Genomic DNA, 117,890 nt, shown 5'->3' on the forward strand with positions numbered 1-117,890 from the left:
TTGTAATGAATTAACCCGAAAAAAACTACCTAAGAAACAGTAAACCGGCAGCCAAAAAATTCATGTTGCACAAAACAGAATTGAAAAAAAAAAAAAACATATTTATCCGTAGGAGCGCCTCGAACTTTAATTTTTGGGAGGGCGGAAATTCCCAATCAGGCGAACGGAAGTTTCGCCGAATCGTCAGACAAAATTTGCGGAAACATAACATTTTTGGGAGGTCACAGGGACCTCCCATAGGTGAGTGACCTCTCATTGGGGAGTCCCTCCTTATCCGTAAGACAAAAAAAGATTTACATCCATTTATGGTTTAAATTTTTTTACAAAATCGTAAAAGTAACAAAAATAAGAAGATACAAGTCTTGCACGTACATGCTTCAAAAACGTGCGAGCAACAAAAATAGATTTTTCACTTTCAGAGCTTAGGAACTAAAAAGCTGCGTCTCCCGGCTTTGCACGGTCGACCTCGAAAATAAAAGTAATGTCGAGTGACACGTGTTCAACAATCACGCTTGAACAAAAAAAAAAAAAAAATTAATTTGAATTTTGACATCTTGATTCAAATTATGTTTTTCGCAATCACGAGTGTGTGTATGTAGGCCTGTGTGTTTGCGTGTGGGGGTATGTGTGTTTGTATGTAGGGGGTATGTGTCTGTGTGCTGGCATAAGTGTGTGGGTAGTTGTGTATATGAATGTGTGTGTGGGGAGGGGGTATGTGTATGTGTGTGTAGGCAGGCATATGTGTTTGTGTCTGTGTGCAGGCATGAATGGGTGGGTAGTTGTGTGTATGTGTTTGTGTATGTGTGTGTGTGTGTAGGACATGGATGCCACCTGGAGACGGCTTTCGCTAGAGGAGCAGCATCGTGAGGACCCAGTCGACGGTGATGCTGCAGAGGGTGGCGGTGAGAAAATAAAATCAAAGGACATCAAAACAGTCAAGTGAGAACAATAAGGAATCGTGATTGCTCAAAAAAAAAAAAACTAAAATTTTGAGGCAGATTTCGGAAAAATAACCAAAAAGGAAACATTTTAAATCCCCCGATGACAAGAAAAGACTTTAAATTAAAACAAAGCAAGAACTTTACTTGTTCATATACGAAAAAAAAATGGCAACTGATCTTTCGTCTCACTCTGATTTTCTACACCCCCCGCTATACATTTTAATAAGAGCATTGTTGCGGAAAGTTGAGATGAGGCACTGAATAATCATTTGAATGGAGGAAAGCCTTCGAAAAATACGGATTTTATGTCGAAATCTAAGAGTCATGATTAATAGTTTTTAATGGATATCTCCGCTCATTATTATCGGAGGATCATGTTAAATAGCCAAACACGAAGACGAGAAGATGACGAATCCATCGATACCTGGTTCGATGGTCAGTTCACTGTCGTTCGGGAGAAGAAACTTGGACATACTGTTTGACCGCGGATTGTATGTAATTTGGCAATCAGCCAAGTAAAGACGATTCCATCTGAATGAATCTGGCAGGGGAGAAGGGGAAATAACGATGGGATATTTTGATTTTAAAATGTCACTAGTGCCTTATTCATTTATTGCATTCTCTAAAATAAAATGAGGGAAAACAAAAATAGTTACCATGGAAACAACAAAAAGAAAATACAATATTTTCATTTCGTTCATGAACCTAAAAGCAGAATGGTAAGCTCAAAACTGTGTTGGGAATAAATAAATCAATTCATTTTTGCCGTGAGACTATAGATAGAATCTACTTTAGATTTAAAAAATGTTGCTGTGAGCAAATTTTCATTTTTCCAAAACTAAGGCTAAATAATAGAGAGGCAAAAGTGCACATCTGTAACAAACCAACTAACATCCCTATAAACTAATAGATACGTCCATTTCCGCCTATAAACCGGATATCAGCCTTTCCATGTAATCGGTGGTCAGACAGTAGATAGGTACATACGCTCAGTTTTTAATTATATAAGATAACGCGCACGACGAGTAAACACGCTTTCCCGAAGAAGGAACTAAGTCAAATTGTGTTCTTCACACTCGAAGATCACCGGAATCGGAATCGAACTGGCAAATCGACTCTCGGGAGGCATAAACAGGGGGCCGTGGTAGCCTGATCGGTAGGGCATTGGACTCGGGGTCGGAGGGTCCTGAGTTCGAATCTCGATGGTCGAAGACCCACCGTCGTCATTAAAGGGGACTGGGCGACGTTAAATAGGCTCGCGGTCTCCTTGTCCTCCAAGTGAAACGATACCTCTGGGGGTGCTAGTACCAGGTAGCTATTAGCTCTTGGACTAGTTCTAAATTCTCATTAACTGTTCGATCCGGTGATGGTGCTGCCATCTATCGGTATATAAAATAATGGAGGCAAGGCACTTAGTATGCAGTCCTCGACATAAATACAGTTGTAGTCAGTTGTGACTCTTGAATAGAATAGAATAGGCATAAACAGAAACTGCCAAACTCTCGAATGCAATCCCACTCCAGAGACGTCATTACGACAAGTGAGACGGAGATAACCGATGAAAACGTTAAGTAATGAGACTCTTGAAAGCTTCGAGGAAATCATCTCGCGTCCCTCATCGGCGTCGGAGATAGCATTCGAACGAGCTGATAGTGCTGTGGGAGGAATGTGCACGAAACATTGGTTTTTCCTTTCCCTCTCAAAACAACGCCATCTCTTTGTTTTTTTTTTTTTTTTTTTTTTCGGATCGTGCAGTTGGAAAATAGTTGACTGACAGATGACGCGCCATTTTGAAAACGACGTATTCTCGGGTTCTTTTTTTTTTTTTTTGAGCAATCACGATTGCTTATTGCTTTCATTTGACTGTTTTGATGTCCTTTGATTTTATTTTCCCACCGACACCCTCTGCAGCATCGCCGTCGACCGGCTCCTCACGGTGCTGCTCCTCTAGCGAAAGCCGTCTCCAGGTTGTATCCATGTCCTACACACACACGCATACATACACAACTACAAACACGCACGCACACACACACATACACCTATACACATGCATACATACAGACACCTACACATACACACACACAGAAACATACACACAACTACTCAAACATTCATGCATACATACAGACACCTACACATACACACACATACAAAAACATACACACACATACGCACAACTACCCACACATTCAGGCCTGCCCACAGACACAAACACATATGCCTACACACACATACACATACCCCCCACACACACACATTCATACACACAACTACCCACGCACTTATGCCAGCACACAGACACAAACACACATGCCTGCACACACATACACATAACCCGTACACACAAACACATACCCCCACAGACAAACACACACGCCTACATACACACACTTGTGATTGCGAAAAACATAATTTGAATTCAAGATGTCAAAATTCAAATTAATTTTTTTTTTCTTGACCTCTTTCTCAAGCGGCGTGCGAAGTATATTTCCGAATTTCCTTTAGAACACACATATATCCAATGAAAAGCATCAATACCGCCAGGGGAACCCCAAACAGAAATTTTCGGGTGGCGGAATTCGATATTTACCCGAACTTATCTCCGATTTTTACCGATTGATAAAATACGAGCATGCACAAACACCCACCGTCTGATGACACTACCCTACTAGCAAAATTTCTTACATCAACCTTGACAGATCTTGATATTATACTGACGGCGTCAATATTGATGTGTTCCATACTGCGTAAATGTTGCATAAAGATTAAAAAGCAATATTGCAATAACAACACGTATGCAACATTGCATTCATCTTAAAATACCAATATTGATATTACCTTACAATATCAGCATTGCATACATGTTGACGCCGTCAAGATGTATTGATTTCATGCTGTCGCCGTCAAGGTAATTAGTACACAATAGAACAGGTGAATCTTCGTTGATACTTGCGCCTCCACGCTGCACGTGTCGTTGCATTCTTTAGACTTCGCTAAGTTGGTTGCTTAGTTATTAGTGTGGAATAGTATTGTTTTAGGAATAACTAATGAATGACTGATAACTGCATTTGTTTATTAATATAGTACTAGACAAACCATATCGCACACTATGTGCGATCAATGATAGAAATGGCAGAAAAAGAAGTTTTTCGTCCCCAGAGTTTGAATTAAAGGACATGCAGCCCAGAATTTCGTATTTTTCACTTCAATCTCACGAGTAAGATTAATTTTACTCAATGATTATTTATGTTACTCTTTAAGATAAATTCATACGTTTTGTCCAGGGGATATTTTCAAGGATGACATCCCTTCGGAAATGTACTTTATTGTATTTATTGCTATCTTTACTCTTTAATCTGCTATAAAAACTTCCGCAATTATTCCTTATTAAGTATTTTATGTCTTTATAATACAATTAGAAGAATGACTTTAAAAAAAATAAGTCAAGTATTGCAAAACGAAGAAATTTTCATTTTTAAATTAAATTGCGAGTACTATAAATATCTTTATATGAATTTCCGATCAGATGTCAGTTTTAAGAAAATATTCTTCAGAAAACTAATCAGTCTTGAAGAATAACAGAAATAATGGAAGAATGAAATTTAATTCTCGAGATTGAAGTGAAAATGATGCAAATAAATAAATAGATAAAACACCTTGCAAACGTACTGATTTCATACTGTCATGTCAATGTAGCCTGACATTTTCCTGTCATATCAATACGTATGCAAGATTACAAAAGCAAGATCATCTTGCATAGACCTTGATTTCATGCTGTCATGACAACATCTTGATATTATCCTATCATATCAATATGTATGCAACATTACAAAAGCAAGATTGCATAGACCTTGATTTCATGCTGTTATGACAACATCTTGATATTATCCTGTCATATCAATACGTATGCAAGATCATCTTGCCTAGACCTGGAATTTATGTTGTCATGACAACATCTTGATATTATCCTGTCTTACCAAAACGCTGCCTACCTTGATATTTTCCTGATATTATGCTGCATACACCTTGTCAGTCAATATTGTGGCAGCCTGCTGACAGCATAAATGGAGTAACATAACAATAATGAGGCAGCATTAATGCAAGATGATTTTTCTTGCATGTCAACCTTTATGCAATATGGAGGCAATATATTTTGCTTACTGGGTAGTCAATAAAACAGAACTCTTCGTCTGTATCCTGGTTTTTTAAATAGTCAATTCCTACTAATTTTGGGTCGAGAAAAACGAATATGGTACTGGATTCTGTTTTATTAACTCTTGTTTTCAAGACACACAAAAGCCCGCCGGAGGAAAGACACACAGCAACCACACATTGATTTAAACGGTAATGTTAAGGAGTGAAAGAAAACCCTGTGCAATAAATGTTATTAAATAGGTCCTGTTTTATTGAAAAATGCTTATTTTTTGGAAGGTAATGGTTGCTTTTGTCTTATTGCTGTAAACGCTTCATTTTCGATTGCTTTTTGTACGTCAAAGAAGGACCATCTCTTCTAATAGCACAGCAGCATTTCGTGAACATGAACTCAGCCCACTGATCCTTATATCTGCGTTCCACCTAAAAATGTGATAGACCCGAACCTCTCCCCTATACTCATGAAAGATGGCCTACAGTTCAGTCTTTAAGGTTCCTGATTTTAATTTTTCCTACAAAGAACTCATCTACCCTTTAGCTTGGTATTACTCAAGACAAGAGACAGCCTAAAAGTTTTACGACTTCAGTTACAAAAAAGTTCTGGAGAGAGCTCCCCCCTCTCCCTCACCCAAAGATAAAATAAAACAGAGCTTTTAATACATCAGCAATTTCAAGACTCCGGTTTTGTAATTTTTGAAACAAAAAGGACCTCTCTCCAATATTTTTACAGCACTAAAGACAGCCTAAACTTTTTTTTTCCCCGACTTCAGTATATTTCAGAACATTCCACGGGTTCAGACACTCCTAAGGACTCTTAAACCATTCCTCTTAATTCTCCAAGCTTCAAAAATTGCCTGCAATTACGTTTACACAACCTCCTTCTCGAACGATTATAGACATTTTTGAATTTTTTCTTTAGAAAGTGCCCCTGTTTAGAAAGTTGCCAGTAGAAGTGAAAACTAATGACTTTCAAAAGGTTTCAAGGACCCTGAGCAAAAATTAAGTTTAAGGACCCTGAGTAAAAATTAAGTAATGGAGCGCCACAAATCCGACGACCTGAAATCCGCCAACATCCGAAATCCGCGTCGATTTTTCCCAAAACTTAATTTTGCCGAAAAATAATTTTTGCGAACGCAAAACTACTATTTTGTCGCCAATAATCCGCCGCAGACCAATTTCCAGGGGTAATTGTGACTCCATGAAAAAATACCTGAACTTTTTTTGCCCAAGAAGAAAAAGTGTTTTGATGGGTACATATATATACATTATGTGTATGTACACATTATATTATGTATATAAATCATTTATATACATAATTATTTGTTGGGGCTAAAACTCGAAGTTTTAATTGGATTTAATACGTCCATGTGCATGGTGGGAATTAAATTCTTTTAATTTTTCTCATTTCTTAAAATTTTTCCAGGATTCTTCTTATCAAGCCTTTATTCAATCCCCCACCCCAGCTGTTCTTCGATAATTACCACAGAGTTTACAAACCGTGACCGTAGCTTAAGCTTTATACCAAACAAAACGTCTTCAATTTGGACTTCTGGCATTTCATTAATCGCCCTAAGTGGGTTTTTCTGAAAATATAATAGTTCCGGTATTTTCGAAGATGAAGATACCGGAATTCAAGATGAAAATACCGGAAATCCGGTAAAATACCGGAACACAATCACCCCTGAATTTCGTCACATTACGCTCTCAAGCACTGAATAAAAAGATAATCCCAACGCAAAAACAGTCACTAGCAAAATAGTTTTAGTTATTTTACATTTGGTGCAATGACTGAAAGATGTAAGCTCTAAATCTCTCCTCTCCGATACATGTTTTCTTAAGCTGGTTCCGAAGAGCTAGTTTTCGGCTTAAAAATATAATGTTCTCGAGCATTTTGGGGTGAAAATATATTACGCTTTTTGGAGTGTTCTATAGTCAGAACTGGAGGACTCCTAATGCTGTACAATATTCAAAAGAAACTTAAGCTTAAACAGTACAAAAATTTGAAACAATCCTCAATCTCAGAAATGTTTTCGAAGTGTAAGTAGCCAGTATCAATTGTTAATATGTATATTAAATAATTTAAATTACGGTAAGTATGTTATTTTTATTTATTGTTTTTATTTTTTATTTTTTTGAATATAAAGGTACAGCCTCCTTTATGACCCGAAATCCGCAAAATCTATAATCCGCACAATCGCTTCTCCTAACTTGTGTGGATTTTTGATCATCCACTGTACTTTTAAGGGCCCTTTTTTTTTTTGAAAGTGAAAACTGAGGAGTTTCTAAGGACTTCTAAGGACCGTGGGAACCCTGTATTATTATTATTTTTCTTTTTTTTTTTCAATTCTATAATACTTTCCAATAAAGTGTTTGATAAATTTTTGTCAGACTCCTTCTTCCACGAAATTAACAGCAAGAAAGAAACCAATCCAAAACTCTTTTCACTTTTGTCCGCATTTCGATTGGATTTTGACGGCCGAGCCCCACCTTTCGAAGGTGAAAAAACCCTTTCTGATCCTTTTATCCACTTTAAGAGTCGTGTGTCCCTTTTCAATCTAATGAGGAGCCCCATATCCTTTTTTCTCTCATGGGAGAAGCTTGTTGTGACCACCTACAGTTTAACCTCCATGCCTGGCATGGGTGCAAGTTTGGTGATGTGTTCAAGACGGAAAATATTTTCAGACCCCCCCCCCCCTTCTGTCCGCGGGCTTAAGGAAAAATTTATGTGTATGAATGTTGTAGATTTTAACAATGCCAGTTTGGGAATCTGTTTGATTTAAATTTTAAGCCTTTAAATTGTAATATTTAAGCGTTTTGATATCAAATTCCAAAAAACGTAAAATCCAGCAATAAGGAGGGAGGGGGACTCTCCCCCAGAAAATTTTTCAAATAGAAGTCCAAAAAACGTATGGTAGGCCATTTTGGTAAAGTTCAGGGAAAGGAGGGGTTCAGGGATTCTTACATCAATTATTTCAAACTGACTGTCCCAAAATCACATTATTGAGCAACCTTCAAAAATATTAGAGAAGGAGGGGGGGCGCTCTGGGCTCTCCCCGAAATTGAAGCTTTAAAAACGAAATTGTAGTCCATCTTTCATAACGTTTATACGCATTTTGAATGCACTATTGAAGGGATGGAATTCAGGAACCCTCGTTCGGCAATATTTCGAAATTGAAGTTCCAAAACCGCAATTTTAGACGATATTGGATAAGGTTAGGGGTAAAAGCGTTCGCAGCTCCTCACCATTAGTTTTTGCCGATCGTAAACATTTTTATTGTAGCAATAAAATCGCTTAGGGCATGAGATTTTCACTTTTTGCAACATAAATCAGTTCTGATCGGAAAGTCTACCCAAGGTAGCGCCAACAAACCAGAAAAGAAGGAGAGGTGGGGGAAGGGTATGGCCGACTAATGATAATGAACTGGCACCATTCCCCCACACAGTCTTCATTTGAAAAAGGATACTTTCATAAGATAGCAGGTGGTGAAATTAGCAATAAAAAATCGCTTCAGTGAAGTAGATATTTTTAAACGAGGTACACTTTCCAATGTTCATTAATTAAAATAAGAAACAGGGGAACTGAATCCTAACCCCAGGCAGGGTTCCCGAATCACATCCATCTTAAGGCACTCAAATATAGCCAAAAGTGGCGCTTTAAATATTTCAGCATCAAAGAATTTTCGGAGAACTCCCGAACCCCTTCCTCTGAGTTCACCAAAAATGTCCTAAATTTCAATTTTTAAGGCTTCAGTTTCTAATTTCTTTTTTTTTTTGTAAGAATAGTACCCCCCTTATCTATAAACATGACTTGTGACCGCCTAAAAATTTTAATACTTTAATTTTGGAAACTTAACGCCCTTCCCCTTAAGTCATCCAAAGATACCCCAAAACAAAGTTCTTGAAATTTCAGAAACGGAAATATTTCGGGCTGGGGTGAGGAATACCCCCTCCCCTCATTGTGTTTACTAAACGCAGTGTAAGTTTTTGTTTAAGATTTATTTTTCTATTGAGAGAGCAACTCCTCTCACACATCGCCCAAGACAAACCAAAGTTTTAAGTCTTCAATTTCGAAAATGTTCCGAGAAAGACCCCTGAATTCTCCAACTCTTACCTCACTCAAAAATAGCCAAAATAGCATTTCAATACTTGAGAACGGAGAAATTTTCTGGGAGAGAGACCCCCCCCCCCCGAACTCCTTTCCCCAAATTCACTTAATTTGACTTAAATTTGCGGTTCCCCTTTTCATTACCGAATATTTAAGAATTTAAATTCTAAAACTTATTCAGAGAAAACCTTCGAATTCCCTTTTTTAAAGTCTTCCAAAGATTACCTATAGCTGAGTTCTGAATTCTTCAGCTTTGAATTTTTTTTTTTGCGGAAGGGGAACCCCGAACCCCAAGACGGTCTAAAGTTGCGCTTTTAAGACTCCAGTTTCGGAATTTCGCCTAAAGAGCTCCCTCCTTAACATTGCCAAAGACAGCCTTAAAGTTTTAAGACTTCAATTACAAACACTTTTCGGGAGAAGATCGTAAATGCCCTTTCACTTAAGTCACTTAAGTATAGCCTCAAATAGTTTTAAATACATCAGGTAAAAAACATTTTCATGGTAGAACACCGAAACCATCTCTCATAAATTCACCAAAGATTACCTAAATTAGTGTTTTTAAGACTACAGTTTACGATTTTTTTTAAACCTCCCCTTCCCCACTTTTACATCATTAAAGACAGCCTAAAACTTTTTGACTTTTAAATTTTTAAGATTTTGCAGAGGAGAAATATCAAATCACTCCTAGCTTCAGAAATGGCTTTCAATTCAGTTTTTCAATATTTTATACTGGAGCCCTTGAGTAGCAGCTCTCCCCTCTTAGATTGTCCAAGATATTAACGTTTTAAGATATCAGTATCGTGGGTTAATTTGTGGATTTACCCTCTTTGCAAAAGCAGCGTTTTTTCGCAAACTCGTGCTGCCGTTATTTTTCTCCTTTCCTTTCTCTCTATCTCTCTCCCCTCCCCCCATATTTCCATTCTGGCGAGTGTTATTCAATGAATGACATTGGACTTTAGTGATTCCTCAAGTCTTTGTCAAAAATGCAGGAACAGTCGCCCATCGGTGCTTCCAACCAGCTTGAAATTTCTTCCCGATTATTTCCAAACTTTCCATTTTCATTAAAATTTTCAAAATCCCTGATAGTTTCCGTTTTACCTGGTATGTGGAAGCCCTTTGCTGTGGCAAAAACATTTCATCTTGTCAGCAATCACTCTCAATCGGTGATTCAGATTCAACTCTAAAGACATTTTAGATCGTACATAATTTTCATTTATGCGTGTAAGTTTTCAAAAAAAAAAAAAAAAAACGCAAATAATAATAATAATAATAATAAAAACGAAAGGATGATCGAAAATAGCATGAGAAAAGGCTAAATTTTCAATTAGAGCCGATTATTTCGAAAAATCACTGAGAATAGCGAGAAACTCCTCGGTCTGCAATGCAGTGAGTTGGAAATAACACAGCTTATACCTAAAAAAATCAAACGGCGCGAGTCGAAAAGGCACGCCTCCAAAAGCACGTTGCAAACAAAACAAGCCCACGGCCGAAAACCGAGAGAATGTCTATGTAAATTCGTGGTTATGGAACGGTCCAGTAATTAAAGCATATTTTTCAAACACTCAATCTTTCTTTTTTAAGTAAAAACTGGAAGAAAGGCAGACAAGAAGATGTAGTTTAGAGGCCAGGAGGGAGGTACCCCCTCCCCAACCCAGACCCCTTGGTTCTAACACATATTTCCCACCCTGAATATGATAGTTTATTTACGTATGAGGGTTGATGACCAAACACCCAACTCAGGACATTATTACTGAAGTTCAAAAAAATTAGATGTTTGCAAATCATTTACTAGTATGCTAAGTATCCAAATCATTTCTTCATATGCATGTATTCATTGTTCTGCCACCAAGGTATCGTAGCTGTCTTCGAGTACATAAAAATTAGTAAGAAAGAAAATATTTCACTGAAGTCGCCACACCCAAAAATATGCAAATGCTACGTAAGTGATAAATACAGTGAATGTAAATTTGAGCCTGCTTTTACTGAATAACTTAATCTATATATGTAAAAATGAATGTTTGTCTGTATGTCATCCATGAACTCAAAAACGACCCGGCAGATTCGGCTGAAACTTTCACCGTTTGTTATTTTTGGTACTGGGAATGTTTAGAGACCAGTTGGAAAAAAATCCGATCCTTTTTTATTCCAATTTAAGTCACACTCCATTGGATAAATACGAATTAAATGAATTCGCGTGAAAGATCTCATTGATAAGAAGCCATTTTTCTTGAGTTTGAACAAATAAATTCTTTCTTTATGGCTTTTCATGCAACGGGGGGATTTAAAACTTTTTCTATTTGATATTTTTAGCGATGGATTGATCTCGCAAACTGCGTGAGTACAAAATTTGAGTATAGTCACTGGATACCTGGACCGATCATTATGAAAATTGCTATATATATGTATTTTTCCACGGAGAAGGTGCTCATTGAAGCCATTCGCCACCAGGTGGCACTGCAGAGTAGCAACTTCTGCCCCGTTCAACCGATTGTCATGGAAATCAGTATAATGATGTATTTTTTTGTTGGCGTAGCAACGCACGTCGGGTACAGCTAGTGTAATCAATAAATATGCAAGTTCAGATTCATAGAGCTATATTTTCAAATTGAAAATACTCATTATGAATATTTTTAATGATAAATAAGGGTACAATTATTTAATTTAAATATAAAATTAAATAATATAGTCTGAGATAGCACGAGTCAAAATAGCTTCCAGTTTCTAAAAATATAAAAAAAATTACAAGATGCAAAAGGATTGAAATCTCGAACACGAGAAACTAATTTTCGCAAAGTACGTTCACCGTTGGCATGTTTTCCAAAATTTTTTTTATTATTTACTAAAACTAAACATAACTAAAATTAAACATAAAATATGCGAGTCTGAGATAGCATATGAGAAAATAACATTTGATTGCCCAAAAATATTAAAGTACTTACAAGATGCAAAAAGATTGAAATCTCAGACACAAGAAGAAACTTTTCGCGAAGTTCGAGTAAGTGGAATGTTGCCATGATTCCGAGAAAAAAAAGTGTGTTATCTATTGAAATTAAACATAAAATAAACTAATTTAAGGTAACTTGTGTCCAAATAACTACTGATTGTAGAAAATATCAAAAATATTAAAATATTTACAAGATGCAAAAAGATTGAAATTTCAGACACAAGAAGCAACTTTTCGGGAAGTTCGAGTAAGTGCAATGTTGCCATGATTCCGAAAAAAAAAAAAAAAGGAGTGTGTTATCTATTAAAATTAAACATAAAATAAGCTAATTTAAGGTAACTTGTGTCCAAATAACTACTGATTGTAGAAAATATCAAAAATATTAAAATATTTACAAGATGCAAAAAGATTGAAATTTCAAACACAAGAAGCAACTTTTCGGGAAGTTCGAGTAAATGCAATGTTGCCATGATTCCGAAGAAAAAAAAAGGAGTGATTTATCTATTGAAATTAAACATAAAATAAGCTAATCTAAGGTAACTTGTGTCCAAATAACTACTGATTGTAGAAAATATCAAAATATTACCAAGGTGCAAAAAGACTGAACCTGCAAACACGGAAGCAATTTTTCGCGATGCTGCATATTGAACACAAGTTCAGAAAATTGCACTGATGAAATATTCTTGAAAAATATTTAAGCCTAATTCAATGATTTTCTACCGATTCCAAGGACTAAAAAAACTTTCACATTTTTTTCAAGATTTTAAAACTTTTTCAAGCACTTGAAAATGAAAATTTTATTTCAAGCCCTTTTCAAGGCCGTATGAATCTTGAAGAAATATCGGTAGCATCCTGCTTTGATTTGACGTCATAACTCCTCCCCCAAACCTCTCATTTGCTAGATTTCCATGCTGCAGGGGTTGAAGAAGGAGTGATGATGCCAATCTGAAGCGAAATAACATGGGAAAATCAGGTTCAATAGAAAAAGGTTCCATGGCTGAGTGTTTGGACGTAACAAACATCAGCACACAATATCTTTTAACAAAAAACTTTTTAAATCCGATTTTTAAGTAAAAACAACATAAAAGTGGGTTAACCGGACCTAAATATTAAAAAGTGGTCTAAAACGGACTCTGACGGGGACCATTTGGGAGTTACATTAACGAGTAATGTAAATAAAATAAACTAATAATTTAACTAAACAAAGTAAATCCATAATATTAATAAAATAAATAATAAATAAATAAAAAGCAATAAATCAATAAATAAACAAGTAATAAATAAATAAATAAATAATTGAACTAATCTCTACATAGTATAAAATGAAGTGTCCAAAAAGCGTCTGTGTGTTTGAACTCTTAAAACTCGAGAACTACCCGACCGATTTCGCTGAAATTTTCACAATTTGTTCCTTTAAGTCCTGAGAAGGTTTGCAGACCAGTTCGAAAACGATTCGATGAATAGTTCTTTTTTTTTATCCCAATTTAGGTCCAATTTTCACATTAATTCCCGAATATGGGTGTGAAAAATGACTCGCAATTAGTAATATTACATATCATTGAAAAGGGAAGAATTTTCCGCGTTCTACGCCATTTGTCCCAATGCTCTAACTTAATTGCGGCGGGAGTTTTTTACGTTTTTAGCTCGAATTTGTTTAGGCTTAGCTGAAATTTAGCACTACTGTCTTCATTAAATTTATCAATAAAAATTGAAGGAATTGTCCTACAGTTTTCTTTTTGACACCATTGAAAAGAGCTACCTTTTTTACTCCAGATCTAAGTCGACCTATGGTCGGAAGTTTAACCCTCTATCTCCATGAGAAAAAAAGTTACAAGCGAATGAAATGAAGTTCAAAAATCTGTTCTCTATTCAAGTTTTTAACCATTTTATTTTGGGTTTCCACGGTAACGCTTTTTGAATTCATTGCTATTTTTAGCCATACCATAATTATATTTTTACCATAAAAAATTCTTTCTTTTAGTAGCTTATTTGTTCTGCTGCACATTACGAAGAAGATAGAAATTTCAGCTTTTGGTGTCAAAACAATTGCTTGAACTTTTTTATTAGTTATTTTAGGGTATATATTAAAACAGCATTACCAGGGTTGCCACTCAATTTTGGAAAAAAAATTCCCTGTGTTTTCCCCGTATGAAAATAAAACATTACAAACGAGCGAGCACTGATTATTTGGAAAAGAACATTAATATCTTGATCATTTCACCACAGGGTAACAAAATTTTAAATAAATAAGGGAAAATAAGTATGAATTCATAATAACTGAAATAATAGCATGGTGGTTGAATATATTCAACTTTTTATCCAAAAAACTTCTCTTAGCCATGGACCTAAAAGTGTGTGAGTGACCCAGAACAATGATGATTGACGACTCATTTCACACACTCTAAATCATCATGAAATTCAAGATTCTATTTTTATGATAAATATTTTAATATTTACTTCAAAAAAAAACTAGTGCCTAAATTTCAGCTAAGCCTAAACAAATTCGAGCTAAAAACGCAAATACCTCCCGCCATAATAAAGTTGGAGCATTGAAACAAATGGCGTAGAACGCGGAAAATTCTACCCTTTCAAACGATATGTAATATTAATATGTGCAAGTCATTTTTCACTCCCATATTCGGGAATTTATGTGAAAATTGGGCCTAAATTGGAATAAAAAAAGAACTATTCATCGAATTGCTTTCGAACTGGTCTGCAAACCTTCTCAGGACTTAAAGGAACAAACTGTTAAAATTTCAGCGCAATCGGCCGGACAGTTCTCGAGTTTTGCGAGTTCAAACACACAGACGCTTTTTGGACACTTCATTTTATACTATGTAGAGATTTTAGGGTATATATCGAAACAGTATTACTCTTAGAGCATACAGGTTTCTTTAGAACTGAAAAATCTTCATTTTTGACCGAGTTATAAGGAAAAAAAAATGTTCTAGGCGGTCACATTTGATCCGCCATTTTGGATGGAAGCTCCCGTACAAACTTAGGGAACTCTTTAGGATTTACTCTACATGCTATGAGGAACTAAATTTCGTAATTATAAATTTGTGGTGCAAAAAATCCTAAATTTACTAGGCTAGTAGTTTTACAAATTTTAATCTTTTTGTTGTGTTCGATCTCAAGGCTTTACTGGTTTGTAGCTGTTAAAAATTTTAGAATGTGTATCAAGTTTTGTTTCGCAAAAAAAAAAACTTTTGTGTCAAAATTTTAAAAAAAATATCAGGGAGGAAAACTTCAAAGATTTTGCCGTTGAAAACTATGGTTTCCTTAGTATATTGAGAAATTTTTAAAATACCCTGGTAATTCCCAGATTTTATTTCAAAAATTAAAATTTCCCTGATTTTTAGGTTGTGTTACCACCCTGCATGAACATTTGGAGCAACTGTGAGACTCATAAGTAGGATCTCCACTAAAATATTTTTAAAATCATCAAAACCTAATTTTTTTTCAGGGGTCGATGTGGTTCTTTTTCTATTCCAATTTTAAGAACAAAATTATCATGACGAGGAACCGTAACATGGGCACAAGTCAATGGGCGAGAAAATTCACCATACATTATATTATTTGTAAATATATAGGCCAACCAAAAGATATTTAAATTTTCTATTACGGGCAAAGTTGTGCGGTCACCATTAGTATAGAAAATAAAGGCATAGAAACAACTTGTTTGAGAATGCATAATAATGTGGGAATGGTCTTTGTGTTCCCTGAGAAAGAAGATAAATGTTCTATGGATTTTGATAAAACTATGGAGTATTTTAGGAATTTCAAATTGTAACAGATGGCTCAGGCATACTATATCATTGTCTCAGACTGCTGTATTAGCTGAATAAATGTTTGTAAGTAGAAATTCATCAAGTTTAATTGTTTTGGACTACTTGTCCTTCCGTTGCCCTTAACGAATACATTAATTTATATGCTTTAAATAATTATTTTTTTAAAACTAGAGCTGAAGTTGTACTGACCGAACACTCCCACATGTGCCCTATTTTTTATAGATTTATATTTTGGCTGAACTTTTGCGAGAACATGATAGCGTAAAAATCATGTCCCAAAAAATGTCCTTCCATTACCGTTTTTTAAAATTTGATTAGAAAAAAAGTTACAAAAAAATCCCACCTTTGGCTTTTTTAGAAAATTACTATGATGAGTATAGAAGTCTATGCCTCAGTTTTTGATAAAATATGTATTTTGATAGGCCAGGATTGTAGTTTTGGCCGGGCAAAACTGATTTTATCCAAACCACTGGCTAAAACCGGTTAAAACCAGGGTTGGCCAGATTGGACCCAATGGGTTTTTTTGAAAAAACCCATTATTTAGCCCACTTTTGGGTTTTTTTAATTTTCTGAGAAGTTTTTTAAAAAATTAATTTAAATACTTTCACAATTTAAAAAATGAATTTTGAACTTGAACTTGAACAAATATATTTAACTTTTTTCTTTAATTGATAAATAAATGGACTCAAATTATTTTGACTAAGTCCTGCCACGTCTGATTTTCCAAATATTTGCAGATTGTACAGAGGAAACTACTCTAGCGAAAAGGCTTTCATGTGAATTATTTCCTGCAAACAAACACGTCGCAATTCTCGAATAAACACAAGGTATATTTTTTAGAAATTAACAGGTTTTTCAAACGGTCGGGCAGAAAACAGAACAGGATGTACAGTATTTTCATTATCTTACGAAAAAGTTTAATATTTCTTAGTTTGCACACAGAAATAGAAAAACTGGCAACATAAAATTCAAGGAAATGTCTTGATTAAGCTTGAACTCACTAAAAAGGGATTTAAACTACTTGAGGTTCTACAGTAGTTTTGCATAACAAAATCAAATACAGGAAAGTAAAATGCAAAAAAAAAAGTAGTAGCAATTAAAAACGAACAATAGATTTTCTCACTCGAGAAGAAACTTTGCCTTAACTGTTGGTAATCCATGAAAACTAAAAAAATCTGAAACTTCACCATACTTTTCTTCAGAAAACGCTGAATTTTAACTAGTTTTCCAGCTTTTTTACCCTAAGGCAATTTCTGCGCTTTGTCCATATACTTACGCTACAATATGCTACAAGTACCCCACATTTTCCCTCAAAAAAGACAAAAAAACCCACATTTCTTTTAAAAAACCCAGCTTTAGTTGGTTTTTTTTTGGGTTTTATTTAAAAAAAACCCAAAAGACCCTGGGTCCATGGGCTTTTAAAAAAAACCCAGGTTTTTTGCGAACCCTGGTTAAAACCGGCCAAAACTGGATTTATCCACCATCATACCTGCCAACATCTACTGCGAAAAAATCCAGTAGATGTCTAAAAAATCCATAGAGCTGGCCAAAACTAAATTAAGTGAAAATTCACTTTTAATTTGTATGTATGTGAGAGATGTATGTTTTGCAACTAATAAATCTGTTAGTTGGAAGTTGTTTAATTAAGCATAGCAATTTTAGTTAATTAAATTTACTATTAGTCAGGGTTGGCAAGTTTTTGCCGGAGGCGGAAAAAACCATGGAAAAAACCACGGTTTTTACCGCCCGGCAAAAATAGGTTTTTGCCAAAGTGACAAAAATAGATTTTGTGTCAACAACTTACGGACAGTTTTTTTCCTTTTATATAAAAGTAAAAGCATGAAAAGATTTTGGTAAAAGGCTTTGCCATTTTCTGTAGAGTGAGCTAGTATCACTATAAAGTAGAGTGAATATAGAATGCACATATTGATCAGCTTTTTTTTCTTCTTTTTAAATTCTTCTCCATTTTCCCAGTCAGTGAGAAAAAATGCATTATTTCTTTAGTGAGGAAAAGTTAATATTTTTCTATATTCAAGTAAATATTCTGTTATTAATTAAGTAGCTTGAAAATCTTAGTGGGATCAAAAAAAAAGTGATTAATTATATATATATATATATATATATATATATAATTAGAATTCAATTTTTTATTAATTTACTGAGCTTAAGTAAACATTCTTTGTTTTAGCATTGAAGGAATTGGCTCATTCTGAAAAAATTGTTTTAGCACACATTTAAAATCTTAAGTTTTGCAATCCCAACATTTGTTTTTTATTTATTTTTCACCTTATAAATGAGGAGTAACATGGAGAGAAATAACTAAAGTATTAAAGTGCATTATTTATATTATATTGTCACTATTTCTTGATTAACACTATAATGCTACTTTATTTGCAATTAGGTTGTTGCCATTTTTCCCTTTTTTTTCCATTTTTGCCATGGTTTTTTCCACTGGCCCGGCAAAAATACCTTTTTGCCGGCAAAAAACCCAACCCTGAATTAGTGGAAGTAATTTACATTATTATAAAAATAGTAGTGAACAAATTTCAACTTTGTTCAAAATGAATAACTGAAATTGCTCACAACTGAAACAAAAGACATTAGGAGGAACTTTTCAGTAGTGTTGCCTTTTAATTTTCAAAAGTATTTCCCCCCCCCCCTGTACCTTTCGTTTTGTTTTTAAAAAATGCCTATATGTTTCTAAAAGAAATTCCTTTTTTCCCTCATTTATTCTTCAAAATTACCTAAATACTTTGTGCATTTGTGTGTGAGAATTTTATTTTTTAATGTTACTGCATATTTTTCATGTAAACCTTATCTTCTAAACATGCTGTCATTTCTACAAACTGTAAAACATACTAGATAAATGACGAAAGATGATTGATTACGGTTTGTTTTACATTTTTTAAAAATTTATTATTTGGTTTTCATTTAACATTTGATAATTATCTAAGTGGCCAAAACTGGATAAAACTGATTTTATCCCGAGCGGTTTAAACCGGTTTTATCCATGGTTAAATCCAGTGGCGTAGCGAGAAAAAATCCTTGGGGGGGGGGGGTAATTTTTTCTGAAGTTATGTAAAGCCATGCCCTCAAGTCTATACTTATACTATATATATATATATATATATATATATATATATATATATATATATATATATATATATATATATATATATATATATATACATATTTATATATGTATATATACATATTTATATATATATATATACATATATACATATATATGTATATATACATATATATATATATATATATATATATATATATATATATATATATATACATATATATATATATATTGTTTTGGCGCTCATGGGGGGGTTCTGACCCCCCTATCCCCCCCCCATGGCTACGCCACTGGTTAAAAACCACCACTGGCCAAAACTCTTACAACCCTCTGATAGGCTCACAGACTGATATACATCGATCTTTTTGCACAAACTGTATCTACTGTACAGTACTATTATAGTGCAGCTTTTATGCATAATGTGCGTGCCGTGTTGTTTTATTTTATGTCTCTCCTTCCCCCACGATCATTCATTTCGTGCATCTTTAAAGTATTTCATGTTGAATAAAACGGCTTTTTTTTATTACTTTCTTCTATATCTAATATATAGAAGAAAGTATTGGATTCGTGCAAATTTTCGAATTTCGAATTTTGACGGATTCGAACGTTTTGAGGTGTGCTGAGTCCATTTCGACTATTTTTGGAAAATGTCTGTCTGTCTGTGTGTGACCAGTTTTTTGTGGCCGCTCTACAACAAAAACTACCGCATGAAATCGAACGAAATTTAGTACACATATGTGCCCCTATGTGAACTTGTGCCCATTAGTTTTTGGCGCGAATTCCTCCAAGGGGGGTGGAGCAATGGGACGTTTTTCGAGTTACGCGTGCTTGCTATTCCTCAGGAAGTTACTGGCGGAATCGAACAAAATTTGGTCCATATGTTGGTATTAACAGGAACAGGTGCTGATTCAATTTCGGTGTCAATAACTCAAACGGGGGTTGAGCTATAGAACGTTTTTTGTCGTCAATTGTGACTGCTGTATCTCAAGAAATAATGAACGGAATGAAAGAAAAATTTATCGGCAAGTAGCCCTTAGTGGGTATAAAAGCTGATTTTATTTTGGTGTCAACAGCGAAAAAGGGGGGTGGCGCAATCGCCCGTTCTTTTTTTCCATTGTGAGTGCCCTATCTCAAGAAGTAATGCTGCATTCTGGTTGAAATTTGGAATATATGTGAATCCATATGTAAACGGGCTTTGGTTCAATTTTGACGCCAATCGCGCCAAGAGGTGCTGATTTATTTTTATTATCATTATTTTTTTAGCGAATAAAAATAGCTTTATTAATGCAACAATAAGAAAGATAAATTTTAATAGATTGTCGTCTGCGTATTTCTCGTGATTTTAATTGTATGGGAATGATCGGAAATATTATCTCAATGATTTAAAATTTTTAACTGTTGCCATCTTATGTTTGTTAACAAATAAAATATTTGCAATTAATTCAAGCAAGGCTTTTGAAATAACTTTCAATTTTCGCTCTTTGCTTTGTTTTTGCAATCATTCAGACATTGGGATGGTCGTCAAGTTTTTGCATGTGTCATTTTGGTTTTGTTGGGAATATTGCTTCCTCGTCAAGCATGGGGAGGGATCAGAAAAAAAAAAGAAAAATATAGAAGAAAGTTTCGTGATGGCCACAACATACTAGTTTTTTAAAAGCAGTAAAAGTTCAGCTCTTTACATAAGAAACTGTAATGTATCTTTGAGAAGTGCTTTAAAACAGTTTAAGGGGTTCTAAAAGAATTTGGTGGTTTCTAAAAAAAAATTGAATACGTACATTTTTCTACAACATGAAATTTCGACTTACGTCTTGAAACGCATCTTTCGTGTAAGTCAGGACTCATGTAAACAGGGGCCAATCCAGGATTTTTTTCTCGCTACCTATTTTTGTAAAAATTCATTTAATTTTTGTAAAAAAATATTTTTCAGCATTGTTTTTGTGAAATTTAAGACGCGTCCTAATTTTTTGTAAAAGAAGTAGTGGAACAAGTGAAATTTCAGTTCGAAAAGTGTAGATGTCATCTAGTATTATTTTTAACAGATTTCGTTTTTTTTTTTGGTTGGGGGGGGGGGGGGCTGAAAACTTCAGAAGTACGAAAAATACCATCGTAATTTCAGCTTAATGGTCTATGTACTGTGTACAATGTGGGAAATTATGAGAAAAACGGTTCCTCAAAACAGATGTTAAAAGATTGCGATAATATTGCATCAATACACTTTGGCGAGAAACAGCTAAAAATGAGTTAAAATACTACAAAAAGGTTTGTATTTAAGCGATTGTTCATATACCTGCTTAGAATTTTATTTTATGGGTAAATTTTGTTTTAAACAGAGAAACAAATTTTATGTTTTAAAATGCGATTTTTCGTGAAATTTTCGATGTTTTTGTGAAGCTACTGATTTTATTACTTGATTTTCGTGAAAGTAGTACCGATTTCAAAATAAGATTTTTGTGAAGGTATTGAAAAACGGTAGCAAAATCAGCCTGTATTGGGCCCTAGTGAAAGAAAATATACGAGGAGTAAATTTTTTTTCTTTTCGCCAAAGTATGGCGCCTTAATATGGTATATTAAGGAATGGATCCCTTTTCTCAAATGATTGACAAGGGACATTTGTTCGAGGCCCGATTATATCGAGGTTCAACCATATTAACATAAAATAAAACTTCTAATCCCTATTTTCAAAACAAAACTTGTTGATTTCAGAAAAGGGGGTTATAATCGAGATTTTTCTGAAAAATTAGCCAAAATAATTGTTTTTAGTAGTATTAATTTTAGAGTACAGAAAAGAAATAACAAGTAAATAAGAGTTAATATTAATGAAGAGATAGAAATTAATTAATAAAAACCTGTCATAATTTTCTAGTAGTAATAAATTGCACGAGAGCACCATTTTTTTTTTCGAAAGCAAGGATTTTGCACCTTAAGTTGGCAAAACCCCTATAATTTATCGCTTGAAAATTCATTATGTACTGAATGTAATAAAGTTATAGTAAAAGAAGCAAAATCTTAATGTTCTTGTTCCAGAATAGAAGCAAAAATCACAATCACGGCCGCAAATTCGTTACGAAGATTGTAATTTCGAAAACATAGCTTTACAAAGTTCGCAAACGCAAACACAGACAAATCTCTTACTTTTTAAGCAACATGTTTCCAAAATGGCGTCACATTTTCGAAATGGCGCCGTGTTGAAGATAGTTCAGTTTCACAAATCAAAACAAAACTGCTCCTTCCAAAATGAATAAAAAGCAATACAATCCTATAAATTTCTTTTGTAATACATGTAAACAAAAAAAAAAAAAAAGAGGCTCATTTTAAATCATTGTTTTCTTTCGTTCTTTTTTTTTTAGAAAAGCAAAACTGCACATGGAGGGGGAAACTAAACATTTGTAAATGTTTTCCAAGTAAAGCAGAAAATGTTATCCTTTTTTTAGAGGGAGTGGCAAATGAAGATGATTGGAAAATTTTCAGGTGAAGGGGGGGGGGGGTATATTCAGGATTTTAAAGTGAGTTCACTTTCCACAAAAAAGGGGGGGGGGTGCTATAATCGATAGGGGGTTACTTTCGGGATTTTACGGTAATTATTCAAACTTAAAGATCCAAGACTTTAAAGTTACGTATTTCAAAAAGAAACCACGAGCCCGAGATTTTGTAACAAACACTTTATGCAACTTTGGTGTATATTCACATGAAAGGGAAAATGCCCACCAAATAAAAAATCTTACAGGAATGAAAAAAACGTTTCACGTCACAAATGAGGGATGAGATTCAGGGATTCTTGGTGGCTTGTCTTCGGAGCAGGATGTAGATCTTCTCCTTGATCCAGTCCTTGTTGTAGGGGGCATACGTGTAGGTGGACTTCTGGAACCTGATCGGAGAAATCGAAATACGGTGAGGTCGATGACACTATCCACATGAGCACTGACAGATTGTTAATGACCATGGGCCAACAAAAATAGCAATGTTAACCTTTGACAGATCATTAATGACCATGGGTCGACAAAAACAGCAATATTAACCTTTGATAGATTATTAATGACCGTTGGTAGACAAAAATAACAATATTAACCTTTGACAGACCATTAATGACCAGGGATTGACAAAAATAACAATATTAACCTTTGATCGATTATTAATGACCATTGGTGAACAAAAATAACAAGACTAACCTTTGACTGATTATTAATGACCATGGTTCGACAAAAATAACAATGTTAACTTTTGATAGATTATTAATGACCATGGTTCGACAAAAATAACAATGTTAACTTTTGACTGATCATTAATGACTATGGGTTGACAAAAATAACAATACTAACTTTTGACTGATCATTATGACCACGGGCCGACAAAAAAAGCAATATTAACTTTTGGCAGATTATTAGGGACCATGGGATGACAAAAATAATGATGTTAACCTTTGACAGATCATTAATGACCATGGGCCGACAAAAATAACGATGTTAACCTTTTACAGATCATTAATGACCATGGGTCGACAAAATTAGCATCATTAATATTGCCAGATCATTAATGACCATGGGTCGACAAAAATAACAATATCAACTAGGGTTCATACTCAACTTTGAAAATTAAAAGTAAGGAGTTTTTAAGGAGTTCATTTTATTTTTTAAGGACTAGTTTCTCGTTTAAAGATGCATTTTTTAAAACGTATTTCAGAAAAAATATGTACAACTGTAATAATATTTATATATGCTTTCATACAACACATTGAATGCACAAACATACTAAATTTATAGTAAAACACACATTTACTACCTCTAGACTTGAGCCGTCTCGGAATCAAATTCAGATACGGGGGGGGGGGGGGGATAACCATTAAAATGTTTTATTTTAAAAATGAATAAAAAAATAAGTGACATTGATTGAAAATTAGTATTTTCTCAAAAACAAAACACATACTAAAATTTTCTAACCAAAAAAAGACTTTAAAAAATAAAATTATTGCTAAAATAGGAACTATAATAAGCCAACTGAAAGTAGTAGAGGCCAAAATAACTTCCAACTATCAAAATGATTGAAATATTTACAGGATACAAAAGGACAAACTTCGAACACAACAAACAATTTTCAGCGAAGCATGTGTTTGATTTTGGCATAGAAACATAAGGTTACTCATACAAGATTGAAATACAGAAAATTCAATTAAAACAGGGATCCTTTAGAAAAAAATGTACAAATAATTTTAATCTTCAAAGCTTTTTAGACTATTTCAAAACTTTTGTGTGACTCTACGCAGATAAACATAGAAAACTGACTAATTTTAAGAACTTTTCTTCTAAAAAGTATGAGGATTACAGTTCTAGGAAATAGTGGTACCACTGTTTAGCTATTAAGTTGCTCTTCCATCTATTGAAAAAATATGTTATGTTCATTCATGTTAAGTAAGTAATATCTACAAAATGTAAAAAAAAAAAAAAAGATTTAAATAAAAAAAAAAAGTATGATTTTTTTTTAATTCAAAAAATCAAACTTTTCTAACTACAGATGTTACGTATGTATTAATACGCTTAAAGAAGTTGAAATAAAAATTAATTTAAACCAGCAATTCCGTACTTAACTTTCTGATATTCGACACTCTTAAAAAGCACGAATTTCGTTAAAATTTTTCAATTTAATGACTTTAATGAAAATACAAATGAACTTAATTTTTTTGCCTCCTCACAAGGCAAAGTAAGCATCATAAATGCAAAAAATCTTATACCCACGGCGGATGCAAAGAGATTGAGATTTTCAAAGTGAACGCGTTAAAAGTATAAAGAATCGCGCATAAAAGAATGAAAGTAAATTATTTTAGAACTGCATTTTCGAGCTCTACAATGAACTAATTATTAATAACAATCGACATCATGGGTGCCACTCTAAAAATTGGCCAGGACTGAAAAGCGCATGGCTCCATTTCGCGACACCAAAATGTTAGCACTTAGTTTGTTTGATGTTTTAGACATATATAATGCTAATTTTTGATGCTGTAACTATATAGTAAAACCAAATTGTAAGATTAAGTAAAAATTTAAACCTTAATAAAAAAATAACATATCATTTTCCAAGATTTTTAGGAGGTAAAAGTAGAAAAAGAATCTAATAATAAAATACAATTGAAAAAAACTTACTATTTGCTACTGCAGAAAAAAAGCTTCAGATCGTATAGTTCATGTTACATAAATAGTTCATATTTCATACAAAAAAATAGTAATTAAAAAAAAATTCAGGTATGAGATTCTTGGCTATACGATGCATTGTGATAAAAACTTAAACAAAACTTTCCAGATTAAGATAAGAATGGTTGAAATCAACAGATTGAGTAACTTATTTAGTTATTTTTGAAAAAAAAAAAGGCTTATCTTTTTAACTTTAGCAGATGGACCAGTTTTTTTGTCCTCAGAAGAATAAGACCTTTTTTGAGAGTGAGAGATTCAAAAGTAAAGATTTGTTTCATCTTTAAAAATCATTTTGTAATTGGGGAAAAAAATCCGGTGGCCGAAACTTTTGAAAAGACGGAATTCCATCCCTTGGACGGAATTGTGGCAGCCATGATCGACATAATTGAAGCAAAAATCAAAGTAAACCAGTGATTTAGATTTTAACTTTTTGACTCTCATAAAGAACACAGAATTTGGTTTGAAAATTTTAACTTAGTGATTTTTATAGGAATAAAAATAAATATTATTTAGTTGCCTTCCAAAAAAGCATAATAAGCATCAAAAGTCAGAGAAATTCGATTATCATATGGGATGCAAAGAAATTGCTTTAATCAAAATGAAAGCATCAAAAGTCGAAAAACGGCAAATAAAATAATTTATTAAAGCAAAAAAAACTTTTAGAATGGTACTTTAACAAGTCTAGAATATGTTATATTATTAATAACTATCGACATAATCATCAGAAATTTAGAAAAAAAAAATAAGATGTGGGGAAGAAAATTGTCTGACGGAAAAAATCGGATTTCCGGTATTAACAGAAGAAAAAATAGCGGAATATCGGAAAAATAAATATGATATTATGTAATCACTGCTCAAGAGATAGAAGAATAACTTTAAGGTCATGTAGAATAAAAAACAGAGTTTGTAAGGAGATAATGTTTGATCATCGATTACATGGAAAGGCTAATATCCGGTTTAAGGGCGGAAATGAATTCATCTATTAGTTTATAGGGATGTTAGATGGTTTGTTTCAGATGCGCACTTTCGTCTCTCTACTATTTAGCCTTAGTTTTGTAAAAATGAAAATTTGATCTCTCAGCAACATTTTTTTTTAATCTGAAGTATATTCGATCTATATTCTCAAGACAAAAATTCATTGATTTATTTATTCACAACAAAGTTTTGAGCTTGCCAGTTTGCTTCTACGTTCCTGAACGAAAGGAAAATATTTTCTTTTCTTTTTGTTGTTTCCATGGTAACTATCTTTGCTTCCCCTTATTTTATTTTAGAGAATGCCATAAATGAATAAGGCACTAGTGACATTACAAAAAGCGTGCATCAAAATCCCATCGCTATTTTCCCTTCTCCCCTGCTAGTTTCATTCAGATGGAATCGTCTTTACTAGGCAAATTGCCAAATTACACACAATCCGCGGTCCAACTGTAATAGCAAAATTCAATAGTTTTAAGGGCCCTTATTTTCTTTTCTTAAAAAGCAGGAGTTTATAAGAAGCGTAGAAATTTAAATAAGGCAGAAATGCCTTATTTAAATTTCTGCCTTAGCTCTGGCTATAGAGCGGTAACTTACTGAATATACCATCCTTGCCTTCAATCTTCGAGTTGAACCGAACCATTGTTTCGATCACTCGTCTGGTCAGTGCTAGTTCTGCATTAGCTACCAGTTTGTTTGGCACTCTTGGCTTCTTTAAGAGGTTTTCCATCTCCAGCTCAGTCACTTCCCTAAGCCGGGCTGATGAGTGCTAATACGCACGAAACTGCAGTCCTCGGCTGGAATAACTGAGCTGGCGGTGTATTTCATGCATTCCCTGGATTTTCCCTGTTTTTTTTTGTTGTTGATTTTTCAATTCCCTGTGTTTTCCCTATTTCTTTTCGGGTTTCCCTGTGGCGTGGCAATCCTGTATTGATAATGATGAAAATAATGATGTTGCCGATACTAATATTAATGGCAAATAATGGTGATGATGATAAGGACACCCCCCCCCCTCCCCCCATTTCAGATAATAATGTTAATCTGAAAAAAATGTCGGGGGTAATATTCAGAACTACTGGACCGATTTCAACCCTTTTTTCACCACAGATAGCAACATCATCAGGGATCAATTTAGGCTATAAATTATTCCTAAAGAAATTTAGTTTAAAAACGTTATGATATGATGGAAAATAGTAAATGTCATGTCATTTCCCCATTAAATGATTAAATATAAAACCCATTGTTACGAAAATTCGTTGCCTTACAACAGCAATATTAATAGTAATCATAATGAAAATTTTGAACCAAGGCTTCTCCGGAACAAACACGAGTTTAAAGTTGTTTAAACATTTGGAAATTCTACTTTTTGCGCACTTACATAGTAGAGAGCTTTTTTTCCCCCTTCCTTTTGTGCATGTGTACTATTTAATTAAAAAAAGCGTACTTTTTTTTTCTAGTGATCTTTGTTTTTGTTAGTTCATACTTTGGAAATTCTTCCAATTTTTATATGCTTCAATTTGTGCTTTCATTTCTGAATGAATACTCGTTTGTTCTTTATACTTACTTTTATGGGTAAGGAAGAAACTTGATTTTTAATCATGTCAAAGCGATGTTTTGAGTTTTTTCAGTTAAAACAGAAAATGAAAGAAAGTAGCGATTGTTTCCTGCAATTATTACTGACTAGGGTTGGGTTTTTTGCCGGCAAAAAGGTTTTTTTTGCCGGCAAAAAGGTATTTTTGCTGGCACAGTGGAAAAAATGGCAAAAACCTAATGGCAAATAAAGTAGCATTATAGTGATAATCAAGAAATAGTGACACTATAATACAAAGAATGCACTTTAATATTTTAGTTATGTCTCTCCATGTTACTTCTCATTTATAAGGTGAAAAATAAATAAAAAACAAATGTCGGGATTGCAAAAACTTAAGATTTTAAATGTTTGCTAAAACAATTTTTTTAGAATGAGCCAATTCCTTCAATGCTAAAACTAAGAATGTTTACTTAAGCTCAGTAAATTAATAAAAAAATTGAATTCTAATTATATAAATTTAATGAATCACTTTTTTTTTGATCCCACTAAGATTTTTAAGTTATTTAACTAATAATAGAATATTTACTTGAATATAGAAAAATATTAACTTTTCCTCACTAAAGAAATAATGCATTTTTTCTCACTGACTGGAAAAATGGATAGCCAAGAGAAGAATTTAAAAAGAAGAAAAAAAAGGCCGATCAATATGTGCATTCTATATTCACTCTACTTTTTAGTGATACTAGCTCACTCTACAGAAAATGGCAAAGCCTTTTATCAAAATCTTTTCATGCTTTTACTTTTATATAAAAGGAAAAAAATACTGTCCGTATAAGTTGTTGACACAAAATCAATTCTTGCCACTTTGGCAAAAACTGGAAAAAACCTATTTTTGCCGGGCGGTAAAAACCGTGGTTTTTTCCGCCATGGTTTTTTACTGTTCGCTAGCAGCCAACAGTAGAGAGAGCAAGGTGAAGGGTCTATACTTACACCAGACAGCTGAGGTCATCGAGTCGGTCAATGAAGTCGAAGAGTTGGCTGATGTCGTAGGTGATGGATGCGGTGTTGGGGTTCTGCCGCTTCAGGTGGTCCTCGAACAGGTGGCACACGCCTGCAAAATATTCAGAACAGTGAGATTGACACACAGTGTTTCGATTAATACGAGCTAGCTCGACAAAAGTCAAGTTCAGAATTCCTCATTTCATCACACAAAATGAAAGTGTTCCTACTGTTTGACCGCGGATTGTATGTAATTTGGCGATTTGCCAAGTAAAGACTACTCCATCTGAATGAATCTAGCAGGGGAGAAGGGAAAATAAGGATGGGATTTCGATGCACGCTTTTTTATAATGTCACTAGTGCCTTATTCATTTATTGCATTCTCTAAAATAAAATGAGGGAAAGCAAAAATAGTTACCATGGAAACAACAAGAAGAAAAGAAAATATTTCCATTTCGTTCGGGAACGTAAAAGCAAAATGGTAAGCTCAAAACTTTGTTGTGAATAAATAAATCAATTCATTTTTGCCACAAGAATAGAGATCGATCTACTTTAGATTTAAAAAATGTTGCTCTGAGCAAATTTTCATTTTTAAAAAACTAAGGCTAAATAATAGAGAGGCAAAAGTGCACATCTGTAGCAAATCAACTAACACCCCTATAAACTAATAGATACGTCCATTTCCGCCTATAAACCGGTTATCAGCCTTTCCATGTAATCGATGGTCACACAGTAAATTCACATGATTTAATTGTTCAAGATGATATTATTTATGCTGGCAAGTGCTTTTTTTCCCTAATTTAATTACTCTATCTGATAATTAAACACGGTTGCCACTCCTTTTTGGAAAAAAAAAATCCTATGTGCTCTCCCTGTATGAAAATGCTTTATAACAAATGAGCCAACACATACTTGAAAAAGAACATTAATGTCTGGATAATTTCACCACAGGGGAACACCCCCCCCCCTTAAAAATAATAATAACAACAAGGGGAAATCAAGAAGAGTTCATTATAACTGAAACAATAGCATGGCAATTGAATTTATTTAACTTTTTATTCAAGGGAAAAAAGAAGTCTTATCTTAACCATTCATTACCTGGACCTAAAAGGGCAAAAGTTAAGGAGAACAATGAATATTGACCTCTAATTTCATGCTCTCTAAATTAAATTGTCATAAAATTCAAGATGCATGTTAAATAAAACAAGAAAAAGATTTTGCTTTTGTGATCGACATTTTAATGTTCACCTAAACAAACAAAAAAGCAAAATTATTATTTTTTATTTTATTTTATTTTCGAACTTTTTAAAACTTATTATTAATTGTAATTTATTTAATTATTGGTAGTTTATATATTTGGGCATTGATTTTTTGCAAATACAATTTTTAAAAAAAATATTTTTTTCCCTGCATTTTCCAGGTTTTTGAGAAAATTTTCAAATTTCCCTGGATTTTCCATGTTTTTTTGTTGTTTCTTTAATTCCCTGTGTTTTCCCTGTTTCTTCAAGTTTCCCTGTGGCGTGGCAACCCTGTTAAACAATATTAAAAATTTTCTGAAGGTAAGCGAAGGAGTTTTTGCTCTTTTAAAACTTTTCAAGTGATGGTAATGATTTTACCCGTCTGTCCCCGGGCCAAATTTTCTGTATATAATAGCTGCACTTTTATCATTATTAATAAGGCGTATTATATAGTCAGCACACTCTAGTGCAACCTATTTGTTTTCTCTAGAGTATTTTTTTTTTTCGAGTAGGGATTTTTTTAGGAATTTTGAAGGAGTACTAATGGGCTGTCATTACATGATGTCAATTTTTTTTTCAACATATTTGACCCTTTCCCCCCTTTGTCACTAAGGGGTCTAAGGACCTTTAAACATCAAAATTTTCAATTTTCTGGAAAAAATATATGTTACGCACAGTTTAATTCTGAACAATTTGATACCTTCTTTATTACTATACGCCAAAAACTTTTCGAGTTATGGTAAAAATGCCTAAACTTTCCCCATAGAGATTTATGTTAACAGCAGCTGTTTAAGCCTCTTTTCCTCAGGTGCCGGTTTCTTCGGTTTTCTCGTTTTGCGCGCATGATATCTCAGAAAGTTTCTTATATATGTTCGTAAAACTTTTAATGTATGTTTGGCTGGTTTATATTTATGACCTGAACCTAAATTTATTTTTTTTTAAATTGTTTATTTATTTTTTTGAAATTTGGTAGTTAATATCGAAAATTTCCAAAATTTTGGGTAAAAAATATATTTTTTTAAATATTAACTTCTAATTTTTTAGTTGAAATTTAGGTTCAGATCGTTAAGATGTATCAGACAAATATGCATGAAAAGTTTTACGGAAATATATAAGAAACTTTGTGAAATATCATGCGCACAAAACGAGAAAACCGAAGAAACCGGCACATATATTTTTTCCAGAAAATCGAAAATTTTGAAGTTTAAAGGTCCTTAGACCCCTTAAGTGTCACACTTCACCTAACCCCTCCTCTTGTCACATGTCTTATTTTTCATAAACATATTGTTACAATACTGTGTGATGTCACTTTTTGTCACCCTCTCTCTTCCCTTCGTCACAATTTTGTGAACCTGTCTCCCCCTCAAGGCATGACATCCCTTGTGGATGACCTATTTTACAATATCATAAATGCGATTTACCAAACAATTGTTTTTTTTTTACTAACAGAATCACTCAATATAGTACATCTACTTATGTATTTTTAACACGCTTTTATTAGCTTCACCTGTATGTATGTATGTATGTATGTATCTTGTAACGGAATCTTGCAGCTCAAATTTCGTCCACTTCCTGCGATCGGATTCTTTAGAAATTTGGCACGCGACCTCAGACCCGATGACAATGCAATATTCTATAATCAAATTAATTAATTAACTGTTTTAATTGTTAGTTTCCTCCCATTTTAATCAATATTTTGGCATAAATCCAACAATGTGAAAAAGGAAAAATTTTAAAAAATACATTAAAAAATGGTCGCAAAAATTATTTAAAAATATCTACAAAAACCTTTCATTTTTCTGCATCAGACAAAATTTGTTCCAATGTTCCAAGGTAATTAGAACATGAAATATAATTGTTTTTAACTCATTTCATGCCAAAATTTATGTGAGCCTTCAATTGGAAATTCATTGCTGATCAGATCATTGTTGAACAAAACTTTTATTCAAATGCATCTCAAATTTTCAAAGCAATATAAATATGATTTCCGCAAACACACATCGATGACTCACGGCAGTAGCTTCCCATCGGAGTGCCCTTGTCTTAACTTTAAGATATTACCTCGAACTCGTTTTATAAATAATTTCGTCGTCTGATAATTCTCCAACATAAGACTAAAAAACAGAAAAATAAAATAATAGTTTAAAAAACTAAAAAAACACGCTTTCGTAGCAAAATGAACTAAAAAGCGAAAAATAATCTTTGGAAGATAGTAGTTGACCAATCACTTAATTTTAATGTAATACAAAGAAGCGTGGGGTGCTGTCTATTTACAATTTTGCTTGGACAACAAATGGAAGAAATTCAAGCAACTGATAAGAAGCCCCCCACGCTTTTTTGCATTACATTAAAATTAAGTGATTGGTCAACTACTATCTTCCAAAGATTATTTTTCGCTTTTTAGTTCATTTTGCTACGAAAGCGTGTTTTTTTAGTTTTTTAAACTATTATTTTATTAAATACAGTGAAATCCCGTTACAACGAACTTCAAGGGACCGCCAATTTTGTTCGTTGTAACGAGAATTTCGTTGTAATGGAATTCAAATAATGTAATGGCAATTATATAGGGACTGAGAATGTATTTCGTTGAAACGGAAATTTCGTTGTATTGGTATTCGTTGTAACGGAATTTCACTGTATTTGAATAATAATTAGCCAAACTGACTTTTGCTGCTGAGAGTGTGGTGGGGGGAAAAACAATAATTATAAAACTTGAAAAAATAGCCAAGCATCATTTAAGCATGTTTTACTTCACTTGTGAAAAGTCTTAGTCTTCTTATAAAATGTTCACCTTCGACTATTATGACTTAACTATGATCAATCTGTAAATCACATCTACATCTTTATGAAAAAAAAAAATAAATACACTAAATTGCTACATCAAAATTGCCCTTGTGACAAAGTTAGTTGTTGGTCGAAGTAGTTCAAGTTACTGTCATAGAGGAAGATTATGTAGTATTGAACTAAAAAAGGAGTTTTGAAGGAGTCAAAACCAAAATGAAGGAGTTTGAAGGGCCCTTCAAAAAAAATTCCTAAATGAAGGAGTAATGGAGGAGTCTTGAAGGAGCGTACGAACCCTGTTGAAGCACCCAAAGTTTTGGGTTAAAAAAATATGTCGTACTCCGAGTGTGCTGACTATAATACGTCTTTTATCATTAATGGTAAAGCTGTTGCTACTATATACAGAAAATTTAGCCCGGGTACAAATGGGTATGAGTCATTGCCATCACTCGAAAGTTTTGAAGCAAGCAAAAAATCCGTCGTTCATCAATTTTTTTTAAAATATTGTTTAACTATCGGATAGATTAGGTAATTAAATTATGAAAAAAAGAACTTACTGGTATAGAAAACATCCACCTTGAACAATAAAATGATATGAAATCAGGAACACTTTCATTTTGTGTGATGGAATGATGTCTGGAACTCAACTGGTTTATTCAATTTCAAACAGATACGTACCTTTGAACCTTATTACTCACGTGACTGAAGGGAGTTAGACATAAACAACTAAGTATCATGTTTTGGTTCATTGTTTACATCAGCCCAATACCAAAGTTTGGAATTTTGAACATGACTTTTTGTCGACCTAGAGTGTACTAATCGAAACACTGTGCGACGGTGGGAAATGGGAATTTGGAGGGGAAAACCAGCTTTTTTCCCTACAGGAGAAATTTACGATAGGAAAACATCAAAAATTTAGCAATTTCTAGCATAAAACTATGAATTCGGAAATTTATAATGCTTACATGTGTCATTAAATGATGTCACACTTCACCTAACCCCTCCTCTTGTCATATGTCACATTTTTTACAAACATATTGTTACAATAACTGTGTGATGTCACTTTTTGTCACCCTCTCTCTTCACTTAGAGTATGCATATTATTACCTTTATAACTGCACACTTTTTGCATACCGATTCACAACGCAGTCTGAGCAAGAAAAGAAAATGCAAAAAATTATGAAAATAAACATTTATGCAACTACGTCCTTATTTTAAAAAAATTATAATAATGCCAAATTTTCACCTTTCAAAATTTTTTTTTTGAACCTAATATAATAAAAAAGTCTCATGTACGAATGGTGGAAGAATCAATAAACATTTATTTTTATGACAGTTTTCATTATTAAAATATGTTTGAAGAGTATTTTGATTAAAGTTTGTACTGAGGCTTATAATCAAAATGCATTTTTTTTTTCCTTTGATAAAAAAAATTGTATTCCTAAATGCATTAAACCAGGAGAAATAATATCTACAATGGAAAACTTAATGATTTTCTTAAAACCTACTTGTCCTGTTTTTATAATTGGTGTCACTGGTACATTAGGTAAATTCAGGGTTCATACTCCATTTGGGGTATAAAAAAATTCCATGATTTTTCCAAGACTTTTTCAAGACTTCAATGAAAATTTTCATGACCTCGTTACACACTATTTAATCTCAAATTTGCTAATTTTTGGAAATGAGCATTAGCAAAACATCTGCATGAATGCCACACCCTCACTGAAGCACTTACTTGTAATGGACAAAATGTAAGTGTACACTTAAAAAACTAAACAATTCTTATATGTCTTCATTATATAAATTTAAGTAAAGTAAAAATGCAGTGAAAGAAATATGACGATGCTTAAATGTCTGATATTTGTTTTATAAACAGGCAGAATGATATTGAATGGGACAGAGGTTGAATGAGTCATCACTACATTTCAATAAATCTGCTTCAAAAGTTGCCTATTAGTGTCAACAGTGCATTTAATCATCCACGTAACTTAACTGTATTTTGGTTAAGTAAGTTTGGTAAGTAAAGCCACATAGTTTAGTTCTTTATGTTTCTAAACCATATCTTTTTTTGGTAGAACCATTCAGTAATGAATCAATCTTCCAATCAGACTTAGATAAAATGAAAAGCTTTCTGCGAACACAAAACCTATTTGGAAAAGTTTCTGCAAATAATTATTTTGCCTAACTCACCCTTGAATAAAAAATTAAATTTGTATTCAAATATGAAAAGGACAAAAAAAAGTGCTTTCAATCATTTAATTTTTTTTTTTTACAATAACATATAGTTTGCTTATTTTTCACCAACAGAAGAAAACTGCCAAAACCATTATTTTTTTTACACATGAGCTTTAAAAGGCTTTTGGAGAAAGGCTTTAACAGAAATAAACTCTGGGATTTTCTTAAAAATTCCCTTTAAAAAAAAATCAACGTTAGCAGTTTGAAAAAAAAAAAAAAAAAATTCTGCAGAGCCTAAAATTTTCTGCGAACGCCGTTCGCGCGTTCGTCTATATTATGCAAGACTGCTTCCAATTCAGAAGTAAATTTGTTTTGTTTACTTATTTGCACATTTTCAAATGCATATAAATTGATAGGTTCAGAAATTCCAGAACATGTTTGATTCCTGACAAGGAACGTAGCAGTGGGTCGCATGGATTAGTTTTGCGGGCCGTATGTTGGGCACTACTGTTTGAGAGTATTAGAATTCCTCTTTCTGTATTCTTTCGCGCGTCTGACTAAAGATCTTTATTGTCTAAAACCTTCAACAAATTAGGTTAAACTCTGATAAATTTAAAATTAAAGTTCTTACGAGTGATGGAATCGAACTCGGATGAAATTGAACTGCTTTTTAAGTGATGTCCAAGCAGTAAAATCTCATCGTAAATTCATTTTTTCACCTATGATGTCCATATATGTTACTCTATTATATAAAAATAAAATTGAAAAATCAAAAACTTCCCTATGGGGCATGCTTGGGACAAACTTGGTCACTAGGTGGCGCAACATGTACAATTGGTATTCTTTACTTCCGGTTATTCCGTTAACGTGCTTGAGCGTAAGCGAGGAAGAAATCTAATTTTTTCCAGTGTTAAATACGCGCTTTTCCGTACGCGAGGAAGCTAAATCAATTTTGAATTTAGTGTATAAAAAATAAAAAGACTGCTCTGTTTCAATTTTGAGAGAAAAACTAAAAGTTATGGACGTTAAAACAGAGGTCTAAAGCTGAATTAAGTACCAGGAAGTATGGATAGTATTTAAATGATGGTATTAATTAAAAAAAGATGATCTTTCACTAATTCTGCTGATAACATAAAATTTTAGCTAAATATTTTCTCATTTAGCTAAATATTTTTATTTATATTTTAGCTAAATATTTTCTCACATTTTAGCTAAATATTTTCTCATTGTAAAGAACAACTATTTAGTAATTATTTATTTGAAAAAATATTTATATCTTTATTTCGACGTTCAAAACTGCAATCACTAGAATAAATTTTTATATGCTGCTGTCTAATTCTTTTGCAGAATGTACGTTTCTCTAGTTGACGGTCAAAATGTAACGTGTAAAAAAACCTGAAACGTTACCGTTCTCGTATTTTTCAAAAATTTCATTTCTTTTCTTTCTTTTTTTTACATTCACACATAGAACTACATAACTTCCTAACAATTAATCGTTTTTATCCAAATTATAATTCTATTCTCCCATGAAATATGCAAAATTTGACAATAGAAGATAGAATGACAGTTTTATTGTTATATCAGATTGAAAAAGAATTAGATATGAAAGCTATGTTAGATTTTAATACCTTATCAAAGACTCTTGTTTTTACTTTTAAAATTTGACAAAAAATAAATTATTCAAAGCAGGTATGCTGAAGAATATCAAGCAAAGGGGTAGCTCTACCGAAGCACATTCAAATTAAATACAAAGGTCACGTGCTTTAAAGAAAAAACGTATTAATGACAGTAGCTAAGTATAATAACATTGCAACCATTTTATAAGGATAAATTTCATATATTTTAGTTAAAACACAAAATATATTTAAAGGTTATGCAAACACTTATACAGACGTGAAATATGTACCAGAAGTATACTAACAATATAATACATAAATAATTTTATGCACTGTAGCAGACATAAATTACTTTTTTTTGGGGGGGGGTCTAACAGGCCTCACATGCAAAGAAAAAAAAACTACCGTACTGGTATTGGCCATGTATGCTAAGATGAAAAGCTCTGTATTGTTGACCCTCAAATTCACCCCTCGGTGTGCAACTAATATTATGTATTTAATTTTTTTTAAGTTCGGTGGAAAAGAATTTTTAGCACCCGCTCCCAAAGATGGCTAATTTATTCATTAATTTATAACTAAGACTATAAACTAAAGACAGACAAAAAGTAATTTTAACTGCTAAAAATTTATTGGTATTATTATGCATATGATTCTGATTTCAGATGATTAAGAAAAAGAATTTAATATGTACGTAACTAAAATAGAACATTTTCAAATACTAATATAAATGCTAAATACTTTCTTTAAAGTTTAAATTTCAAATTAAGTAATACAAATATTCAGATATTAATTCAAAATATTGATAAAAACAACTAGGCAAGACACCTTTATCTTCAAACTAAATAATGCAAATGAAAAAAAAAATAAAATAACATAATAATAATAATAATACATTATTAAGATTTCAAACATATGTACACTTCTGTCCGTAAGGTGCGGTATAAATGGTATTGCTATTCATTTCATCTGCATGCTATATAAAACAATAATATTTCTTTCCAATCCTAAGAATTTCGATTTACATTCAGTAGAAAACTATAAAACGATATGGACCTTGTAAGAAATATGCCCTTACTATCATCATATTATTAATAATCAGTTTTTATTTTTGTTCGATGCATTTTTTTTTCTTAAAATGTCAAACATTGAAAAAGCATGAAATGCAAAACATTGATGTTAATCTTTTTGAACCTGAATTTTTAACTTACTTCACCTCTAACAGCAAAAAAAAAAAACAACATTAGGTATAAAATAATTAAGTTTCCTAATATGTATGCATATTTATCTGTACATAGAAAAATGCACATTTCTTCCAGAGTAGAAATTCTTATGCTATTCCTTATTTGTTTGTTAATAAGCGATTCACGCTCAAAGCTTATTGTACTTAGTGATACTTTCAGCTATTTCAATCGGAATTGCGACAGGAAGGGTATTACGTCTATGGTAAAAATATATTGATGTTTTGAGAAAACATTCACATAACTCTTTTTGCGAAAAAACAAATCTTGTCGGAAAAAAAAAAAAAAAAAAAAAGAGCATCGTAACATTGAAGACGCAGCGAAACTCCTCACAGCTTCTATGGCAAGACGAGCCGGCGGAATAGCCGGAAGTAATTCATACCAACATCCGCCCGTGCGCGCTAGGAACTATGGGAGTTTTAGCATGCCCCATTGTGCCAGGAGTACCTTTGCATCAAGCGTAAAGATTAAAAAAATTGCTTCATCAAAACACTAAGAGATATGACGAAATGTTGAAGACGTTTGAGTGTATTTTTGTGTTATGCGGTGGAATGGCCCACCACGATCGCAGACTTAGATAAAATGAAAAGCTTTCTGCAAACACAAATAATAACTGAAAAATTTTCTGCAAATAATTATTTTGCCAAACTCACCCTTGAATAAAAAAATTAAATTTATATTCAAATATGAAAGAGACAAAAAAAAGTGCTTTAAATCATTTTTTTTTTACAATAACATCTAGTTTGCTTATTTTTCACCAACTGAAGAAAACTGCCAAAACCATTATTTTTTTTTGCACATGTGCTTTTTAAAAGGCTTTTGGAGAAAGGCTTTAACAGAAATAAACTCTGGGATTTTCTTAAAAATTCCCTTTAAAAAAAAAAAAACTTTTTTTTTTTAAATCAACGTTAGCAGTTTGAAAAAACATTTCTGCAGAGCCAAAAAATTTCTGCGAACGCCGTTCGCGCGTTCGTCTATATTATGCAAGACTGCACGATCGGAAAGGGAAAGGAAAAAGCGCCACTCACCTTCCATGCACTCATTGACGGACTCGAAGTCAGAATAGGTCCTTGTGTCCGGCTTCCCCGGCTGAACCAGCAGGATCGTGTGAGACTGAAACAGGAAACATTCACATATCAACATATTTACAATCAAAAATCACAAGATCCCCGTTCCGAAGCAAACTCATTCCTTCTATTGTATTTTACAGGGTTCATACTCAATTTGGATAAAAGAAATCCAAAGACTTTTTCATGACTTCATAAAAATGTTCATAACCTTGTTACACAAAGAGAATAGTATTACAGACTTGCCAACCTTATGAAAAGAAAAAACGGGAGATCCAGTCAAAGCTTTGAGGGAGAAAAAGGGAGATTTTAAACGATGCTATAATAAGTAAAAAAACAAAAGTATTTATTTGATTTTTTCATGAAAGAGAATTCACTCGTATAATCGCTCTTTTTGTTTGTAGATACAGTCGGCGCTCATTATAACGACCACTCATTATAAAGACCAATCCATTATAACGACCAGTGGTAATAGTCCTAACTTTGTTCCAATGAACTCTATGTTAATTTGCTTCCGGTATAATGACCGCTCTGCATCATCTAATCCAATACAGCGACCGAATTCAGCGAACACTATTTTTCCAATGATACTTAATATGTAACTTGAAATGACCTTCATTGCCGTTTACGGACTGGAAGAAGGTGAATGTTACAAAGTGGGTAACCTTACAGCTTTGCATCTTTCTAAATCAGCATGGAATTCAGAAAAGATCATCAAGAATTGCCTCCACCATGTTGATTTTAAAAAGCAAAGGAAAATGCTTAAATGATTTGTCAGACAATCCAAAATGAAAATTTTGACGAAAAAGATAAAATGCTGTAAAAAAATTCTAAAAAAAAAATGAAATTGGTAGAAATGTTAAATTTTGACTGTTATGCTAAAATCAATTATGATTTAGAATGTGTCAAACACGTGTCCGTCAGAAAATGAAGAACCTCTCGGTTTGTGCACAAAAACAAATTAATGTATCATGATCAGATAAAGAAGAAGAAATTGAGACCAAAGTTCCCAGTATGAAAAATGTTTAAAATAATCGAGAGACATTTTCGTGTTTCTTTGAAAAGCAAGAAAAACACTATTTATCATCTATAATTGAAATGAATACTTATTTTTTGCAAAAATCTCATGTGCTAAAAAGGAAAGCAACTCTTTCTGATTTTATCTTCAGAAAATAAATGATTTGTAAGTACTCTAATACAATTTTTCCAATATTTTCCAATTAGAAATATTTTGTCATAATATTTTGCACCCATAATTAAAAATAAAAAATCCCATGATAAAGTATAATTTGGGCATTTTACTGGAATCTAAAAAAGTGCCAATTGTATTGGAACAATGGAACATGCATGATGCATGTGTATATTTAAAAAAAATTCTATCTCTTATAATGACCACTCATTATAAAGACCTTTTTCTCTGGCACGAAGATGGTCGTTATATCGAGCGGCGACTGTATTTCTTTTTTTTTTCAGACATCGCTAAAGATGAATGTTAAACTACAACGCACGCTGTAGATCAAGATGAAAACACGCGGCGCAGTTAGCAACGGTGCATGCGTGAGATAGAAGTGGAAGTGTGAACGTAACTCTTATCAGATTATCCAAAAATGCCCCAATTCATCAGATCTTGACTTTTGGGAATCCTTTCATATTTTGAGGAACAGTTCTAACTTAGTTAATGATCTTAGTGCAGTTCCATATTTTTCTAACATTTGGCTTCCATATCTTTAATACGGTCCTTTCCCCTTCCCCCCTTTTTTTATATATATATATATTGATCTTCCTTTGTTTATTTTTACCTTTTTGTCTTGATTGGAACCCCCCCCCCCCCAATTTTCTTCTATTTATCTTTATTTTTCCTTTTTTCGAATTTTTTTGTTTCTGTTTATTTTATTTCATGGTTTTCCATTCAGCTTTTCCTTTCTTGCGGTTCACGGTTACTGACAATTTCTTTTCTTTTTGTTAAAGCTTCATTCAGCTTTTCCTTTCTTGCGGTTCACGGTTACTGACAATTTCTTTTCTTTTTGTTAAAGCTTCGGCTTAATCTTTGTCCAATTGAATTCTTTCTTTCTGGGTTCGAACCTAAGAGAAAGCTCTTGGCCTTTGCTTGCATTCCTATTGGTTCCTGATCGGTTTATAACTTTGTCATTGGTGTTTGGCTAATCCGCTGTTTTTATCTTTTAAGCTGCATGCTTGTCTGCTCTTGGCTTTTGTCGGATGTCTTTTCATCCATAAGCTCACTATTTTTTGCATTGCAAAAGGCGTTCCCTGTAACGCCGAAACACGTGTCTGCTGTAATTTACAAATTTGTGCTTCTTCTACGTTGTTTTGTCTTACTTTACAAAACTCCATCTTTTCGCTCGACACTCCAAACGCACCCATCGGATGTTTGCCGCTCACCTTGAGTTCGACGAACCTCACCGGTCGATCGGTAAGTAACCGGTTACTAACCGCAGCGTTCTATGATCAACCGGTTACCGCATTCGTTACCATTCTAAGCAGTGGATTGGAGCACGTGATCATTAGCTGTCACCTGATTAACTAACCGGTCGTGCTCGTCGAACGTGAGCTTGCTCTGCTAGCCACGCCATCTATTAGGGCTGTGAGTAAATATTTTAAGGAAGAAAATTAAGTTTAATTTAAAAAAAAAGAAAAAACCCGAAAAGAATAAAAAAAAAAACGGGAGAAATGGATACTCAAACGTACAACCGTCAGAATGGAGTATAAAACGGGAGTCTCCCGTGAAAAACGGGAGAGTTGGCAGGTCTGGTATTATTTAATGTCAAACTTGAAAAAAATTTCCGAAATAGGCATTTAGAAAAACTTTTACATGAGTGCCATTACCTCATTGGAGCACTTACTTGTGACTGAAAAAATATCAGTGCATACTACTGAACGTAATAAATTATTCTTATTTGTCTTCAGCACATAAATTCAAGTAAAATAAAAATATAGTGAATGCAACTCATATTTAAATGTCTAATAAATATTTAATAAATAGGGGCAGAATAGTAAGGAATGGGATAAAATTGAATAAATATAAAATAATAAATTTACTTCATATAAACACTGCCCTTTGATGTCAATAGTGCATCTAATCACTCATGTAACTGGACAGCCTATTCGTTCATTAAAGTAAAGCCACTTTTTACAGTAAATTCTTTTTTTCAAATCAGATATTTCAGCTGGCTAAAAGGATAAATTTTGCAAGCTATATGTTGGGCACCACTGTTTTAGAGTATTAGAATTTCCCTATTTCTATGTTCTATTGCCTGATTAAAGTCTTCATTTTAAAACCTTCAACCTATCAAGATAAACTCTGATAAATTTAATAATGAACTTTTTACAAGTAGTTGAAACAAACTCAGATGCAATTGAATTACACTTTTTGAGGGGGCGTGGCAAAATCAAGAAAGTGCGAGTCCACTACTACAGAATATAAAATGTAAGAAGTATTGAAAATAATGGTGGGATCAAAATTAGTAATGCCCCAGTAGTAAAATCACATCACAAAAAAAGGAGAGTGGCTGTTACAGAAGCGGATGAAATTGGATTCCAAAACTCGGATTTGTTTTTGAGATCGTTCAATTTATATGCAATATTACTAAATCACTCAATATTTCTAGCCCTCTTTTAGCTATTGTTGCTTTCTTACTGCCCAAGACATTTTTCCATGACTTTTCCAGGTCTGAAATTTGTTTATTTTTTTTTCCATGACTTTCCAGGATTTCCATGACCCGTACGAACCCTGGTGGTATAATCTCGCCACACCAAGGTTCAAAAGTATCATATTTTCAAAAATATCCGATATATTGATATCGATCCGATATTTTCAATCAGCAAAAACTAAAATATTCCAAATATTAAATGCATATCCTCAAATCACTCTTCATTTTCTTACATCATTTTTACAATATGTAGACTTAAAATTAAGGTTTCTCTCATTATTTATATCTAATATTTCATCATTTTTGTCAATTTTAATAAAGTTTATCAAGCATTAGTTGTTTTAATCATTTTCCTTCTGTTAGCTACTTTTAGTTATATGATTCAGAAATAAAAAATATCAATTAGTTGGTATACAGTCATTAAGACATTTTTCGGTTTTTCTGACCAACGTTTAATGTTTTATTAGGCACTTTTAATAATTAAATTTAAAATTGTATCGCCACAAACAATAAAAAGGAATATAAAATAAAAAATAAATATTATATTACTTTGCTGCATTAATACATCATAAAAATATGGTACATAACGCTTTAGTTATTTTTAATAATAAATAAACAAAATTACTATGGTTTATATAATTTGTATATTGAAAATACCATAGTTGAAAAAATAAATATCGAAAATATCATGATATTTTCAAAATAAATATTCGTGATATATATATTGGCAAACCCCGATTATTAATTTGTGAAAAAAAAAATATGTTTTCATAAAAAAGAATTTTTAGCAATCAGTTCTAATATGAAATCCGTTTGGCTTTAAATATTTTGCAGAGTATGAATTAAAAGTTGGACTTTTATTTATTTATTTATTTTTATTACTTATATTATACACTTACTTACTGCTCTCAGGCAAATTGGCTGAGGTTACAACAGTGTTGCCAGATTGGGGGAAATTTCCCCATTTTGGGGAAATCTGGTGCTCTCTGGTGAAATTTTAGGGAAATGGGTTTTGAGGGGAATTTTTTGGGGAAAACATGGGGAAATTTTTTTTTCGTATTTAAATTCGCGTCCTGACATCTGGTAGTTACATTGTTTGTATCAAACAGCGTTGATTTAGCATTGCTCAAATTTATGGAATTCGCATTATGTGGAATATTTTGCTACGGAATTCGCATTAATAGTTCTGCGTGAGTAACTAGTTGATACGTGAAACGGGTAAAAATAAGTGTAATGAAGAATGTTCTTGGATATAAATATATACAAAAATCATAGTTTAAATGTACATGCAGAAGCAGAGTAGCAAATGCGAGTAGAAAAAAAAATTTGGTTATTTCTTATCTCTCGGTCAGGAGGTGTATTTATGACTAGTGGCACCCGCACAGCTTTGCCCGTAGTAGAAAATCAAAAGGTATTTCGGTTTCACTGTAGATTTACAAATAATGCACGATGAATTTCTCGCCAATTGGCTTGCTCACGTTATGATAACTTGGTCATTTAGTCGTACATCTTATGATAATTTTGCTCGAGAAAATGTTCTTAAAATTGGAATAGAAAAAGAACAAAATCGAACTTTCGAAAAATCGCTTAAAGGTGCACACCCCCATACTACAAGGTAATTCTTTGCCAAATTTCATGAAAATCGGTCGAACGGTCTAGGTGCTATGTGCGTCACAGAGATCCTGACAGAGAGACTTTCAGCTTTATTATTAGTACAGATAAAAAAAGATAAAGACAAAAAAAAAGCGAAAATGGGAAGAAAAAAAAAGTTGGGGAATTTTATAAGAAAATTTGGCTATTTGGGGGGGGAAAAAATTTTGAGACAAAAATATCAGAGGAAGTCGACTCATATTATGAAAATATTAATGGAAAAATAATTTTTGAATTTGGGGAATTTTGATAGAAAACATCTCTTTTTGGGGAAAAGTTGGAACTAAATCTGAAATCTGGATTTGACCATCTGGCAACACTGGGTTACAATCAGGGTTCACCGATACATATTATATATCCAATATTTATTTTGAAACTATCATGATATTTTGATATTTAAAATTTATTTTTTCAACTACCATATTTTCAATATAAAAATTATTAATCATAATAATTTTTTCTTAAAAATAAACAAAACGTTACGCATTATATTTTTATGCTGTATTAATACATGATTAATATAACAAAGTTACATAATATTCGTTTTTTATTTTATGTTCATAAATATATTAACAATGTCTTATGACTGTGCACGGACCAATACATTTTTTTTTCTGAATCATACAACTGTGTAAAAAAAAAAAAATGAGTAAAACAGCAAATGCTTAACTTTACTAAAAATTGATAAAAATGTAAAATTAGATTTAAGTAACGAGTGAAACCTTAATTTAATGTTTACATATTGTAATAATAATATAAGAAAATAAAGAGCCATTTGAGGATGCAAGGTATAACTTTGATATACCCCCCCAAAAATTACGCGCCAAATCTGGCACTCCCTACAGACTTTTTAGGGTTGCTGTTTCTTATTTTGATGTTGCCAATTTAGGTTTTTTTCAGCTTTTAGGTTTTTGCTGTAGCCAAATTTAGTATTTTCTTGTATTTTGTACCATTTTTTGAGTTTTTTTTTTTGAAAGTTTTGTGGTAACAATTTTTGGATTTCATATATGTTTTAGCGCCATTTCATTCATTCCCCATTTCTTTGTGAAGTGATCAAGCAGATTTCTGACTTGCTGGTATTTTGCCGCAAATCTGGTTGTATTTTCAAATTATATTCTTTTTCTAATTATTTTTATCGTTCAATATGCCTACTGTATATAGTGTTGTTGAAAACCAGGTATTTTGCTTGGCGAGGAAAAAAAGTAGCCAAATTTCCGATTTGGGGGGGGGGGGGGGTATATCAAAGTAGTTCCGGATGCAATTACTATTTTGAAGTTTGTGCCGATCGAAAATATCGGACAGATAACAAAATATCCGATATATATCAAAATATCGGACATTTTTGAAAATATCATATTTTCGAACCCTGGTTACAATTTATAAGGAATTGCTCTAACAATTGAAATGTTACGAAGGGACTCATTTTAGGGTATGAAATTTTGAGAAAAAAGGCTACCTTAACAGTTTAGAATTTTGTGAAGGGGCCAAGACCCTCATTTCAGTCGAAATAGATGAGTCATTCCATCTCAAATCAACCAAAAAAAATTATCACACAAATATCGATGAGATCGATATTTTTAATATTGTCTTTAGACCATTCATATAATTGACGAGGGGGGGGGGGGAAGAAAATTTAAAATAAAAGTAATTTTAAAAAGTAAGAGATTAATTTTAAAAAAATATGATTTTAAAAAAGTAAAAGAAAATAATCTAAAAAAATGTCTAATAAAAAAACATATATATATATATATATATATATATATATATATACAGTCGACGCTCGATATAACGACCATCTCCGTGCCAGAGAAAAAGGTCTTAATAATGAGTGGTCATTATAAGAGATAGAATTTTTTTAAAATATACACATGCATCATGCATGTTCCATTGTTCCAATACAATTGGCACTTTTTTAAAGATTCCAGTAAAATGTCCAAATTATTTTTTATCATGGGATTTTTCATTTTTAATTATGGGTGCAAAATATGACAAAATATTTCTAAGTAGAAAATATAGGAAAAATTGTATTACCGTACTTACAAATCATTTATTTTCTGAAGATAAAATCAGAAAGAGTTGCTTTCCTTTTTAGCACATATGATTTTTGCAAAACATAATTTACCATTCAAAGAAACTAAAAAGTCTCTCGAGCGTTTGAAACATTTTTCATACTGGGAACTTTGGTCTCAATTTCTTCTTCTTCATCTGATCATGATACATACATTAACTTGTTTTTGTGCCTAATATCGAGAGGTACTTCATTTTCTGACAGACACGTGTTTGACACATTCTAAATCATAATTGATTTTAGCATAACAGTTAAAGTTTAACACTTCTACCAATTTCATTTTTTTTTTAGAAATTTTATACATCATTTCATCTTTTTCGTCGAAATTTCATCTTGGATTGCCTGAAAAATCGTTTAAGCATTTTTCCTTTGCTTTTTAAAATCAACATGGTGGAGGCAATTCTTGATGGTCTTTTCTGAATTCCATGCTGATTTAGAAAGATGCAAAGCTGTAAGGATACCCACTTTGTAATCTTCACCTTCTTCCAGTCCGTAAACGGCAATGAAGGTCATTTCAAGTTACATATTAAGTATCATTGGAAAAATAGTGTTCGCTGAATTCGGTCGCTGTATTGGATTAAATGATCCAGAGCGGTCGTTATAGCGGAAGCAAATTAACATCGAGTTCATTGGAACAAAGTTGGGACTATTACCACTGGTCGTTATAATGGATTGGTCTTTATAATGAGTGGTCGTTATAATGAGCGCCGACTGTATATATATTACAAAAAAAGTGTCATTGCATTATTTGCTATAACTGCTGATCCCATCATGTCCCCACTCTGAAATTTTTAGGATGTATTTATTAAAACATATTAAAAAACATATTTTTTTTTTCAAAATTTTTAAAGGACACTAACTGAAAAAAAATTTAAATTTTAATATTTAAAAAAAAAAATATTAAAAATTCAAGAGAAATATGCAAGTTGCATGGCAAATTAAAACTCATGCAATTCTCTTTAAAATGAGCTGTTAACTAACTGTATTGACCCCATAGAACTAAACTTGTAGCATTTTTAAGCACAACAGATGAGTAAAAAAGCGTGAGTTTTTACACATTTAAAAAAATAATAACTCATTAACCAAAAAAGATAGATTTTTTTTAAAAGTAGATCTGAATTTAGAATGTCAAACAGTATAATCCCTGAAAGTTTCATGAAAATCTGAGATGGTCATTTTGAGTGATTGAGTGATTTGACATGGATTAGAATTATGCTTGCATTTCAAACTTCAAATAATCCGATTTTTCACATATTTTCTTTTAACTGCACAAAAATAGAACCCTGATAATAAATTTTTTCTTGCAAAACCTTTAAAAATGATTTTAAAGCTTCACAATGGTCCCAGCCCTCAGCATGATATTTTTGTAAAAAAAGTAAAAAAATAGAGCAGCGGTGATAAAACTCGTGTGAATGAGACATATTATGTAAATGTAATTCATTATAGATTAAATAAAACAGTAAGTGATGAAGTTTACGAAAAAATTCGAGATAAATGAACTGAAGTCAACTCTCAAAATTGAATCGTGAACAAGTAAAAAAAGTCATAATATCATACTAATTTCTTCAACTCGGATCACAAAAAGAACTGTGAAACTAAAACGCCGTCTTCCCGAAATGAAACGCATCATAAAGCACGAATTAATAAATATCCCCCCCATTTAACACTTGGTTATAAAAATAAACAACAGAACTAAGCGCGAAAATCTTGTGACATGAAACATAGTAACTAAAATGCTTTCGGTGAAAGTAAGCTTCATACCATTATATGTGTTTCTTCTTAGGAATAAATATACAATGGAACACTTGTTTGAAAGGATGGCTCGTTTTCCCTCAAGAGACTAATAATTATATGAAAATACAAATCTTACAAAACAAATTATTAGAAAAGCTGCTACATGCGAAAAATTCAACAATCACAATCACAACGCAAGTGATGCCAATTCATAACAGCAAATTGATTTTGCAGTATTGAAAAGGCTTCGCTTCATTTCAAATCTTTGGTTGTGTTCGGATAGAGTGACCGGTTTGCCGGAGCCCGTAGCCAAGACGCTCTGTACGCAGTTCGCATGCATGTGAAACTGCCTTTCTTCTGTATAAATGGGCCGTGGTAGCCCGATCGGTAGAGTGTCGGATTCGGGGCCGGAGGGTCCTGGGTTCGAACCTCGATGGTCGGAAACCCACCGTCGTCATTAAAGGGGACTGGGCGACGTTAAGTATGCTCGTGGTCTCAATGTCTTCCAAGTGAAACGATACCTCTGGGGGTGCTAGCACCAGGTAGCTATCAGCTCTTGGACTAGTTATAAATTCGCATTAACTGTTCGATCCGGTGATGGTGCTGCCATCTGTCGGTAGATAAAATAATGGAGGCAAGACACTTAGTATGCAGTCCTCGACATAAAAACAGTTGTAGTCAGTTGTGACTCTGAATAGGAATAGGACGCTTAGTGAATGACGGTCATTTTTCATCGTGTTTGTGGGAAGCTTTCTTTTCTATTCTTCTGAAGTTACATTACGTCACAAACTGTCTGAAGCCTGGAATTTGCTCCAAAGAAAACACGTGGAATGAAATGCTTTACCTTTTGCTTTAGTATTGTTAATCACCGCAAGGTAGCGTATTCGAACTCTGGAGTTGCGAATTAATATTCTCCTGCTTTCAGCAACTGGAAAAATCGCCATGAGTCGGAAACAGTCGAACCTATCACGGAAAAGAACCCATTCGCCAATTCGAGGTTTGGCGATGAAAGATTGGCGAGATCCAACTGGATGACGACCAGATGGAAAGCGATCTGAAATGCATCTCCAGATAAGCCCTACCGATTTATGAGCAGTCGGATTGTAATTAAAGTACTCCGTCTGTTTTGAAGCCTCAGATTGCATCTCGGAATTTCGATATCGCAACAGCTGTTGAGTTCCACACGCCATATTAACGTTTCGCAGCAAGAAAAAACCGGAAACGTGGAAAGTGTTTTCTTGCATCGACAAAACCAGTAAGTTCTACTTTCCCAATTACGGTAAATAGGGAAATTATCATAACGTGGAGCATGTCGAATTGTCGAGGAAAAAAAACTTCGTTGCTGACACAGCTGTTGCCATTTTTGCTCTCCGAACTTTCATTTTCCATTTTGGTGGAACTTGTCATGCCAGTTAACGATGACTTGTTTTCTTTTATTTGTGGGATCATTTTATGCATGAATGGCTGAGATTAGTTCATGGATATGTTTTCATTAAAATGAGACCTTTTGCCTTGTTTAATGTTTTTGTAAAAATATTTAAAAATTTCGCAAAGCTTGGCAGTCAAATAAGTAATTTGTTCTGAATAGCTTGCCGAACAATTCTGAAAAAGCGCCAAGGGTTCCTCGTTATGATGATTCCTCAGGTAAATTATTATCATGAGAAAGCGTATTGCTACCGAAAATGCAAATGGGGCGTACATCAGAGAGCCTAATTATTTATAGGGGATATTTCGATAATTGGGAATCTGGCGCGGTCGTCTCATTTTTGGCGTAGATAATTTTACTGTGGTAACCCTGCTGATTTTGAGTAACCCTATGTGAGTAGATATTTAGGTTCTCTTTGTTTAGATTTGCAACGAAAAATACCACTCGCGCAGGCACTGGAGCCAAAATCTGACGCCAATGATGAAAGATCGTCAGATTCCCAATTATCGAAATCTTCCCTTATTTATATTATTATTTATTAATATTTATAAATCTTTTTTAAAAAAATTTTATAAATTTTTTATATTTTATATTACATATATAATTTAAATATAAAAAAAAATTATAAATATAAAAAAACTAATTATAACCACATTACCTAAATTTGCCCCCGAGCCTTGAGGTCTTTTTGGTTCGGTGGTTAAAGCACAGGGTGTTAAGCCCAGGTTTCCTAGGAACGAATCGCCGATCTTCGACGTCGCTCCTCGCCGTGACGCTGAAATCAAAGTCAAGTGGATTCCGGCGTGGTCATTCACGACGTTGATTTAGCTCGGGCGTGCATGCGCAGAAGAATCAAGTTTTTCCCTCGGCGAAGAGCGACGTCGACGATCGGCGAGTTCGCTCCTTGGAAACCACGACAAAGGTTCGTGGTTTAAATCACGACACGCATCGGTCGTCCACGTAATGATGATCCGTACGCCACAGCTCTCTGGCGTACGCCACAGTCGGACCTCCATATATCGAAGTAGCAAATTGCCGGGAAAAAATTCGATATATAGAAATTTCGATGTACGGAAACGATCTTATTTTATCATAAATGTATCCTAAAACATTAAAACAAAAGCTAATTTTCGTGTATGAAACCCAATTTATAATTTACACGAGTGTCGGATTAAATGAAAGTTGATGATTAAAAAATTAACAGAAACTACATTTTTACGCCAACCATACATCTTCATATTCTTCGGCAATTCAACTTGATCGCAACATGCTGGGATTTTCGTTTTATCTATGCGATCGAGAGAAAAGTAAAAAATCAATCTACTTAACTTGAATGATTTTTACTGAAGCTAAAAAGACAAGGAATGATAATCAACAGACAAAAGGGATAGCTTGAAACTGATTTTACAGTGTTACTGGTTACAACTAAGATTTGAAATAAACTTTGAGGAAATTTAAGAATTTCAGAACGGAACAACGGCTCAACTACACACCCTTCAACCCCAGATTTCTTATGAGTTCCGTAGCAACCTTTAGTGAACGTAATTTTCTCCTCTAACCTTCATTTTTCATGAGACAAACAGTCTAAAGTGGAGAAAAAATCTATGAATGTCTCGAAAAACATTTCGATATATAGAGATTTTTTTCGATATACAGAAACAATTTTTCTATATAATGAACATAGAAATTTGCTGCGATTTCGATAGATAGAAAATTTCGATATGTGGAAGTTCGACATATGGAGGTTTGACTGTATGTGCCAAGAATCTCTGGATTTTGGACGATACATTTTGATGACTGTCCCTAGGTATATTCCTCGTCTATTTCAAAAATGACAGAATTTCAGTTATGATACTAAAGTGAAACACTTGGTCGGTTTTCAAAATTTCCGCCGAACTATTCGAAACGAAGCGCTTGTGTGCTTGTCAAACGTTAACAGGAACAATGTTACTGAAATTTAAGATTAAAAGTTTAATTATGTAGCAAAAGTCTTTGAACAAGATTAAGTTCTATTAAAATGAAAAATAATCTTCCAAATTATTAAATTACATCTACGAGTAGCCCAATGAAAATAAAGGTATAATTTTGATATATCCCCCCAAAAATTAAGCGCCAAATCTGGCACTCCCTACGGACTTTTTAGGGTTGCTGTCGCTTATTTTGGTGTTGTGAATTTAGGTTTTTTCAGCTTTTAGGTTTTTTTTGTTGGCTCCAAATTTAGTATTTTCTTGTATTTTGTACCATTTTTTGAGTTTTTCTTTTTTTTTTTAAAGTTTTGTGGCAACAACTTTTGGATTTCATATATGTTTTAGCGCCATTTCATTCATTCGCCATTTCTTTGTGAAATGATCAAGCAGATTCTGACTTGCTGTATTTTGCCGCAAATCTGGTTGTATTTTCCAATTATATTTTTTTTCTATTAATTATTTTTATCTTTTAGCTTTCAATATGCCTACTGTATGTAATGTAGTGTTGTTGAAAAGTTTCAGGGAATTTTGAGCCATAAAACAGGTATTTTGCTTGGCGAGAAAAAAAAATCGCCAAATTTCCGATTTGGGGGGGGGGGGGGCGGGGGGGGGGGGAATATCAAAGTAGAATATAGCAGTAATTATGTAGCAAAAGTCTTTGAACAAGATTAAGTTCTATTAAAATGAAAAATAATCTTCCAAATTATTAAATTATATCAACGAGTAGCCCGATGAAAATAAATTACATTATATGTAATGTAATTAATTTTTATTTGGGGGTTCATTAAATTATACCTAATATAAACTCCCAAATAAAAATAAACCGGACATTCAGTAAGATGAAAAGTTACGTTAAAGGGTAAAATTATTCGCCAACTAAATACACATTAAAAGCTCCATCGAGATGTAAAATATTGGAGGGCCATATAGGCGCAAAAAATGTTGCCAGCGATTTTCAGCAATGGGAAACGTTTCACCAAAATGGCCTGTTTTACATTATTAGTTCCTGGACAAATAAACTTAGATTTTAAACGATGTACTCCCCTTTATCGAAATAGACCCTATTTCGATAAATGGGAGTCTGGTGCGGCAGTCAAATTTTGTGTCATAATCGCAATCTTTTCATCTTGACTTCAGTATCGAGACGGACTCGGTTTCATTAAAAAAAAAATAATAATAATAATAAATAATAAAAAAAAATAATAACAATAATTAATTTGAATTTTGACATCTTGAATTCAAATTATGTTTTTCGCAATCACGAGTGTGTGTATGTAGGCGTGTGTGTTTGTGTGTGAGGGGTATGTGTTTGTGTGTAGGGGGTATTTGTATGTGTGTGTAGGCATGTGTGTTTGTGTCTGTGTGCTGGCATAAGTGTGTGTATGAATGTGTGTGGGGGGGGATATGTGTATATGTGTGTAGGCATATGTGTCTGTGTCTGTGTGCAGGCATGAAAATGTGTGTTTGTGTATGCGTGTATAGGTGTATGTGCGTGTATGTGTGTAGGTGTATGTGTGCGTGTGTGTAGTTGTGTATGTATGCGCGTGTGTGTAGGACATGGACGCAACCTGGAGACGGCTTTCGCTATAGGAGCAGCATCGTGAGGAGCCGGTCGACGGTGATGCTGCAGAGGGTGGGGGTGGGAAAATAAAATGACAGGACGCCAAAAGCAGTCAAATGAAAGCAATAAGCAATTGCGACTGCTCAAAAATTATATTACTTTGAATTTTTAGCATCTTGAATTCAAATTATGTTTTTCGCAATCACGAGCGTGTGTGTGTAAGAATGCGCGTGTGTGTTTGTGTAAACGCATGTGTGTGGGTGCGTGTGTGTGTGTATGTATGCATGTGTGTGCATGTTATGTATGCAGTTCTGTGTATGTACGCACGCGTGTGTGTTTAGGCGTTCGTGTGTGTGTATGTAGGCATATGTGTCAGTGTGCAGGCATGAGTGTGTGTAGGAGTGTGCTTGTGTCTGTTTGCGGGCATGAGTGTGTGCATTTGTGAGTAAGTGTGTGTGTGTGTGTGTGTGTGTGTGTGCATGCTATGTGTGTGTAGGATATGGACACAACCTCGAGACTGTTTTCGCAAGAGGAGCAGCATCGGTAGGTGCTGGCTGTGTGTGTGCGTGTGTGTAGTTGTGTATGTGTGCGCGTGTGTGTAGGACATGGATGCAACCTGGAGACGGTTTTCGCTAGAGGCGCAGCATCGTGAGGACCCGGTCGACGGTGATGCTGCGGAGGGTGCTGGCGGGAAAATAAAATGATAGGAATTCAAAACAGTCAAATGAGAACAATAAGCAATCGTGATTGCTCAAAAAAAAAAAAAGTTCCTGGAAAATAATGGGCAGCTGATGTGTCCAATTTCTGCTAGTAACATACCTTGCAAAAACCTGGATCGTTTTTCGCAAAAAATCAGTAACCTTCCTGAAATTACCCTGAAAAAATCAGAAATCTTCCCGTTAGAAGCCAGTCGTGTCTCTGAAACTTTAGAGTAAACTTAGCTAGGTGTAACTTAATGTCTTAGCAGCTGCCTAATTTATTTAGAAAGTTCCATAAGCAGTACTGGAAGCACGGCCAAAGCTACAGCAGAATTGCAAGGAATCATCAAGAATTTTACTCGCCTTCAAAGCAAAGTTGTCCATCCTTAATCGCTCTCTTTGGGAGCTCAATCAGCATGGACGGGCCTTAATGGAACAGAAGCCGATACACTTTATAAATGTGCTCAGTTAATCTTTAAACTGGGAGCTATAAATATTTTTTACAGCAGTGAGAAGTCTACATTTGTGCAACTTGCAGCAAGTCAGGGAACTTTTTGACAATGATACTTGATTTTTCCAAGAAGTGGATAAAAACCATTTATGGAGTCTAAGAACCCTTAACGTTCAAAATGTTCGATTTTCTGGAAAAAATAAATGTTATGTCTAATTTAATTCTGAACAACTTGATACCTTGTTTATTACCATACGGCAAAAAACTTTTCAAGTTATCGAAAAAATGCCTATACTTTCCCCATAGAGATTTATGTTAACAGCATCTGTCGAAGCCTCTTTTTCTCAGGTTGCGTTTTCTCAGGTTTCTCGTTTTGCGCGCATGATATCTCAAAAAGTTTCTTATATATTTCCGTAAAACTTTTTGTGCATGCTTGTCTGGTTTAGTTTTATGACTGAAGCTAAATGTTTTAAATTTTTTTAAAAATCATTTAATTTATTTTTGAAATTTTATAAGTTAATATAAAAATTTTGGGGAAAAATATTTATTTATTTTAATATTAACTTCTATTTTTAGTTAAAATTAGGTTCAGATCATAAAAATAAACCAGAAAAACATGCATGAAAAGTTTTACGGAAATATATTAGAAACTTTCTAAGATATCATGCGCGCAAAACGAGAAACCGGCACTTGAAAAAAAGAGGCTTAAACAACTGCTGTAAACATAAATCTCTATGGGGAAAGTTTACGCATTTTCACGGTCTACATTGCGTATCCCAAGCGATATATACGCATTTTCAAATAGCCAAATTTTCTTATAAATTTCCCCAACTTTTTTTTTCTTCCCATTTTCGCTTTTTTTTTTCTTTATCTTTTTTTAAAAATATTTACTAATAATAAAGCTGAAAGTCTCTCTGTCTGGATATCTGGATCTCTGCCTGTCTGGATGTCTGTGACGCGCATAGCGCCTAGACCGTTTGGCTAATTTTCATAAAATTTGGCACAAAGTTAGTTTGTAGCTTTGGGGTGTGCACCTCGAAGCAATATTTCAAAAATTCAATTTTTTTTTCAATTTCTATTCCAATTTTAAGAACATTTTCCCGAGCAAAATGCTCATAAGATGGACGACTAAATAACCAAGTTATCATAATGTGGAATCGTAACGTGGGCAAGCCAATGGGCGAGACATTCATCATGCATTATTTGTAAATATACAGGGGAACCAAAATACCTTTTCATTTTCTACCATGGGCAAAGTCGTGCGGGTGCCACTAGTGATAAATACAAGCGCCTGACCGAGAGATAAGAAATAACCAAACATATATTTTTTTCCTACTTGCATTTACTACTCTGTTTCTGTATGTACATTTAAACTATGATTTTTGTACATATTTATCCAAGAACATTCTTCATCACACTTATTTTTGCCTGTTTCACGTATCAACTAGTTACTCATGAAGAACTATTAATGCGAATTCCGTAGCATAATATTCCACATTATGCAAAATGCGAATTCCATAGAGTTGAGCAAAACTAAACCAACGCTGTTTGATACAAACAATGTAACTACCAGATGTCAAGATGCGACTTTTAATACAAAAAAAAAATTTTCCCCCGAGGTTTTTTCCCCAGGTTTTCCCCAAGAAAAAAAATTTTCCCCAAAAAATTCCCCTCAAAACCCATTTCCCCAAAATTTTCCCAGAGAGCACCAGATTTCCCCAAAATGGGGAAAATTCCCCCAATCTGGCAACACTGTACACAGAACATGGAGTTGTATTTTTACGGATAACCGCTTTTTCTTCTTTGCAGCGCCGCCATGTTTTCCCGACGGCTTTTTGCTGCTTTCCTGTTGGTAGTCCCCTTCGTGGCGAAATCCGTTTCTTCGATTTCGGAAGGTTGTCCCCCACCCGAATCGATCCCCAAGTGCACCTGCAAGACTGCAAATTTAGGTAAGTGGCACTGAAAGGATGCGTTCTGGGGAAATTATCATAACGAAATTAATTATCAAACATATATCATAATTTTTGTCATTAACATCATAATTATCAAACACTTGGCATGTTTTCGAAAATTTTCGCCAAACCAGTCAAAACAAAGCGCCCCTGTGCTTGTCAAATGTAGAGAAAATCCGCATTCCTGAACTTTTGAAAGTTCTTGTTCAATTTTTAAACGAAACAATCCATTAAGAAGAACCTTATACATATAAAATCTGAGTATCTATCTATCTATGTCCAAGCTTCTTCTCCCGAACGACAGTGAACTGACCATCGAACCAGGTATCGATGGATTCGTCATCTTCCCGTCTTCATGTTTGGCTATTTAACAGAATCCTCCGATAATAATTAGCGGAGATATCCATTAAAAACTATTAATTATGACTCTTAGATTTCAAAATCAAATCCCTATTTTTCGAAGGCTTTCCTCCATTCAAATTATTATTCAGTGCTTCATCTCAACTTTCCATAACAATGCTTTTATTAAAATGTATAGCGGGGGAAGAAAATCATTGAGATGAAAGATCTGTTGCCATTTTTTTTCTCGAATATGAACAGGTAAAATTCTTGTTTTTGTTTTGAGGCTTTTCCTGTAATCAGGGGATTTAAAATGTTTACTTTTTGGGGGTTTTACGCAATCTGCCAAAAAATTTCACTGACTTTTTTTTTTTTTTGGTTCAAGCCTGAGTGTTGAACTCGCGTCACTTGACATAACTTTTATTTTCGAGGTGGACCGTGCAAAGCCGGGCGACGCAGCTAGTAAATAAGAACTAAAGTAAAGAAATAATGAGAAACATTTCTTTGGATGAAACATTTCGGAGGGGGTTTGAACCCTATAAACCACCCCCTTGCATACGGCCCAGAAATTACCTGCACTTCTATTATTGCTATTCAGGACAGAGGATACAGAAAAAGGAGGGTTAAATGCAGGTTGCCGTAAGTCTAGCTATTTGCTATTTTCTTACAGCCGTTGATTCCTTTATTCATGTATAATCGGTATTTTCTTTGAATCTAGTCGCGCCATAATTAAGTTAGACAATCTCCCCCCCCCCCTCGGTCCGATAAAAACTTTCCTGTAGAGCTTTCTATTGACTTTTCCTTTTTTACTGTACAGGGTTTGGTACTTTTCCATTAAGAGTACGGCACTTGGGTTGGCGACAATAGAAAGATTACTTAAAGCTATTGGCGATATTTAATTTCATGACAATCATGTGATTTAGAAAATGTAGTTGTCGAACGTCACCAATTACGAAATTTTTAGACTGCAATAGCGATAAAATAACATTAAAAAAAAAGTTTAATCGCTAAAAATAAGAAAAATGCGCCAAGTGAAGTACTTTTACGGAAAAATACCCAAGGGGGGGGGGGGTCTTCGTGGAAATATATAAAGGGTGTCCCAAAATTAACGCAAGATTTGAATTTGCCACCATTTTTGCTGTGAATTGTTGGCAGCCACGGAAAAAGAAAAATGTGACAGCTGGGAGTTTAGGGTTAGTAAAGATGGAGTGTTATGCTATTATACAGCCAGCGAAACAATTCAATCACTGCATAAGGAATTTCCTATTCGCGTACTCTCTCGTTTCGGTGATATGAATTGTACCCTAGATCGTGTGATTTTACATCATTAAACTTCTCCCTATGGGGTTATTTGAAGACAAACGTCTATGTCAGCAATCCCACAACCACCTGCGCCGCGATATCGAGCGCCAATAACAGTAAACCGCTTGACCCGCCCAAACTTTCATTATTTTTCAAATAATTGTTCGATAATGAAAACGCATTATAGAATGGAAAAAACGCTCTACTTGTAATAACCCTAGATCCTCAGCTGCCAAATTGTCCTTTTTTCAAGATTGCCCACAATTTATTGCAAAAATGGCGGCAAATTCAAATCTTGCGTTAATTTTGGGACACCCTTTATATATCGACCGATGTAAAAGCTGGTTTTATCCATTCCTCAGGAGCCGAGACGACATGCAGAGATCTGCAAACGATTGAGGATCTGAAAGGCGTGGCCAAGCAGTTGGGGGCGTTCCCGCAGAGAAGACTCGAGATTGGCTACCTGAATGCCAGCACGATTCCGGTGGATCTCTTCGAGGGCGTGGTCACGGACACGCTGGTCCTGGACCGAATAGAGGTGGAGGACGCCTCCTTCCGGACGGGGCGGAGACATTTCCAGGGGCTCGAGGACTGGTTGAAAATGCTGGAGATATCCAAAAGCTTCAGGAATGGTCAGAGGCCGCTCGTCCATTTGGCTCTAGATCATCTCAGCCGCCTAGAGGTAAGGCACGGGGCATAGAATCGTTTAATACATCCCTGTCGGAATCCATCTAGTCGAAACCAAACTATATTGTCCGTTTATTCAGTAAATTACCGCCCATTAGCCAGGGCTAAAGCAAAAATACGTGAAATACACCGCCAGCTCAGTCATTTCCAGCCGAGGACTGCAGTTTCGTGCTTATTGGCACTCATCAGCCCGGCATAGGAAAGTGACCGAGCTGGAGATGGAAAACCTCTTAAGGAAGCCAAGAGTGCCAAACAAACTAGTAGCTAATATAGAATTAGCAGACCAGACGAGTGACCGAAGCAATGGTTCGGTTCAACTCAGAAGATTGAAGGCAAGGTATGGTATATTCAGTAAATTACCGCCCATTAGCCAGGGCTAAAGCAGAAATACATGAAATACACCGCCAGCTCAGTCATTTCCAGCCGAGGACTGCAGTTTCGTGCTTATTAGCCCTCCGAGTTGATAAGCACGTCTGATTTGAACCGAACCATTGCTTCGGTCACTCGTCTGGTCTGCTAATTCTATATTAGCTACCAGTTCGTTTCGCACTCTTGGCTTCCTTAAGAGGTTTTCCATCATGAGTGCTAATTAGCACGAAACTGCAGTCCTCGGCTGGAAATGACTGAGCTGGCGGTGTATTTCACATATATTGTCCGTGTTTCACAAGAAGGCTCTTGACTCTTCCCTCGTCACGTGGTATCCGATGATTCTATTTCGCTGTTTTCGGCAGAAGGTATATTCGGATCGTAGCATTTTGTTGTAAAAGCAGGAGTTGTTAAAATGTAAGAATAATTAAATGACAACAGACAAGTGATGTTTTTGCACATTAAAATGCGCGCCCAAGTTAAAGCTGTCTGGTTGTCTCCTTTAGAAGCTCGTGGATTGCGTACCTCCCGCGTAAAATGGAACTCTGCGCTCGAGGGGGCGAGGCGAAGAGCCTTCTCGTGAAAAACAGACAATAGGGAAGTTTTCTATTTTTCAATTTTATTTTTATATGATAGAGTAGGGTCAGGTGGGGTAAAATGGGTATAAAATAGCCTACTTTTGGATTTTGATTCAAATATTTTTGTCAAAATATTTTGTTTCTAATTTTTTTTGTTTTATGTATACATTACATATGTTGAGAATAGAATTAAATGATTTTCACACATAATTTAATACAAATTTATTTTTGAGAGGAGTGTTTATGACTATATGTTTTCTATACCCATTTTACCCCATGTAGGTGAAAATGGGTAGCCTGTGGGGTAAAAGGGGTATTGAAGTCTAAGAAAAAAATAAAAAAGCATACATTTGTTCAATGCAGTGTGATAATATAGACTTAAGAATCAGTTAACAAAATTTTACAATTTAATTTAAAAAAAAATAATGCAACCAGTAAATTTGACAAAATATTAATGAGGTTTCTTTCAATGCATGATGTCCATACTTGTCATTCTTTAAAAAAAGTAATGGCCTCTATTGTTAAATTGTGGCTCATTAATTATTTTTATTATTTGATGTTTTTCAGTGAAATATGTCGTCTATATCAGGAAAAATAAGAAAAATCTCCCATCCTGAATTTTTTAAAAATATTTCATCTCATAATATTTACCTCAACAGCCATATATTTGCCAAAAAATTATTTCTTGCTTGTTTCCTCTAAGTATAATATTAACCACCCAGGCACCTGTGGTTAAACTTTGCTTCATAAGCATATTTTTTGCAGTTTCTATTCCAGATACTTCCTCTGAATGGAAACTTTCTTTTTCTACTATTTTTTATTTTCTTGTTTTTTAATTCACTATTTTTTTCACTTTCAACTCTTAGCCTTTCTGAAACATCTTTGTCAATACTTCCTGTATTTGCCAGCATACATTTAAATTGTTTTAAATAACTTATGCAGGTAGTTGTCAAGTCTGAAGCTCTTGTTTAAACTGCAGACAATATTGCATTTTTCAAATCTTTATAAGGTGACGAAATCGTGCTTTGGGATGTATAATTTTCGGATTGAAACGAGGGTGTGTTCTGAGAATTTAAAGGTACATTAGAGAAATTGATAGCATCTAATTGCAATGAAATACAATTGTGACGGCCAGCAACAGGCTGGGCCCAACATATTCTGAGGAAATTGTTATTTTTGCGCAAGTGCACAAAACTCTAGAATAAGTATTATCTAGCTTGGCTTCTTATTATTTGTTATGATGGAGCGAAGTTTATTTTATAAAGTCATGGCATTGCATAATTTTATGTTTCAATCATTTTAAATTAACAACAAATGAATTAATATTCATTTAAAGGAAAATATGCTGTTGTATCTTTTAAAACAACTTGCTGGAATGATAAGCCTAACCATATACCCATTTTACCCCATTTTCTAAATATGAGATTAAAAATAGAAAAAAAAATCTTTTTTTCTTCCCTGTAAGTTGAAGCAGCAACAAAAATGCCCAACTAAAGATATTATGACGCAGTAATAAAAATTTCTCAAAAATCAGGAGCTGGAGATAGAAGTTTAAGCAGACAACATGCGGCTTAAATTTATCTACTTCAATTTAAAGTGTTACCTCTCACTAAAAAATAATCTATTGGAAAAATATATTCTGTGAAACAGAATTCAGAACAGCCAAGTAAAATGTCCCACTCAAAAATTGCAAATTTAATTTAAAATAAGTTGTTTGTAAAACCATATATTTCGACTACCCATTTTACCCCACTACCCATTTTACCCCACCTGACCCTAACATGTATGAACATCATAGGTGAAAAAATTTTTGCGATACGATGAGTAGTTTTTTTTAATTAATTTTTAAAGTTCAAGCGCTTGTGACGTAGGAAGCAGCATAGGAAGTGACGTCGTGCGCTCTTCCGATAGGGGAGAAGCCGAAGGTCACGCATTCGACTTCGAAGACGAAACGTAAAAGGCTTTCTCCTCGCAATGAACTCCTCGCGTTTCTGGAACATTAAACCTCTCATCCTCTAGGAAATATTCGACTATCCTCATTGATGTTACATAAGGAAGATTATTTAGATTGTGCTTTAACGAATCCGGCCTCCATAGTGTGTTCAAAAGGATTATTGAATTTCTAAAAAATAAAAATATCAGCGCGCTCAAAATGTCCCTAGCGAAAACAAGGGATCTTCGGCGGAAGGCTGCCCATTCGCGCCCTGTGACGTAGGCTCGTGACGTTTCAGAAGAGCGCACTTTTGCGCGTGGATTTTTAAAAATTCATTGGAAATCAACCACGGTGTTTTAAAATTCGGCGATGGTGAATTTTTTAGTTTTGAGGGTCAGTTAACAATATCCAATAGCCAAAATATGAACATTTAATAGGTTGCAACTTCCCTATAATGCAAAAACAACGCGCGGAAAATCTTTCTGCACCGGATATAATGATTGTGTTTGCAGGTGGTGCTCCTGGAGGACAACCACATCCCCGAGCTGGGAGATGATTGGTTCGCGTCGGGCCCGGCCCCGCTCAGCCACCTGCTGCTGGAGCGCAACGGCATCGAGACGCTGGGGGGCGGGGCTTTCGCCCAGCTGCCCAACCTGCGCCTGCTGGCCGTGGCGGGAAACCACATCAACGCCATCTCCAGGTCCATGCTTCCCGCCAGCGCCGAGAAGCTCATCCAGCTGGACTTGTCGTGAGTACATCTCTCTCTCAAGCTAGAGCCCCTATACTGTTTGACCGCGGATTGTATGTAATCTGGCAATCTGCCAAGTAAAGACGATTCCATCTGAATGGATCCTGCTGGGGAGAAGGGAAAATAACAATGGGATTTTGATGCACGCGTTTTATAATGTCACTAGTGCCTTATGCATTCTCTAAAATAAAATAAGGGGAAACAAAAAATAGTTACCATGGAAACAACAAAAAGAAAATAAAATAGTTTCATTCGTTCCGGAACGTAAAAGCAAAATGGTAAGCTCAAAAACTTTAATGTGAATAAATAAATCAATTACTTTTTGCCGTGAGAATATGGATCAAATATACTTAAGATTAAAAAAATGTTGATGAGAGCAAATTTTCATTTTTGCAAAACTAAGACTAAATAATGGAGAGGCAAAAGTGCACATCTGAAACAAACCAATTAACACCCCTAAAAACTAATAGATAGGTCCATTTCCGCCTATAAACCGGATATTAGCCTTTCCATGTAATCGATGGTCTAACAGTAACTTTAGAGGCCGACGCATCCGCCATTTTGGAGCAAGCGTACAACAGGGAAAGCTACCTTTATTGGCAATCATTCGCTAAACAGGGAACGAGAGAGTCGGAGAGCACATCCAACATTTTGGAGTAAGCGTACAACAGGGAAAGCTACCTTTATTGGCAATCATTCGCTAAACAGGGAACGAGAGAGTCGGAGAGCGAAGGTGAAGATTGGCGAAATTTTGGAAACAGTCGGCGTCGTTTCCAGGCTGCCAGTCACTTCGTGGGCCATCCATCGTTTATCCATTTCTTTTTTCTTTCTGGATCTGCTGGAAATCTGAAGAGCTGAAATCCTTTTTTGCAGCTTTTTGCACAATTTACAGCCGAAAAACCACCCATTTGACTCTATTTAACACATGTTAAAGAAATGTAAACATCAGCAGCAATGCTATCGCTACGAAGGCACTGGATCAAGTTGGCTCCAAAATGGCGGATGCGTCGGCTCCTCCACTACAGGGGCCGTACTTCAAGCTAGTATTTCCCAACCAGAGCAATTATAGACTAATAATAAGAGTAGACCGAGCTATGGCAACCCTTTTGCTGCTCATAAACCAAACCATGTGACTGGTGGATATCCCAGCAACAGCGGGCGTTGATCGTAGCAGACGATCAACGCCCGCGAGAAATAAAATAATTAGAATTGATGGAACACGGAAGAATGATCTTTTATAGAGTCCGAATTGTTAATTTGTTACTCTAAGTTGTAAATATTTCGTTAATATAGTGAGTTTTTCGTTTAGATAGTACTGTGCATTTTCTTTAGTCAATTTCAATAACTCTCTTAGCAATTTAAGATGCAAGCGCCGAAAAAGAAGCGGCAAACGGTAAGATTTTTACCTACAATTCCAATTTAAGATACCGATTAGTACATTTTTGCGTCGATGCAAAACGTTTACGCCATTTCGTTCACGCCAACGCTGACGTAGCAGTTCCAAATGAAATAAAAGTGACAGAAAACTGTGATCAAAAACTAATTACTAATGTCAAAAAACTAAAAGAAAAACAGTTCAATCTCTGCACCTGGAAAAAAAATTATAATGAAAAGACATTACGTCTTAAAATACATGTCGAGTGCCGAATTATAGATAATGTTGCCATCTAGCAACCATGCTGCCAAAGTTTTTGCCAAACCTTCCACCAGTCACATGATGTATCCATGAACCAATTTTTTTCATCAGCAAGTCTGGGAAAGCTCGGTCTACTCTTATTATTAGTCCATGAGAGCAACGGACTTAGTGGAAGCACGAAGCCTAACGGGCAAGAACTCGGTCGTTTTAAGCTCGACTACGGAGAGATGGAGGATGAACTCGAAGCAGAAGCATCCCTACGCTAAACAGCGCTATTGGCCGTTTGTTTATGAAACTTAAATTACTATAATAAATAGTAATACATCTCTACATAGTATAAAATGAAGTCTCCAAAAAGCATCTGTGTGTTTGAACTCGCAAAACTCGACAACTACCGGGCCGATTTTGCTGAAATTTCCCAAGTCTGTTCCTTTAAGTCCTGAGAAGGTTTGCAGACCAGTTCGAAAACAATTCGATGAATAGTTATTTATTTATTCCAATTTATTCCCAATTTTCACATAAATTCCCGAATATGGGGCTGAAAAATGACTCGCAAATAGTATTAGATATAGTTAGAAAGGGTAGAATTTTCCGCGTTCTACGCAATTTGCTTCAATGCTCTAACTTTATTACGGCGGGAGTTATTTGCGTTTTTAGCTCGAATTTTTTTAGGCTTAGCTGAAATTTAGGCACTACTTTCCTCATTAAACAAATCAATAAAAAGTGAAGGAATTGTCCCACAGCTTTCTTTTTGACGCCATTCGAAAAGGCGACTTTTTTTACTCCAGATCTAACTCGACCTATAGTCGAAAAAATGAGCTTTTATCTCGAAAGGAAAAAAAGTTACAAGCGTTTTTAAATCAAGTTTAAGAAATCTCGATTTGATTCAAATTGCGAACCATTTTTTTTTTCGCATTTCAATTCCTTAAACTTATTTTATTTTGTGTTTCCATGGTTACGCATTTTAAATCCATCTTTCTGGATTTAATTTCTTAAAAGTATTTTAATATCTGTCGTCATTGTTTGGAAGGGAAATCATGATGTTTTTTTTTTTTTTAAATTTATTTTTTACGCCTGATTGTTGAATATACGTCACTTGACACAATATCTATTTTCAAGGTGGTCCGGGCAACGCAGCTAGTCACTTCTAAAAGATTGTTTCGAAAATTTTCAAACACATAAGATCAGTGAGAACGCGCATGTTAAAAAAAAATAAATAAAACTGGACCAATAATCAAAGACTGAAACGTAATAGTCCGTTTTCTGAAGCGCTCTTACGAAACCTGATGTGACCTAAGTACTTTGACCACGGATTGTATGTCATTTGGCAAACTGCCAAGTAAATACCATTCCATCTGAATGAGTCTAGCAGGGGAGAAGGGAAAATAACGATGGGATTTTGATGCACGCGTTTTATAATGTCACTAGTTGTCACTAGTGCCTTATTCATTTATTGCATTCTCTAAAATAAAATAAGGGAAAACAAAAATAGTTACCATGGAAACAACAAAAAGAAAATAAAATATTTTCATTTCGTTCATGAACCTAAAAGCAAAATGGTAAGCTCAAAACTTTGTTGTGAATAAATAAATCAACTTCCGCCATGAGAATATATAGATCGAATATACTTTAGATTAAAAAAATGCTGCTGCGAGCAAATTTCCATTTTTACAAAACTAAGGCTAAACAATAGAGAGGCAAAAGTGCACATCTAAAACAAACCAACTAACAGCCCTGTAAACTAATAGATACGTCCATTTCCGCCTATAAACCGGTTATCAGCCTTTCCATGTAATCGGTGGTCAGACTGTAGCTGCCCATGGACTCCAGTGGGTCACGTTCCACTCTTATTGCATTTAACGGCCGACGTCGATAAAAAGTCAGATCATCCAGACCTGTCAAAGCAATTGGCTCAGGAGATGATTGATGGGATTCCTTCGGACGGAGTTCACAGGAACGCACGCCCTGAACTGTCCGGTAGCTCGCAGCCGGATGAGACCGGGTGCGTTTTTAAGCTTTTTGACGCCAATCAGGTTAAAACACGCTGCGCCGTACGTTGCGTGTATATGAAACGCATGTTGCATCTTCAGGGGGGGGGGGCATGACTAGACTGCGCCAAAATATTTAGGGGTGCTTGTTTTGAAAGGTATTTTTTACTTTTTTTTAGGGAGGGTGCTCCTGTTTTTGGCGGGAGGGGGACTTAAGCCTTTGTCTTTAGGAGGGGCACCCCTGGTATCTTGATACCTTTATGCTTCTATTTCATCATATTTGATCATAGACTAATAATAAGAGTAGATCGAGCTTTCCCAGACTTGCTGATGAAAAAATTGGTTCATGGATACATCATGTGACTGGCGAAAACTTTGGCAGCATGGTTGCTAGATGGCAACATTATCTACAGTTTGGTACTCGACATGTATTTTAAGTAATGTGTTTTCACTATAATTTCTTTCCAGGTGCAGAGATTGAACTGTTTTTCTTTTAGTTATGCATTATTTTGCCATTAGTAATTAGTTTTTGATCACAGTTTTCAGTCACTTTTATTTCATTCGGAACTGCTACGTCAGCGTTGGCGTGAACGTCATGGCGTAAACGTTTTGCGTTAACGCAAAAATGTACTAATCGGAATCTTAAATTGAAATTGTAGGATCTTGCCGTTTGCCGATTCTATTTGGGCGCTTGCATCTTTAATTGCTTTAGAGAGTTATTGAAATTGTCTAAAGAAAATGCACAATACTATCTAAACGAAAAACTCACTATATTAACAAAATATTTACAACTTAGAATAACAAATTTACAAATCCGACTCCATAAATATTCCGCGTTCCATCCATTCTATTTATTTTATTTCTCGCTGGCGTTGATCGTCTGCTACGATCGACGCCCGCTGTTGCTAGGATATCCACCAGTCACATGGTTTGGTTCATGAGCAGCAAAGGGTTGCCACAGCTCGGTCTACTCTTATTATTAGTCTATGTATTTGATTTTAAAAAGCAACTGGTTTCATAATCCAGTGCTTTTACGAATGGCGGTTACTGAATTGTCGAGCTTTCTACATGCAGCACTGTTTTGCAGGAGCAACAAGTTGAGCAACCTGCCAGAGGACCTGTTCGTCGGCATGCCGAACCTGGAAAGTGTCGACCTGAACAACAACCTGCTGCGCATCATAGACGCGGGCGTCTGGTCTCGAGTGTGGACACAGCTCAAAAGCCTCGCGGTTAAAGGTCAGTTTATTCAAAGACACGTTTCGGAGGTCATCCCCTTACTTTTTGTTTAAAAAAAACGGCTACTTATTCACTAATTTGTGGAAAATTTGGTACAACAAACTTTTCTATTAGTTTGCAGAAAATTTTCAGGATTTGATGCACCTAAGCAAATTTGCAATGGACCTGCAACAATTTGATATGACTTACAGGACAAACTTGCTGCAAGTTCAGTTCGTGGGGACTACAAGGCTTGCATCAGACTTGCAGACTTGTCTCATCCAATTTGATGCAAGTTTGCAGAATTGCAAAGCAAATTTGTTGAAAGTTTGCTGCAAGCACAAAATGCTATCTCGGTTAATCGTCACTACAAATCGGTTCAACCCTTTGAGGCACGCTGACTTCGCTTTGGGCCACCGTTTGTAATTAATCGCTTATTTGTTTCCAAACCGAGTAATACAGTGGTTTCTACTGTCTGTCTTTCACGAGAAAAAGCTCCCGCCGTCAAGTCTGAGCCCGTCTACCACCATAGAAACGGACCTATTCCTATTCCGAGTCACAACTGACTACTACTGTATTCATGTCGAGGACCGCATACTAAGTGCCTTGCCTCCATTATTTTATATACCGATAGATGGCAGCACCATCACCGGATCGAACAGTTAATGAGAATTTAGAACTAGTCCAAGAGCTAATGGCTACCCGGTGCTAGCACCCCCAGAGGTATCGTTTCACTCGGAGGACATGGAGACCACGAGCCTATTTAACGTCGCCCAGTCCCCTTTAATGACAACGGTGGGTCTTCGACCATAAAGGTTCGAACTCAGGACCCTCCGGCCCCGAATCCGACACTCTACCGATCAGGCTACCACGGCCCACATTAATAGTAATTGTAATGATAATTTTGAATAAAGGCCTCTCTGAAGCAATACAGTGATACAGAGCCGAATACAGAGCCGAAGGGCGCCATTTCGCCACTCGTCTGCTAGCCTTTGTGCAGTCTTACGGGTTTTTCCAACATTAGGTTTGACGCGCCTTGTTGCTATAGCAGTAGACAGGGGCAGACACTTCGGTGGTGGCTTTTCTCGTGATGTTCGGACAGTTCAATTGGCCGCAAAGAGAAATTAAAAAAAAAAAAACTTGGAGAAAAGAAAATGTAACGAACATGCTTCAAATAGGATCGGACATAAACCATTTTCATACATGTGTAGTAAAAAGTTCCATTTACTGCACGGATTTTTACAGAAATTCTAAGCACTGGAAAATTCCACCCCCCCCCCTTTTTTTGTGGAATTTCATTGTTTTGATGAAAATAAGAGGGATATTATACAGGGTGTTTCAAAATGAATAGCGGGGTTTTCACATGTTATAATATTTATTACACCAAACTTACAGCCACAAGATCAAATGAAAGAGAAACTCAAACAATTTTGTTTGTTGGCATCAGTGCGCATGCGCGCGGAATGTTTCTGTACTTCTTATCTGGATACTTTACAGCTATGGCTCTTCCCTCAACTGACACAAAATGAACCAGAAAACTTCATCTTTCAGCAAGATGGTGCGCCGCCTCAATGGCATAATGAGGTACGCGATTGGCTGCTTAACGTAACTGTACCCGACCGCTGGATTGGCCGTAAGGGGCCTAATGACAGGGCTTGTTTCCCATGGCCTCCACGGTCACCCGACCTAACGCCGTGTGATTTCTATCTTTGGGGGTTTATTAAGGACCGTGTGTATGTGCCTCCACTGCCAGCCGACCTTCCCGAATCCAGGAACAGGATTGAAACAGCTGTTGCAGCAATGACTAATGAGACACTCATCAAAGTTTGGGAAGAACTCGCATATCGTCTTGACGTGTGCCGAATGGTGCTCACATTGAACACTTGTAGGCTATTATGTAAAGCTGTTTGAGTTTCTCTTTCATTTGATATATCACTTGCGGCTGTAAGTTTGGTGTAATAAATAGTATAACATGTTAAAACTCCGCTATTCATTTTGAAACACCCTGTACTTCACATTACAGGGTTCGTACTCGGTTTCAGAAATAAAATGAAGGAGTTTTGGAGGAGTTTTGAAGGAGTAAAATCAGATTTTGAAGGAGTACTAATAGGCTGTCCTTAAATGTGATTGATGTCACTTTTTTTCAACATATTTGACCCCTTCCCCCTTTGTCACTCCTTGTCACATGCCATATTTTTTATAAACATGTTGTTATACTAACTGTGTGATGTCGCTTTTTGTCACCCACTCTCTTCGCCTTGTCACAATCTAATGAACCCGTCTCCCCCTCAAGGCATGACATCCCTTGTGGATGACCCGTTTTACAATATCATAACTGCAATTTTTTTTTTTACATAATCACTACATATTACTACTATATACATACATCTACTTATGTATTTTTACATATTTAAATAATAATTAGCCAAACTGACTTTTCTGCCGAGAGTGTGGTACAGGGAAAAGCAATAATCATAAAAGTTGACAAAATAGCCAAGAACCATTTAAGCATGATTTAATTCACTTACTAGCTGCGTGCCCGGCGTTGCACGGGCTACCTAAAAAATGTAAGAGCAGTCCAGTTGATGCTTTTGTAGTACACTGACACTAGTTTCTAACGCGTTAAGGAATAAATAAATGCGCGTAAAGCAAGGTTTAACTAAGGTTAGGTAACTAAAAATAAACTGCATGTAAATCACTCATTTACTTTACGACGTGCACGGTCCTCCTCGAAAATGAAAGTTATGTCATGTGACGCGTATTTAACAATCACGCTTGAACAAAAAAAAAAAAAAAAGCAAAATTTTGCTGCAGATTACGGCAAAATAATCGAAAAGTAAACAACTTAAACACCCTGATTACAGGAAAAGCCTTAAAACAAAAGCCTAATTTTATTTCTTTATATTCGAGAAAAAAAATTGCAACAGATGTTTCTTTTCAATGATTTTCTTCACGCTGTAAATTTTAATAAAAGCGTTCATCCGGAAAGTTGAGTTGAAGCACTGAATAATCATTTGAATGGAGGAAAGCCTTCGAAAAATATGGATTTTATTTTGAAATCTAAGAGTCATAATTAATAATTTTTAATGGATATCTCCGCTAATTATTATCGGAGGATTATGTTAAATAGCCAAACATGAAGACGGGAAGAAGACGAATCCATCGATACCTGGTTCGATGGTCAGTTCACTGTCGTTCGGGAGAAGAAGCTTGGACATAGATAGATAGATAGATACTCAGATTTTATATGTATAAGATGAAATGTCTTAGCCATCTAATTATATTCTCACCTTCAAATTTTAAGACTTCTATGACCAATTTGTTAATCACATCTTGATGAAAAAAAAATAAACGTACGAAATTAATACATTAAAATTGCTCCTATACCTTCACCCTTGTGACGAAGTTAAGTTGTTGATCGAAGTTGGTCTTCTTATCTTAAGAAAGACATTAATGTATTGGAAAGGGTTCAAAGGCGAGCTACAAGGCTAATAAATGGACTTTCTCACTTAGACTATGATTCCAGGCTTAGAAGGTTAAAAATGTACAGTCTCGAGCAAAGAAGAGACCGAGGGGACATGATTCAGCTGTTTAAATGTATTAAAATGAAAGATGTTACGGGGCTGAAGTTTAGCACTGAAAACAGGACAAGGGGTCGTTTAAATCTCAGGCTAACATGGATATTAGGAAAAATGATTGTTTTAGCGGGGTAGTGGAACCTCGGAACAGTTTACCGGAAGAGGTGGTCACGAGCAAGGGAGTAGATAGCTTTAAGAGGGCCATTGATCCTCACTGGGGATTGCAAATTGACTAGGACCAGTCTAGCTGGGCCCAGAGCCTGTTGCTGGTCGTCACTTTTGTATTTGTATTTGTATTTTAAGTAACTGTCATAGAGGAAGATTATGTAGTCTTGAACTAAAAAAAGAAAGAGTTTTGAAGGAGTTAAAAATGAAATGAAGGAGTTTGAAGGGCCCTTCGAAAAAAACTTCTTAAATAAAGGAGTTTTGAAGGAGCGTACGAACTCTGTCATTAGGAACTACAGGAGAAGGTATCGGGATTCGGGAGGGTGACTTATAGAGTAGAGTTGAGATGTAACGAACTTCTCCATTCGATTCAGGGAACCCCCTGGACTGCGGAGAGGCGCTGCGCTGGATCTGTGACTACAGGACGGACGCTGTGCTGGGAACTTGCAAGACGCCGCCGGAGAAGCAGTGGCAGGAAATCGAGGACTTCTGTTTCAAGCCCGGGACGAAATGAATCCAAAACTGTCAATAGCTGCGTCATGGAAAAAAATAATAATAATAAAATTAATTTGATTTTTTACATCTTGAATTCAAATTATGTTTTTCGCAATCACGAGTGTGTGTATGTCGGCGTGTGTGTTTGTGTTGGCATAAGTGTGTGAGTGGTTGTGTGCATGTGGGGGGGTATGTGTATGTGTGTAGGCATAAGTGTGTGAGTAGTTGTGTGTATGTGGGGGGGGGGTATGCGTATGTGTGTAGGCATATGTGTTTGTGTCTGTGTGCAGGCATAAGTGTGTGAGTAGTTGTGTGTAGGTGTGTGTGTATGTGTAGGCGTCTGTATGTATGCGTGTGTGTAGGTGTAGGTGTAGGTGTATGTGCGTGTATGTGTTTGTGTGTGTATGTGTGCGTGTGCGTGTGTAGTTGTGCAGGCATGAATGTGTGAGTAGTTGTGTGTAGGTGTAGGTGTATGTGCGTGTATGTGTTTGTGCGTGTGCGTGTGTAGTTGTGCAGGCACGAATGTGTGTGTAGTTGTGTGTAGGTGTGTGTGTATGTGTAGGTGTCTGTATGTATGCGTGTGTGTAGGTGTATGTGTGTGTAGGTGTGTGTAGGTGTATGTGTGTGTACGTGTGTGTATGTAGTTGTGTATGTATGCGCGTGTGTGTAGTACATGGACGCAACCTGGAGACGGCTTTCGCTAGAGGAGCAGCATCGTGAGGCCAGTCGACGGTGATGGTGCGGAGTGTGGCGGCGAGAAAATAAAATGATAGGACATCAAAACAGTCAAGTGAGAACAATAAGCAATCGTGATTGCTCAAAAAAGTTTCGTCTTTCTGATGTTTATTCATTCATGTGCTCTGTATTTTTGAAGGCTAGAATAGAAATTAAAGCTTAATATGATTGTGTTGGGTGCGTTGATCTAGAGCCCCTATAACTTTAGAGGCCGACGCATCCGACATTTTGGAGCAAGAAGGAAAGCTACCTTTATTGGCAATCCTTCGCCAAACGGGAACGAGAGAGTCGGAGAGCGAAGGTGAACATTGGCGAAATTTTGGAAAAAGTTGGCGTCGTTTCCAAGCTGCCAGTCACTTCGCGGGCTATTAATAGGGAAGTTGCAACCTATTAAATGTTCATATTTTGGCTATTGGATATTGTTAATTGACCCTCAAAACCAAAAAATTCACCATCGCCGAATTTTAAAACGCTGTGGTTGATTTTTAATGAACTTTTAAAAATCCACGCACAAAAGTGCGCGCTTCTGAAACGTCACGAGCCTACGTCTCAGGGCGCGAATGGGCAGCCTTCCGCCGAAGATCCCTTGTTTTCGCTAGGGACGTTTTGAGCGCGCTGATATTTTTATTTTTTAGAAACTCAATAATCCTTTTGAACACACTATGGAGACCGGATTCGTTAAAGCACAATCTAAATAATCTTCCTCGTGTAACATCAATGATTTTATTCGAATATTTCCGAGAGGATGAGAGGTTTAATGTTCCAGAAATGCGAGGAGTTAAGCCTTTTACGTTTCGTCTTCGAAGTCGAATGCGTGACCTTTGGCTTCTCCCCTATCGGAAGAGGGCATGAAGTCACTTCCTATGCCATCTGATGTCACAGGCGCTTGAACTTTAAAAATTAATTTAAAAAAAACTACTTATCGTATCGCAAAAATGTTTTCACCTATGATGTTCATACATGTTACTCTATCATATAAAAATAAAATTGAAAAATCGAAAACTTCCCTATTATCCATTTCTTTTTTCTTTCTGCATCTGCTGGAAATCAGAAGAGCTGAAATCCTTTTCTGGAGCTGTTTGCACAATTAACAGCAGAACAACCACCCATTCGACTCAATTTAGCGCATGCTAAAGGAATGTAAACATCAGCAGCAATGCTATCGCTACGAAACACTGGATCAGGTTTGCTCCAAAATGGCGGATGCATCGGCTCCTGCACTACGGGCCTTACATTGGTCTGCAGACCTTTTCCACACCGTACAGTTGAAAGTTTAGGAACGCTCTAAGGTATTGCTGTAAAACGGAGTGTTAACAGTTAGAGAAAAATTTTACAGCAAATTGTAAGGAGAAAGGTTTTTTTGTACTTGCCAAAAAATAGTGCCCACGTACAAATCTTTATTTTTGAATGCAAGTCCTATTATGATACATGATGGTATTCGAATATGTCACAAATAAAAGCTTAATTTTTTTGATTCCGGAAATAGCGTTCAAATAAGTGCCTAAAAATCCCCCATGAATGAAGCATTTTCAATTTTTCGCCAAACTAATCAAAACAAAAGGGTTGCCAAAATCCAAACTGCTGAATCTCAAAATTTAAATTTTAGACAAAACAAGATATTAGTCATGACTGAAAGGAACATGAAAATGAAAAAAAAAATAATAATAATTTCAATTTTGACATTTTGAATTCAAATTATGTTATTCGCAATCACGTGTTTTTTGCGTGTGTGCAGGCATGTGTGTTTGTGTGTGTGGGTATGCGTGCATGTAGGCGTGTGTGTGTATGTGTGTGGGTATGTGTGTGTAGGTGCGTGTGTTTGTGTCTGTGTGCAGGCATGAGTGTGTGTGCAGGCGTGTATGTGTGTGTAAGTGTGTGTGCAGGCGTATATGTGTGTGTAAGTGTGTGTGCAGGCGTATATGTGTGTGTGTGTGTAGGCCTGTGTTTGTGTCTGTGTGCAGACATGAGTGTGTGGGTATGTGTGTGTGGGTATATGTATGAGTGTAAGTGTAGGATATGGACGAAACCTGGAGACGGTTTTCGCTACAGCAGCAGCATCGTGAAGAGCCGTTCGACGGTGATGCTGCGGAGGGTGCTGGTGAGAAAATAAAATCAGCCTAACGCCAAAAACAGTCAAATGAAAGCAATAAGCAATCGTGATTGCTCAAAAAAAAAAAAGAAGAAAGAATGTCAAATTATATTTAACTAAGCGTTTGAAATCTAAAATATTCTTTCAGATTTTTTTTAAAAAAAATTGAATTTTGACATCTGGAACTTAAATTATATATTTCGCAATCACGAGAGTGTGGGTTACCTAGGCGTGTGTGCAGGCATGAGTGTGTGAGTATGAGTGTGTGGGTATGTATGTGTGTGGATGTGTAGGTGTGTGTGAAGGTGTGCACGTATGCGTGTGTGTGTGTAGGATATGGACGCAACCTGGAGACGGTTTCCGCTGGAGGAGCCGGTCGAAGGAGGTGCTGCTGAAGAAGGCGGTTGGAAAATAAAATCATAGGACCTCACAATAGTCAATTGAGAACAATAGGCAATGTGATTGCTCAAAAAACGAGCTGATGTGTGCATCACATGACTTCCTTTGACTCCAATTTAATGTCATTTCCCCATTACTGGCATTTTCAATGTGATTCAATTGTTTACTCACTAAATATCACCAACAGTGGCCAAACTGAAACCAAATTTAAAAAAATAAATAAATAAATAAATAAAAATGCCCACATTTGTCGCCAAGTTGGCGACAAAACTTGGCGACCAAAAGTTTGGTGATATATCGCCAAGTGTTCGACAAATTATAACACCACTTGAGTTTACATCGAAATTAACAATGATTTCCCCCCAAAAAGGAGCAAAAGACCCCCCCTAAAAACATCCGAATGCAACCAAAATTGAAGGTGCACAACTAGACCAGAACTAGGAGTCTAAGTACCAAATTTCAACTTTCTAGGACATCCCGTTTTTGAGTTATGCGAGATACATACGCACATACGCACATACATACGTACATACGGGCGTCACGAGAAAATTCGTTGTAATTAACTCGTGGGTCATTAAAATGGATATTTCGGGTGTCTGTACGTTCCTAGGCAGAAATCCACATGTGATCGGGTCGAAAAAGAAACTCAACATTCATTCGGGGGTGAGAAAAGTGGAAATGAAGGTAGACTTTTGAGTGAAAATGTTTTCGCGAATACAATACTTCCTTTTTTGTAAAAGGAAGTAAAAAAGGCCATTCAGCGATCCATAGTCTAGCACGCACGGTGGGGAGCTGGTTGGTCGGTTGATCAGCGCTGGCTAACGGTAGAAATTGGTCAGGAATGGAGGGTTGGCAACGAACGATGAGCCAACGATGGTCGTACTGATTCTGGGCATCGTTAGATTAACCGTGAATAGTTGCGATGAGCCATCAAATCTTTAGGCACATGGTTCGTTGGGTAACGGTTGCCAAAGCGGACCGGACATTGCCTACCGTTGGCCAACCATAATTAGGACCGTGGTAGCCCGATCGGTAGAGTGTCGGATTCGGGGTCGGAGGGTCCTGAGTTCGAACCTCGATGGTCGAAGACCCACCGTCGTCATTAAAGGGGACTGGGCGACGTTAAATAGGCTCGTGGACTCAATGTCCTCCAAGTGAAACGATACCTCTGGGGGTGCTAGTACTGGGTAGCTATTAACTCCTGGACTAGTTCTAAATTCTCATTAACGGTTCGATCCGGTGATGGTGCTGCCATCCATCGGTATAAAAAAATAATGGAGGCAAGGCACTTAGTATGCAGTCCTCGACATAAATACAGTTGTAGTCAGTTGTGACTCTGAATAGGAATAGGAATAGTTGCGAACGGCCATCGTTTGGAAAGGCAGTGTAGCAGATCGTTGGCAAATGGTCCGTTGGGTAACGGTTGCCAAAGCGGACCGGACATTGCCTACCGTTGGCCAACCATAAGCTCCACCGTTGACCAACCATCTCCCAACCGATTGTGTTACTAGGGACATGAAAAATTCCTTTAAAATATAAATTAAAATCTGAGTAAGAGCTCAAACCGCAACAGCTACTAAAAGCTATGAGACATTTTTTTGCAGTTACCATCATTGCTCCTCACTTTTATTAGAGGAATTATTACCTTAATGAAATTTTATTGTGAATGGCTTCTCTCAATCTCCCCCCCCCCTCCGTCTCGCATTTTCGAATTTTTTTTATAATGTTTAATTATTTGTCAGATTTTTTTTTTTTTTTACGAAACTTTGGTTCTAGTTATGGCTGGTCTTGTTTCATTAACTCAGCGGCTATTTTTAAATTTTAGCAACAATGTTTTTGACAAGCAGATAAGCAATTTGTTTGGAATAGTTTGGCAACACATTTTGGACACGCGACAAGTGTTCCCGTAATGATTATTTTCCCGCGTAAAGCGTTCTCAGTGATCTTTCAAAGAAATCCCAACTAAGAAATGCGCCATGCTGAGGTAAGATTTGAAAAATTACTGTAGATTAGGAACTACTTTGATATACCCCCCCCCCCCCAAATCGGTAATTTGGCGACTTTTTTTCCTCGCCAAGCAAAATACCTGTTATTGTTGCCACAAAACTTTTAAAAACTCAAAAAATGGAACAAAATACAAGAAAATATTAAATTTGGCAATAGCAAAAACCTAAAAGCTGAAAAAACTAAATTGGCAAAACCAAAATAAGAAACATCCTCCTAAAAAGTCCGTAAGGAGTGCCAGATTTGGCGCGTAATTTTTGGGGGGTGGTATATCAAAGCTTTACCGTAAATTACACCGTAATCAACGTTTGTTTACAGCTTATGTTGATTATGGTACAGCACCAGATGAGGGCAACTTCCCCCTTCCAATATATGAGTCATTCAAAATAAAACCAAAATTTTTTTCGAAGATTCATATTGACCGTTGCTTCAATTTCTAAACTTTATGTTTGATTTTGAAAATGTCTTATTTCTTCTTTGGCAGTTCATTGAAAAGGCAAAGTTTCTGGTGTTTAGCTGGGTGACAGTCACAATACTGCTATAAAGATGACGTATGAACAGTGCCGAAAACATTTCCTTGATATACCCCCCCCCCCCCCCCCAAAAAAAAAAAAAAAAAAAAAAAAAATTACGCGCCAAATCTGGCACTCCATACGGACTTTTTAGGGCTGCTGTTTCTTATTTTGGTGTTGCCAATTTAGGTATTTTCAGCTTTTAGGTTTTTGCTGTTGCCAAATTTAATTTTTTCTTGTATTTTGTACTTTTTTTTTTGGAGTTTTTTTTAAACATTTTGCGGCAACAATTTTTGGATTTCATATATGTTTTAGCACCATTGGGAAGATTTCGATAACTGGGAAGCTGGCAATCTTTCTTTATTGGCGTCAATTTTTGGCTCCAGCGCCTGCACGAGAGGTATTTTTGTTTGCAAATCTACTATTCACATAGGGTTACTATAAATCAGCAGGGTTACCAAAGTTAAATTATTAACGCCAAAAATTGACGCCAATAAAGAAAGATCGCCAGATTCCCAATTATCGAAATATCCCCGCACCATTTCATTCATTCGCCATTTCTTTGTGAAGTGATCAAGCAGAATTCTGACTTGCTGTATTTTGCTGCAAATCTGGTTGGATTGTTGAAGGCTGCAGTGTGTAAGAAACGGGGGTCTGGTATGAAACAGAAGTTGAAGAAGTCGTATTCGGCTAGATTTGTGTACGTCTGTCGCAAAATGGTAGGTGGTAATCAGTGCAACACTGAAATGTCGATAAGGCACAATTCTTGGTTTTCGAAGTCTAAGCTTAGGTTATTTCAGGTTTTGTTGATCACGTATGAGATTTTGAGAGGCACTGAGACAGGTAGGATTGGTCAAAAGGCGCCAAAAACAGGTATTTTGCTTGGCGAGGGAAAAAGTCGCCAAATTTCCGATTGGGGGGGGGGGGGGTATATCAAAGTAGTTCCTCTTTTTTCCACAAATTTCTCCATACGACCCCCTCCTCATACACCGAGAAGAGTTTAATAAAATTCAGAAAAGTGCCCTTTCGGCATTTCAGAATTTATCAAAAAAAGAGGGGGGGGGGGGGTGCGAAGAGCAAAAAGAAAAAAATCTCCCGGGATCTGGATACGTCCTTAGGGGGGCAATAAATAGAATTGTGTGCGACATTTGTTTACCTTGTGGGTATTTTTATTTTCTAGGTACGTCACTTGGCACTTTTCTAACTTTGGCGATTATTTTTCATTTTATTCATTGCCGCCGCATTTCGTCAAAGTTACATAATAGGAATTACTTAATTGGCACTTATTTTGGCACCACAGTAATTTTGTCTTTTCTAAATGAGCACTTAAACAACATCAGCCACTGAATGAGACTAAAAGTTCCAATGAAATGAAAAATATCCTAGGAACTATAACTAAGTTAAGTAATTAAAAAGTAAAATAGACCACCACATGAAAAAAAAGCTATTAAATGGTATGAAAAGTTCGATTGAAACAATCCGCCAAACTTTCATCAAAACTTGAAATTAGAAATGGAAGGGGGCAAGGGAAATCATCAAAATGTAGAACACTTGGCACTTTTTCAAAATTTTTCACCAAACTAGTCCAAACGAAGTGGTTACCTGCTTGTCAAGCGTTGCGCTGAAATTCAAAACTTACTGTTCAATTTGTAAACGAAACAAACTAATAAAAAAAAAATTAATTTGAATTTTGACATATTGAATTCAAATTATGTTTTTCGCAATCACGAGTGTGTGTATGTAGGCATGTATGTTTGTGTGTGTGGGGGGGGGGGTTGTGCGTACGGGGTATGTGTGTTTGTGTCTGTGTGCTGGCATAAGTGTGGGGGGGTATGTGTGTGGGGGGGGTATGTGTATGTGTGTATAGGCATATGTGTTTGTGTCTGTGTGCAGGCAGGAATGTGTGGGTAGTTGTGTGTATGTGTGTGTATGTATGCGTATGTGTATGTCGAAATATGTGTTTGTGTCTGTGTGCAGGCATGAATGTGTGGGTAGTTGTGTGTATGTGTGTGTATGTATGCGTGTGTGTTTGTGTGTGTATGTGTTTGTGTGTGTAGGTGTATATGTGTCTAGGTGTATGTGCGCGAGTGTGTGTAGTTGTGTATGTGTGTGCATGTGTGTAGGACATGGATGCAACCTAGAGACGGCTTTCGCTATAGGTGCAACATCGTGAGGAGCCCGCCTGTCCACGGTGATGGTGCAGAGGGTGGCGGTGGGAAAAATCAAAGAAACGTCAAAAACAGTCAAATGAAAGCAATAAGCAATCGTGATTGCTCAACAAGCCTAAAAATTACGTTAGAATGAAAAAAATCCCGCCAAATGATTAAATCAAGCAATAAAAAAATCAAATATTGCAACAAATAAATAAAAGCACGTTCCTTACTAACATGAAAAGTTCCATTAGAATTCCAAACTAAAGTATGAGGAGCAAAAATGGCTACAGCTATTTGAGCAATAGGAAAGTGTTTCGCCAATTTGGCATGTTCCACACAATGACAATTTTTCTACGGAAAACAGTTTATTATCTCCCGTTTCGCCTACATTTAAAATTCCCCCCCCCCCTGTTTTTGAGTTTCAATCTTGCCTACCATCAAAAGGTAAGATTGAAACTCAAAAACAGGGGGAGGGGGGATTTCGCGTCTGCGAAACGGCGGAGAACGACATGGCGAGACATAAACGTAATTCTTCGATTTTTGTCAAAGGAAAACGGAAAAAAGTCGCCAAGTCTAGTGACATACCTGTAAGAAAAGAAAAATACGTTTTCCGTGTTTGTCTTCACAAAAACGGGATGACGTTGAAGGATGAAAATTCGTATGTAGAGACTTCGTGGGGTTAGAGGCGTAGTGCTCTTTCCCATTTAGCAGCAGTCGTTGTGATGTTCAAGAGATCTGTAAGTGTATTGTTTTTCGGAATTACGATGTACACAGTGGCCCGGAAGGAACTACTTTGATATACCCCCCAAAATCGGAAATTCGGCGACTTTTTTTCTCGTCAAGCAAAATACCTGTTTTATGGCTCAAAATTCCCTGAAACTTTTCAACAGCACTACATACAATAGGAATATTAAAAGCTAAAAATAATGAATAGAAAAAAATATAATTGGAAAATACAACCAGATTTGCAGCAAAATACAACAAGTCAGAAATCTGCTTGATCACTTCACAAAGAAATGGCGAATGAATGAAATGGCGCTAAAACATGTATGAAATCCAGAAATTGTTGCCACAAAACTTTTTTAAAAAAAACTCAAAAAATGGCAAAAAATACAAGAAAATACTAAATTTGGCAACAACAAAAACCTAAAAGCTGAAAAAACCTAAATTGGCAACACCAAAATAAGAAACAGCAACCCTAAAAAGTCCGTAGGGAGTGCCAGATTTGGCGCGTAATTTTTGGGGGGTATATCAAAGTTATACCGCCCGGAATTGTGCGTCCTCCCCCCCCCTCCTAACTTCCAACATTACCCAAGAAATGGTTGAATGTTTGTTATTCACAGTTGCCTACAAGTCTTAAGACTCATAAACGTCGGTAGAACACCATCCATGTCGTAACACGGCTGAGTTCTGCACCATGTTCTCACAAGTGTTTTGCGGCAAAACACCTGCAAGAACGTAGAGGAGCTGCGTTACGACACGAATGGTGTTCCATCAACGTTTATGATTATTAATACTTCAAGGCAACTGTGTATAACAAACAATCAACCACTTTTTATCTAAATGTATGTATGTGTTGAAAAAAATGTGGCGTTACGCTCACTTTCGAACCACATCGTGCATCTCAGTGCAAAGTGAAGTAACGTCTTAAATTGAGGATCACTTGGCGATATATCGCCAAACTTATGGTTGCCAATGTTTTTTGCCACACACATTTTTTTTTTTTAGTAATCATATTGCTTATTGTTCTCATTTGACTGTTTTGATGTTCCTATGATTTTATTTTCCCCCCGTCTCCCTCTGCAGCACCGCCGTTGACCGGCTCCTCACGATGCTGCTCCTATAGCGTAAACCGTCTCCAGGTTGCGTCCGTATCCTACATACACACACCTACACACACACACACACACACACACACACACACATACCCACACACTCACGCCTGTACACAGACACAAACACACACGCCTACACAGACACGCATACATGCACACACACACACCACAACACGCACACACATACCCACATACTCATACCCCACACAGACACAAACACACACGCCTACATACATACATACATACACTCGTGATTGTGAAAAACATAATTTGAATTCTAGATGTTCAATTTTTTTTTTTTTTTGCATTCTCTTAACAGGCGGCCACAGCTCAAGCAACGTATCGTTGGGGATAATCTAACCTTACAGCACTATGAAGACTACACAGATTCTAATCACAACATTGCGACGCTACCAGGCTAGATTTGCCTCAACTACAGTTATTCAATGGATGGCTTCACTTACGTTACATATATACGTACAGAGCATAGACTAATAATAAGAGTAGAGCGAGCTTTCCCAGACTTGCTGATGAACAAATGGGTTCATGGATACATCATGTGACTGGTGGGAGGCTTGGCGAAAACTTTGGCAGCATGGTTGCTAGATGGCAACATTATCTATAGTTTGGCACTCGACATGTATTTTAAGACGTAATGTGTTTTCATTATAATTTTTTTCCAGGTGCAGAGATTGAACTGTTTTTCTTTTGGTTATTATTTTGGAATTATTTTGACATTAGTCATTAGTTTTTGATCACAGTTTTCAGTCACTTTTATTTCATTCGGAACTGCTACGTCAGCGTTGGCGTGAATGTAATGGCGTAAACGTTTTGCGTTAACTCAAAAATGTACTAATCGGTATCTTAAATTGAAATGGTAGGCAAAAATCTTACCGTTTGCCGATTCTTTTTGGGGGCTTGCATCTTTTTAATGGCTTAGAGAGTTATTGAAATGGACTAAAGAAAATGCACAATACTATCTAAACGAAAAACTCACTATATTAACAAAATATTTACAACTTAGAATAACAAATTTACAAATCGGACTCCATAAATATTCCGCGTTCCATCCATTCTATTTATTTTATTTCTCGCGGGCGTTGATCGTTTGCTACGATCGACGCCCGCTGTTGCTAGGATATCCACTAGTCACATGGTTTGGTTCATGAGCAGCAAGGGGTTGCCATAGCTCGGTCTATTCTTATTATTAGTCTATGGTACAGAGCAATTGATTACAGGGACGCCATCTGTTGAGTAACTTAAATAACTGAGTGGTAGATAATGGGAGAATACCCTTTTTTCCCCCATCCAACAGGTGTCCTGTCTATTTAAAGATGATGATGATGATGTTACGGGGACTGCAGCTGCTTATTTGGTTCTCAGCAGGCCTCTCACACGGCATGGAGTACGTGGAAAAGCAATGTCCACCACAAGAATCGATCAAACATTGCTCTTGCAGTGTAACCGGTGAAGGTATGTAGCGAACGAAACAGAAAAAGAATGTGACAAATGACAATCCTCGTTGTCGAGATGGCAAGCAGGTTTTGAAACAAACTATTTATATTTTTAGTTCAAAAATTTCGCAAAATTTTTAATATACCTTTTCATATTTATAATTCACAGTAAATATGAAACAAAAATAAATAATGCATTGTAACACTTTGAAAGTAATGCCACAATACACGAAAGCAGCATCAAAAAATAAATTATCCAACGCAACGGTAAGAAATGTACAGCATTGTAATATCAAACGAGCTGACGTGTGCATCACATGACTTCCTTTTACTCCAATTTAATGTCATTTTCCCATTGTTGACAATTTTAATGTGATTCAATTGTTCACTCTCTAAATATCACCAACACTGGCCAAACTGAAACCAGATTTGAAAAATAAATAAATAAATAAATAAAAATGCCTACATTTGTCGCCAAGTTGGCGACAAAACTTTGGCGACCAAAGACTGGTGATATATCGCCAAGTGTCCGACAAATTATAACACCACTTGAGTTTAAATGGAAATTAACAATGATTTCCCCCCAAAAAGGGGCAAAAGACCCCCTTAGGAACATCCGAATGCAACCAAAAGGAAAGGTGCACAACGAGACCACACTAGGAGTCCACGTACCAAATTTCAACTTTCTAGGGCATACTGTTTTTGAGTTATGTGAGATACATACGCACATACGCACGTACATACAGACGTCACGAGAAAACTCGTCGTAATTAACTCGGGGGTCGTCAAAATGGATATTTCGGGTGTCTGTACGTTCCTAGGCACACATCCACGTGTGGTCGGGTCGAAAAAAAACTCGACATTCATTCGGGGGTGAGCAAAATGGAAATGAAGGCCGATTTTTGAGTGAAATTTTTTTCGCGAATACAATACTTCCTTTTTTGTAAAAGGAAGTAAAAATAATAGATACTGTAAAAAACCACTGCCATACTAAAAGTTTTTTTAAAAAGTATATTTATTTTAAAGACAAAATGAAAAAGAGAAAAACGAATACCCAAAATAAAATCAGGTAAAAATCTGTGTTATAAGATAGTCTAAAGTTTGACATGATTTAAAAATCATTATCTTATCTAAGCGTTTTAAGAAGTCCAAGAAACGATTAAGATAAAGTAATGAAATTTGGAGCATATCTTTTTCAAACACTTTATTTTGTATATTATTCGACAAATTTGACAAAAAAAAAAAAAAAAAAAACGTTTACTGCAAAAAATAGGATTTTTTAAAAAAAGTATCTTTGAATTTTACGAAATTTTTCTTCAAATATTTTCTATTTTTTATTGAATTAATATTTTTTAAATCGCCTAATAAAAATTAAAGCTTAGATAATTGTGCATAATTATTGGAAAAAAAATTGAGCAAGATTATTTTGAGTTTTAGCGATTTGAAGCAACCCTATATTTTTCAAAAAAGAAAAATAAATAAATTTCAGTAGTTTTTTTTTTTTTTTTTTTAAATATTTATGTCGTGATTTTGTTAGTTGAATAGATCAGAGCAAAAAATTTCAAAACTCTAATCTTTTTATTTTTTATTTATTTATTTATTTTATTTATTTATTTTTATTTTTTTATTTTTTATTTATTTATTTATTTATTTTATTTATTTTTTTTTTTTTTGAAAATGTGTCCTGCCCCCCCTCCCCTTAAACAATGTTACAAATGCATACAGACTTATCAAAGGTGAATTCCCAGATTCGCCCACATTTAAAATTACCTTATTAGTACATCTTATCAACAAGTACAAATAATATCTAATAAGAAATTGAAAAAAAAAAAAAAAAAATGATTAAGAGAGATTGTTTCAGATGATATTGCTGAAAAATTCTCTCAAAACACAGCTACTGCTCGAGTAAAATTGAGTAAGAGCTAAAAATATGATTTTTGAAAAAACCTTTTTGTGCGGTTAAAAAAATAATTCAGAATTTTGGTTGATGTCCGGCAGTAAGTATATGAGTCATTCTTACCCATATGGTATGACTCGGCTCAGTGCTACTTTATTTATGACTAGTGGTACCCGCACGGCTTTGCCCGTAATAGAAAAATTAAAAGGTCTTTTGGTTCGCCTGTATTTACAAATAATGTATGGTGAATTTTCTCGCCAATTGGCTTGTGCCCATGTTACGGTTCCGCGCTACGATAATTTCGTATCTCGCCCATTGGCTTGTGCCCATGTTACGGTTCCACGCTATGATAATTTCGTATCTCGCCAATTGGCTTGTGCCCATCTTACGGTTCCACGTTATGATCATTTCGTATCTCGCCCATTGGCTTGTGCCCATGTTACGGTTCCACGTTATGTTCATTTCGTAATTTACTCGTCCGTCTTATGATAGTTTTGTTCTTAAAATTGGAATAGAAAAAGAACCACATCGAATTTTCGAAGCATCGCTTCCAGGTGCACACCCCCATGCTACAAACTAACTCTGTGCCAGATTTCATGAAAATCGGCCGAACGGTCTAGGCGCTATGCTCGTCACAGAAATCCTGACAGACAGAGATTCGGACAGAGAGAGATCCTGACAGAGAGACTTTCTGCTCTATTATTAGTAAAGAAAATGTTCAATCTCCGATTTAGTTATTCAATTAATTAATTACAGACCGATAAAACGTTTACATCTATATGACATTCAGTGAAATGCAAAGATATCCGTAACGTTCTTCATTTTGTTGTCACCTAAACTTTTAAGAAAAAAAATACTCCCAAATGAGTTGCTCCAATGGATACTTTTGTACTGGTGATTTTACTTGACTATTTTTCAGAGACTTCAGGCTCCTACAGGGTTCGTACTCAATTTCAGAAATAAAATGAAGGAGTTTTGGAGGAGTTTCGAAGGAGTAAAATGAGATTTTGAAGGAGTACTAATGGGCCGTCCTTAAATGAGGTCACTTTTTTTTTTAAACATATTCGGTTCCCTTTCCCTTTGTCTCAATGTGTTACACTTCACACCTTACTACTCTTACTATTGTCACATGTCATATTTTTTATAAACATCTTATACATATAAAATCTGAGTATCTATCTATATGTCCAAGCTTCTTCTCCCGAACGACAGTGAACTGACCATCGAACCAGGTATCGATGGATTCGTCATCTTCCCGTCTTCATGTTTGGCTATTTAACATAATTCTCCGATAATAATTAGCGGAGATATCAATTAAAAACTTTTAATTATGACTCTTAGATCTCAAAATCAAATCCCTATTTTTCGAAGGCTTTCCTCCATTCAAATTATTATTCAGTGCTTCAACTCAACTTTCCGGATGAACGCTTTTATTAAAATTTACAGCGTGAAGAAAATCATTGAGATGAAAGATCTGTTGCCATTTCTTTTTCTCGAATATAAAGAAATAAAATTAGGCTTTTGTTTTAAGGCTTTTCCTGTAATCAGGGTGTTGTTTACTTTTGGATTTGTTTTGTTTACTTTTCGATTATTTTGCCGTAATCTGCAGCAAAATTTTGCTGTTTTTTTTTTGTTCAAGCCTGATTGTTAAATACGCGTCACATGACATAACTTTCATTTTCGAGGAGGACCGTGCACGTCGTAAAGTAAATGAGTGATTTACATGCAGTTTATTTTTAGTTACCTAACCTTAGTTGAACCTTGCTTTACGCGCATTTATTTATTCCTTAACGCGTTAGAAACTAGTGTCAGTGTACTACAAAAGCATCAACTGGACTGCTCTTACATTTTTTAGGTAGCCCGTGCAACGCCGGGCACGCAGCTAGTATTGTCATAACAGCTGTGTGATGCCACTTTTTGTCACCCTTCCCCTTGTCACAATTTCATGAACCCCTCTCCCCCTCAAGACATGACATCCCTTGTGGATGACCCTTTTTACACGATCATAACTGCAATTTACTAAATAATTGTTTTTTCTTAACACAATCATTTAATATAGTATATCTACTTATGTACTTTTAAATCTTTTAATAATAGTTAGACAAACTGACCTTTGCTGCTGAGAGTGTGGTGGAGGAAAAAGCAATATTCATAAAACTTGAAAAAATAACCAAGCATCATTTAAGCATGATTTACTTCACTTATGTAATGTTTTAGTCGTCTAATAATATTTTTACCTTAAACTCTTATGACTTCTGTGCTCAATTTGTACGTCACATCTTGATGAAAAAAAAATAAAAATACAAAATTACTACATCAAAATTGTCCTTATACCTTTACCCTTGTGACGATGTTAAGTTGTCGATCGAAATATTTTAAGTTATTGTCATAGAGGAAAATTATGTAGTCGAACTAAAAAAGAAGGAGTTTTGTAGGAGTTAGAACCAAAATGAAGGGTATGAAGGGCCTTTCAAAAAAATTTCCTGAATGAAGGAGTTTTGAAGGAGCGTACGAACCCTGTCCTACGCTACCGATCAGCAACGTCAATTTGCGGAGAACTCTCTCCTTGGATTAGTATTGTAACGGATCCGGTTTCTTGAAATAAAGAAACAGTTCTTGAGGGAAACACAGGAGATTTATTTACACTATGTACAGGAAAGATCGTCAACAACTGCTAAATGAATCAGTAGCAATTAAGCAAATATCACTCAACACCATAAACTCGACGGTGACACACGCATTTACTTCCAAATACGAAAAACAACACAGCGAAATGCCTCGCAATAAACAGAGCTAATACACTCTCGGTACAAATTCTCAATCGAGACTGAACTCTTTATCATGCATAACGCTTTTTATACACACCGAAAGAGAACTCTCAAATATTCCACAAGATTCCCGAAAAATCGTAGACCGTTGTTTTATTTCTTCTTTTTATTCATTCAAGAATCTTATCAATGAAAAATAGGGGGACCATATACTTCAACCGAATGAATAGGGGCTGTATATTCATTACGGGAAACTATTTACAGGTTACGTTACTACAATAATTAACAGAATTTGTAACAGTATCAAATTTCAAAAATCCGCGTACTTCGAACTTTTAAGCCACGCCCCATTTCGCAAGGACTCTTCCACCAGAAAGATCAGTTTGATTTCTCATGAATGGAGTCATTTCCGAAATTGTAAACGCATTTTTTTCTGAAAGAGCATGCCACAAGTCACATAGGATGTCCATGTTTTAAATAATGACAACGTTTAATATTTTTTAAAAATTATTTTAATCGGTGTGCAGATTCCATTTCCTTTCTTATGCTTCTGCACATGACGTCACAAGTGATGAAATGCCATGTACTGATGCCATTAGCGCAGAGTGCAATATTTAATTCTCTTCTTTACTCGCATGTACTGGCAACGATAGGGTTGATAGCAAGTGTAGAGCGCACTATTTAATTCGCTTCTAAATTATCATAAACTGGAAACGTGGTAGACGGCAAGCGTCAACATTCAGCGCGCCAGTGGATTACGCGCCGAAGTTCATCACTTGTGACGTCATAAAGACCACGCCTTGTTTGAAAAATCGAACATTTAAAAAAATAATTAAAAATTAAACATTTTGAAAATGAAAAATTTTCCTCCCTCCATGATTTTTTTTTTTTTTTTTTTTTTTTTTTGCTCGTTTTATCAACTTCAGTGGCTAAAAGTAGTACTTCTGATTGATGGAAACAACCCCATTCATTAGCTAGAAGACAGTTTCATGACAATGACTGATGGAAGAGTCGTCGAAAAATGAGGCGTGGCTTATTAGCGTGACATCCTTGGCTTCTTAACAAACACAACATAGAGAGTTAGCAGTAAAAAACATGACAATTATTATCGCTAAGCAAGAGGTTAAAATCTATATATATAAAAATGAATGCTTGTTTGTATGTCATCCATATACTCAAAAACGACCCGGCAGATTTGGCTGACACTTTCACCGTTTGTTATTTTTGGTACTGGGAATGTTTATAGACCAGTTCGATCGATCGTTCCTTTTTTATTCCAATTTAAGTCACAATTGGATGAATACGAATAAAATTATCGGCTGCAGAAATTAATTCGCGATCATTGATAAGAAGTTAGCCATTTTTCTTGAGTTTGAACAAATAAATTCTTTCTTTATTGTTTTATGGCTTTTCATGCAACGGGGGGATTTAAAACTTTTTCTATTTGATATTTTTAGTCTTGCAAACTGCGTGATTATAAAATTTGAGTAGAGTCACTGGATACCTGGACCGATGATTATGAAAATGGCTATATATATGTATTTTTCCAGCACGGAGAAGGTGCTCATTGAAGCCACTCGCCACCAGGTGGCACTGCAGAGTAGCCACTTCTGCCCCGTTCAACCGATTGTCATGAAAATCAGTATAATGATGGATTTTTTTGTTGGCGTAGCAACGCGCGTCGGGAACAGCTAGTTCAAAATAAAATTTTCATTTCGGAATATTTTGGTGCTACATACCAGGAGCTTACTTGCTCAAGTATGCAACTACCCTATTTTCAAGCCTACAACTAAGCACCATCTTTTAAAGCAACATACCATCTTTTTTTGAGCAATCACGATTGCTTATTGTTCTCATTTGACTGTTTTGATGTCCTATCTTTTTATTTTCCCACCGCCACCCTCCGTACCATCACCGTCCTCACGATGCTGCTCCTATAGCGAAAGCCGTCTCCAGGTTGCATCCAACACACACGCGCATACATACGCAGCTACACATACACACACACACATACACACAACTACCCACACATTCATGCCTGCACACTGACACAAACACATATGCCTACACACACCATACACATACCCCCCCCCCACACACACATACACACATTCATATACACAACTACCCACACACTTATGCCAGCACGCAGACAAACACACATGAATACACACACATACACATACCCCTACACACAAACACACATACCCCCACACACAAACACACATACCCCCACACACAAACACACATACCCCCACACACAAACACACACGCCTACATACACACACTTGTGATTGCGAAAAACATAATTTGAATTCAAGATGTCAAAATTCAAATTATTATTTTTTTTTCTTATAGTGTACGTCGTACAGTGGTACGATCTGTAGTATTGCAAAGTGAGGAAACCATTTCTGAATGTTTTTGCGCAAACGGAACTCTTGCAGGTGCAGTGGTGCTGTGCCAGGACATGCGGGGGCCGGATCTGGAGGTCACCTTGGCCGGACTCGGAGGTCTCCGCCTGAAGAAGTTGGAACTGAGGCGGGTCAACGCGACCTCCCTCTGGGGGCCCTTCCGGGGGTGGCTGGCGGGGGACCTGGTGCTCGAGGGGGTGAGGGTGGAAGACGATTCCCTGAGACGCGGGAGACACCTGTTTCGGGGCCTGGAGAGCGCCCTCAACAGCCTGGAGATGAGGAAGATGGAGATCTCGAGCCTCCAGCTGGACCATCTCACGCACCTCATGGTAATTACAGTGATCTCTCGCTTATACGCGACCTCTGTTAAACGCGTTTTTCACTTATACGCGATTTTCTCACTGGCCGGGCCAGCGATATAGGAAAACAACGTTAACTCTTGTTCATTTATACGCGAAACCTAAAATGCACCTTTCACTTATGCGCGATAAAATTCTTTCAAGCTTTGGTTAAATCACATATTTGCCCTTTGCTTATCAGAAAATTTGTACCCTTTCTTGTTCTGTCTCTTGGAATGTATCGCACGCCTTTATTCCATTGTTCGAATTCTTCCAAACACGCGTTCTTTTTTGCACTGGGGGTTGAATTAGTCTTGTGATTGACATCGAGAGGGGAGAACGGGTTACATACGAAGAGGTTGTAGTCATTAAAAGTCGAGGTCAAGCGGTAAGCATTGACGTTGCCTTTCGAAGATCTTTTGCATCCTCGTAGACTATAGCTCTGATCACATGACATTTTTTAGGTTTTGGGGAATTCGCTTACGTGCTGTAAAGTGTATAAAAAATGACAGAACGCACAACTTTTTTTTTTTAATTACAATGCATAAACCGAAATTATGTGCATATTTATTCATTAGTATTAGTATTGTACTATTTTTATTACTATAACTGATGTAAACTTATTGCATTTAGGTTTATTTTTGGGTTTTTCGCTTATGCGCGAATTTCACTTGTGCACGAAAATTTCGTTGTCCCCTTGGGTCGCGTATAAGTGAGAGGTCACTGTAGGTTGTTTCTCATTTTTCATGAGGCCACTCTATAGACGAGCCGACGCATACACTTAAGATCAGCCATTTTGGATTGGCGCGAGTGTTTGTCTTTCCAGGCAAGTTACCGCGTTTGATGATTTTTCACTGCGAGCACTTATTAGCGGCACGCGAACTGTTTTGGTAGATTTGGCAAAACTCGAAACTTTGCTGTGGTAACCCAAAACTGCGCAACAATGAAATATCCGGTCCCAACAGGGCCGGACTAATACTCCGTCAGTCCGTGCCCCTGCACGGAATAAAATATTTGAAGGGCGCAAAATTGCCAAATCAAAATGAGAGAAATATTGCGACCGAGCGGTTAAAAAAAATGGTTCCCTGGAAAACATTCTGACGCCATCTTCAAATGAAGGCGATCTGCGATAACCCCCACAAGTTTAAAGTAAAAGGTTTTAGTTCTTGTCTAACGTTAACTAATTAGAAACTTTAAATCATTTTAAACGAAGGGGAATCATCACCAGCAGGGGCGCCCTCCAAGTTAAAATTTTTGAGAGGGGAGAAATCCTCAAATAGCAAAACGGGGCTCCAAATTTTGTAGAATGATAAAATACGGATTTGCACACATATGTACTTACATCTACTAAATAGTTACATTTAGGCATTTAAGTATTTCAATTATGTCTCCGAATTTTCAGAACCGTGAGCCAAATTTTGCCGAATCATGAATTTTTTGGGAGATTACAGTGACCTCTTATCTCAATGCCCCCAAACATCTCAGTCCAATCCAATAGATTTTTGTAATGTAGCGAAGGGAAACCCTGCACGGCGTTAAAGATGAAAAGAAAAAAAGGACAAAAGTTTTTTTTTCGTTAAAATTTCAGAAGAAAATGCAAATTAAAAAATAAATATATTTAGTGAAAATCTAAACCAACTAAGAGCCGCTGAGATGAACGTTTTAAACAGGAAAGAAAATACGCAACTGTAAAAGGATTGATTTTCGCGAACCGTTAATTATCGTGAAAATGAAGATAACGGTGATTTTACGAGCTGAAAAATTCGCGAATTTTGTATGTATCGAAAGGTGAAAATCCGACGAAAAAAGAGTTCGAGAGGTTTCAATTTTCGTAATTACGACGATGTCACGAAAATCACGAAAATTAAGACCATGCGAAAATAAGTGCTTTTATCTTTTATAACTGCTCAAATCAGTGCATTACAGAAACTCATGGCAAGCTTTAGACTAAAAAATGTATTAATTTATGAATAAGCAAGATAGTTTCTGGGGAGCTAATGCTTTTTTTCTTACTTTCATTTTTCCCTCCTTACTATCATTTCCCAAAACACCATCATTTCAATTTCGAACCGCGGAAGCATTTCCGAACCTCCCCAACCCATCATTAAAGATCGAATATTGTTTAAACGATTTCAGATTCGAAAAAATTCTGACGGGAGAGCCACTTAATTCTCCTCATCCACACATTTTGAAGATCGTCTAAAACTGCAATTTTGGAAATTAAACTTCCGACAATTTTCTATGGAAAATTCTCCAATCCCATTCCTTTTCTCTTAGGGCAAACAAAGATGACCTACAATTTCGTAATTTGGACGAAAAATGTATGGTGGATGATCTCAGACACCATACCGTTCCTTTACTTCAACAAAAGTTGCCTGCCGACCGAGTGGTGTAGTCGTGTAGTGGTTAGGCGTTGCATCTAACGCCAGAAGACGCAGGCTCAAACCGGGCTCCAATCGGTGGATTTTGAAGATGCAGAAACTAGACAGCGACAGGGCCCTATGATTATATAAAAGATCCCTCGATTATTCGCTTGGCTTGAAGTACTCTCGGAAAAATTAAATTCCTAGCTCAGTTTCGCATCATAAGAGCCCTCTTCATTTGATAAGAAAACTCGGCTTCGATATTCTCGTGGCATCTGCCGATAGCTGTGTTACATTAAAGAATGCCCATTAGTACAGAATAAAAAAAGAAAGATTGCTAACAACTGCAAGTTTTATTTATTTTTATTTATTTTTTGGAACATTTTCCTGCCTAGACATTTAAACAACCCCTTCTTCCCTTCCCTTTTTTAAATTTCGTTCAAAGAACTAAAATTTCGAATTGCTTAAAATTTCGTTTTGCCGTTTTGAGCCTTCAATTTTGAAAAAATTTGAAGTAAAGTCCCGTTAACATTCCTTTTCTTCCTAATATCATAACGCAATTTTTATATTGCTTTTTTTAAAAATCTATATAAATTATCACAAATTACTTATTGTTTTTACTTGAGCGTTGAACGACGTCCGTTCTTTGATTTTATTTTTCTATGCTTATAATGCCGGCGTCCACGAGCCTAGGAATCAAATTATTTATAAACGACCTTCTCGTAATCTTTTTAATGCAAAAACAGTATCCAACACGCAGCACATAAAATCCAGCATCGGGCCTCTGGCATTTATTTAAATTTTAATGTCTAGAATTCAAATTATAGTTGCGATAAAAGCCATTAGTAGAAACAAGAAACCCAACGAGTAGGGTCCTATCGCTATTCGGGATTGCGAAAAACATAACTGGTTTCAAGATCTCAAAATTTAAACTATATTATCTATTTTTTTTTCACATAGAAAGAAGATTTGTAATATGCATGCAACACATGAGCATAATGTTAGACTAATTCTAGACTCCACATAGACAACACAAGTCTCCTCATTTGTGTGCTCATATTCCAGTGAGGACTCCATCTTAAACCAGAGTCTAGATCCGTGCTTTCTCAATTCGCTGGCTTATGAACCGAGAATTAATTCTGTAACTGTTTAGCTATTTTTGAAATCAACAGAATTAAATCAGTAATCCATTTGTTTTACAAAATGAAGTACTTTTAATGAAACTTATTATTAATATTTACATTAATTATTACCAAGTTACTTTGACACATTTTGTGCATTTGCTAAAAAAATTTAAAAAACAGCATGTATTTATTTATTTATTTGGGGGAGGAGGGGTTCTTTATACATGCAGTTCAAAAGGGGCGCAATTTTTCACTTTTGCACGGAGCTGTTCAAAAGCTAAATCCGGCCCTGGTCCCAAATGGCTAAACTTACGCCGATGCGACGACTCGACGTTAAATCCCGGCTATCACAAATTTGCCATTTCAACTGCGCTTGCGCACGGACTTGGCTTTTTGGGCTTTCTGTTTTAATATTTCGTGTTGCTTGTTTATATTTAGGCTGAGCGAGAGTCCCACCAAATTAATGAATGCGATTAGAATATTTTCACAGCGATTTCGTGATATATTATATGAAACTACGGATATGAATAACTGATAATCTTAAGAGAAAAATGACACTTCAATATTTATTAGTTTGGAAATATTTATTTAACATAAATGTGAAACACGTTCTGTACTTCAAAAATGACTGGAACATGAGTACAGAAATCCGTCTTTTGCTGATATTTTACGTTAGGCGTAACAACTTAGTTTTATATATTTTTATTTAGGTTGAGGGTTCGGCTTTGTATTAGAAGTGATGCTGCAATTCTAGTACGCTCTTCTGAGGTTAAAAATTTGGTCCTGAAAAGGGACAGACAAATCAGACACCGAATCCATTAATAATTAAGACGCAAAATTCAATCTTTACCGAGGCCTAAAAACTAAATCAGAGAAAACTTTATGATTTCTAATTTTTATCTGTTGCTATCTCATATTTATTACCAAACTTAAAATGTTTGTAATTAATTTCTTCAAGATTTTTGAAATCAGCTAAGTCCGTGCGCAAGCGCAGTTGAAATGGCAAATTTGTGATAACCGGGATTTAACGTCGAGTCGTCGCATCGGCGTAAGTTTAGCCACAAGGGACCGGATATTTCATTGTTGCGCAGCTTGGTTTACCACAGCAAAGTTTTGGGTTTTGCCAAAAAAAATACTATATTATTTAATAAACAATTCACGTGCCGCTAATAGTTTATTAAATAAAACAGTGCTCGCAGTGAAAAATCACCAAACGCGATAAATCGCCAGAAAAGACAGCCACTCAAACACGCGCTCCGATCCAAAATGGCTGATCTCAAGCTGATGCGTCGGCTCATATTTTTCGAAATTGTGACACTCTAATTTTTCAAAAAATACTTTCTTTCTGAAAGAGAATGATCGAAAACATGAAGTGTCTTTCTTTTCTTTTTCTTCATTTTGACTGATTTTCAATCACGACGTTCAGTCGTTCTTTTCATTTTCGCTGTCGACGTCACGAGCGAACAAGTCGCTAGGGTTTCCAGATCAAAATTTCAGGACATTGCCAAACTTCGCCAAATGAATATTTTATTTAACTAACTATTCACGTTCCGCTAACAAATGCTTCGTTAGCGTCATCGATAAATCTTACTATATGATAAAAATAAAAATCTAACGTTGATGTCGCAAAAAAAAAAAAAAAAAAGTGTTGAAACGTTATCGGTGACTTAGAAAAATCGGACTGAATGTTACGACATAGTCCTCGCCCAATAGATGCCATCATCTCCCCCCCCCCCCAAGTCACGGGGGCGGCAGTGAAAGCTGCAATAATGGTTACAGTCACAAGGAAACAGATCCAATAGTTATACATAAACCTTCTGACACATCCAACTGTTAGAGCTGTGATTTTTGCGTATTTGGATGAACAGTAAAACCTGTAAAGATGATTACAGGGTGGCGACAGGAACTGTGAGAAAAAGTTCCCTGACTTTTCCCTGATTAAGTTCACCAAATTTCCCTGATTTACGTTACCAATGATAATGATTTTCTTTCTTTGCTCTACTTGAAATCCATTGTATGTTTGTATAAAATGCGGTATTCTAAACGGTTTTTAATTGAAAGTTCAATTTTAGCAATTAAATTAAAAACGCGAAGAAGTAATAACTATTAAGCTTTTATAGTATTAATTCAAAAAACCAAAGATTTCTTGAAATCGTGATTACAGTACGCTAATTACTTCGAGACAATGGAATAAAGGCAAAGGAGCTAAGGCATTAATGAAGGCTTCCTCTTTGCCTGTAGGGTTGTTTATTTCAAGTAACATGGAAAGCGTAAAAGGAAATTTCAAGCTAGGTAAAATAAACAACCTAACAGACACAGAAGCAATCTTAGGAAGTTCATCCTGTGGTTAATAAGTAAGATTCAATGCTTTGACATTGAGGAAAAAAAGATGCACAAATATGCGGCAGTGTATAATCGCACCTCATTAATTTTATTTATTTTTTTTCACAGATAATTGGCGGAAAATGCGTAGGGAATTAGAGTACTTAATTTTGTAAAGCAAAAAAAAAATCTTCATAAAATCAATTTTCCATGATTTTTTGTATTTTTTTTTTCAAAATTCCCTGACTTTTCCCTGATCAATAAAGTTCCCTGACTTTTCCCTGATCTGTCGCCACCCTGGATTAATTACCCTTGTAAGTTGACCACCTGTCTAAGTTGGCCGCCGTTTTCAAGCACAGAATTAGCCTTAATCGTATAAATCAACCTCTATAAGTTGACCAATAAAGTACAGTGCACCGCTAGTGGTCAACTTACACAGGCTTCACTGTATATACTACGTATTTTAAAACGTTGTGTTTACGGTGCTTGATGATATTTGCCCAAATTCTACAGATAATTTAGCAACGAACTTCTTGTGCATATCCGTCAACGAATTTCTTGTGCCTTCGCAAAAACTGTGTCATCATTAAAACAACTTCTTGGAAATGACGGACTCGTAACATTATGATACGTTAAGAATTCAGGGTTGGCAAAAACCCGGGTTTTTTTTAAAAAGCCCATGGACCCAGGGTTTTTTGGGTTTTTTTAAATAAAACCCAAAAAAACCCAACCAAAGTTGGGTTTTTTTAAATAAATGTGGGTTTTTTTGTCTTTTTTAGGGAAAATGTGGGGTACTTGCAGCGTATTCTAGCGTAAGTATATGGACAAAGTGTAAAAAGTGTCTTCGGGTAAAAAAAGCTGGAAAACTAGTTAAAATTTAGCGTTTTCTGAAGAGAAGTATAAAAGACGAAAAAAACCCAAGAAAGGTGAAGTTTGAAGTTTTTTAATTTTCATTATTACCAACAGTTAAGGCAAAGTTACTTCTCAAGTGATAAAATCTATTGTTTCTTTTTAATTACTACATTTTTTCTTTGCATTTTACTTTATTGTATTTCATTTTGTTATGCAAAACTACTGTAGAACCTCAAGTAGTTTAAATCCCTTTTTACGAAATTCCAGCTTAATCAAGACATTTCTTTGAATTTTATGTTGCCTGTTTTTTAGCCTACTTTCCCAATAAAAGTCAGAAAAAGAAGAAAAAAGCATGAAAGAAGGCTTAATGCATCTTAAAAATATCCCGAAAAACAAAAAAAAACTCAAAAAAAAATAAAATAATTAAATAAATATCGAAAAATTAAAAATTGGAAAGTAGGGTATTGAGATGGGGAAAAATGTCTGTCGGTCTGTCTGTCGGTCTGTCTGTCGGTCTGTCTGTCTGTCGGTCTGTCTGTCTGTCCCCCCCTAATAACTTTTGAATGAATAGTCCGATTCGAACAAACTTTTTTTTGTTCGAAAGATCTCGGCGAGGACACCTCATTCCCATATTTCACTTTTTGATTTGAACTATTTTTTGTTCAATTTTGAACAGTTCAAAAAAACTTAACATTAGCGCCTACGGGGAAATTCAAGGCAATTCCGAACTGTGAATTTGCTTCAAACAAACTTTGTAGGAAAAAGCTTTTGATGAAAAACTTGTATATAAAATATATTTTTGATTTGAACAATTTTCCGTTCAATTTTGAACTGTTCAAATCCCTTAACATTAGCGCCTACGGGGAAACTGAAAGTCAATGTAGATTCCGTACTTGAAGGCGGATTTACTTCAAACAAATTTTGTTAGAAATAGCTCTTGACGCCACAAATTCCAGACTCCGACTCCGAGAATTTAGAGGCACCTGACTCCGACTCCGATTCCTGTGCCCGACAATTAATTGGACTCCGATTCCCCGACTTCAACTCTGACTTCGTAGCTTTGGCAAAAATTTATGGACAAATGACTAACTCCGATTCTTGGATATTCGACACCGACTCCTTTATCTCAAAATGAGATTGACTCCGACTCCGACTCCTCAGCTATGGTTTTAACTGTGAAATACTTATTGTTGATATGACTTGTTTTTATTTTCACGCTAAAGTTTAAATTTATGTATTCAGTTACCGGCGAATCAACTCGAAGTCATTTATGTTTCTACATAAGATATGCGCAGACGATTTTTTTTTTTTTTTTTTTTTTTTGACAAAGAAAATTATTTTTTTAAGTTGACATTTTATTTTATTTATTTATTTATTTTTTTTGTTTTAGTAATTGCATTAATTTATTTTAAAAAATGTTTTTGGCAACAGGGCAAAAAGAAGCGATTTTTTTTTTTGATATGATGTATTTATTTTAATGAGCTTAATTATTTTACTTATTAATTTTTCATTTTGAAAGCTATTAAAGATTTTTTTAATCTAAAAAAGTGTATTAGCTGCTTTGTTTAAAAGTTGCTGCTATTTTATTTGTTCGTGTTTTTTTTTTTTTTTTTTTTTTTTGATGAGTGAGGAATATTTTATTCCTAGAAATCAGCTTAAAGTATTTTAAAAGTATGTTTGAAAAAATTTGCAATTTTAGCTATTTTTGAGAATATTGATCAGGTACTAGAAAGTAGTATGGGTATATGGGAAAGTAGGCTCGTCTAGTTCTAGACAGAACTTCTTGTCTATTTCTGTGTACAGAGTAAGAAATACTAAACTTTTCGTAAGATAATGAAAATACTGTACCCGTTCTGTTTTCTGTCGACCGTTTGAAAAATCTGATTATTTCTAAAAAATATACCTTGTGTTTATTCGAGATTTGTGACGTGTCGGTTAACAGAAACTAATTCACGTGAAAGCCTTTTAACTAGATTAGTTTCCTCTGTACAATCTACAAATATTGAGAAAATCAGACGTGACAGGACTTGGTCAATATAATTTGAGTTATTTATTGACCAGTTAAAGAAAAAAGTTAAATACATTTATTTAAAATCTTTGACGTATTTTTTTAATGCCGTTAAGAATTAAGAAATACTATTAAAGTTCAAAGTTCATTTTTTATGTTCATTGTCTATAGTGGTGAAGAACAAATAAAAAAGAAGTTTAAATTGTGAAGTATTTAAATTAATTACTTTTTTTAAAAAACTTCTCAGAAAATTTTAAAAAACCCAAAAGTGGGTTAAATAATGGGTTTTTTTAAGTGGGTTTTTTCAAAAAAAACCCATTGGGTCCAACCCAATTGGGTCCAATTCGGCCAACCCTGTAAGAATTGGGAGCGTTTCAAGTTTTTTTTTTTTTTAAATAGCTTATAAGCACCGTAGGCTGAATACAGATTACAATGAACAGAAAAGCAGGTCGGCAATACGATTACACAGATCGCAGATAATCTATATAGATATAAATGAATGTTTGTCTGTATGTCATCCATGAACTCAAAAACTACCCGGCAGATTTGGCTGAAACTTTCACCGTTTGTTATTTTTGGTACCGGGAATGTTTATAGACCAGTTGGAAAAAAATCCGATCTTTTTTATTCCAATTTAAGTCAAAGTCCATCGGATAAATACGAATAAAATGCAGAAATGAATTCGCGAGAAAGATCTCATTGATAAGAAGTTAGCCATTTTTCTTGAGTTTGAACAAATCAATTCTTTCTTTATTGTTTTCATGCAACGGGGGGATTTAAAACTTTTTCTATTTGATATTTTTAGCGATGGATTGATCTCGCAAACTGCGTGAGTACAAAATTTAAATAGAGTCACTCGATACCTGGACCGATTATTATGAAAATTGCTATATATGTGTATTTTTCCACGGAGAAGGTGCATCATAGGCTCATTGAAGCCACTCACCACCAGGTGGCACTGCAGAGTAGCCACTTCTGCCCCGTTCAACCGATTGTCATGAAAAATCAGTATAATGATGGATTTTTTTGTTGGCGTTGCAACGCGCGTCGGATACAGCTAGTAGCTTATAAGCGCTGTAGGTTGAATACAGATTACAATGAACAGAAAAGCAGGTCGACAGTACGATTACACAGATCGCAGATAATCCCTAATAAGATAGTTGCCGATAAGTTTTACTGGATGTAACCCATTTCTAGGTGAAACATTGAATTTTGTTGCAGGTGTTGATTCTGGAAGACAACTCGATACCTTCCGTGGACAACGATTGGTTCACGACGGGCCCCAAGTCCTTGTCGAACCTGTACCTGGCCCGAAATGGCATCGCCGACCTCGACAACGGGGCGTTCTCGGCCCTGGCCGGACTGAGGCACCTGGACCTGTCCAGGAACGAGATCCGGATCATCACCAGATCCATGCTCCCGGACCAGGACAGCAGGCTATCTACGCTGGATCTATCGTGAGTTTGTTGTCTCTCTAGAATTTCCTTAGTTCGAGGGATTGCTCCGAGCGAACTTGTCCTCAAATGACATATGCATAACCCCGCCTATCATTGCACCGCTGTATCCCATCATTCTGGCTTCAATTTCATCTAGTTTTTACCATAGATGGGGCCTCTCTATGTATATTTCTTTACTCTATGGGTTCAGATCATAAAAATAATCCAGACAAGCATGCACGAAAAGTTTTACAGAAATATATAAGAAACTTTCTGAGATATATCACGCACGCAAAACAAGAAACCGGCACCTAAGAAAAAGAGGCTTAAACAGCTGCTGTTAACATAAATCTCTATGGGGGAAAGTTTACGCATTTTCACGATAACTTGAAAAGTTTTTTGCGTATGGCAATAAATAAGGTATCAAAGTGTTCAGAATTAAATTATGCAAAACATATATTTTTTGCAAAAGAATTTTGCACACCTTAAATTCAGCAGAATCCCGGACAAATCCGGAAGGTCGGCAGCTACGGGATAAGGGTTCCGATTTACGAGTCCTCTTCCTTTTCTTCCCAGACGAAACCTACTCCGCGACCTGCCCGATGACCTGTTCTCCGGGATGCCCTTCATCCGGGAGGTGGACGTGTCAGGGAACGTCCTGCAGACGATGCGGGAGGACATCTGGATGCCGGTCTTCAACCATCTCGAAAAGATGAACCTGGACGGTACGTTGCTCTGTGGCCAATGTCTCTGGAATGCGGTACAACCTCGAAAATCCGCGTTTCCAAGGTCCGGAAAACTCTAAAAACCGGACAGGTTTTTTTTTCAGGTTTCTCTGTGGAACGCGGTACCACCTCGAAAATCAGCGTTTCCAAAGTCTGGAAATCTCTAAAAACCGGACAGGTTTTTTCAGGTTTCTATGGGGAACGTGGTACAACCTCAAAAATCCGCGTTTCCAAAGTATGGAAATCTCAAAAAACCGGAGATTTTTTCAGGTTTCTATGAGGAACGCGGTACAACCTCGAAAATCCGCGTTTCCAAAGTCCGGAAATCTCAAAAAACCGGACAGATTTTTTCAGGTTTCTATGAGGAACGCGGTACAACCTCGAAAATCAGCGTTTCCAAAGTCTGGAAATCTCTAAAAACCGGACAGGTTTTTTCAGGTTTCTATGGGGAACGCGGTAAAACTTTGAAAATCCGCGTTTCCAAAGTCTGGAAATCTCTAAAAACCGGACAGGTTTTTTTCAGTTTTCTGTTTTCATAAAAGGCGGGAAAGTTGCAAGGAAACATTTTCAAAGGGGTGTGAAATCAATTTTAATTTACGAATTAAGGACCGAAAATGTGTAATTTTCTTAATTGTAACAGAGAATGGTTCATTTTTGAGATCGCGATGATTGAAAAGGGTCATATTTGAGGTTGCGTTTTTAGTTCGCTTCTAATATAATAACAACAAGATTTTGTTTTTTTAAGTTTTTGCAAACAACTTAAGCTTTTTCCATTTGATTACATCAGTGCTTCATAATTGAATCTCTCATCTTTTCTTCTCACTATTCACATCAAGGTTTAAACACTGAACTGAAGTCTGGTTGCCATGCGATGGCACTTCGCCACGCCTTGTTTCAAAATTGTCCATTTTCACGAAGGTGCAACACCCAGAGAGGATTTGAACAGATTGGCGAAAGTAGGGTTGCAATGAAGACCACAATTCTGGTCCTTATCACTTTTTCGCTAGTTCAATGCAGTTATTGTGCCACTTAAAAATTTCAATGTTGAATAATCACATACCAAAAATATATTAGGAGTGCAATTTTATTTTCAATTCAACTGATTCTAAAAATCTTAATATATTTATCATCAAAACTGCATTTTGAGTGGTTTGTTACAATGTTGCCTCTTTTTTGGCCTCATATAGTCAACTAGCATTCCCGTACCCGGCATTGCTCGGGTAATGGAATTAGCAGGGGTTAACAGTGCTTGGTGCACCTAGTTTCGAAAATCCCCCATAATAATTACTTATTACCTATAACTTTTTCTAATTTGGGGAGGATCCCGGGGCCCCTGGACTCCTTACATATATGCCTTTGTCCTTAACCGATCTTTAACTGTTATTAACGATCCTTTTAAAGTATTGATTATCTTTGCAAACACAGGCCATCCACATTTTATTGATATACAGTAAAACCCCTCCTAACGGACACCCCTAAAAAGCGGACACCCCTCGAATGCGGACAATTTTTAATTCACCAGTTCCAATGCAAATAACATTATTAAACCCCTGTCCTGCGGACACCTCTCTATTGCGGACAAAAAAATTTGTCCCGTTAGTGTCCGCATTAGGTGGTAGTTTTCTTTTCAGTTGATTGACCATTATTTCTTTTTACTTATCGATTTCTGTAATCTTACTATCATTTTATTCCACTCATGATAAAAATTAAAAATGGTTTAACTAAAAACGCGAAATCTCGCCAAGGCTACTTTGCTCGCACAATACTAAAACTATAACCCTAAACAAATTTGGCGAAACCTTTCAGCTGAGAATAAAAGGAATAAAGTAAATTCTTTCTCGGTTAAACATTTTTCATTTTGTTCTACGATAATAAATTCAAGAAAATATTTTGCATACTGTCCATTCCAACTAAAGGCTGCTGCAAAATATGATTAGTTAAATTAATTTAAGATTAAAAAAAACTCATATTCTTACAAATTCATACAAAACAATAAAAATTTTTACCTGGTATAACGTTATCCGATTTTGTTAATCCAGAGTTTTCTTGTTTACGCTTCCACCATTTAATACTTTTTTGAAAGAAATAAGGAAAACTAACATTATTTTGAGAAGCTCGAGAATACTACTAAGGGACGAATTAATTTCTGTAGCTGAAAGCAAACTAAGACACATCGATTGCGTTAATAAATACTCAGAACAAACTGCCTGTGTTTACGTCAACAGACACACGTGGAACGCAATGTGGCAATATTTTAGCTCCATCGGCAGTTTTGTAAATCACCGCAAGGTAGCGTATTCGAGCGCTGGAGTTCCGAGTTCGCTATCGACCAAAAGTTGAGATTAAGTATTGAATAATGATTTGAATGGAGGAAAGCCTTCGAAAATAAGGGATTTGAATTTCAATGACAGGTTTTTAATTTCGCAGAAATGAAGGGGTTTTAATTAATTTCTCCCGAACTAATTGAGATTTCGAAAAATCCTTTCTTAGTGGTTACTTTCGTAATCATGCGGACATGCCTGCCAAATTTCAAGTCTGAAGCTTCAGCGGTTTCGGCTGTGCGTTGATATATATATATATATATGATATCTCAGGACATTGATTTTTATATATTAAGATAATAAAGCTCTCCCATGCATTTTTGTATCTACATAGTAGACTATTTTAATGGAATGCATGAAATCAGCTGGAACATGTTGAACTTAACTATGAATGCCCCTTCTTCTTTATGCATTCAGTATTTTGCTCTCTCAAAAAATACTGAACTCAGTAAAAATACCGAAAAATCACATTTCTGACTCTTCCCCCAGACAACCCCCTGGAGTGCGAAAGCCTGGAATGGACCTGTGAATACCAGAACCAGACAGCCCTCTCCGCCAGCTGCACTTCCAGGCTGGGAGAGCCAATGGGAGGCGAGCAGGGCATCCGAGAGTACTGCCGAGGCACCAATCATTGAGCAGACACTTGCCTATGTCTCCTTTCTGAAGCAAACCTTCGTCATTTTGTGACCTGAAAACGATTGTTGTAAATTCGATTTGAAATTTGTCTGATGAAAAATAAAGGTCATCTCCAATCATCGGTCACTCTGTCGTTGTTTTACAGACTCACTACCAGGGTTGGCAAGGTTTGCAGAATATGTCCGATCCGGCGATCTAGGATCGGGGGAAATTCGAACCATCCAAGGAAAATTTTGCAGATTCGATTTTAAAAAAGAAAAATCCAATTTTTTTCTGCAAGTGTCTTTTGAATGCATTTTCTTTTGCATCACCACTCTTTATATTTTTATCAACTATTCGTTGGATAATAATTTACATTTAAAATAAATGTAGATATAATATTTTAATTAAAAATTACATGCATTTACTTAATTTACTTTTTAGATACCGAGTTCTAAGGTTACTAGTTCATTCTATTAGTTTTAAAGATGCAATTGCTTTTTTTCCCCCCAAAAAAACTATCTCTACCTATAGTAATAGGAATGAATTTTTATCTGAAACATATAGCATATTGTAAAATTTTGGGGAAATTTTCATACAGATTGGGGGAAATGTTGGTGTTAAAAACATTTTCTGCACCCCTCCACCCCCAATAAATACCATGGTAAAAACCGGTATTTACCGTCCTGGGAAAATACTATGTTTTTCCCACATGTGAAAAACTGAAATTTAAAAATATAAATATGAAAATTCAAAACAATCTTTAAAAATATAAAAATTGAGTTCTAAGTAATAGCTTGAAAGATTGAAAAAAAGAAGAAAATTTACAAAAATATTTACACAATACACAGAGTACAAATCATAATCCTATTCATATTCTTTGTCTACTACTTCCACATTGGGTTTTAGCATCATGTAATAAAACACACAAGAAGTTTTTTGATAACCGAGTCTATTTCTAAAGTTGTTTTCGCTGAATGGAAAACTAGAAAAAATACGAAAATAACTAGAAAAAATACTACGAAAAAATACTAGAAAAAATACCAAATTGTTGAATTTATTTTCATCTATAAGTAAGACTTTGTTCCGAAACATTTTTTAGCTTATTTATCACTGATATTACGACGGAAAGCGTAAGCTTACTGTTTTTCGCACGAACAAGAAAATTTCTGCGGGAAGAGGTTCCATTTAATCCAGCTAAATCAGAGAACTTGGCGAACAATTTTAGGTGAAAATTAAATGTAAAATGTTTCATTCAATTCTGCAGAAACTTTTTCAGTTCTTAAATGTGTATTTTTCATTTTTTTTTTAACTGTAAAACTCCGATCATGCTTTGTTAACTTTGTCAGTTGACCTTTTCTAACCTTGTTTTCGATCTGATTCTTGTCTTTAAAGCATTTTATTAAGCACTTCACTATGGGATGATCTAAATTAACTAATTTAGAGACATTTCAAACCAATTTACGGCTACTGTGAGGGAAGAAATCAAATTTCGAATCATGTTTGTTGGTTTCTACGCATGCCTGCCATTTAAAAATAATAAGCAGAATATTAGGGAATAAATAAACAAAAAATTAAAGCCAAATGACTTTACAGTGTCATTACAATGCAAAAATAATAAAAAAACCACATATGATTAATTTTAATCATGAATTTATTTGAAAATATTTCAGTGTACGATGACTTTTGTGGCTTTTTTTTCCCTCTGTCTTTTCGTTCTTTGACAAATTTCAAAAACAAAATCTGGCAATATTTTACAAAAAAAACTACTGAGTTTTATTCAGAATGGCATAGGAATGGTGCGGAAAAAAATTGGACTTCATATTCGGATTCAGTTTTGCGTTATTTGGGTTTTACTACAAAATTTCAAGGTGTACGAACACTTTTGGGAGCCACTGTATATAAGGATAGCCCAAAAGTACTCCTTCAAAATCTCATTTTACTCCTTCAAAACTCCTCCAAAATTCCTTCATTTAATTTCTGAAATTGAGTACGAGCCCTGGAAGACAACTTCTTTCTTGAAAGACTTCACACATGAATGCATTACATGATAAAGATGTCGACCGCATTTTGAAGTCAATGTATTTGTGATTAAATCTGAATTAATGACACGTAAGATTTTAAGGTTTTTCTTTGAGTATGAGATGGGTCATTCGCTTGAAAGAGCATCAAAATTATGTAAAAAAACAACCATTAAATAAGTCTAGTATTGCTCAGCATTGTTGGCTTCTCTTTTGATTTTTTAACTCTTTTCAGATTATCCAAAAATGCCCCAATTCATCAGATCTTGACTTTTGGGAATCTTTCCATATTTTGAGGAACAGTTCTAACTTAGTTAACGATCTTAGTGCGGATTTGTATTTTTCCAAAATTTGGCTCCCATATCTTTAATACTGTCCTTTCCCTATCCCCCTTTTTTTCCCCCATTCATTTTTATTTATCTTCTTTTGTTTATTTTTATCTATTTTGTCTTGTTGACATCCCCCCTCCATTTTGTTCTATTTATCTTTATTTTTCCTTTTTTCGAATATTTTTGTTTCTGTTTATTTTATTTCGTGGTGTTTTTTTCTTTCATTCAGCTTTTTCTTTCTTGCGGTTCACGGTTATCGACATTTTCTTTTTGTTTGAGCTTCGGCTTAATCTTTGTCCAATCGAATTCTTTCTCTCTGGGTTCCGTACCTAAGAGAAAGCTCTCGGCCTCTGCTTGCATTCCTATTGGTTCCTGATCGGTTTATAATTTTCTCATTGGTGTTTGGCTAATCCGCTATTTTTATCTTTTAAGCTGCATGCTCGTCTGCTCTCGGCTTTTGTCGGATGTCTTTTCATCCATAAGCTCATTACTTTTTGCATTGAAAAAGGCGTGCCCTGTAACGCCGAAATACGTGTCTGCTGTAATTGGCAAATTTGTGCTTTTTTTAACGTTTTTCTTACTTATGAGTATTCAGAGTTTGACAACATTCTTGAAAACAATCTTGTTTTCTCAAGTTTTTAAATTTCAGTAGTCCTCATGTGATCGGGCTTACATAAATTCCTGGGTTATATAAATCTTTTTGAATATGTTTGTATGTGTTGCCTGTGTAATACAGTAAAACCTGTAAAGTTGACCACCCTTGTAAGTTGACCACCTGTCTAAGTTGACCACTTTTGTCAGGAACGGAATTAGTCCTATCTTATGTAATGAGTGAAAACCTCCGTAACTTGACCACCTCTCTATCTTGACCACTAATATACACCAGCTTTGGTTTGGAGTATTGTAAAAAACCCTTCGTAAGTTGACCACTAGGCAAAAGCAAAGCTTTATCAGTTATGCCTCGAATAAGAAACCAGACATTTTATAAAAACCTATGAATATTTATGTTTCCATCGAAAAACGTTGGGCTAATGTTAAGTCCCAGAAAATGTGCCTAGCTTCAATAAGGAGTTATTATGTTGATAAGTAGATTACCATGGGCACAAATGTACAAGAAAAAATCAAATGAAGAATTTGAGTCACTTTTAACTTGTTATGAATTTTTAGGAATTGTTAATTTCAATTAAGCAGTTTTTCATAAGCAATGAGACTTTTTTTTTAAATCATATTTTGATCAATTTTAAATTTGTATGATACTTTACACGTCATTCTGGTAAATAGTCTCTAAAAAATATTTTAACATGTTCTCTTATTGTTTTAAAGTAATGTTAAACAATGAAAATGAGTTTAAAGTATTCCAACTCTTTAAAAAATGAATGCATGGGACAAGAAATGACAAAAAAAAAAAAAAAAAAGTTTTCATTACTACCCTCTATAAGTTGACCACCTGTCTAAGTTGACCACTAAAGTAGTAAAGTTTTTCTCAACCCTCTTTCTATTTTTTATTTTTAGCTTTTTTTTAATTTGATTTATTTTTAAAAAAATCTTTTATTAATTTATTTTTAAATTTTTAAAATTTATTTATTTATTTTTAAATTTATTTATTTATTTTTAATTATTATTTTATTAGAAAGTTCTGTACTACACCAATAATATACACACACACAGCAACTAATAAATAAATCAAATTAAAATATGAACAGAATAAAATAAAGTAAAACAAATAATTCAATTAAAAAATAAGTAAATAAATGAATTTAAATAAATAAATTTAAAAAAAAATTAAAATCACCCCCAAAAATTTTGATGGCGCAACTTGCGCCATAACCCCCCCCCCCCCCCTGTGGGCACCCCCGGTTGCAGGACTACCAAATTTGCTTTTGAGCTGTCGAGTTGTACCTTTATTCAAAGGCTGACCTTAGTTAAGGTGCGTTCCCCTTCATTCCTTAACTCGATCGTTTGCTAATAAGTTCCTGAGAGACAGAAAGAGTTTTCTTTACTACTGTCTGACCATCTTTTACATGGGAAGTCTAATATCCGGTTTATAGGCGGAAATGGAAGCATCTATTAGTTTATAGGAGTGTTAGTTGGTTTGTTACACAGATGTGCCCTTTTGCCTCTCTATTATTTAGCCTTAGTTTTCTAAAAATGAAAATTTGCTCACGGCAACATTTTTTTAAATCTAAAGTATATCCGATCTCTATTCTCAAGGCAAAAATGAATTGATTTATTTATTCACAACAAAGTTTCGAGCTTACCATTTTGCTTTTACGTTCTTGAACGAAATGAAAATATTTCCTTTTCTTTTTGTTGTTTCCATGGTAACTATTTTTGCTTCCCCTTATTTTATTTCGGAAAATGTAATCAATGAATAAGGCACTAGTGACATTACAAAACGCGTGCCTCAAAATCCCATCGCTATTTTCTCTTCTCCCCTGCTAGATTCATTCAGATGGAATAGTCTTTACTTGGCAGATTGCCAAATTACATACAATCTGTGGTCAAACAGTATTAAAGATGTCTAAGCAAATATTCTGTCAATGATACTGAAAGAAAAATGGAAACTTCTAAAACGTTAGAATCCATGAATCCGAATTTGAAACAACTGACGATGTGCACCATCCCTGAAGTAGAAGATCAGGGCGGTCATTCCAAGCTCGTCAGCTAGCGAGATCGAGATTCTCGCTCACGTGATTGGTTGTGACGTAGAAATGTGGCAATTTAGCACAGTCGTCCCTCGCTACATCACGCTTCGACTTTCGCAATTTCACTACATCGCCGTTTTTTCTCGTTTTTTTTTTTTTTTTTTTTTTTTTTCAAATATAGTACTTAGCCTTTTTTATGCGCTTGTGTAAACTTTTTTTCTACAAAAGAATAACAAAGTGTATGTCTTTTCAGTAAGGTAAACTTTTAACTAAGGTCTGACGGGCTAGTTGTACGTGGAGGTATAAAATTGCAGAAGTAAGTGTAGGGAATCACTATCTCATTTTAACTGTTAAGCACTAACTGGAAAGTATAAATCACTGTATTATATTACTAGGGGATAAATACATCTGTAAATGGTGTTCAGCAATGCACTAGCTTTTTAAGTTGTATACAGTATACTCTCGATTATCCGTGCTAATCACCGGGCGGAGTAGTACGGATAATCGAAAAACACGGATAATCCGAAAAATCATTTAAGGAATATGCAGGATAACTATTTAAAGGGAAATTTGAAGAAACAATGTATATACTCACACAAACCAGGAACTTTTCTTCGAAATTTATTGCTTTAAAAAAATCGGTAATACATTTTTGTTTTCTTCGTTTGTTTAAATTGTTGCGTATGTCCGTAGAATTTTTCTTACTGCAATTAGTTCTCCGTAATCGTAACCTCTTGCACTCAGGTGATCCAATAAATGTTCCACAGATTGTAGAGCAATAGAATGTGAAATTGTATTTTCTTCATGTTCTTCATCTTCGTTTTCGGTATCGTCACTCGCGTTTGATTCAGTAACAAGTTCAATGATATTTTCGTCAGTTAGACATCAAAATCCTGATTCACGTTCGTCGCATTTAAAGCACTCTTCGACATTTTCAGGGTCAACTGATTCGAAACCTTCGGCTTCTTTAACTTCCTCTATGATGTTATCGATATTATCGATAACATCATTGAAACTATAGAAAAGTGTGATTCCAAAATGATGCACGGATAATCCGCAAACCGGATAATCCGCACAAGGATAATCGGGAGTATACTGCACGTAAATGTAGACGAAGAATGAGGGCTCCTACGGTCACTAACGGCCAACTGATTCTTCATCGAACAAGTTGAGGTTTTTTCATAGACTAGTGGTAGTGTGAAAGAACTGCGTGTGTGTGTAGTTTATTTCCCAATAATTAACAATGTGATATCTATTACGTCTAACATATCTAATTTTCTCATATTTTGTGCAGTATGTTAAGTAATAGAAATGTAATGGTGGCTAAGGGTGCTGTTTCATGTCTAAGGGGCTCTAACTATGATTAAAAACCCATTTAAATTGCCGTAAATAAGTTTTATGCGCTCTAAGTAGAAAAGTATATACAGAATCCTACTTTGCGGAAATTCAGTTATCGCGGTCAAGTCTGGAACGAATTAAACGCGATAAACGAGGGTTGACTGTATTCTAATCTACTTGAACCTAGCCACAAGCTAAGTTCGAGTAGATTAGAATACTACTTTGCCACATTTCTACATCACAACCAATCACGTGAGCGAGAATCTCGATCTCGCAAGCTGACGAGCTCGGAATGACCGCCCAGCTTTGTTCAAGTGGTGCCGGCAGTATCGAAATCAAGACCACGTTTTTGATCTTTTTTCTCTCAATATTTTTGATTAAACTACGAATCATGAGCTTAAAAACTTTCAATTTCTGTAATTTTGTCGGTTATATGCAGGGGTAACTGTGAGTTCATCAAAAAATACCTGAAAGTTTCGAAGCGAGAACAGGGGGGGGGGGGTAACCTTTGGCCGCTATTACTTAAGTGCACCTATGCCATAGTATTAAATAGTTCAATAGTCAGAGTCAAAATAGTGTGTGTACGTTTGATTAAAATTTTAATGGGTTACAAAGTTACTTTTGAGCTTGTGTTATACAAAATTATCTGGACATTTGTCCATCTTAAGGGATAGGTGTCCATCTTAAGGCTCTTGCAGGTATATTTGATGAGTATTATATAATTTAAAAAAAATTGCGGAGGTAGGGAGATAAAAGCATAACAAAAAAAAACCATAATTCCGGTATTTTCGGACATAAAAACACCGGAAATACGTCCGAAAATACCGGACATTTGGTAAAATACCGGAACACAATCACCCCTGTATATGTGCATATTAATTAAAATATCCGATGGTTTCGGTATTAAAATGTGGAATACGGAAACAGGGCCGGACTGGGTGGTCAAAAGGGCGCGGGAAAGCCGAGTTGAAGGGCGCCGATTTTGCCTCCATAATATCTAAGGATTTAAGAGATAGTGCGGACATTTTAAGGGGATAAAAAAATCATTGAGAAGTAAAGAAAGTCCTTTTTTTTGTTACAGAAAATATCCAAAAGAGAAGTTTTATTTTTTGAAAGTTCAACAATAGTAGGAGAGACCCCCCCCCCACAACAGTGTTGGCATCCCCCCTTAAATATTACTGATTACCCCCTAGAAATAGACCCTCGCTAAAAAAAAGAGGAAACCCCCCCCCCCAAAAAAATACCCCCTGAAAATTTGAAGAACGCTGAAGGGGGGGGGGGATATTTTCTAGTTTCTAAGAATGAGAAATTTTGCTAAATGTTTCTCAATAGGCACTTCTTCCAAAAATTCATTGCTTGTTCGTCTTTCTTCTGGAAATGCATCATTCACTAGTTCAATAGCATTAGGAGACAACATCTCTTGCCGTGTTATATTATTTTTTGTGTTGTCGATTGAATATTTTTCACTGGTATCTGCTGTCGTTTTAAAACATGATGCTGTCATTTTGTCACATAAATTTGTCGATTCTTTTAGCTGAGGAGCTTTTTTCTCCGTGCGATCAATATTCATGCCCAAGTTGTTTTTTTTTTTTTCGTATTTTTCTTGCGTATCATATGCTAGTTGGTTAATTTCAACAAAATGCTTCTGCAGTTCAAAACTAAAAAGAGATGTACACCACATTTGAAACTGTTGTCCGTTTTCAAAGACTTAAAAAAAAATTTTTTTCACTTTTTAATGTGCTAAAGTATAAAACTCACAAAGAATCAATTAAAAATATCATTTCACTATAGCATTGTTAAAAAATCTTTGCATCTCTGCATGGTGCTTTTTACAGCATTTTAGTTATGCAATTATTTTGAGAATAGGAGTGAGTGTTAATGAGTATCACAGGTTATAAGGTTAAATAGATCATTACTAGTTTCTATAAATGTACTTTAAAAAGAAAAATGGTACGTTTTGGATGAATAGTACTACAAGAAAGGCATTCAGTTATGAACGGAAAACATGATTTTATAAATTGGGTAAGTCAAGAAATGTTATAACCTATCTAGAGATGTAAAATTTCCGGAAATTTTGAAGTGGTGGAAAAAAACCATTTTTTTCAGGAAAAATTGGAAAATTTGTTTTTTCATGAATAAAATTGGGGTTTCTCAATAGCTCTGTTTCTTGGAACAAATAAAGGGTTAAACATGAAAAAACATATGCTATCCACACATCTTTTTCTGCTTGACAGAAATACACATAAAGGTAAGTTTAATTAGAAAAAAAAACTTTTTTATAACTGAGAGCTTTCATGGTCAAACACCAGAAATAAGTCAAATCGTCATTCATCCAATAATATTGGGTAATGTGTGTCTAATCATAACAATCATATTTTCTATTTTAGATTGCCTTTGAAACTCGAAATATTATTGAAATTTTCGACTTTCAAACATGACTGATATTTTTTCGAAAGAAAAATAACACAACAATGTAACTTTACTGACTGAAAATGAAAGCTATTGAGTTTTGATTTTTTCCAATCCAGTCTAAGTCCAAATTAAAACTAAATTAGTTTTTCTTAAGCTGAACCAAAACTTAAACTGGAGTTTCAGTTTATTCATACGGCCGTGCTAAGCACAGTAGTAAAAGTAGTCATACCAGCACTTTTGAACAAAACTGAGTTATTATAACCAAGTTGTTCTCTGTTCTGAATCAAATATATGGAAGAGCCAAACTTTAAAACACAATCTCAGCTTGAGCCCAACTGCAGATTCCACTTTTTTGCTTAGCACGGCAGTATACAGGATGCGGCAAAAAAAAAAAAAAAAAATCGGACAAAAATTGTATCATCGAATAGAAGAAAGGTAATTTCATTTTAATGAGTGCCTTATTTATTTTTGTCTTTCACTTTATTAGAAAGTAATTTAGGATTTATTTCCTAATTTGTATTGTTTTTCGGTTTTCTTACAATTTTAAGCAAAATACCTGCTATTTTAAGTTGTTTAACCAAGAAGAACGACAGTTCGTTTGCTTGTTGTGTCTCTGCAAACAGTATTTGAAACGATATGCCGTTTCAAGCGGCTTGGAAATGATAGTCGATGTCCGGAAAGTGTACAAAAACGAACAGTGAACATTTCAGTTAATCGTCAGGTCATCCAAAAGCGAGTTCAATGAAATCCTTGGATTTCCACGAGAGAAGTCGTTTGTAAGACGGGAATTTGCAACCGATAAGTGCGACTAAGGGAAAAAACAGCTCAAACAGAAGTTTTACGAGTTATAAAAAGTTTAGGCAATCGTACGACTCCAAATTATGCCAGAAACGTTTGAGATGGGCAGCAAATCCACCTTGGAAGAGATAACTTTCACTGATTTACCGTTCAACCAGCTTAGATCCCCAGAACAATAGGATTTGGTGTGTAGACACGCCAAGCACCTTAGAAAATGTTAAATATCGCCAAAATCCGAAGTCAATCTTGATCTGTGATGGAATCTGCGCAAGCGACAAAAAATCTAGTTTTTTGTGGATGAGTGCCGTAAAATGAATCAAAAAGTAAAACAGAAGGACATTTTAGAAGTTATTGTACTTTGTGGGTCCCTAAGAGCACTTCAGCAATGTAGACTAGGCATTTTCCTTAAACTCCACACCGATTCATATGGCCAAAAAGACAAGAGTGGTGTAAGGCGCATTGTTTTTGACATGATATGATCTTTTGAGGGGGCTCTCTACTCGCTAGAGCTCAATCCTATTTATTACACTGTATGGCCTAGAGTCAAAGGTCTACCCTAAACTACACATAAGTTTGAACTCTCTAAACCAATTGCTTTATAGGGAATAGGATTGATTAAAGGATTTGCGGCCCTTGAATGAAAATTTCAATAAGCAGTTAATTCTGTGTATTACTGCAAAAGGGTGCCAGTTTGAAACCAATTAAATTTATTGATTGCTGAAGGTCTTCTCATATTATTTTTTGTGTTTTGTTAATTTATTTATTTTTAATAAAGATTCATGGAAAATTGCTTGTTCTTTTTTTTTTTTTTTTTGTCGCATCCTGTACATTTGGATCGCACAGTAAGCAGAAACATAGTTTCGTGATTTAAAGTTATGCTTGTTTGTTTTATGGAGAAGGAAAATAAATTCTTCACTAAGGATATTGGTTTAAGCTTTTTTGAAAAAAGAAGTATTATTAAACGTTTTTTGATCTATATGGAAATTATATCATCGTACCGCAACTTGCATTAAAGTTACACAGTATTTTAACATACAAGGGAGGGGGGGGGGAATACGTCAAAATTTGTGAGAAATTTCTATTCACTTTTTGCTGAAAATTTCAATTAAAACTTCCTGAAAAGTTAAAAAATTCATTTTTCAATTTTTCCGCAGTAGAAATAAACCCCTTCGAAAAAAACGGTTTTTTCCGTTTTTTCGGAAATTTTCCGGTTTTTTCCGACTGTTTTCATCTCTAAACCTATTAAAAATGAAAATTAATAAAGAGTAATTAAGATGAAGAATTTAGTGCGGATATAACATGAGAAATTACACTAGTGGTTAATTAATTTCAGCTCTTTAAAAGAAAAATCGAATTATGTTTATTCATTTGTTCTGTACTTAAAGTATAATATTATTTATTTGCATCTCAAACGTCAAATTTAATACGAATTATGCCTTTGTAATGAAATAGACTTATTTATGCTAGACCTATGATTATTAACATGATAATGTCAAAGCAAATATCTTGGGCCAAAGTTACAAGAAAATACAACCAATCAAACTCTTAACTCATCCAATGCACCTGATTGCCTCTTTGCAGTACGTAATAAATAATATTTTGATAACACTGCACCTATTCGGAAAAGCTTGAAAATTAAATTATTTGAGAAATCTTTTTATGTATGGATATACATTTAAAATTGCTATTGTAACCATTATAAGGAATAAATGAATTAATAAAATAAATAAATTAATTAATAAAACTTTTGCAAGAAAACTAAACGATTTCAATTTAAAAGAACAGATAAATTTCTTGACCATCTTGTCTAATTTTCCCCTTGCCTCCTTTTTACATTTAAGAATTCCTTAATTTTTTCGAAGTAAAATTAAAATTACAATTTTTTTGTTCCGCAGGGAAAGAAAACAGGAGGGTGTTTCGTGATGATATTTTTTCCCCCATTCTTAAAACAGGATCTAATTTCTGAAAATTCGTTTCAGAAATTCTCGCTAACCAAAGTGTTATATTTTAAAAGTACATAATAGCAAACGAACATTTTTAAAACGTTTCCACTCATTTTTATGGGATTGTTGTCTTAAAATTTCGAAAACTTTTTGAGTGTTAAATTTGGTTTTAGAAAACTGACTCGAATTAGAAAGAGCCGTCATGAAATAAACCAATGATATTAAAAAGAGAGGGAGAATGAAAAAAATACTTCATTGACACGCTTGATCTTAATCTGCTTTACTATTTAAGATAATAGTTTTCAGTTGATAACACAAATCACTTAGATTTTATCTTTCAACTTATCTAAGTACTTTTTTTTTTTATAACTATGTGTTGTGGAAAATTTTGCAATCATTTATTTGTCATTTCGCAGCTCATAGATCATATTACAGTTTTTTTACGAATCATAGATTGTATTTCTATAATTTACGATTATGCATGAAGGAAAATATTTTCGCAATAAAAAGAAAATGAAAACTGAAACGAGTAACCTACTGTTGAAAAGATCCTTGACTTGATGTATCCAATTTTGTTGCAGCTTCAAAATCACATGTTTACTAATGCTAAAATCTGATCCAAATGACTCAACGATTCATAACAGCAATCGGACCTCTGTCGTCTAACTGGATAAAATTTATGATAGTTGTCTTTCCTTGTCCAGCAGAAATCCGTTGCCACAAATCCCCAAGCATCGCAAATCCTTATCCATAAAACGCATCTTAAAAGGCGTCATTTAAAGCCATAAAACCATTAAAGTCAACATGTGTGGTCTACATGTATGCTCCTTTTTTTCTACTTATCATTAAGATAGTTTGTTAAAAGCTCTTGCACAAGAATGATGCGAAAGACCCTCATAAAACGCTTTAATGGTTAGAATCTTAAGCTTTTTTTCCGTGAAAAAGTGCTCTTTATTTTTTAAGCAATCAAGGGCGCCCATATGCAAAATTTTAAGGTAGGGGGGGGGGGGCTCAATAATCTTCCCCATGGTTTAGCAGAACATTTTTCCCCACGGAAACCGATTTCAGTTTAGATTAGAGATATTAAAATTTGACATTTTTAATAACGAATTCACTAATGGCTGGAAAAGAAATTTTTATACATTTTTGCAAAGAAGCACTAAAAGCAAGGAAGTTTTCATTTCTAAGGAGGGAGGGGGAGGCAATATACTCTCCTAATATGTGTATAACTAACTGTGCAGATAGAAAACGAATAAAGTTTTCGATATTTCTCGCATTAGATTTCTAATATAGTTTTTAGTGACCCTTATTAATATTTGTAATACCAGTAGCGTACCTAGCATGGGTGACACTCATAGCGGTAATTTGTGATATCACCCCCCCCCCCCCTTTAAAATGAAAAAAAAGTTTAGATTCTATGTAAATATGAAAATTTTCAGAAACAACTGCATTTGTGAAAAACAAAGTGTTTGTAGTGGGATAATATACAGAAAAAAAAAAAGAAAACTATAACTGCTTTTTATGTAACTTGCCTCAAACGCGTGTGGGCGTCGAGTGGTCTAAAAAGTAAGGGTTTCTATATGAAATTGTTGGCCCCCGTAATTACTTTAAACGTATCGCACACACAGGGAAAGATAATGGGTTTTCAGTTTGGTGGTATAAGAGGTCACTATTATGCCTTAGTATTGACAATATGAACCTAATTCTTAGTATAGTAGTATTAATTTCATAACACAGATTAAAAAACTTCCCAAAGTGATATAGTTAAAGGAAGGCAGCATAAAATGCAATAATATAACGATTTTATGCAGAAATTCAACTATAAATATTTTTAAGGTAGTACTGTAGCTTACACAAGGGTTACCCCCCCCCCCCCCCAGGGCAATGACGAACTCCCTCCAAATGCTACGCAGCGCGCCCCCCTCCCCCGAAAACGTAACCTTTAACATGATATTTAAAAAATCCTATGTGATCCCTAAAAATTTCAATGCCAAAAGAGGCCATGACCCCCCTTTTTTGTGCACACCTCTGGCTAAAAAGACTAATACAGTGAAGGGATTAAATTTAGTTACAAAAACTGGAATACGTTTTGAACACAAAGCTTGCCGACGGCAAAGAACTTTAACTTTTGTTATGATTTTAATTGACAAAACTTAGTTTAAAATCGAAAAATGTTTTATCTTTAAAACTTTTCGGCATCTTTATTGTGTTTAGTCCAGTAATTCCCCAAATGTGCCCCGGGAAGCCCTGCAATCCTCCTAGGACCACTTCGAAATTTTACTATTTTTTTCTCAACTAATTTAGACTTTATTATTTATGAAACTTTTTTCCATTTTTTGCAGATCCTCTGCAGGATAAATAAGGGCTATTCAATGCAAAAGTTAAATCAAAAGACTCATATTTATTTTTGTCTGTCAGTTACGAGTCACACTTTTATTTTGGGAAGGGCGCCATGCAAAAATCCAAGTTCCGAAAAGGGCGCCTTGACTCAAAAAGTCTAGTAGGAATCACCGTACAGTAACGTTTTTTTTTTTTTTTTTTGAAGCGACTAAAAATGCGACATCTGTCATTGTGTTCATCCGTTCACTAAAATATTGATTTTATGCGACTTATTTCGACATAATACTATTTTCAATGCGCCGATTTCAAAAATTAACATTATTTGTAATCTTACTTGCTTCTATTGCACTCATGATCGTTATCAGCCAGCTATCCGCTCTGACAGCAACTTAAGTACGGTCAATAAATCAAACCATTCTTGACCATAGATATTTGTGCTGTCACTTTCACCCTCACATCCCATTTTTATTGAGGAAACACCATGGATCCGCTTTTGTCCCCAGAACTGAACCTTGGAGCAAAAGATAAGCCACAAACGGGAGCAGACCGTTTACGAAACGAGGGGGGACTAATTGCCTTTATGAGGGTAATAAAAGGGAACGTTTATATAAAGAAGAAGAACATTGCTTTTGCATCTGAAAATATTCACATGCAAAATCACTTCTTGATTTTACATAA

At 35.3% G+C, this 117,890-nt stretch overlaps 2 protein-coding genes across 2 annotated transcripts; one reads left to right on the forward strand and one right to left on the reverse strand.

Annotated features, from left to right (window-relative positions):
• Positions 1–22,676: 22,676 nt before the first annotated feature.
• LOC129232662 (enhancer of rudimentary homolog) lies at positions 22,677–38,896 on the reverse strand. Its single transcript, XM_054866794.1, has 3 exons — positions 38,782–38,896; positions 28,697–28,817; positions 22,677–22,889 (listed from the first exon to the last, which is right to left on the reverse strand). The coding sequence occupies exons 1-3, from the start codon at positions 38,894–38,896 to the stop codon at positions 22,790–22,792; spliced, it is 336 nt and encodes a 111-aa protein (XP_054722769.1). The 3' UTR covers positions 22,677–22,789.
• A 10,132-nt stretch (positions 38,897–49,028) lies between these two features.
• Positions 49,029–103,406, forward strand: LOC129232663 (protein artichoke-like). Its single transcript, XM_054866795.1, has 10 exons — positions 49,029–49,195; positions 55,853–55,992; positions 57,999–58,318; positions 61,713–61,948; positions 66,660–66,808; positions 70,905–71,037; positions 89,230–89,611; positions 99,511–99,746; positions 100,302–100,450; positions 103,261–103,406. The coding sequence occupies exons 2-10, from the start codon at positions 55,860–55,862 to the stop codon at positions 103,404–103,406; spliced, it is 1,884 nt and encodes a 627-aa protein (XP_054722770.1). The 5' UTR covers positions 49,029–49,195; positions 55,853–55,859.
• Positions 103,407–117,890: the final 14,484 nt, after the last annotated feature.

This window comes from Uloborus diversus, unplaced genomic scaffold, assembly GCF_026930045.1.
Source record: "Uloborus diversus isolate 005 unplaced genomic scaffold, Udiv.v.3.1 scaffold_13, whole genome shotgun sequence".
Classification (NCBI taxonomy): domain Eukaryota; kingdom Metazoa; phylum Arthropoda; class Arachnida; order Araneae; family Uloboridae; genus Uloborus; species Uloborus diversus.

Bases quoted from the DNA above. Each gene is read 5' to 3' on its own strand.
- LOC129232662 (XM_054866794.1), bottom strand. From the start codon at position 38,896: ATGTTGATATGTGAATGTTTCCTGTTTCAGTCTCACACGATCCTGCTG. The intron at 28,818-38,781 runs GTGAGTGGCGCT...AATATTTTGCAG, and splicing joins CGTCAATGAGTGCATGGAAG to GCGTGTGCCACCTGTTCGAG. The intron at 22,890-28,696 runs GTAAGTATAGAC...TTCTCCGATCAG, and splicing joins GATGACCTCAGCTGTCTGGT to GTTCCAGAAGTCCACCTACA.
- LOC129232663 (XM_054866795.1), top strand. From the start codon at position 55,860: ATGTTTTCCCGACGGCTTTTTGCTGCTTTCCTGTTGGTAGTCCCCTTC. The intron at 58,319-61,712 runs GTAAGGCACGGG...TTGTGTTTGCAG, and splicing joins ATCATCTCAGCCGCCTAGAG to GTGGTGCTCCTGGAGGACAA. The intron at 71,038-89,229 runs GAAATGAATCCA...TTTTTCTTATAG, and splicing joins TTCTGTTTCAAGCCCGGGAC to TGTACGTCGTACAGTGGTAC.